The sequence below is a fragment of the Vigna umbellata genome, chromosome 5 (assembly GCF_029865625.1).
Source record: "Vigna umbellata cultivar VRB3 chromosome 5, Vumbellata_1.0, whole genome shotgun sequence".
Lineage (NCBI taxonomy): Eukaryota > Viridiplantae > Streptophyta > Magnoliopsida > Fabales > Fabaceae > Vigna > Vigna umbellata.
The window spans coordinates 19,709,969-19,854,147 of NC_142169.1; the positions used below are offsets into that span (position 1 = coordinate 19,709,969).

Below are 144,179 nucleotides of genomic sequence, written 5' to 3' on the forward strand. Positions count from 1 at the left end.
TTCATATTCATTTTTGAATTTTTGTTTTTATCTTAAAGCTTTGTTTGACACTATTGGTTGCTCACCATCATTTCCTTTATGTGAAACCATAAGAAGCTGCCTGGGAATGACGAAAGAACAACATAAATGATGGTTGGCCACATATGGGTTTCGAAACTTGCATAAAAGAACAAAAACCCATGGCTCGAATTGCTTGATTAGCATGGGTGTGGCATGGTGTGCCATTGGAGATGAAGAAAATATGATTGTTCAGAAAGCAGATTAGGGATTTTTCCAATTTTGGGATTTCTAAAACGATAAGGGTACCTAACTTGAGTTTTTGATTTTGGTTTCGGAATTAAGATGTGTTTTTGTTTTGGTTTAGGAATGAAGGAAGACATTGATAAAGAAATGAAAAACTAAGAAAGATGAAAAAGGGGAAAAAAATGAAGAAGATGAACAAGATCGTAGTATTTATAGACAAATTTATCTATCGATAATTATCGACAGATTTTGGTTATGTTCACGACAGATATTTCTGTCGATAGTTATCGATAAATTTTTTCTGTATTTATTGATGGATTTTTCTGTCAGTAATTACCGACAAATATAAGTTTTTCTCGATAAATATTATCGACTGCATTATCATCGACAAATTTGAGTCCATCGATAATCCGTCAGAAAAAAGTTATTAATGGAAATTTTTTTACGTTTTTGACGAATTTAATCATCGATAATACTTGTTTTTTTGTAATGTCTGCTTGTCACTGTCATTGCTGGATTAGTTCCGCTTGTTGCTTCTACTGCTAAATTTTACTTTGCTCATCGTTGTCATTGTTGGATTTGCTCTGCTCATCACCATCGCACTAAATCTGCTATACTCATCATTGTCATCACTAGATCTGCTTTGGTAACATGTTAAATAAATAGTCTAAAATACTATTCAATCACAATTCAATTCACCTCAGAAATTCTTTCCAAACCATATGTAGTCTAATCACAATGTTCATACCATCACATTATTTAAAATCACACTATTGAGCAATTGGCATAACATTCTTTCATCAAAAACTCAACCATAAAAGAAAAGAGAAGTCAAAATACATACAACAACTTGAACTCACTCGCTCACCGAGAGCCTAAAATAACGAGGAAGCTCGCCCAACCCAAAAAAAATCATTTTCCAAGACCCCCAAAACTCGCCTAGCAAGCTAAACCACTCGCCTAGCTAGAGCAGAAATAGTGAGCTCCACATGCCTAGCGAGCTGGCTCGCCTAGCCTATGAAACCCACTACCAAAACCCTCTAAAAAATCGCCCAGTGAGCCCCCAACTCGCCTAGCGACTCTGCACAATTATGCAAAATACCAATTATGTAGAATTTGCACCCTTACCACATACTATTTCCTATTTCAGGCCACTCTACCAATTTCTACCAATTTCATTTGATGTTCTACTTCCATATTGACCTGTCCACGTGTTTATACCTCAACAATAACCAAGTTCGAACCAAAATCTTAAGAATTCCCAACTTAAAACAACTAAAGTTCTACTTTTTAGGTCATGATTCAATTTTACAAGTTTTGGCTCATCACTAAGCCACTTAAGGGTCTGAATAAGTCACATATGAGTAAACAATACACCCCAAACACTCAAACCTACCTGAAACCTTCCAAATCAAAATCTTACTACCTAAAACCCTTAAACTAAACAAAATTTCACTTCAATAGACTACCTATTGTTTACGTTATACTTTTACACCAATTCTTTGCACATTCATCATCCAATTAAGTTTCAAATATCAACAAAACAGTTCCTAAATCACAATCTCTTCATCTAGCCCATTATTTTAATAAGTCACCTAGTGTAACCTCATTTTTAAACTAAAAATTTACTTACAACCTAGCTTAACATTTTCCTTTCCTCATACCTCAAGCACACATCATTATTAATTTCACAATCACAACCAATCCATCAATCAAGGTCCATTATAACATCACCAACCAACACATTCATGTCCATATCATGCACTAATGAACAAAGAAAATAATTCAAATTGCAATTTCTATTAAATTAATTAAACATTCCATATTCTAATCCAATTCAACATATTCTTCTAAAACAATCAAATTATAAGAGCATCAAGAAAGTTATTAGCTCCCTTACCTTAAACAGACTCGCTACCACCTTTAAACACAAACACTCGCTTCAAACAAAAGGAACTCTAGAAATGCCTACAAATCACCAAGTTGTGATCGGAGTGAGTCCTTAGGACTTCAGATTAACAAAGAACCAGGAATAGAAGACTAATGGCACATGCGAAGGGGTTCCTAAGCATGATCAGGGACAAAAAATTGAAAGAAAAAAAGAGATAGAAACTTACTTGCTCTAAACCAAAAATTGATCGGAAAGGAATGAAGATTACTCTGCTGTGATCTCCTAGACACTTCCTGATTGTCAAACAGATGATTCAAGAGTCGAATATCTTAGAGAGAAAGTAGAGAAACTCAAAAAAACGAATTTTAGAAAGATGATTTGTATTTTAAATAATGAAACGAGTTTAAGAAATTTTTATTTATATTATTGAATTATTTTAAAATAAAATATTCAATCTCATTATTTTAAAATACCTAATGTAATTTTTAGATTTTTACGACTTTGCTCGTTGCGACTGCTGCTTCATTAAGTCGTAGTTGGCGTAAAGATTCTTATTCATGTTAAAAGGCTTAGAATGAAAATGGTCAGCGAAATTAATATATATTATTTAAATGTTAAAAATTTGTGTTGATTATCTTATGTTAAAGACTATCCTTTATAAGTGCTTAACTCTTTATAAGTGCTTAACTATGGATTCTTGTTGAAAATATTTGGATGGATCTTGGCTTAAGGTTAGCCGGATTACTATTCTGTTTGGTTCATATTGCAAAAACAATATATTGTAATTGACAATGATGCCTAGTGGATATTGCATATATTATAATTGACAAAGATGGCAAGCGCGAGCAGTGAAATGTATTTATTTATTTTTCTAATACCATATATGTTAAATTGATGGTTTCGTATCTGACGTAAAAAGTGATAAATTTATTGCATTATTAATATCTACATAAAATCTAAAGTCGATGTAATAGGTTATAAATAACCGATATAAAACATAATTTCTGTACTATGTGAATAAAATAAGTAAGCTAAACATTTTAGATCAAATTATAATACATAATTAATATAAGATCAAATTATAATACATAATTAATGTAAAATCAAATTGTAATACATAATTAATGTAAGACCAAATTATAATACATAATTAATATAAAATCTCCGTCTTATAAGGAAATGAAATTGAGTAAACTAAAACTGCTAAAAAATTGCTTTTTTAGTGTTAGCACATTTACATTTTAGCAAACAACGTCATTTTGTTTAAACTTGCCCGATAGAAGTATGGTAAAATCAGTGAGGCTTAATAACATTTTTTTTTTCTTTCTAGTCTTGATTTAATTTTTTTACTCAAGGTTTCTATATCTTTTAAAAAAATTAAATGTGATTATAATATTTCTCAAAAAAAACTGAATGTGATTCTTTTCATTAGATTAATATTAATATCACTTAAAAGATTATGAATTGACATCCACTAATATAATCATTTCTTTTTTTCTTTTTACGTGTTTATTATCTAATCTCAACAACAAAATAAGATAAATAAAGTTAAAGTTGATATAACAAAATATCACATTGAATTTTTTAAAAATATTTATGAATCATAAAAATTGAATAAGAAAACATTAAATTAAATGAAAAATACTATTAAACGAAAAAAAATAAAATACGAAACTTAAGTACTGAATTTTTTTTTTAAAAACGAGAACAAGGTAAAGAAACGTAAATAATGAAAAGAACTTATTTTAGTAACAGCCAAAAATTTCTAAAATATTAGCCAAAATTAATTGTGCCATCTCCATACTTCTCCGAACATTTATGGTCTGGACCCACTCGCTCTGTCCAAGAAAAAGAAAAACAGCCGGAATAATAAAAGAGCAAAATAAAAATGAATAATAAATATAGATGGTTTGCTTAAAAAATAAAAATATAAAATTAAAAAGGATTTAATTAAAAATAAGTAAAATAAAAATATTTTTCATCGTATTTAATTTATGTATTATGAATATTTTTCTATCACTACTAATTATTTATTTTCATTACTGATATTATTTATTACTAATATTATTATTTAATAACATTAAAAAGTTATAGAAAGAAAAAACGATTAAAAATATTGATTTAATAATAGAGTTTTATATAAAAAAACTAAAGTGTTTATAATATAATTAATTAGATTACACAAAAATTGAGTATTAAATTATTGTCAGGTGGACTTTTCGCAATATTTTCCTGTTTTGTCAGAAAATACCCAATCAATCCCATTTTTTTTTAAATATTTTCATTTATTCATTTATTCATTTCTCAACTTACCAGTATCTCCACTTTCAAGCTATATTCCTATCTGCCTTTCTTCCCACCAAACTAGGTCTGAAAAATATGTTGATAAGAATAATAGGTTCTTAAAGATCCACGTAAAATCCTTCTTATCCATTCAACCAAAACCTGTTATTGTACTTATGTTCATGATCAAGAAAATATTTAATTTAATAATAAATATAACACTTTTACAAAACATTTAAACTTTTGCCTGTCTTGATAGCGTCAAGTTAATTATAAGGTATTATCTCAAAGGATAAAATTATAAAACAGTAACAAAACAGGCAATATATAGTTCAATCTTATGACGTCTTCCTTCTCTTGTTTTTACCATTATTATAGTATGGGTTGTTGTGTGATAAGAAAAACTATTCTATGCATAAATGGCTTACACGTCGCATGTGTTCCAGTGGCGCCTGTATCAAACACGTACGTAGCCTAAAATTTATGACTCGACAACGACGCTGCGCGGTGTCAGTTAAAACCTTTTAAGTTTTTGGTCTCTGTAACAATTTTTCAGAGGTTAATTAGCTCATCTTGCACGAGCTGACATAGGCTGGTTTTGTCGAAGTCACGTGAAGACTTTGTATAAATAAAACGAAAAGTTGAAGGCTGTATACTCACTCCCTTAGTTCTTCCTTACACTACCAAGCATAGCCTCTTCAACCAAACCAAAGAAATGGAGGGAGATCAACAGCAAAAGTTGTTGATCAAAGAGCAAACATCAGAAGAGGAATCGTCACTGGTGAAGAGGGTGTGGAATGAGAGCAAGTTGATGTGGATAGTGGCAGCACCAGCCATATTCACTAGGTTCTCCACCTTCGGTATCAATGTTATAAGCCAGGCTTTTGTTGGTCATATCGGTTCACGAGAACTCGCTGCTTTTGCTCTCGTTTACACTGTTCTCATACGTTTTGCGAATGGTATTCTGGTACGTTTTTGGTCTGTGCCACTAATTATCTATTTTTCTGCATGAATATTTACTTAATAGCATAATCACTCTGTTAGTTTTGATCAAATGTTAACTAATTGTATATGTTCTTTATTGGGACTATATTGTTAAATGTTTATAATTTATCTGAAGTTTATTATTAATAACCATCTCTTACTTTTAAACAAATTCTAAGAAAAGATGGATTAGACAAAAATTGAATAAAATTAAAACAATAAAATATACCTGTTTCTAAAACCGGAAAGATTAATTGCTTTGTGGAAAAAACATTGGTGAGAAGAATCTTGGCTTTTATACATACATCTGACCTGTCTTCTGCTTTATGAATGAATAAATTAAGGATTTGTTGTTTTTTGCTTTTGGTTATGTTATGAATATTGATTTTAAGAAAGGGCATTAGAAAATAAAATTTGATGAGAGTAAGTTGAGTTATTTGTATCTGTTAACTGGGAACTGCAGTTGGGAATGGCGAGTGCATTGTCAACACTATGTGGACAAGCATTTGGGGCAAAAGAATACAGTATGATGGGAGTGTATCTTCAGAGATCATGGATAGTGTTATGCTCAACTGCAATCTGTCTTCTTCCGTTGTTCTTCTTCACAGGTCCAATTTTGAGGCTCCTAGGCCAAGATGAGAACATAGCACAAGTTGCGGAAACCATTTCTCTTTTGTCAATTCCTGTCTTGTTTGCTTTTATTTTTTCCTTCACCACCCAAATGTTTCTGCAATCTCAAAGCAAGAATGTCATTATAGCATTCTTGGCAGCTATGTCAATAGCTATTCATGTGTTACTGTCTTGGCTATTGACAATACAATTTAACGTTGGAATTGCCGGCGCAATGATTTCAACAAGTGTGGCATTTTGGGTTACTAACATTGGCCAACTAATATTTATTACCTGTGGCTGGTGCTCTGATACATGGAAAGGCTTCTCATTTTTAGCATTTAAAGATCTTTGGCCTGTTGTCAAGCTTTCCCTCTCATCCGGGGTCATGTTATGGTGAGCTTTCTTTTTTATCATTTAATTGCTAAATAAATTAACTTTTCGTTATTTGTTCAAAACATAGTTTTGGTTGTCTACATTTCAATTAGACCCTTTATCCTCAAATTAAATAATCTTAAACAATTTATATATGCCTTCCTAACATGTGAAGCTGTGGTTTGCTTTACAGTCTTGAGCTGTGGTACAGCACAATATTGGTTCTTCTGACGGGTAACTTGACAAATGCAGAGGTCCAAATTGATGCTCTATCGATATGGTATCCTTTTTCGTTGTCTCACACTTCTTTATCAAGCATTATTTATAGGATAAACTTTATCTGAATTCACGAATATACTCATCAAATAGGGAATGAGATTGGCTTTATTTCGTGAGTTTGTATCAACTTTATATAGTAATAAAGGATTATTAGAAAAAATAGAAATTCAAATGTGAGAGTAAAAATGAGAAAATGAAAAAGTTTAACATTATATAAAAAATAAGAGTCATACATTTATTTTCTTAAGGTAATGCATTAGATGGTGTCGATCTCTTTTGTAAGTTGGATAAAATTATTAAGGATAGAAGTGCCTAGAGCTGTCCTTTGAATTCCTAATTCATGGGCTAACCTGAATCCTTTTAAAATTTAAGTCCTATTTGTTTTTACTAGGAGTTTTTTAAATGTTTCAGCCTCCGAAATTCCACATTCCACATAAAGTAGATTTGGGAGGGTTAGGATGGTTAACCTCCAAAAACTAAATTAATTCATTTTTATTCAATTTTTAATTATTTTTTCATTTGCTTTGCAATATTATTTGTCCAACAATTTTCACGTGATATTTTTTTAATATTTTTTTTTCACTCCAAACATATTTTTACAATGTTGAATATTAAAAAAAAATTATAGTTTAAGAATTTTATTGTATAATAATAGTTTTTTATTATCTAATGAAAAAAGAGGTAATTTCAAATAGAAATTAGTATAATGATTATTTTGTAAAGATTTAAAAAATGAATAATGTATATTTGCTTCTAATCTATTATTTTTAAAGAACATTATTCCTCAAGAATATATAAATATTAGATTTTATAAAAACTATTCAAAATATTTTTTTAATTTTAATTAGATATATAATTTTATTATTTTAAAAAGTTTAAAATATAATATACGTTGACTTTGTTTAAGTTTAAAAGTACGGTAATTTTAAAAAAAAATTGTTCAAAGTAAGTCATTTTTTAAGTTTAGAAATCACTTATATTTGGATACAATTATAATAGCACATTTTCTTTTAATTCTTTGATAAACTATTTTAAAATAATATATATAAATAAGCTTTTAACTTATTTTTAGTTTTGACATCTAAAATATAATAAGTGTATTTCATAAAAAAGTAAAATAAGTTATTATTTTTATAAAATAGTGTTAATATAATATAAACATTTTTTTATATCAAAATTGAATAAAAATACACACAATTTTAATTATAAAATTAAAAGAAATAAGAAACTATTAATACAATTACTATAGTGGATATGATTGAGTTACTACATAAGTTTGAGTAATATATTAACTTAATCAGAAAATTTTAAAATATTATTAGGAATAAAATAGTCTATCTGTTCAAAGGAAGCCCATAAATTGACATTAGCTTATAAGATTTTATGGATATTTGATCGTATAGATGTTTTTAATAAAAGATTGTTTTGGCTATGTGAACTTTCTAAATCTCAACCAACGTGAATTAAGTTCAAATCATATAATACATGCCAATTTGACAAGTCTATAAGTGTGAGTTTGAATCTCTGGTTAAGTGTTTATGTCTCGCATTAAATATAAATAAGAAAGTTGCAACTAAGAAAGAAAACTCAGTTTTAAAGTTTTAAGTTGGAGACTGTAAATTTCTTATATATATGGATTGGATTCATATTTTTATGAGTTCTTTCATAACAATTCATATGTTAATTGCATCCACCTTTGATATTTTCTCCTTCATTTCTTAAGAATAATTTTCATTTTTTACAGCCTCAATATTAGCGGATGGGAATTGATGATATCACTTGGTTTCATGGCTGCTGCAAGGTAATCTTGTGTTCAGATCAAACACTCTCTATTCTTCTGTCGTTTGTATACCGTGAAATATGAACTTCATCTTTCGTGATTTGCAGTGTTCGAGTGGGAAACGAGCTTGGAAAAGGAAGCTCCAAAGCTGCAAAATTCGCCATACTGGTGTCAGTGCTTACATCCTTAGCCATTGGATTCGTTCTCTTCTTATTCTTCTTATTTTTAAGGGAAAAACTTGCCTACGTATTTACCTCAAGTAAAGAGGTGGCCGATGCTGTCGGGGACTTGTCACCTTTGTTGGCAATCTCCATTCTTCTCAACAGTGTGCAACCTGTACTCTCAGGTACTTTTGTTTAACACTGGAGTTCTGATATGATCAAATATAAAAATTGAATACTGAAATGTAGACAGAGAAACAAAAGTTATACAAAATGTTGATGTTCAAGTATGAAATGATTTCAACAGGTGTTGCAGTCGGAGCAGGGTGGCAAAGCTATGTGGCATATGTGAACGTAGGGTGTTATTATGTCATAGGTGTTCCTGTAGGAATGGTGCTTGGTAAAGTTCTCCATTTGGAAGTCAAGGTAGGTATTCTTCTCATTCTCATCTTGCATTTCATCCATGTTTCATCTCTTTAACAAAACCCATTTCATCTTTCCCAGGGTATTTGGATCGGAATGTTGTTTGGAACATTTATTCAAACTATAGTGCTAATTATAATCACCTACAAAACTAATTGGGACGACCAGGTATTTCATTCATTTCCTCTTCATCATTCTTAATTCTAGATTTTCTCCTAAAAGCTTATACTTATACACGTGATGGATGAACAATTATGTCACTGCACAGGTAATTAAAGCTCGTAATCGAGTTAGCAAGTGGTCGAAGGTGAATGCTGATCATGAAAGAATTACATCAAACAGTTAGTATGTGATATGTTAACCATCAGTGTTGGTTATATAACACTAATTGATGACTATTTAATAAAATTAAATCGTTACTTTTACTTGAATTAAATATATGGTAAACTGGTTAGGGTTATATAACTAATAATGATGGTTAAATCCAAAATTAGTGGATCTAACCGTGGATTCAGTTTTGTAATATTGTTTTTGTTGCCTGTGTGAGAAAGGCAGATGATGTATATTTCCTACATGCAAATTTTCTTCGATAGGATACTTGAATTTCATTGAATACTGTTGTCTATGACTACTTACTTCTTTTCTCCATATAATTTGTATTCTTTCACTAACATGATTTTATATAAGCCAATCCTTCTCAAATTGTAAAGCCATTTTTTTTTTCTCTTATGTCAATTGTTCAGACATTCTTTAAACAAGTTTAAAATAAACAACAGTGATCTATACAAAGAAGAATTTGTTTATTATTATTATTATTTATTTTTATTTTCATTATTATTATATTTACACTTAATTAAGTTTCAAATTTCTGATAAACTTAAATTACATTCCTATTAATTTTTTTGTGATTTCTTAAGTACTAAAAAATTTGACATTCTTTCCTTCGAGACAAAAAATATTGATATTCTGTGGAGGTTTTGTTTCTTCAATTTGCAGGAGTTTTTATTCTTCGTAAATTAATTTGTAGGAGTTTTTTTACCTATACAGTTAGAGTCGTCACAATTTATCTGTAGAGGTTTAATGTGACCTTTGATATCATATTTATACTGTGAAGGTTTTTTTATATGGAATGTTTTAACCTCTTCTATTAGTGATTATTATTTTGTTTGATGTTTTAAAACCTCCTTTGTTTTCAACTATTTTATTGTAGAAATTACCTCCATTTCTTCTAGCTTTTTTTCTGGGTTAGTATACTATCAATTTGACAATTATAGAGGTTTTAACTTTCTTTGTTTGTATTATTTAGTTTGTGGATGTTGAATATAGTGAAAACCATGTATGAGATTATTTTCTTTGTGTTGAATATACACGCAATGTCCTCTATTTATAATAGAAGAAATATGGACTAAACTTAAAAATACAAATAAGAAATAAGAATAAATTAACTAAAGATAAAAGATAAAGATAATATATCTAACCCTCTTCCTCAAGCTAGTGCATGTAAATCGTATACACCAAGCTTATTACAAATATAATCAATTCTTGGCCTCTATAAAGACTTAGTGAAAATATCTCCTAACTAATCACTTGAATTAACGAACTTAGTCTTGATATGTCCAGATATAATCTTCTCTCGAATGAAATGACAATCAACCTCAATGTCTTTGGTCCTTTCATAAATTCGAGATTAGAACTAATATGAAGAGCAGACTGATTGTCACATACAAGCATCATTTGAGTGACATCTCTAAATTGTAACTCTCTAAGAAATTGCTTATGCCAAACAAGCTCACAAGTGGCTTAGCTCTATATTTTGCTTATGCACTAGATCTTGCCACAACACTATGTTTCTTGCTTTTTAAGAGATCAAGTTACCACCAATGGAGACACAATATCCGGATGTGGACCTTCTATTAGAAGGAGATTCTGTCTAATCATCATTATAATAACAAACCACTCTTGTATGGTTATTAGAATCATATAATAACCCTTTTTTAGGATATCCTTTAATGTACTTTAATATATGCATAACTACATTAGAATGATCTTCACATGGGAAATTAAGGAATTGACTTACCACACTAACTACAAAGGAAATGTCAAGATGAACTAGTCTTTTATATTTCTAGGGGTCTGACATAGGCTCCCCTATTTTGGTAGAAGTTTAGTGTTATGATCCATAAGTAATGACTCTGTCCAGAAGTTTGAAGAGCATGAATTAGTGAGCACAAACACTAGGGAAATTCGAACATAATTGGATGCAACAGAATATGAAGGTTTATGGTTGAATGGACAAATTGAAATCCTTATAGAGGTGGTTCTAGCTTAGGCGGCCTACCATTTACGGAAGTAATTCTGTAATCCACTACATTCAACAAAATTATATGGAATCCCATGTTGAATAATAGCCATTGAAATAAAGTCATCCACAATTTTTTGGTCAATTTCTCTAAATTTTAAGTTCCCAGCATGATCAAATTTTATTTTCCCCACGTCATTGTCTTTTAATTTCTTTAGGATCAAATACTTTGACAAATGACACAACATTGTTAAGGTCCCTTTTTTTGTACAACCAGCAACATACTCTGCACAACATGCATTACATTTTACCTTTTCTTCATCATCTTTAATACCAAATTTTGTAAAATGATTCCAAACTTTTGAAGTAGTTACCCTAGGTCTCTTACTTTTTCTATCAAAATCCTTACCCTCATTCTCAATATCTTCTATGGTTGGTGCAAAGAATCATTCAAATTATCATGAACACATTGATTATCTATGATTTCAAAGTTCATTTTGTTTTTAATAATTATGCAATGTTTACTAACCTAGAATTCTTGCACACTATTAAAGAACCCACAAAGGAGAAGGGTATGCACATTGGAATCGTCAACAAAACCATGGTATGCACTACACTAGAATCGTGAATTGTTCACCATCTACGAAGGGCAAGGGTCTGACCGTTGGAATTGTCAACAACACCATGGCCTATGGTGCGCTGGAATCGTGACAATGTTCATCACGATCTACAAAGGGAAAGGGTTTGTGCATTGGAATCGTCATCAACACCACAGCCTGCACTGCGCTAGAGTCGTGCACATTGTTCACTGTCTACGAAGGGGAAGGATCTACGCGTTGGAATCAAATCATCAACAATACCACGGCCTGCGCTACACTAGAATCTTGCACACTATTCACCACGGTCTGCAAAATGAAGGGATTTGTGGAACATGATCTGCATTGTTCACCACGGTTTGGGAAGAAGCACAATTTGTCTACGTATGCATTCTAGAGAAGTGTTAAGAGCATTTAAAGATTCATAACTTAAAAAAAATTATGTAGGTTGGTTAGCCAACCCAACTCACCATGAGTTCAATCTGGGTGAGTATGATTCTTAGTGGATCAAGTTAGTTCGTGGATTCTTAGTGGATCAAGTTAGCTCGCGAATTCTAACCCATTTTGACAACACTACTTTAATTGTTTATATCAAGTGTGTTTATAATTATAAATCATTGACATTGTTATTAAAATATTAAATATATTTTTTATTTTTAAATTATCACAATAAATTATGTTTATTTTTAAATTAAATTATAAAGTATTTAATTATAATATTTATGAAAGTTAAACATTCTTTTAACAAATAACATGAAATATTTTTTATATAACAAATTGAGTTTAGATTAAATTATAATATAATTTTCATATATTGTTTATTATGAAAAATATTTTAAATCATTTTCATAAGGCACGGGAATAAAACTTGTATAATTTTATTTTTAAAGTAAAATAAAATTTTAACCTCCCAAATAATATGATATTTTAAAATCTTCTAAATTTTGAAAGATTAAAACATTGAAAAAAAAAGTCTTAATTAATAATTAGAGACAAATTATGAGTGTGGAGATTTGCCTTTGCAAACTAAAGGTTGAATGTGTCTTTGAAATCTGATTTGTATTATTTATGGCTAAATAAGCTTTACCCGTGGAGTTTATGATTTACCTACATTTAATGTAAAAGAAACACATTAATTATTACAACCTAATACATAATATTTTTAATCTTATATTGTAGTGTTACTTTTATTAATGGAAATTTCAGCATTGACATTTTTTAGCATTTATAGGAAATAACTAGAAAAGCAAAGTACACCAAAAATGATGGTTGTAGATCAATACACAAATATATACAAATAGATCTCTACACTTAGTAAGATATTATCTGTTTGAAGTCAAACTCTCACGGATTTATTTTTGATACCACTCCAAAAAAGCTCTTACTAATGAAGGTATCTTATATGTATATAAACTCATATTCATTGAGTCATTCCACTTTATATTAACTCTATTAGATTCAAAGCGTAGATTTTTATAATATTATAAACTGAAATATGAATTTTAAGAAATGTAAATAAATATTTTCCAATGTGTTTGATTTAAACAGATTTATTAGTTTCAAACAAGACTTTAAGCGACATAAACTTAAATAATATTTTCGAAGCCTGCGAGTATGATATAGAATATATTCATTATTTGTTCGTAAAGAGATCCACGTCAAATACAAGTTTCATTGAAAATGGTTCTAAAAAATTATAAGCTATGCGAACAAAAAATTGTATCGATTACTTTCGTAAGTCTATTTAAAACGCTCATAAAAATTTATTAAATTATCTATTATTAAATTATTTTATTTTTTAATTATTAACAAAGCACTCATAAAGTTTTCCTAAGGCAACATATTTGTGCAATTTTTCTTCAACGGGAGGTTTGGAATCCTTAACACTTATCAATGCATTTTTAGTTGTGTGGATAAGAGAGTATTCATATTAAGATGATCAAATTTTAATCAAAATCTGAATGCCTGAGTCAACTGTTGAATAAAACAATGACATTAAAATGATATTACAATTCAAAAGAAAAAAGAGCTTAAGAATAGAAAACAGAAAATGCATTAAAGCAATCAAGACATGACATTAAGTATACAAGTATAATTATGGGAAGGCGACTTCAAACATAATTTGTTTGCTGAAAAATTGTAATATCTCAATTAATATCTCACTTTTGATAGTATTCAATTATCATATGATATTTATTACACTTTCAATAATACAAAATAGTCAACTCAAATAAAATCTTATAAGATGTTATTACATATATTTATAAATAACTTATAATAGTAAAAGATATACAAAATCTTACAACAACTATAAGATATTACACTCAACCAAAGTGTAATAGATTTTTCAAAAACAGATGAAATTAAAACATAAGTCTTACTTTTTGTCTCAACTCCATCTACTCTGAGCACTTGCTCACCAAAGACATCTCTCTAAGGTGATCATTGCAAAAGAGAAGAAACAAAACAAACAAACAACACACAGGAAAAAAGATAAGTTAATGTACCAAAAAAAATTATATATCATATTTATAGAATTAGACATATAACACAAATAAAGCATAAAAAATTTTCCTCTAAACTTGATCATTCAGATACATGTATTGATATATTGAACTATAGGGGCCCTACACCCAAAGGTGGTGCAACAACAACAATAACTCATCCACATCAACTTCTACATCTGAGGTTAATCTGTCAAACATCTATGGTCAAAACAATTGACCAACAAACTAAGGACCTTGTGCTACTCTCCACAACACAATTATCCTTCTCTTATTGAGATTTGAAAGTTATTGAGAACATCAAAATAACCCTTAATCACTAACTTTCTATATCAATACATACATTATACACAACCATCTAAATGATTTCTCCTTGAAATCTTTGTAGCATCATATGCTATTTCACACTCACAAGTCATTTCATATCAACTTTGAATCAATACTCACATATGCAACATCCATTTAACCTTCATACCATTTCCAATATAAATAATGTAAACATTCACTCATCACATCTTAACAAACATACCTTAAAGAGTGTACCAAAAATAATTACAAGAAACTTATATTCCAAATCAAAGAATTGAAAGAATCTAGAAGTGAGAGAAATGTAAAAAAAAAAAAGAATCTTGGCCAAAGCACATGACGTTGAGTGGAACATCCTTGTTGCTAAGTGCATCCTTCTTGCAAATTTGGTGCCTGAGCACCACCTATGTGCAGTTGAGTGCCAAACCTTGGAGCTTTTTGATGCTTTGGCATCGCTGGGCTACTGTTGAGCACCATAGTAGAAACGGGCAACTTTGATTCTGGATATGTGTATTAAGCCACTTCCAAATGACTAAATTAATATCTAAATACTTGAAATTGCTCGGGGAACATGTTTAAACTTTGGTTTGGATATCAATTTGCTCAAATGGTCAATGACTCAATCCATTAGATCAAGTCACACTCACCACAACCCAATTACCAACTTAGCATATCTGCACATCAGATTTTCAACAAGATAAGAAACTAACTAAGTCTTAAATTACATAAACTTAAGTTCTTAACTCCTAACTTACTCAAGAACCAACATATCCTAGAATTTCACTTATCAATACCCTAACCTTTTACTTACTCATATGTCCAACTGCAGAATCACCATTTATTCCTAAATCTATATCAATCAGACCAACAATATTTAGATTTAACAAGCGACTCCCTCTAACTTTCTCATTCTAAACCAAGAGATTTTGATAAATCTAAGTATTTAAAAAAGTCACAAATGACTAAAAAATAGACCCTAAACATTCAGCTTTTTCTAAATACTTGAAATTGCTCGGGGAACATGTTTAAACTTTGGTTTGGATATCAATTTGCTCAAATGGTCAATGACTCAATCCATTAGATCTAGTCACACTCACCACAACCCAATTACCAACTTAGCATATCTGCACATCAGATTTTCAACAAGATAAGAAACTAACTAAGTCTTAAATTACATAAACTTAAGTTCTTAACTCCTAACTTACTCAAGAACCAACATATCCTAGAATTTCACTTATCAATACCCTAACCTTTTACTTACTCATATGTCCAACTGCAGAATCACCATTTATTCCTAAATCTATATCAATCAGACCAACAATATTTAGATTTAACAAGCGACTCCCTCTAACTTTCTCATTCTAAACCAAGAGATTTTGATAAATCTAAGTATTTAAAAAAGTCACAAATGACTAAAAAATAGACCCTAAACATTCAGCTTTTTCTAAATACTTGAAATTGCTCGGGGAACATGTTTAAACTTTGGTTTGGATATCAATTTGCTCAAATGGTCAATGACTCAATCCATTAGATCTAGTCACACTCACCACAACCCAATTACCAACTTAGCATATCTGCACATCAGATTTTCAACAAGATAAGAAACTAACTAAGTCTTAAATTACATAAACTTAAGTTCTTAACTCCTAACTTACTCAAGAACCAACATATCCTAGAATTTCACTTATCAATACCCTAACCTTTTACTTACTCATATGTCCAACTGCAGAATCACCATTTATTCCTAAATCTATATCAATCAGACCAACAATATTTAGATTTAACAAGCGACTCCCTCTAACTTTCTCATTCTAAACCAAGAGATTTTGATAAATCTAAGTATTTAAAAAAGTCATAAATGACTAAAAAATAGACCCTAAACATTCAGCTTTTTCTAAATACTTGAAATTGCTCGGGGAACATGTTTAAACTTTGGTTTGGATATCAATTTGCTCAAATGGTCAATGACTCAATCCATTAGATCTAGTCACACTCACCACAACCCAATTACCAACTTAGCATATCTGCACATCAGATTTTCAACAAGATAAGAAACTAACTAAGTCTTAAATTACATAAACTTAAGTTCTTAACTCCTAACTTACTCAAGAACCAACATATCCTAGAATTTCACTTATCAATACCCTAACCTTTTACTTACTCATATGTCCAACTGCAGAATCACCATTTATTCCTAAATCTATATCAATCAGACCAACAATATTTAGATTTAACAAGCGACTCCCTCTAACTTTCTCATTCTAAACCAAGAGATTTTGATAAATCTAAGTATTTAAAAAAGTCACAAATGACTAAAAAATAGACCCTAAACATTCAGCTTTTTCCTAAAATATCTCTTTTAGATTTTCACCAGTCAAAACCTTCAAAATAGACCCGAAATCAGTCCAAACTCGACCCATTGACTACATCAAGGAGTAATAGCAAATTCCAACAAATAAATTTTAAACACAACAACTCAAGTGATCAAAAAAGCAATATTTAACAGACATTCACATTCAACCATTCCATATACAAATTCATAAATTCCAAACCAAATCAAGCATGCAACACAGTTGATTTAAACATTTTCAATATTAAAAGTGATAATTAGCTTTCCTTACCTTACAAAGGACCCAACTGCTTTACAAGAGCTAAGACGACTCCACCAGCTCAAGGAACTCTATCTACACCTACAACTCACAGAAACATTATCAGGGTATATTGTTAGAACCATGGATCAACGGAGAGTCTTATAGAAGACTCAAATGACACATGCAGAAACATTATAATCTGCATGTAAAGGAGACAAGATTAAAGAAAAAGAGTACAAACTAACTTCCTCTTTTGGAGAAACTGATCGACTAGACTTGAAGATCTCGTTGCAAGGATCGCTCAGGTGATCTCTGATATTCAAACAGATAAATGCAAGAGAAGAACTTCTAGAGAAAAGTTAAAGAATTCTAAAAGAATGGTTTTTAGAGAGATAATGTGTCTTGCTATTTTTAAACCATCGTCACTTCTAAAATGTCATTTTCAAGAGTTTTACAAGATTTACCAACGATTATAATTTCATGTGATAGAATGAACAATTCACCACACCATTTAATACATTTGGTAAAATTTTCTTTTCTTGATTGCATTTATTAAAAATGTAATTATTTTTACATATCAAAATATTCTTTTTAAAAATAAATATTATCATAATTTAGGTAGATATAGTACATTTTTTAAAAGCTTAATTGGTTTCCAAATTTAAGGATTAGTATCAACTTTGTTTCACCTTTTAAAAAAAAAAGCTCAATTTGGTTTCCACTTTATATGAATCAAATCCATTTCATTACAATTTTGCAAAAAGTCTATATTTTTTTTCTTTGTCCTCTTTGCGCATGTGCATACTCATCTCTTTCTCTCTTTGACTGAGGGAGAGAAAATAATATTTTTGTTTTTAATATTTTTTTTTCTCTCTCTTTCTCTCGTCTTTAACGACTGAATTTCTCTCTCTTGCCATTAATAAATTTTTCAGTTTTGCTTTTCTCGGATTCCTTGTTTGTTCCTAGTTTACGTCTTACTCTTGTGCCTTCATTTTTTTGTTAATATTTAGAAAGAGAATATGAAAATAGCATAGTTTCACATATTTAGATAAAATCATTTATAACAATATTTATATCACCAAAATAATCCATAAAAAATGGGACAATTTAAATAAAAATTGAATATGTAGAGTTTTAAAATATGAATTAAATATGACCAGATTTCATTGTCTTCTAAAAAATGAAAAAAAATTGAATTGAATGTCACAAAATCTAATGGAATATCACAAATTTTTTTATAAAAAAAAAATGTCTCCTGATTTCTTTTGAACCAATTGCACACGCCCCTATATAATTTTCTTTTGAGGAATTATTTAACCCAAATTATCAACCAAATGGAATGTGAATAGAAGCTCGTGGTCAGCTCTATTGCCTACTCGATCGCATCGAGTAAATTGTTTGTTTACTTAATGTTCATACACTATATTTTATTTAAAACGGAAGACTATCACTCAAGGTAAAACAAACCAATTGCTTGTCGTTCATAGAGTAAAGGACACATGCCACATTATTTTTGTTTCGACATAATCTTCTGATATCCAAATTTCAGTTATCAGGCAGTAACAAAATCCCACTGATATACTACCAAAAACTCAACTACTCTAAAATAAGAAATGGTAACAATGGAAGCAAAGTAATAATTTTAATTTAGTAATCAACATTTGCTATGATTGCAGACTCCTTATCTATGTCCTAGGCTAGGAAGCATCCTCGGAAGGAGATACTCCACAAATAAGCACATTCTTAAATACAATGTCATCAAATTCTGATACAAGCTTCTGAAGTTCATCCTTGATGCCTGACTTTCCTTTATCAGACAAGGTCTACTAGCAATAGCTGAGTCAAAAGAAGAACGAGTTATTTTAATGCAGAACAGAGCATGCCAACAGTCATTCTAATCAATACATCCGTCATCAAAACAAACACAAGGTGAACTGTGAAGGATTAACATCATAAAAAAAGCAATCTAATGCCTCATATACCGACTCAATTCAACATGAAATTAATCCTCAACAATGGTAGATAAAAATTGCTAAACAATAAATCCAGCATTGGTTAGTGGACCTCTCTTGCAACCAGAGCTTAACACCAGTGCTGCTGCAGTTTTAAATTTTGTTTCGAAGAGTATATGATCCTATTAAAACTTTCCTTGATCTATAAGTTGTCATATATGTTTCATTTTTTAATACTAGACAATCGTGGTGCCAAAAAGATCTAAGCTTTAACTCTATGGTTTTAGATCAACAACTTGTCTAAATATTTGCACTCAAGATATTTTGTAAAATGATCTTTATTAAAAGTTTTTTTAAGAGTATAGACGTTACTTTATTAAAAGTCTTAACTAAAAATTAATGAAAATGGACAAAGATAAAAAAAAATATATATCGAGTTTCCAAATATTGAATTGAGGCTATTTTTCAACACGAATGAGGGTATTTTACATTGTGAAAATCAAATTTTCAAATAAAGAGACCTACTCTGATACGTAATGTTCTTACAAGTTCATCCAAGAAACTTTACTTTTAAACGAGTCGATTGTGGAAAAAGAAAACCTATTTCTTAATGATTGTGTCCAGTTTTGAGAGTATATAATAATGATCACTCACTCAATTACTTTTTACACTTAAAATATTTAGCGAACGAACAATTCTTCTTCCTCGTGCCTTCCTCGCGGATATAAACAAAACTTCTTCACTCTGTTCTGTTCAGTGTTTTAGTCTCTGTGGAATTCCCTCTCTCTTTTTCTATAAAAAAATAGGCTAAAACTCTTGTTGTCTTTGATCATAAGCCCCCATCAAAAACTGGGAAAATGGAGGAGAATCTAAAGCAGAAATTGCTGAACAGAGCAGTAACCTCAGAGCAAGAAAAAGAAGATGAATCATCGTTGGGGAAGAGGGTGTGGAAAGAGAGCAAAGTGATGTGGATAGTGGCAGCACCAGCCATATTCACCAGGTTCTCATCCTTCGGTCTCAATGTTATAAGTCAAGCTTTTGTTGGTCATATTGGCCCAAGGGAACTTGCTGCTTTTGCCCTTGTCTTCACTGTTCTCATTCGCTTTGCCAATGGTGTTCTGGTATGTACAAATCTTCATCTTCCTTCAAAAATTTTTGCACTTATCCAATGATAAAGTATTTCATGCTATATCAACTGCAGCCACAAGAGAATAACACAATAATTATTTGTGTCTGTGAACTGACAATTTCAGTTAGGAATGGCGAGTGCATTGTCAACACTTTGTGGACAAGCATTTGGGGCAAAAGAATATAGCATGATGGGAGTGTATCTTCAAAGATCATGGATAGTTTTGTTCGTGACTGCACTTGTTCTTGTTCCTGTGTTCGTCTTCACAAGCCCAATTTTGATACTTTTAGGCCAAGATGAGAGCATAGCACATGTTGCAGGAACCATTTCTCTCTGGGCAATTCCTGTCATGTTTTCTTTCATTTTCTCTTTCACCACCCAAATGTTTCTGCAATCTCAAAGCAAGAACGTCATCATTGCATTCTTGGCAGCTTTTGCGATAGTGATTCATGTGTTTCTCTCCTGGCTTTTGACAATGAATCTGAAGCTCGGGATTACTGGTGCAATGTTTTCAACAATTTTGGCATACTGGATTCCCAACGTTGGTCAAATCATATTTGTGACATGCGGATGGTGCTCTGATACATGGAAAGGTTTCTCCTTTCTGGCATTCAAAGACCTCTGGCCTGTTGTCAAGATGTCCCTTTCTGCCGGTGCCATGCTATGGTGAGCTTTCTTCTCTATCAGCTAATTATTTAAACTGATTTCGATTTTCTTCATGATTAATGTACAAAGCAAAGATTTTAGTATTTCTAACTTTGTTCTACTGTATAATTTACAGTCTTGAGCTCTGGTACAACACAATATTGGTTCTGTTAACGGGTAACATGGAAAACGCAGAGGTTCAAATCGATGCTCTATCTATATGGTATATTCCTTTTGCATTGCCCCACATTACATTATTTGAAGATGAGAAATGAAAGCACACTTTTTTCCAAAATTATTAAACTGAATGTACGAAATTTTTTTTTTTTTACAGCATCAACGTCAATGGATGGGAAATGATGATATCACTTGGTTTCATGGCTGCCGTAAGGTAATGAGTAGTGAAAATTCTTTTCTTTCTAAAGTACAAATTAAACGAATATTAACTTAATCTTTCTTCATTGGCAGTGTTCGCGTGGCAAACGAGCTTGGAAAAGGAAGCTCCAAAGCTGCAATCTTTTCTATAGTTGTGACGGTGCTTACATCCTTTTCAATTGGGTTAATCTTGTTTACAATTTTCTTACTTTTAAGAGAAAAAATAGCCTATGTATTTACAACAAGCGAAGACGTAGCTATTGCTGTTGGGGATTTGTCACCTTTGTTGGCATTTTCTTTGTTACTGAACAGTGTTCAACCAGTGCTCTCAGGTATGCTTCATAACTTGTGTTATCTTGGTTTGAAGAATTTATTCAAGATTTTTTAATCCTGTTGTGTTTTTACATGACTAAGTAAATTTGTTTATCAATTGAACAAGTCTGAAAGATATGAAATGATTTGATTTGAACAGGGGTGGCTATTGGAGCAGGGTGGCAGAGCACCGTAGCATATGTGAACATAGGATGTTATTACATAATAGGTATTCCTTTTGGAATATTACTTGGTAATGTTTTCCACTTGCAAGTTAAGGTAAGACTTGTATAGTATTTTTCTTGTATCATTTTCAAATTTCACTTGATTCCTATATTATTCATTCGACAACCTTTGTTGTAGGGTGTTTGGATTGGAATGTTGTTTGGGACACTGATTCAAACTATAGTTCTAATTATATTAACCTACAGAACTAATTGGGATGAACAGGTATTTTTTTCTCTATTGTTCTGTAATGTTTACTCAATTATTATATTTTCTTTCGTGAGTTTAAATTATATATAAAACATCATGAAATCATTATGTTCCCATGCAGGTAACGATAGCCCGTATACGAATTAATAGGTGGTCTAAAGTTGAACCTGATCACGAAACAATTGGATCAGATAACTAGTTTCATACTTTTATCTGTTATTTCTTTCACTGGTTTACTGCAGCTAAAGGAGTAATTGATCTTTATTTGATGGTTATTTGTTAACCTTTTATCAAAGAACATTTCTTTTTCCTTCTTCTTCTTCTTCAGTGTTAGGTATATATTCCAATTGCCCATTGTTTATTGTTTATTTAAAGTATCTGTCATTATTTATAATTTTCTATTGAGTTGTGTATCTGAATCATAAAAGGTGTTGAAATATAAAAATATGGAGGTGTTCAAATGGAAGTAGATTAGATTACTTTCTCTTTCAATTCATGTGGCTTTACTTTTAGGTGAAGAAATAAATTAGAAAAAGAATACTTTTCACTTTCCAGTAACGGTCGTAATTTGATCGTCCACATGTGGTTCGTTAAACGTAGCTATTTGTTGAAAACGGGTTAAAATATAGTATTTTAAATTGGCAATTTTATCAGGTTTTGGAAGTAAAAAAATTAAAAAATTTAAAAGACCAGAAAAGTTTTCAGGAATATCCGAGTCCATCAGTATTGTATAAACTTTTTTTACATAGGTTACTTTAAATTATTGTAAAATTAATGTGGCTATTATAAATGTAGAAAAGGAGGGAGGGTTACATTACAACATCCACTATCATTTATAGACTATATTATCTTTTCTTTGGGATGTGGAAAGAGTAGACTTTGCTTTGCTTACGCATGTAAAATGACACATTTTTGCATTATAATAATCAATGTGTAAAAGTTTATGTGTTTTTAATTTAATTTATTTTAGGTGTTTCTTCTTTATTTATTTATTTATTGCCTTAGTAATAACAATTTCTTATTTTTATTTCTTTAGATGGATTGATGTACCAAAGATATTAATCTACACTGATACCATTCTAAAATATCTAAAATGATTATTGCTAAAATTTACCAATAATCTTTATAGAATAGGTACAAAGTCGACCCATTTGTAGAATAGGTACAGAGTCGATTTGTCTTTAACTTACGTATTTCTTAATGCATCAATTTAAGCCATCAATTTAATGTATTCTGTAATTCTTGTGTATTTTATTGATAAATGTGGGCAGGTCTTAAATAGGCACAGGGCCAAGAATAAAATCAGTAACCATAATGGAACGAGTATAAAAAGAGTAATATGAATCAAATATGTAAAGTTAAAAATAGTAACAAGAACCAAATTTTTAAAGCTAAAACTAGTAACAGGATTAAAAAATAAGTCTCAATGAAATTACAAATCATCCTAATTTAAGTTTATTTAACAAAACCAAGTTCGTTCTTGACTTTGCGTTACGCATTAACCAATTTTCATATAGGGTTGCCCTCGTAATAAGACAATGGTGACACCAAGGTGATAATAGGGATAAAGATGAAATGAGTGATATCAAATGAAAATAATTATTATAAAAAGATAAGAGAGCAACAAATGAAAAATTATTGTAAAATAAATAAGAGAGCAATGATTAACTAAATCAAAGGTTTATATTATATATTATACTCCCTCATTTCTTCACAATTTTTCTTAATTTAACACCATTTTTCTTCTTTCTCTCTTCCACTCTCCTTTAATCCAAACAAAGCCAATCTCCACATAAAAATATTTAGAAGATGATAAAGATGATAGAATTAGATCTAAGTTTTAAAATTCTTTTATCTCTCAATATATCACTTTACTCGATCCCTGTACTTATAATAGTTTCACGATAATCATATATTATCTTGTGACAATAAGACGACGATAACATAATTCAGACTTCAATGTATTTTTAAAAATATATATTCCGGCACTCATACAGTTGAATTATGGTAATTATTGGGAGCAGAAATTTTATGAAGAACTTCCTACATGCTAATACATACGCTTAAATACAAGCATGGCGGAAATCGATAAAAAAAGATTTATCTGATATTTGCAATACTTCATTTTCACGTTTCTGTATACAGATAAAGTGGCAAATGCTTTAGACACATTTCATCTTAAAAGAAAAACAGAGAAATGTTGGAACTAAATCACAATTATCAATCATCTCAACATGCTGTAAGCAGGTAAATCTTTAACGCTGGAGATGTCTTCTAAAGCAAGCTCGCGCTCTAATTGCGCTCTGGTGAACTTCAAAACATCCTAGTGAAAAAAAAAAAAAATTATAAATGAATCAAGATTATCAGAGAGTAATAAAAATAATTAAGAAATGAACAGATAAAATTCAATGCTACATTACATTAAATTCCATATATGTCGCCCGCTTCGCTAGCCACTGAGCATCCATCATTTGAAAAGCAACACAAAAAAGGTTATCAAATGCCATTTCATCCTCTTCAAGCAATTTGAGAAAACAGATTCCGGACAAAGAAGATGGATTCCCTGCAAGGAAAATAGTTGAATCAGAAGAGTTTACATATATGATGTATCTGACTGAGTAAGAAACAAAAATCAACACTAAGTGCAAACAAGGAAACCCCTAAAATAAATATTAAATGTGTCAAATTACAACCGAACACCGAATTTCTTCTTAAGAGAATATGTTACCTGCTTGAAGATCCAGCATTTTAGCCAACATGAAAGAAATGTTGATTCCAGCTACTGCAAACGGATATTCCCAGTCTGCTCTGATTCCATCTTGTTTATTCAATAATCGCTGGAATGAATCCTATGACAGCGACAGGTAGAAGCGAGCTTAATTAACCAAAACCATTCTACTCATTGAAGTATGCAACACATTGTCTATACGTGCCGCTTTCAAACCATTGTTGTAATGCAGAAAACATACATAATTGTGCACAATGAATATATAATCAACTTCTGCTTCGTATAAAGCCATGAAAGCAGAAATGCAGTGGGGAAAAAACGACTTTATCAATAGTATATTGAAAATTTATATAATTGCAAGAAATTCCAAACCAGAAACACAAGGAAAAGTTGGTACACCGGTAGCAGTGTAGTCATCAAGAATAAATTTACATAAATATTTCTTATATGTCAGTTAGGAATTTCTAAAATAAAAAAATTCGAATGTTTACAAGTACGGGAGTAATTTGTTACTCTAATTCAGAAACAGCAACATGTATATAATTTTACTAGCATTGGCTTTGATGAAAAAAAGGAGTAAAATGTGGAAGAGCAATGCTTATAGTAGAGAAAAGGAGAATGAGGGAGTGCCTGGAGTGTGGAGGACAAAAAAGAGTAATGCTTGTAGAAGAAAAAGTCCAGGGAAAGTAAGTAGAAGATAAAGTGGGGTGAAAAAGGGAAGTGTTAAGAGGGGTAGACTAATAATTTAACAAAACACAAAAAAGTATGAGGCTTAATTCAGAAGAACAAGGTACCAATTTCCATTTTTGCATTTTCAGAAGGCTACTTTCACAGTAAAATGACATATTCATTTCTTGGTCAATAGTTTCGGATAAATTTTATTTTGAATTATAATTGAGCGGATGAAAAAATAATTAGTCCATTAAAAATTTAATTTAAAAATCTGATCCATTTGATAAAAATTTAATCCATTAAGAAATTATTTTCATGGCTCCATAAAATAATACATTTTATTCTAAAAATTAAAAATATACTTTTGAAAGAATTCTCAAAAATAATATTTGTGAACATCTGAAATTAAATAAATCTAGATAAATAGATTGTTTTGTCACCCCTACTTTAAACTACAGTGACTTTTTCATTATTCTTTCAAGAACATCTGGAAAAATAATTGTTAAAAGCAATGCACGTATATGTCTCTGTTTTTTTTTTTCATAGAAAATAACTAGCACATGCTTAGATTTGTGTTTATGTATGGGTGGCCTGTCTTTGGTCTTCTTCTAGAGAGATTTTTTTTAAGGAAACATCACTCTGATTTACACACACACACACACACACCAGAGAGAGAGATTCGATAGCTATGCTGGACTTAATTTTTTTTTTTTAAATTACTAGGCTCTTATTTTCTGATAGCTTATTTTGTTCCAATTTTAGCCAGTAAAGAGTATTGACTGCAGATAAACCAGCAACTAAGGAAACAACTCATTGTGAAAGCCAATCTCATCTAGTATTTTTCTATTTTCTTTTAGTTTCTCCTTTCACAGGGATATCTTATCATCCCCCCTGAAATTTTCACACCTCTTTTTACAAAATATTTTCTCAGAAAAAGAAAATATCTAAGCTTGAAAACAGAAGCAATGTATATGGATCTGCAGGATTTTAAAGCTCCCTCCTCCCTAGGCAAAAAAAAGGCTTTCTATATACATATAATAACTTACTTTCTAAATCACAATGGGACATTATTTAGCAATCTGGTAATTTCTGAATCAAAGTTGATAAATTATGGGCCAATTTCTATCGTGCACAAGTAGATAGAAGAGTACAACCAAGGTTATATAAAGTAAAGCATTCTCTTTACAAGGATAGGGATAGAATTTGGCCTTGAGAGAAAAATCAGTAAGCAAATTATAACTTTAAATATAATATAATGAAAATTCAGTAACAAATATTTACCAACTCCTTAAGCACGGGCTGTGTATGCATGAATGCAAATGCAATTTAAGAAACTTACTGGATACGTCTTTGCGAAGAAGATGAGATTCTCTAATGAAATAAATCCTCCGCCCCTGCAGTGCAGACCATGATTCCAAGTTCAATTCCCCAAAATACAAAGAATATGCAATCGATTGTCTAAAGATCAGATACTTCAAAGAAACTGTTGTTGGAAGATCAAGATTATGGTTGAGAAATATCTTGTCAAAAAATTGTCTTTCAGGATATATTTTTCTGAAAAAAAAAAAAAAAAAAAAAAAACCTTACTCATACCATAAGAACACGTTAATCCCAGAGGTACACAATAAACTACCCCTCAAAATCCAAAATCGAACTATCAAACATTTAGAAGTACAAAACCTAAAAGGAGCGTTAGCCCCCTGATTATTACAGAAATCAACAGAGTGGATGAGAGGGTCAAAATGTTACCACTCATTTACTGTTGTAAACCAGTAAAGCATTGACAATCTGAGATAATATTTTGAGTCTGACTTGTTGCTTAATAAAACCCTATCCATACCCAAGTTCCCAACCCCTCTCCTTAAAAGTATAAGGCGTTGTTTTTTATCACACACCTAAAATCCGTTGAAGGGTCTGAACCTTGCCATCCCATTTCCTTCCAAAGTTCTGATTTAAGTGAAGGAAGCTCCCTGTTAGGGTAAGCTAATTTCCACAGTTGTTTAAGTGCATCCTGCAACCAAAAAAGATTGAAATGGCATCCTACTGTCAGTATAAGAAAAAGTATATTACATATTCTATTGACTACTTATATTGTACATTCTTAGAAAATCCTATGGGTAGATTAGATACCTATACTATACTACAGACATGCAACAAATAGTCATTGTGCTTGTACACATTTCAGCTCATTCATATGAGGCAATTTAATTTTAAATTTTATCTATCTTCATGTGCAAGCATGAAAGAAATTGCCATGCTCATATTCCAGTTCAAACACAATAAGATCACGTATCAAGCATGCATGCAGATTGCAGAACAAAATAGAAAATCAGCTTCATTATATCAAAACATACACAAGAAGATAACAACAGAATAAAAAACAAGTTAAAAATAAAACAGATGTGATGTAGGATATAGTAGCAAATGTCAGTAAAGTGATATGAAAATTTAAACAGAAAATGAATTATTTAAATACTTGGTGCTCAGCCTTAGAACCATCAAAAGGAACTTCAAGCCGTTGGCGTAGGTGTCTCACTCTTTCTTCCTGAAAAAGAAATACATGTTAAATAATAACTATGAATTGCTATAAACAAGAAAAGAAGGCAGCCAGAAGCTATAAACAATAACTACCAATATATAGCATATAATAATATTCTCAAAAACAGCAGCAAACAAACAAATACCTCAACTACAATCATATCAGTTAAAAGGGCTACAGAAGCTCCACAAAACAAAACAAAATATCTCCACAGATCAGATGTTTGAGTAAACACATTTACAATAGGAGGAGGACACGTCTTCAAATTTCAAAGTTAGCATTTATAATTCAACGAAATAAATATCAAATTTTGAAGAAATATTGACTTCCCACTTATGCCTTACAGAAAACATTCAAGAAACCATGCAGTAATATTAAACTAAATCCCGCATAAATATACAATCGCATTCTTGATTACATTATCAGAATTTATCTAGCATCATTTCATTCATAAAAGAGGGGTGGTAGATTCAGGAGATTTGATTTGATTGATCAAAATTCATAATTTAGATCAACTGTATTTCAGGACATTTATATTATAGGAAATACAAATTTTAAAATTATTTGTATGAATTCATTTGTCAAAGACTTAAATTAGAATTTGGTACTTGATTTGGCATAAGCAAGAACAGAAGAATTACAGATGAGATTTCATTAGACATACCTGCAGAGGACTTAGTGATGGAGGAAGAATCCTATTGTTTGGCAAATTTAAGGCAGAATAAGGAAAAGACAAAAGACGTCCAATAATAGATCCAGATCCTAGTACAACATTTGCTGCAAAGACAATATGAATCAAATAAGCTTAAAGGTCACAAAAAAATCGCTGTTAAAATCATGACATGCTGCATATCTTGTATGCCCATTTGTACACCAGTCAGAAATGAGGAAAGCATACAGATAATAATACATGAAATCCAAATGTTTACTACTTCCAGCATAGGTTCATATTTTTTCAAAAGTGTAAAAAAAATACATGAAATGAATAAATATAAGCAGTCCTCTGATAGAAAGTTCGTGTATTTCAAAAAACGAAATATCCCAAGCATTGTTTCCCATTATCACTAGGCTTTACATTTCAAACCTCACATGTAGTGATCCCATCACCATGTGATTCTGCCCCAAAACTCAATAACTAACCTGGTATCAATCATCTATCTCCATCACTTAAGTTAACTAATACTTAGAAGATCCTTCAAAAATGCTTCAGTACGAAAAGTTCACAGCTCAATGACTGATCCTTTAGTTACCAATATAAATGAAAGACCTCAAGGGAAAAAAATCATTGAATTCTTCACTTGAACAATGCCAAAAGCATTGGTTCCCCATAATTACCACTGGTTAGAAAAATGTAAACTAACACTTCGCACAAAATGTGTAAACTATACCACAAGAATCATGTTTAACGTTAAATGCAGAGCTCCCCTCTGAGAATGTTTGGTAAACATGGATCAGTCAACGTATGCACTAGAAGACAATTTCCGCAAAGGAAAAAATGAACATAACATCATTAGGCTAGTTGCAGCTAATGAAAACACTTATGATGAAAAAGTAGTCAAGTATTGCTCTATGCTAACATTAGTGAAACAGCCTACTACTCAATTAGTGATACTATCAAGCTTAATTGTATCTGAAAGGTCCAAAACAGTCATCCACCACATACCTAACCACTGAGCCCATTGCGCAATGATGTTTGAGAATATGAATGTCCAATGAAACTGCGCCCTCTTCCTCTCGTCATCCCATAGATCTTCAAGAGTACATATCTGTAAGACGAAGGAAAAGCATCACAAAATGTATATACATGTAAAAATGAATTCAAAATATCCCCGCCCCCCAAATAGTTCCCTCACCTTCTTATTCTCAGTATAATCATCATCTGCCAGCAAGGGCTCACTCAAAGAATCTAATCCGGAAGAATCAAAATGCTCCTTCCTTTTGCCATCGACATCCCCGTGATGGAGTCTTCTCCTCAACGATCTTGAAGACATTAGTATGCCTCTTTACTATATAGTTCAAGCCTACAAGTCAAAAAAGGACCCTTTATCAGAGCACACAACAATCAAGTTAAAGAATATTACCATCATCAATGTTCACAATAAAACTCCATGAATTTCAATTTCCATGCATCACACCAGCTAGAGCTCCCTATTGTTTCCATAACCCACATCACAAGCATTACGTCTTTTCAGATGCTGATATACACAAACGCAAGGGCTAATTCCCCTGATTTCCCTAACCCCAGTTACAAGAGCCACAAAAAAACTGAATTTCAATAACAGAGTAACTTCAGAAAGGAATACCAACAGAAATTTCATAAACCCTAAAAGTGTGTAATTTACCGATAATAATTAAAAAATAAAATAAACTCTTTTCTTCTCAATTGAAACCGAGAATAATAAGCTGCAATGTAAAACACAAAAAATTGTGGCGATCTTAAATACCTGAATTTGAAAGAGGGGAGGAATCTTGGAACGAAATGAAAATAATAAAATTGTGATGATGAGTAAGAGAAATGAATTAAAAAGAAAAGGGGTTTGCTTAATTGTTTTGGTATTGGTTTTCGTGGTTGATAAGGAAACAGAAGAATAAAGAAATGAATATAGAGAGAGAGAGATTGTGTGTTATGGTGTGTTACCAAATCAACAGTAGCGTGTTCTGGGTGTGCTGGGTGTGCTAACTCTTCACTTAAGAATTATTCAATTTTGGGAAGAGCATTGAGGAAAGGGGAGAGATACGAAACATCTATCAAATGAAACGAAACTCCCAATTTTTTCTTCCATCAAAACCAATTTATACTCTATCAATTTCCATCAATGCTCTATTTTAGTCTGTCATTTATCTGGTGCCTCACTTCCACAAAAAACATATTGTTTGCCAAATCTTCTGTAACACTAATAAATTCCTGGAAAACAAAAGCAGTGTCCATTTTGTTTTCCTGTTTTCTATCTTTCTATTTCATTTTAATAATTTAATATTTATCTTAGTTTTCATTTTTATATTTTATTTATTATATTTACAACAATAATATCCAATGATACTCCACCAATATACTATTTTTATGATATGTAATAAATATCATCATTTAATATTGATTGCAATATACTTCAGAATTTAAGATATTATTAAAAGTAAAATAGAAAAATAATTTTTATACATTAAATGAAAGATTCCTTGATATAAATACATAATATATAGAGAGAGAGAGAATTAAAAAGAATGAAGCTGTTCATGTTGTTGACACTAGGAAAAATTATTTATTTAGAAAAACTGATTTTTGGATATATGGTTTTAAATAACTTATAATTATAATGAGATTTTTTTTTGTTAAGATTATTTTGAAAAGTTAAACGAAACAAATTAAAAAAATAGTTAAAAAAGGCTTAAATAACGGACTCTTGTCTACAGCATTTCGTTAATTTATATATGTATAATTTATTCTCAAATTCTTTAAACAATGAATTAGATTCAAAATTCGTGTAAAATATATGGAGAGTAATTTGATTTGTCACTTCAACGAAAACTAAGTTTTAATGTAATTTGTCATATAATTTGATTTTCTTATTTTTAAAAACTTGTATATCCGTATATAGTTCGATTATACATTGTTTTAGTAAGAAGATGGAATTAAAAATTGTAACACTGACTAGTTTCTCAGTTTCTAAATACATGAAATAGAAGAAAACCCTTAAAAAAGTCAAGACAGCAACTATTATCTCACTGTGGTTAAGAAAGACAAATAAAAAATGGAGTTCCAAATATACACAGAAGAACCCAAAATATAATTTTTTTTCTGGCTTTAAATTGTATATTCTGAAATATAAAATAAAAATACATTTTGAATTCTATTTAGAATACCGTTTTTATATTTTGAAATATAAAAAGTTATATTTTGAACTTTACATTCTAATATTCGAAATGAAATGTATATTCTCGATTATACAATCTAAAATATAAAATTTATATTACAAATTTCATAAAATATAAATTACAATATATAAAATATAAAATGTAAAATGTAAAATATAAAATTTGTGTAAAGTACAGATTAAATTTATGGAAATGCTGGAAAAAAAAAGTTGTCTTTTATTAAATACCTTCTAATTACATTTTACATTGAAATTTGGTTATTCACTAGGAGGATTTTCGGCTAAACACTAATGGTTGAATGATTAAAGCACTCAACTTATAATTGGGGAATTCATAGATTTAATTCCTACTGGATACACATTTTTCTTCAAAAAGTCTATCAAATTTTTGTTTAAAAATAAAATCTTATTGGAGGTGTCCGTGTTTATGGTTGTCTTGGGTGGGACATGTTCCTGTTATAAAGAATTGTTATTTACCAGAAGACAGATTAATCATGGAAGGAATAACGATAGAGAATGTGGAGGAGTTGGTGAAAGAAAACACCATATAAGTTAATGACATAAAGTGTGGAACAAAGGTAGTGTCCTACAAGATTGACTTTGAAAAGGTCTCTCTGACTTAATAGGTTGGGTTTCCTAAATTTCATGATGTATGGGGTTTCATTCAAAAAAGGAGGAAACATAAATAGTTTATCTCATATGTTATTATGTTTGTTTGGTCAATATATGCCTTTTAGAAGAAATTAATAGTCTAAGGTGACCTCTTTTTATATTTTTGCATAAAGTCTCAATATGATTTTTAATGAGGCAATAGAGATGAATAAGTTTGTAGGGTTTGATTGATTAAAGTTAAGCAATGTTGTTTACCATGTTTTACCATTAGTGTAAATGTCTTAGTGTTACTTGTACAAGTAACCATTTTCAAGATAAATTATATTATGAATAAGATAAACTAATAACAAAATAGGTATTAATAGAGTTAATAGCAAGACTTGTAACATAAGATTAATCATTCACTTCAACAACTTTAACATTGGAGTGAATGTCTGTATAAAGTGCTTAATTTTACTGTAGTATACGACCTATAAAATTAAAATAAGGCTGAGCAACCTGCTCACGATTCAAAATTATTCTTGGATACATTAATCTTTTTTTTTCCTAATTGAGAAAATGGTTTTATTTCAGCGCCCTTTCATATGCCTTAAAAGCAAGTATATATCATGTTGTGATGAAAAAAATTGAATAAACACGTATGAGAAAACGATATCCTACTAACATTGAAAAGTTCTGAAACAATCAAATGCAAATCTCAAGTAAATAATTTCTTAACATAGATTTTGAGATTTTGAATTAGAAATGATAAAGGTCTTTGTTTAGCGTGCACCAAGTAAAAATTACTCATAATTAGTCTAACGTAAATTTCTGCTAAGAGGAGTGAGGGAATCAGGAAGGGAATATTAGATAGTGTCAATAAATTTTCTCTAAGCATAAATAAAGATATCCTAACACATCAACCAGACACTGGCAGACAATAACAATATCAACATTTGTCAATTGGTATTAATCTACATTAACACATTCCAACCTCCAAGGCGTTAGAAAGGTGAAGCTCTGAAAATCATCTAGAGGTGAATAACACCATCTGTCAATGTTTATCCCCATATGCAGGCTTCATACAAACAAGATGTCCACATGCACCGTAACAAGGGCCTCCGTGAAGTTTCAGATAAATACTTTAAGGCCCCAAGAGGTTCTTTCTCTTAACAGTTAAAACTGCTTAGGTAAGATCTCAACTAGTGCTATCAAAAGCCTACTACTACTCAGACATTAGACAGTAGGCGGAAAAAGGCAGTAGGTAAAAGAGACTACAGATTAATTCTGGCCACATCTAATTCTAACAATTTACATTATTACACAGCAATTTCCCAGGGATGATCTTGCTACAAGGTTTTGCAACAATGTTGGCCAATGATCTTCAAATCATGCTCACTGCCTAGGTACCGGGGGTGGTGTTGAGGGGTGACTTTGCCCATAAAACCCTATGCCAGGTGGCCTGTAATATCCCCCGGGAGAAGACTGTTGTTGCTGCTGTGCCGATTGATTACCAGGCATTGACAACCCCATTGCCACATGTGGAGGCAAAGGAGGTGGAGGTGGTAGGCCATTTGGTCCATATCCATAAGGAATTCCCCCAGCCATCAAACCAGTTGATTGGACATATTGGTTTGATGGTTGATTTGCTGAAGAATGAGGCGGGGGAGGGGGTGCTGAAGCAAATGCAGCTTGTAACTGATTGGCTTGAGACCCAGTTTGCATGCCAACTGACGGTGCAAGTGGTACACTTGCCAGTGATGGCTGTTGTATAGGGGCAGCATAAAAGGAAGAGCTGGTCATATCAGAACTGTTAACATCAAGAACAGGCGTTGGTTTTTCAAGTTTGGGTCTTTTCTCTGGGTTGAAAATAGGCAATCCTGATGAAAATCCTGTAGAATTTAAGCTGCCATTCAAGGAGGCAGCTTCTTCAGCTACAAAAGAACAAAAAACAGATGTAAGCATCTGGGCAGAGGATGCAGAGGCAGCAAGCTTAGCAGCAACAGCAGCTGCTGCTTCCTTCGCTTTCTTGTTATCATCTTCAGTAGTTTGGAAAGGTGCAAATGGTATTGATTGAGCGAATGCAGCCTGAGATGGATCTGCAGCTTCTGCTGCTTGGTTAAGCCGTTTCTTAATACCAACTGCTTTCTCGATCTGCCCTCGTGCAACCTTCAGAATATTAAAACCATCAATTTATATGGATAAAATACACGCGAATCAGTTTATAAATAGTAAAATTTTTTACACATTTAACCATCCAATACACCCTTTTGATAAGTAATTGATCTTATACTCTATCTTAGAGAATGACATACTAAGTTTCTTCACATTTTAGACACAAAATCTAATGAATTAGTTATATTATACACATCTTTTTTAATAATCTTTAACATCTTTTAATATATACTATCTAGATTCTACTTAAATTAATTATGCGTGTCTATTTTATATGTGCCAATTTTTTCTTCGAAGTATTTCCTGTCAAATTGCATTTTTTAAATATCACCCGAGTTTGGAAAATGTTACTAAGAAGTTATATCTCATGGATGTAAAGAGAAAATTTAAACTGCGCCTATCAGATGTTAACCAGCTGCAGTTATATTTTGATTGATTTATCTACAATCAAACCAACCCAATAACTGAACAGAAAAAGTTTCTAAACAAGCAGAACATAGAACCTCAAACAATTGTGGTAGGTAAAATATATTTAAAAAGGAAGATTAGCTTATCAATTGTGTTTTTTGTTTTTCCTACTGGCAAGCAAAAACTAATTTCATGAGTCACTTGTTCAAATAATAATAAGCTCACAACAAAAGTTCAGATTCCTTCAGACAAACATTTTCTGTTACAGTTAATACACAATTTGGTCTCTTAAAGTGGCAATTTGTTAATTTAGTCCCTAAAAGTGCACACTTATACAGTCTGGTCCTAAAAAGTGCCACTAGACAAAAAGTCCAAAATGTTATAAAACTAGGCAAGTTGAACAACCTACAAGTTAGACTCACTAAGTTAACTCATGTCCCATTAGTAAATATCTCACTGATATTTATCTTCCTCAGATTTCCTAACAGAATTTAAATACATAGGCTCAATCAACCCACTGACAGTAGTGTCTATAAAAAGTATTTTTTTATGTTGGTCCATAGAAACAAATGTTTATCTTCCTTATAAAATTTAGAAATTTTGTTTTCATTTTCCTATAAAATGACTAAAATTTTGTTTTGCTCCATAGAAAAAAATGTTTATCTTCCTTATAGAATTTAGAAAATTTGTTTTCATTTTCCTATAAAATGACTAAAATTTTGTTTTGGTCTATGTATATTTTTCTTTGATTTTTGTCATCCCAAAAATATGAAATTACTTTTGATCCGTAAAATTTATTTTTATTTTAGGGATCTATAAAAAAACTTAAAGTATTACATTTTGACATCATGTCAAAAACACTAACTCGCATAAGTTGGATAATCACCTTACTTTCATCATACACATAAACATATAGGAAATTGTTTTTTTAACAACTTCTTTACAACCAGTTATGTGGTAGCTTGTGATTAGTCTGTTTCAAATATACAGACCAATAAAATAGTGACACAGACTCTTGTCAAAAAGTTGTTAAAAAAAGTTAACATATCATGATCCAAACATATAATAAAACTATTACATAATAGTAGGAACCAAAAACCAGATTTCAACTTTTTGAGAAATGAAAGTAAAGAAAATTTTATGAGGACAAAAAACATATGTAAACCTATATATTTTTCATCATCTCTTCGTAATAAATTAGTTGTGTTATGTCAGTGACCAATTGACCATATTGACGAAATCTACATATGACTTCAGTTCCAAATTGAAAAAATGTTCACCTTTCTTAGTCAGTGTAACATACAAGCCAAAGAAGACAGAAATCTTAAGAATGCTTGAAATGAACGTCATTAAGTGCCAACAAACATTTAAAATTATATTATAATTAGGAAGAGTAATACTGATAGAGACCAAGAAAGTAAATACACAGATTAAAGACATGCTGTTCTTACAAGCAACTGAGAGTGAACAAGCTCTTGCCTTGATTCCTGAAAAAGCAGTTTAGATTAGTAAACAACATCAATTTCAGTCTTTTAAAATAAGCATACTTGTAGAAACAACTGTACTTGTTCCTGAAGTGCGTGTTTAAGCTGAGAAAGCAATGAATCCCTTGCCGCCTCAGCCTTTTCTAGTTTCTCCATGTACTGCTTAAGCTTTTTTTCCTGCTCTTGTAAGTCATTGAGCAAGTCGTTCACCAAAGTGGATCCTAGCTGGTTTCCTGATGTGATATCCAACCAATAGTCAGCCTAACTAATTTTAATAAAGTATTGGTAAGCTATAGCAATAGAAACCATATAAAAGCTATACTGCTCTGCTTGAAATATAGAAGAATCGTTAAGTAGAATTGGCCACAAGCCTTCACATGCTCTAAAAATCAGGTAAGTGCAATATACCAGCACAAAGTCCTTTGTATGGCAATAATTTTGAAAAAATGTGTAGGCAGTAAGCAATAATTATGGAATTACTTTTCTTGATCTAAAAAGGAAACAATACATTGATATTTAAAGGAAAAATGAAATCCTAATAGAAGGAAATAAAACTCCAGACATAAAGACTCTAAATCTGAAGCAAATCCACCAAATAAACTCCTAATCACAATCCTTAATTTTAGGTAGCTCTTACAAACAAATCTATATTTATTATCCAATCAATCTATATTTAATGTGCATTAAATATGCAATATTTACACCCATATTTCAACACTGCCTCTCAAGCTGAGGAATAAATGTCCTGCATTCCCAGCTTAGTTATGACATTATGGAAGTCTGAAGTAGTCAGTTATTTTTGTCAGCACATCAGCCACATGTTGAGGAACAATTGCCCTCCAGTCACAACCAAGTACAACCTAAGAATTCAAATTTTCTACATAATATTTTTACATTTTAAAATTGGTATTTCAGTTATAATAATTATTCCTCCAAAACCATTCCTCCAAAATATAAATAAAAAGATTCATCATCATTTCATAGATGCAAGTAATTTAGAAAAATTTCATCCATTTAACAGAAATGTTTCCATCAGTCAAGCTAGAGTAGCAGGCAGAACAGATTGAGTCCCTCTAGAAATATTCTTACCTTGAGACAATGTATTTTCAACATCTTCCACAACTTTACCCACACCATGAACAGCAGCATTGCAGTTTTTTAAAGTAGCTTCCTCATTAAGATGTTCATCAAGAACAGGCTGAAAGGCAGAAAGTATTTTCTCTGGCAAACACCCAACAGCCAGTTTCTGCATTGAAGATAGCATTGACCATCTCAAAATCAGAAATATCACAGCATCAAAAAAGGCAACAGATCAAACTCAGACGTGCTATTGCAACTTGCTTACTATTCTCACGTGGCCATCCCTCTTCGCTATCTTGATAGAATTTGAAATCTTTCCATTGCTTGTAGATGGAGGGGGAACCTTACCCATTATTATTATTTCATCCTTAAGACCTTGAAGTCGTGAACCAAAAACCTTCCTTTCCTCCCATACTTCAACCTATTAACAATACAATCCAACACACCAACATCAAAAAAGATTCAAACCAAACGAAAATATAAAAGAATGAAAGGTCAAATTAGAAAATACTAATTGATAAGATGAATGACATAAAAAAAATTAGAAAATAAAGGTTAGTAACTCAATCAAGTATTAATGGATTACTACCAAGCCCAGACCCACTAATGGATGTTCAGGATGAGTACACTTTCAATCACATTAAAAACACTTAATTTTAGATTTCTTGAATTATAATTGAGTGTAAATCCAATAGTTTAACTAGAATTTGTCCAATTAGGATTAATTGAGGTATAACAAAAACCATTGATTAAAATCTGTTTTTAAAGCCATGGTAAATGCTAGATGTTCTAGGTAGACGACCTTTAATATACCTACAAATGACAAAATAATTCATACCCACAGGTAAAATATGTGAGGGATACTAAATTGATATCCTTAATGGTATATGTGAGGGATACGAAATTCATATCCTTAATGGTTACCTGCAGGTAATGGGTATGGATATTTAATTACTTGTTTTTAGATAAGCCAGGAAGGGTGTCATGGAATCCAACCTGTAGATTTCCACGACCCACTAATAGTTATTAATGAATTTTATTTGAGTACTTTTTTAAAATCCAAGTGATCAAAATAAAACTATTAGTGAAAAAAATATTAATCATGAAAGAATCATTTAAATTTTGACTTCATATATTTCTATTTTTTTTATTTAGACCTATGAGATTGAAGTTATTTTTGTAAAATATTAATTTTTTAAAATTTATATTTTGGCACAACTTATTTAAATTTGCCTTTTAAAAAGACCAAATTTATTTGCATTAGCATTTTATTGAGTAATTTGATTTAAATTGTACTTAAATTAAATTTCTTTTTATCTAAGTTTATATTTTAAAGAATTATCATTAAATAATTTTATCTAAAATTTCAAATATATATACATACATACATATATACATACATATATATATATATGTATATATATATATATATATGCGTGTGTATACGCATATATATATATATATGTATATATATATATATATATGCGTGTGTAGACGCATATATATATATATATATGTATATATATATATATATATATGCGTGTGTAGACGCATATATATATATATATGTATATATATATATATATATGCGTGTGTAGACGCATATATATATATATATGTATATATATATATATATATATATATATGCGTGTGTAGACGCATATATATATATATATATATGTATATATATATATATATATGCGTGTGTATACGCATATATATATATATATATATATATGTATATATATATATATATGCGTGTGTATACGCATATATATATATATATATATGTATATATATATATATGTATATATACATATATACGTATATGTATAAACATATACGTATATATGTACATATATACGTATATGTATAAACATATACGTATATATGTACATATATACGTATAAACATATACGTATATATGTACATATATACGTATAAACATATATATACGTATATATGTACATATATACGTATAAACATATATATACGTATATATGTACATATATACGTATATGTATAAACATATACATATATATATATATATATATATATATGCGTATACACACACACATATATATATATATATGTATATATATATATAAATACTCGCGGGAATGAAAAAAATCCACAAGTATTTTTTTCATGGATAAATGGGATGGATTTTTTCATGAGGCAAGTAATGGATAATCACTACGCATACGACAATATGATGGACCATCCACGAGCTGAGTTTTGATAATATGGTGTACTGCATAAACGCTTCTTCAACATTCTACCTTATGTTTTGTGCAACTAAAGTGTAAGCAAACTCAAAAGTCATATATAGATGATATAGTGATATATGGTCTAATGGACCTATGGATGATGTTAGTAGATTGATTTGGTGATTTTCATATGATTATGAGAAGCTAGAAATAAAATGTTTTAAAGGTTCAAAAGATGAGTTAATTCATGGCAAGTCAAATGCACTAGACTCAACCAATGTGTATATCACGAGACTCATCTAATGTATGTACTACTAGCTCGTCTAGACTCAACTAATACTCACCTGATGCTTTGGAGGTCCATCAAGCACATTGGACCTTATGCAACAGAATTTGTTACCCTGGAGTATTTTTTGTGTTGGATTTTCTGCACAAAAATATCTTATCTATTGTCTACCTTTCTAAATCCTCTGCAACAGAATAGTTTACTTTGGATAGAAAGAATCAAAGCCAAAAGATTGTCTCGGAGAAACAGATTCAGTTCATGAAAGACTGCTGTAAATAGATGTCCATCATCGTTTGTTGGAAGTCCTACATCAGCTAGAGATAAGACCAATTTAGATATGTAAGTGGGTGCAAACCTCACTTTACAAGTCAATTTTGTGGGGTTGAGTTAGGCTTAAAGTCTACTTTTTAACATGTTATCAAAGTCATGGATTAGAGTCTATCCTAGCGAAATTTAATGTTTGTTGGGTTTAATGTTCCACCCACTAACAGACTACCCATTAATGTCTAGTCTCACGCTAGAGATGTATATACCTCGACATAAGGAAGAGTGTTGTAAGTCCTACATTGAGTAGAGATAAGGTCAATTTAGAATATATAAGTGGGTACAAATCTCATCTTATAAACCGGTTTTGTGGAATTGAGTTAGTTTTAAAGTTCACTTCTTAACAGTATTCAATGAGGAGTCACCACTCAATCACTCATCACATCAAATTCTATCTTATTTGGTAATGATTTTGAATGTCTTCATCATGGAAGGTTAAACCTTTCTAGGTCGACTGTCTTGTGTATTCATAGTGGGATTTTGAAGGTATGTGCAATTAAAGTATTGTTCTTCAACTTTTGTAAAATAGAGTCTAATCTATTTATTCTTTTTGAATTTTGATCGCTTGTTCATATTCAATTATATTCTCTTATTAGAATTCTTATTAGTTTGCTTAAATCTAATAGCCTCTTGTTTTCTTAAATCTAATAGCCTCTTGTTTGCTTAATTCAAAAGGTATAAGAATAAATCCTCAAAAAGTCTACACATGGAACAGGTGAGAAACTGTTAGGTTACTTTATGAAAATAACCTAATCTATACTCTCTTCTCACTTTTATTCCTCCTCTCATACTTTTAACTTCCTAACAGAAACTCAATGAATTAATTGACACTTGTTTTGGTTAATTTGTATCTATTTGGAAACTAAATGAATGATAATCATATGATAGTTGATCAAGAATAACCCTATGAATGATCTAGAGAATCAATTTGTGATAAGCCCCTAACCCACACCAAAGATGGAAGAAAGTACTTTAGGGAAAATAAGCATGATTAGAAGGGAGGTCTCCTCACCTTTCTCCTGTTAGTTTGTTTAGTTGTCTTAAATAAATCTAGACTTATGGTTGTGTTTTGTGTTTTGTAGGTTTGCTTTAAGCACCTCCTTGGTTGGACAAAAACACCCTTTGAAGGGTAGAGTAATGGGGCGCATAGTCCAAGGCTTGGAGTGCTTTTTCCATCCCTTTGTTTGAAGAAGGCACCCTTATGTTTGGAGGAGAGGAAGACTTAGGGCCAAGCACTTGGGCAGCACATGGAGGGAGTGGAGGCCTCGGTTGACCAACTAGAAGGTCAAGACCTTGTGGTTTTGTTGCTTGGAGAGCAAGGGCCGGTCATAAGGTGTCTAGGTAACCTTCTAAAAGGATACGTTGTAATTTTGCTAAGAGGTACCTACCCATGCCCATATAAGAAAGTCTCTCCACCACTTGTAAAGGGTTGATTCATGTTGAATTTAAGACACCTTTGTGTGCATTTGTGAGTGCCTCTCTTTTCTAGAGTGAGCTTATCCCTAGTCTCATCTCAAATTTTGGTTCAAGGGTGGCAACCACCATCCATCTTGGGTTGGACCATCCACCAACTGGCATGGCACCCTCCCTATCCTCTTCCATTCCCTCTCTTTTTCCATCTTTGCTTCTTTATTTCAAGTTCTTATGTTCTTATGTACATTATTGCTTCTGCCCCTTTAATGTTGTTTTACCATCTTGTGTTCTTTTTGTTCTCTTAATTGAATCCATCACTTTTCTCCTTTGAGCTCATGTGAAGTGCACTTTCACATCTAGATAATTTCGTTATCTTAATGTCAGTAAGAATCTTCTAGGAGCCTTCTTAAGCAACATTAACACAAACACCTTGCACTCATTCAAAATATAACTCACATCAATTTGTCTTCATATAATTGTTCTATTTTTACATCATATATAGCAAACCCACATTTTAATGTTATTTTCATAATTTTGTGCTTTCTACATACATTCTAAATGTTAATTTAGTGAAGTTTCAATTGAATGCATTTGGAGACGACTGAGTCAACTAATCCTATCTGTACTAACATGTTTGATAGAGAAGATGACCCCTTTGACAGTCTAATCAAGGATTAGACTATACTCCAGGACTAGATGAGCTGCCCATTAAACTATCTACTTCTACTCAATTTGATCGTGGAACCGATACTGATCAGTTCATTAAAAAGGTGGATTCTCAAATACATGTTCTTTGGAGTAGCAAATAAAGAGGGCATATTTCACTTAAGTTGATTTAAGGATTAATAATACGTACACAAACCCCTTTCATGACCAAACCCCACACCCTTATTTTCCATTACTACGTATGCCAACTCAAGAAGCACAAATACAATACACATCATCAAATCTGTAGATATGATATGAAATAACACAGGCACAAAAATAAGACAAATTTAAAAAATGGATATATTGTGCTATATAAAGAGTTTAATTGATTGGAAGATCAAGAACACAAAAAAAAAACCAATTCGACCGAACAAGACTTTTTTTGTTACTATGACACCTTAAGAAACACAAATACATCGTGATATAGATAGTATAACAAAACACGAACCCAGGAATATGGCAAATTTTAAAAATGGATATAATATATAAAACTAGAAGAGTTAAAATAAAAAATTTAATTCACAATAGAATTCATGTTTTAAAAATGACTAGGAGTTATTATAAACATAAAACAAATGGTATCAAATCATTGTGGTAATATAATCAGTATTGGTATAGAAGTCTAAAAAAATAAAAGTATAAAAATTAGGAAGATGCAATTGAAAGTATTCAAAGTGCTCATGCAATATCTATCATGGATACTCATTTGACACACAAAACAATACAATACAGCCACTACTTGATGTGATTCTTATGTCAAAAATGTATTATTTTCAAATTAGGGATGTATTTCTTTTACACTAATTGTGATAATAAATGCTTTTTTCATAAAGTGGTTTAGGGTACAATCTTCATCTGATTGGTTGGCTGAGATTTGCTAAGATATTAGCTGTGGTTGCACTTTCTCATATTTCTGTTAAAAATATTATTGTTATAGTATTGCACACCTTACATTAAGCTGTTTTATTGCTTTAGGTTAAAAAACATAGGCTGTAAGGTAACCATCTTCTTTGAGGTGTACTTGTACTTGGCCATATATACACACTACTAGGTGAGAATATACATCCCATGGTTTTTCAAGTTGGTATCAACAGCCCTAGTTGTTGTTGGCCTTTAGTCCACTATCTTTGGCAGTCATTGTCACCATCCACCACTGTTGTGCGTCACCATCCACCACTAGGCCTTGAAGAGCATGAGCCAGCCCCAGTGGTCCTTGTTCAAAAGCTCTTTGACATGCCAACACATGTCACTGCTAACCCGTCACCAGGAGTGTGTCCAACAAGCTGCCTTACTGGTGCCAAAATCACTTTGAATTGCCCTCATTCATCTTGTCGGTGCCTTGGCACGTTTTTACCATCATTTTCCTGGTTCGTTGCATGTAGCTCATCACTAGGGTTTCTTCCCTTCACAGCTAGGATTTTTCCCTCTCTCAAATTTGTGTCATCTTTGTCATTGGAGTGGCCTCTACTTTTGCTGCTACTCTTATTATTACCACAACAAAACTCAATTGGAAAAACTATTTATCTTGGTCCACATCCGTAGTTACAATTCTTTGTTCAAGGATACCATGACCATTCGGAGAGGGGTGTCACTATTGTTTTGAATGAAAATCTTAATGGTAGAAATTGGACTTCCAATAATGTGTTGTTTTATGGCAGACAATTGAATAAGATGATCTAGAAATTCTCATATTGATTAAGAAATGTTCTTCCTTTTGGAAAAAAAGGCAAAGATATTTTTTCTAATGACATTCGATGTCTCTTTGATGCAACAAAAAGAGTAGTCTCTCACACATAGATCAATCGTGATATAATCTTACATGCAGAAAAGATTTGGGCTGCAGTAGAACAACGGAAAAGGATTTTGATACATGATTCGCTAGAGGATATAAACAAAAATACTTGATAAGTTATACATGGTCTCAATTCTAAGAAGTCTACACTCAATTTTTGATCATGTATGTGACCAAAATTTAGCCGTTCATTAGATTCCTTCAATGATCAACTTAGTCTCTAGGCTTCCTTGGCTAACTACCTTGTTGAAGGATGAAAATTCAGCCAAAAATATTGAAACATCAACAATGGTAACACTACAAGGAAGACAACAAATTATTTGGCAAAAACATAAAGAAGAAAACAACCCATTTTTATTTCAAAGCAAGAGTCGTCTGTCTCAGGTGAGAAGTTAAGTGTTTTTGAGAATTTATCTATTGATTAAACAGACCATATGTTAAATATCTTATTTCTCAATATATTTATGCTGACAATCTTTCTAATATACAGCAAAGCAATGAAAAGTGAACATTTGACTCAAGCAACGAAAAAGGAAACGAATAGTTACAATGAAATATGAGGCAAATGAGACAACAAATAGATATAAAGTCAGATTGACTACCAAATGGATACACTCAAACTTAACGATTGACCATGAGGAGACATTTTCTCCTCTAGCAAAGATGAATACAATTTAAGTCATTGTTACTCTAGCAGCTCATTTTACACCAGTTGGATGTGAAGAAATAAGGTGTGTCTCCTAAAGAAATAAGGTATATCTCTTAAAGAAGACTTTATACACTCTTAAGCAATCTCCAAGAGTATGATATGGAAGATTTGCAAAACCAATGATTTCCTTACAATACAAGCATAACTCATAATACTTAATGCCCATGTGGATGATATGATTATTTAAGTAGATGATGAAATAGAGAAATTGGCTTTAAAGGAAAAATTGGCAGCCGAAACTCAAATGAATAACTTTGGAAAACTCAAGCCTTTCCCTAGAATAGAGGTTTTTTATTCGAAAAAGGGAATCTTCATTTTCCAAAGAAAATATGTACTTGATCTCCTCAAAGAGACAAGTAAGCTAAGGTGTAGAACTTCAAGAGTCCCAATTGAACAGAATCATAAAATTGGAACCGCAAAAGACACCCAAGTAGAAAAGACCCAATATCAGAGATTGGTAGGAAAACTTTATTTATCAATCGCACACAAGACCAAAATATTGCTTATGCAACTAGTGTGGTAAGCCTGCGTGTGCATGATGTAAGAGAAAGATAGAAAGTAGTTCACAAAATTCTTCAATACTAGAAGTCAAGCCCAGGAAAGGGGTTGCTTTTCAAAAATGGGTAAATCAAAAGGAAAGTTTGATATTACTTGGAACTATTGTGAAAGTCTTCCTACAAATAGACAACAAGTAAAATGTAAATTTTGCTCTCATGCTTGTTAGGGTGGCACAGCAAGGATGATGCATGATCTTTCCGGAACAAAGAAAGATGGTATTCCTTGTTGTAGTGTCCCAAATGAGGTGAAGGAAATATTTGTGAAGCTGCTGAAAAGTAAAGAAAAAACGAAAGAGAATAACAACTTTAATTGTGCAGAAGTTACAAGAGAAGTAGCAAAAGGGAAGAATGATCTCCAACAAATGACAATCAATGCATCTTATAAAAATAGAGAAGATGTAATTCAAGAAGTTTGCAATTGTATTATGGAAATGCATTGACATTTAATCTTGTAAGCAGTCCTCTTTTTATCCAAATGTTAAAGGCTCTTGAAGAGTATGGCAAAGGTGTAAAGCCTCCTTCTTATCATGAGGTAAGGTTTCCTATTTGAAAAAAGTTGTGGATAATGTACAACAATGTCCAGAAAATTATAGGACTGATTGGGAAAATTGGGGATGCACATTGATGTGTGATGGTTGGACAAATGGGTAAGGAAGATCACTCACTAATTTTCTTATTAAAATCCACGTGGACTGTTTTTTTTAAATCTATCGATACTAGTGATGTGATAAAAGATGGAAAAAGATGTACAAGTTGTTGGACAGCATAGTGAATGAAATTGGTGGGGAGCACATTGTCCAAGTAGTTACAGATGGAGCATCTAACCTAGTGGCAACTGGGAGAATGTTAATAGAAAAGAGAACCAAATTATTTTGGTCCCCTTGTGCAGCTCACACTGTCTTGTCTAGTTCTAGAGGGTACTGGAGAGCTTCCAGTATTTTACAATACCATTGGCAATGCAAATAAAATCACTATGACAAAAGTTTCAATCTGGATAGTGAAGTGTTGGTTGGTTTATATAAAATATTTCAAAGAATTGTTTTGGATGCAAAAACAAGAGTTGCAATTGATCAACAACTTGAAAAGTTCAAGGGAGCTAAGAGGCTTTTTGGAATGGACATATCAAATCATACTAGAAATAAGAAACAACCAGGTAATTAAATTACTCTCATTACCATTCTTATATGATTTATAAATTTTTAATTACATTATAATTCAGTACTTCTTTGTTTTCATAGTTCTTTGGTGGGATAATCATGGAGGAGAAGGTAAAGAATTACAAAAGGTAGCCATGAAAGCTGAGTCTCACATGTAGTGCAACAAAGTGTGAAAGAAATTGGAGCACATTTGACCAAGTGTATACTAAGAGAAGAAGTAGAGTGGAACAACAGAGATTAAATGCTCGTGCATGTGATGTACAATCTTCAACTTGAGATGAGACAAAAGAGTAGAGAAGAGAACAGGGAAACTTATGATCCCATATATTTGTAAGTATTGAATCATATTTGTCTCACACTAGAACCGATGTTGCATTTGCAGTGAGTCTAGTCAACCAGTTCATGAACCAACCAAAGGAGATTCACTTACAGGCTGCACTAAGAATTGTGCAATATCTAATAGAGACTCCTGGCAAGAGAATTTTGTTCAAATAAAATGGGAACGTAAATCTCAAAGTATATACAGATGCTAACTATGTTAGATCATTTGTGGATAGGAGATCAACTACTAGATATTGTACTTTCCTTGGTGGGAATCTTCTTGGAAGAGTGAAAAACAAAATGTGGTAGTAAGATCCAGTGTTATGGCACAGGGGATCTGTGAGCTACCATGGCTGAAAATCATCTTGGAAGACTTAAGAATGAAGTGGGATGAACCAATGAGACTTTAACATGATAATAAATTTTCTATTAGCATAGCCATATCCCAGTGCAATATGATATAACCAAACACATTGAAATTAATCCACATTTTATCAAAGAAAAATTAGATAGTGGTCAAATCCGCATTCCGTATGTCTCCTTTCAAAACAACCTTGCAGACCTCCTAACAAAGGGTCCGAATAGCAACAACTTTGAAAGGATTGTTTGCAAGCTAGGAACGGAAAATGTATATTCACCAGCTTGAAGGAAAATGTCAACAATCATATTTTATTATTCCATATTTAGCATATTATAATTAAACTGTATAATGTAAATATCCCTAAATCTAAGGATCTAATTATATCGAGAATAATAGGGATTTGATTATACCCGTGAATAATAGCAATCTGATTGTATCCCTAAATCATACAAATCTGAGTAGATTAAATGTTGTTATTATATTTCAAAATTACTTTTCCACTTTTGTTTATGCTTGTGTGTTTGTATGATGTAATCTTAGCAAAAAAATTATTCCATTACCCAAATATTTGAGAAACATCATACTTCATGAGCTTAAAATAAATAAAGGCTAACATCCTTATGCAATTTTACTAGGATAACAACTCATCCTTGAGAACACCCAGCATGGTAAGACCAAACATAAGGAAATTGGTAGACACTTCATCAAAGATATTCTTTACAACAGTCTTCTGGTTACAAACCATGTCTCGACAAGACTTCAAATAATAGACATTAAAGGGCCTTCTCAGAGTAGAATCTTGTAGGTAAGTTGGGAAGGAACGATATTCATTTACCAACATAATGGAGAGTGTTGTAAATAACATATTGTTATTGTTAAGATATTGTTAGTTATAATATCTTATGTTAGTTACAATATTATGTGTATTTGGGTTTAGCCCAAATTTTCCTTTATTATTCTTCATTATAAATATATTACCCTATGTGTATTTTCTACAAAAGTTGAAGCAGCCACCATCACCATTAGAGACGCCGCCAAAGCCATCGTTCAGATCGGTGACCCCATCAATCGAATCGTCTAGGTTAGGCGACCACCACACCAAAAAGATTGTCATCATTGGAGCAGCCACGCGCTCTCTCACGCCACTCAAAGTCGCACACTTGTTCTTTACTACTACCGTGTGCAGTGATGTGTTACCCCTCCTCTCCGACAGAGATCACCTATGTTGAGATCATCTCCTCCTCTTTTTGGATCAATGCTTGTTGCCTTGATTGGAAAACATGGGATTTTAGGGTTTTTCTCTCTCCTCTTCATCTATGGCCTCGTCAACTTCAACCTCTGATTTTCCCCTAATGCTACCAGTTTGTTTGATCTGTCAATCTACACTAATTATGTTTGTGAGCATCTCACCATTGAAAAATTAAAAGGAACTAATTGCAAGACTTAGGCATCAGGTATTAAACTTTGGCTTAAGAGTAAGGAGTATGTTGATCATCTCACTCAGCATGTGCTTCTATTAATGCCAATGAATTTTCCCGTGGGTTGAAAATTTATGCTAAGCTATATATGGTTCTCAAATCCACTATTTACTCATCTTAAAAAACAACTATTTCGTACCTATGAAACATGTTCAGAATTTTGAGAATAGGCAAAATTGTTATACAACAATGACATTCAACATCCATATGGTGTTTGTCACAATCTTATTGATGTTATTACTCTGAAACGTCATGGCTCCAATGGCTGAATATCTGTGTAAAATTCATTGCCTCCTTCATGACTTTAATGAGTTATTACCTCCTATATGTACTCCTTCTCAAGAACTAAAGCAACAGTCAAAGTTCTTTAAGTTATTGGCTTTACTTGGGCTTTTTGATGATTATTCCCATGCTCGTGATTAGATTTTGGTGTCCCTTGTTGTCCTTAATTTTTCTTATACTTGATCCACCCTTTTGGGTGACCAAGTAAATCGATTGATGTTATACCTACTTTCGTTGATGATGATTCCTCTACTTTGGTATCTCAACGTGGTGAGCATAATCGCTCTCGCAAGTCGAGCAAAGGGCATCACAAGTGTGAACATTGTCACAAGCTCAATCATAAGACTGACAGGTGTTATGCCTTACATGGTAGTCATCCTCGATCTGTTGCAGTGGTCCAAACTAATCCTCTCTCACAACCATCTAATGTGGATCCTACTTCATCTGATACCATAGGACAATTTGCTATACTCACTGAATTTCTCAAATGGTATGAGGATCATCAAAAACCTAGTACCACTATCGTTGTTGCACACTCAGGTACATCTTTTGTTGGCCTAAATCACTCTAGTTCCCATGGACCTTGGGTTCTTGAATCAGGTGGCATCGATTATATTATAGGTAATAAATCTTTGTTTTCTTCTCTATCCTTAATAGGTGTTATTTACCTTTTGTTACCGTGGTTGATGGATCTAAGGTCTTATCCCATGGTGTTAGTGGTTAACCTTTTTCCTTCTTTGTCCATTGATGCTCTTTATGTTCCTGAGTCTCCATTTAACTTTATTATCCATCATTCATCTCACAGACTCCCTTGATTGTGTTATTTCTTTTACCAATGATCCTTTTTCTTTATAAGAACAAATTTCAAGACAGATGATTGGCACCCGATGTGAGTCTCAAGGTCTTTATCATCTACGACCTTCTATACATGTTGGCATGATTATGGATTCTCCATCTCACTCTGTTGGGTCATCCTAGTCTTGGAAAAATGCAGTAGCTTGTTCCCAATTTGTCCAATTTATCTAATTTTCCGTGAGTTGTGCTAGTGAGGTAGATCATTCAGTCTTTTATTGTAACTCAAGAGTGGGGTGCATTTATATAATGGTATATGTTGATGATATTGTTCTTACATGCAATGATCACCATGACATTTCTCGGATGAAACAACACATTTGTCACCATTTTCAGACCAAAAATCTTGGCGAACTTATATATTTATTGGTGATTGAGGTATCACAATCTAACAATGCTATTGTTATATCTCAAAGGAAGTATCCATTGGATATTTTGGAGGAAACTGTGTTGATGAACTCAAAATTTGTTGACAGACCCATAAATCCCAATACCAAACTCCTAGCAAATCAAAGGGGTCTTTTCTTAGATCTTGAGAAGTACAAAAGATTAGTTGGAAAATTGAACTATCTTACTGTTACTTGTCCTGACATTTCCTTTGCAATCAGTGTGATTGAGTCAATTTCTTAATTCCCCATTTACAGATCATTAGAATGTTAGAATGTAGTCATTCGTATATTAAAGTATAATAAAGAATCTCATGGAAAAGGTTTGCTATATGGTCACAGTAACCATATTAAAGATGTCTATTATTCATATGTTGATTGGGTAGGATCTTCTAATGGAATATCTACTCTCGATACTATGTTTCCATTGGAGGTAACTTGAATTCTTGGAAAAGCAAGAAACAAAGTGTTGTGGCAAGATCTAGAGAAAAAGATTAATATAAAGCTATGGCCTCAACTACTTTTCAACTTGTTTAGCTTAAACAATTAATTAAAGAATTGCAACTTAGAGATGTTACTCAAATGACACTTATATGTGAATATCAAGTTGCTCTTCACATTAACTCTAATTATGTCTTTCATCAAAGGACCCAATACATTGAGATTGATTGTCATTTTATTCGAGAAAAGATTGTATATGGAGATCCAGACTGATTTTGTAAACTCAAGTGATCAATTAACATATATTTTCATTAAGTCTTTACATAAACCTAGAATTGATTATATTTGTAACAAGCTTGGTACATATGATTTATATGCACCAGCTAGAGGAGAAGTGTTAGATATTATTAAGATATTAATAGTTACAATATCTTATGTTAGTTACAATATTATGTGTATATGGGTTTAGCCCATATTTTCCTTTATTATTATTATAAATATATTAAACCATGTGTCTTTTATACACAAATGAATTAATGGTATACCTAAATTTCACTATTTTCAACATTAGGACAAAAATATTTTCAACAACTCCATAGTGATTAGGAAATATATCTTTAGAATCTTCCTATTCATTTTAAAATACTATTTCCTCGTTTTGAAGAATTTAATTATTACAATAAGAGATTATTAGAATGTAATTTGTGCAGTTGTTATCAATGAAAGAATTCTTTATTTCCTTACAAAGTTCAAGTAATACTACAAACTCCCAAATTCAGCTTCCAATGTCATTACACACCTATCAATTTCATTCATGTTGATACTACAAATCAAACCCTCACTTTTGATGGTGAAAATCATGTTAGTACCAATATTGCATCTAAATAAACCCTAACATTACAAATCCCAATTCATAATCCAATTTCATAGGTTCTAACAGGCGTGGTGCTCCCAAAGGCAATTTTGGTCATGCATGTGGTCGTGGTGGCAAAAGCCCAACACATGATAAGTCTATTTTCACTATGGACATATTCAATCGTCATAATGAGGCTGTTTTCATTGACCAACGGTGCTTCAAACTAGTCATGGCACTGGTATCAACCAGCTTCAAATCAGTGCAATTTTCACTGTGGTCATAGCGCACTAAGTTGCTATATCATTTAATCCTAAGTTTGAGGCTGTCTCCATTGATCAATGGTGCTTCGAACGAGTCTTGGCAGTGGTGTCATCCAGCTTCAAATCAGTGCAACTCTCCACAACCACCTTATGCTATTTTAATTTTCCTGGTCCCTATACAGTCGTGATCCTCACAGCAATTCAATCCCCCCAGCATTCTTAAGTCAATTTGCTAACATTGCTCCTGCCACAGCTTCTACATGGTTTCCTGATTCTTATCATGTAACAAATAATTCACCAAATATACAGAAACCCTCACTACTGGAAGGACCTGATCTTCATCGGTAATGGGCCAGGTTTGACCATTTCTAGCTGTAGTACATCTAGGTTTCAGTAAGCCTATAATCCTAATATCCAACTTGTTCTTCATAATTTGTTATGTGCTGCCCGGAGAACAAAAAATCTCATTAGCATAAGCAACTGGTGGTGCAGCACACTCCTGATCAAGATCAGTGGGCTGACCTGTTTACTAAGCCTTTGTCACTAGATTTTCTTTTCTTAAGCACAAACTCAGTCACCTTGAGTTTGCAGGGAGACGTGAGTATATACTCCATTGTACAAAATAAAACTGCCGTTGTTAGTATAGTAGTTAGTTATCAGTTTGATGTAACTAATTTAGTAAGTAGTTGTCTGGTACAACTGTCATGGTCAGTAAGTTACAACTGTTTTACCATTGGCTGTTAACATAGAGGTGTTAACATAGAATTCAGTCAACAACATACATTTCATTCATTTTTCTTCCATAGCAAGAAATGAGAGTCAATGGCATTCTGTTCAAAGAAAAAGAGAATGCTTTTCAAAGAGTCACCAAAGAATAAAAGGTAAGATGAAACTGAACCCTGAGGCTACAAAAGGGGAGTTATCCACAGTGGATGAAGCACCACCATAGGGTCACATGTGGCTTACTTGCACGATTGACAAAAACCATGTTTGGCAACGACTGCAAGTTGCAAACTGCACTGCTTAAGAATGCATTGATCTAGTATTAGCACTTGTCACTGCAACAGTGGCTGGCAACAACAACAAAAACAAAGGCCACATAATTGAGGGCTCTGATACCAACTTGCATAGAGAAGAACTTTGAAAAGAGGATTATTCTATTTAATCAATTGTACATAAATTGTAAGTTAAAACCTTGAACCATCATCCCCTTCCAAATCAAGGAATGATCTGGGTTTTCAAAGCATCCCATGGGAACACATGCTTTAAAATTAGATAGAATATGATACTTTAGTGGATTATACTTGGCATAAATGAATTCCCAGAAAAGAAACCCACACCTGGAGGGATAAATGTTTGATATATGATGCAGGAGAAATATATACCAATTACAACATTGAATTCAAAACTACAGCACAATATAGACAAGTTAGATACTGTAACCTGAACAGTTTTAACATTCTGAACAATATACCTTACAATTCAGTGTACTCATTCTAATAAAAAGGGAAAATTCCCAGAAAAATAGAAAGGGACAAGATATCACCCAAACCAGGCTCCTACAGTTCTACACCGTTACAATATAAGCAAAGTATAAAAGATTGAAGAGAATAATCATACTGTGGTCTTATACAATTAACTTGGAAAATTTGTAAAGAGCAAAAATGAGACTTACTAGTCTGACTACTGCTTTCTTGCCAGAGTCATCATTACTTTCACATACACGCCTTAGAGCTTCTGGAAGAACTTTCCAGAATTCATTGACAAACTCACTACCCTTCCGTCTACTATTTTGCAATATGTCATTAGCCAAGTGTAGATAAGCGATACGCTGATCTTTGTGGGAAGCATTGAATAATTTAACCCAAGTTTCAACTATTTCTTTTGCTCTCTTCTGGTGAGAAATACACCATCGAGACAAGGCTGAATTATTGCTTAAGAAATACAGATAGCAATACAAATCTCACTAATAGATAACCAGAAAGAGGAAGGAGGAATAATGTGAAGGAAAATAGATTGAACAACTGAAGTAAAATGAGAAAAATGCTACTATCATTTACCAACAGGAAAAATGCTACTAGCTTATTCATAACTCTGTTACTGACAGGCACAAATACATCTCAAACAAACTTTTAAACAAGTTATCTTTAGCTTCCCTATACCATATGTTCGCTGTCTCTTGGGATGGATGTGGGAGGGGCCTCTCTTAAGGATTTGTAAAGGGACAAATAATCTTTTGTTAGTTCCTTTGTTTTGCGGCTTTATTTCGTTTTACAGTATTCATTGTCCCCTTGATGATTCATACACACTTCTTTCTCTGATTAAAAACTCGTTATAATCATCAAAATGATAGCTAAAATTTAAGAGATTGTACGACAGAAATGAATATGTTATTGTGAGTTATTGAAATAACTAAATAATGCAACGGTGAAAAAACACACTGGAAAGGGGCCGAAACTTCTACACAAGAAAAAATAATGAACTACAGGGCAAAAAAACTACAGCCCAATTTCATAACAGTATTAGCAAGTCCATCACAAGAACCATAAACAAAACTTCAGCCGAGTAATTAATAGAGGCCAAAAAGATACTTACGTCCCACCATAATGAATAAAAGGAAGAGCAAAGAGACATTTTCAAAAATAAATTACTCCCATCTAAAATTCACCATATAACTGCATAAATAGCAAATACTAAAAAATCTTCATAAACATGTTACCATGAAAAGATCCAACACGAGAGGACACCCACAAATTTTCACCCCTCCACCCAATAATTCAATAAATATTCAATAAAAAATTAGCATACTATACAGAATATCTATAGTGTTATGAAGAACATTCTTTACACGTTCAGGCTGGGGATGATTTCGGCAACATGAAAAGATATGACTATAACATTCAGAATTCTTTCATCTAGTCCCCTTCACACTCTTCAATTAAGTTTCAGTTGACCAAATACCATTATTGTCTGTACCGACAATGCTTTTCTTAGTTACATTGCTTCTTCAGTCTTTACTTCTTTGCTGCAGGTGATTTCCTTATAAAGTTTCTTGTTTTTTACTACCTCCAATCATATATAACAAGTAATTAATTCATCAAGTTCAATTAAAATAGTCAATTTTAACTAATCATGTGATAAATTTAAATTTTATTTAATAACCCATAGAACTAAGTGAACTAAGGGTAGTTATATTTAATGACACTACTATAATCCAATGAATATATTTTTCTGCCAATGAATGCATGCCCTTGCACGTATTGGGAGTATTGGGCGTTTCATTCATAGACTTCACAATACATGAAGGGTATAAAAAGATATTAGAAACTAATATATTTGAAAAATGGGTAATTTTTTCCGTATAATGAGAAACAAAAAATGCACGAATTTGTTGCTTATACAAAGGGTCAAATATAGTACTTGGTAAGGGTTAAAAACATGTCAGAGGTGTAAAAGACTGATATTCACCTGTTTTTATTTCAAATGAAACAAACAGTACCATCATATAAAGAAAATATTTACCAAAAATTATCACAGATTTCCTGTAAAAGCGTCAATAAAGAAAGCTTCAATAGCAGCAACAATTTTCCCTCACTATGAACACAAGCAGGATGCTTAACAGACGAATAATATAAGATGCAACAATCCCTCCTATGGTCTGATAAGAGTCAGGGTATTTAAGACCCAAAATACCAGCTTCCCAACAATAAACACAACTAAAAAAGAAATATTTCTCATGGTACTTAAGTAAAAAAGTAAATGAAAAAAATATAATCGGATAAATTTCTCCGTAACAATTCAAAGAAATTAAAATAAAAAGAAAAGAGTTAAATAAAATTCTCCATAAGCTAAAATTAGTTTATGCATAAGTTAATTTGTAGAACTCTTCCATACAGTTTCTCTAAAAAAAATTGTGTATTAGCTAATTTAAGAAAGAAAAAAAACATTCTCTTAGGGTGCATGTGGAGAAATTTGTCGAAGCAGGACCAAAGTGTAATGGGCATTTTAGCATAAAATACAAAAAAAAAATCTATAGGTACTACAAGTCAAAGTTATATCATAGTAACATCACATCCATTGTCTGCCCAAATTTAGACATATCCTAATTCAAAAACAAATGTTACTCTATGTAGGCAACATTTCAACTCGAGCAGCAAATAAAAGAAAAACTGATTTTACATCAAGATGATATAGGTCACATTTCTTTACATCTATTTTTCTAAATCCAAAAATGCCAAATTGAGGTGTTGTTGCAATTGTACTTCATGGAATGAATAAATCATGACATTCAAAGTTATAGCATGAATAATGTGTTGGCAACCTGATAATGCATATACAACCAAACAGAAAATTGTCATTAAAAACAAAAACAATTAAAAAATAGGGATCAATGAAGGATACGTTGAATGCTTTGTGGTGTATTGCTGACTTTCGACAACTTCTCAGCAAGCAACTGTCCATCAAATATGTCGTCACTCATACTGTCTTTTGAAAAGTTTCACATATCTTGGAGATTTACCTATAATTTACATGAGTGGGATATCAATAACAGACAGAACATTATGTATATATTGAAAAGAAAAAAACAAAAAAAAAATCAAAATTAAACTAAGCTATATCTTTTTTTATTTTGATTTGGAAATAATGACCTAACATGCTTTCCTAGTCGAAATTATTCACATTCTAACACTTGAAGTTGCTTAAGATTAGGAGCTATTATCTCCAAATTGGCTATACTTGGCAGACAGACAATCATGCAAAAAGCTTCAAACTTAAGGTATAAAAACCGGACAAAGGAGGGCTGTTTTTCAAATAATAAAATCCTTGTGATTCATGTCCTTTGCCAACTAGACTACCATATTCTTATATGACAAAGGAATTAACACCAAAGATTATAGAACAATTTAAAGAGAATGTTAATTGGCTTAGAGAGCCTAAATTATAAAGACAGTGAGGATTGTAAAAGGCAGAAAGATTTAAAGGGGATAAGAGAACTAGACCAATTCCTTTAGATACAACTTTAGATCCATTGACTAGAGTAACAAGGTGAAGAATTTCTAAAGAAAATATAAATGAAATGAAGAGCTATTACTATAAATGTAATCTAAGGACCCTGTGTCAAGTATCCATGGATCTTGACCTTCCACAAATTGAGAAATACAAGTTGTAGAAAGACTTAGCACCAAAGAAGGTTAACCTTGATGCTTGAATTTTTCAAATTTTAAATCTTGTACACTTATTACTCCTCATCAATGAACTTGAACTCTCCTTTATTAGACTTAGACACGTGGTCTGCCTTGTCTGCAAAACCATGCAAGGAGTAGCAACTTTCTTGGGTATGACCCACTCTCTTGCAATATGTGCATTAAGGACATCCACCTAACCACCACATCCTCCTCAATAGCTATGACCTCTTCCTCTTCCTTGTGTGCTACCATTTTGCTGCTCCATAACTTCAATTGAATTTTCACCTTTTAACAAGGTAGGCTCCCAAAGAAGGTTGGTGACGAAGTAGTTCATTAAAGGAATTGATCATCAGCTAAAATTTGATCACATGATAAAAACATGAGTGTAGACTTCTCAAAATTAAGACCATGTAAAACTTAAAAAGTTTTTCTATGATATCCTCTAATGAATCAGTCACAAAAAAATATCTTTAATTCTTCTACTGCAGGCAAGGACTTTGCTATATGTGACCAGATACACATTTTCATATCAGCATGGTTAGTCAATTCTTTACTCATGAAAACTGCATCCTGGTACAACTGTTTGCATCCTTTGATACATTAAAGGGTCACCGGAAAAAAGACTTGGTTACACTGATAAAAGACACTAACATCATTAGGTACTCAAACACAAATTTGGCAACTGATACGAGTAATAGGGGGTCCACTGTAGGTTATTGTGTTTACTTTGGTGCGAACCTTGTACCACCAAAGAGTAATAGGAAAAATATTGTCAAATTCAGTAAAAAAGTTGACTATTGTTCCATGGCTCATCCCACGTGTGAACTCTTCCACTAGTAGCATTTACTTCAACAGTTTCAATTTGGTACAATTGGACCCATGAGTTTAATGTGTAAGAGAATATCACTTCTTGTATAGCCTAAATATTATAGACTAATTATTTTTCAATTTCTTTTGGTTCTCCCTTGTAACTTTTTTAACATAAGACAAGTCGGGAATGTAAAGAAAAGAACAACCAATAACTACAAAAAGTGATGTGAACCATCATGAATGAACATAAACAGTGAGCAACTGTAATTAGCAGTGTCATGAACAGTGCGACCAGCCACGAGCAGCAGCAGCAGCAAACAACAGCAGACTGGACAAGAAACTTCACCACAAGAGCAGACAGAAAGAGAAAGATCAAACCCACTCTAATACAAAGTTGAACAATAATACGTAGTGAATTGCTACAGTAAAAATAGCCCAGCAACCTTATATTTATATGGATTCAAGAGTTTTACATTTAATAGTAGTAAAGGGCACTAAATACATATTTCTAATAGCCACATGAATCTGGACAATCATGTGACTTATTAGACCCATTTCCAACATATGTGAAGTTGTACCAGACTTTCCCTTAGTAAGTTGGTAGCATGTACTGAATTGCTTCCAAAGAATAACCCAGGAACATTTACCACTCAAATCAATCTTTTCAATAAACAGATGAATCTTCACTTTCTCCCACTTCAACAACAGTAACAACAATTAAGCATTTTTCCTACTGGGTGAAATTGGAAATATCAATCAAATAACACTATAATGTTCTACTGTCAATCATGTCGATAGACAAAACCAATTAGATCTAAAATTTACTCATTATCTCCTATAGCCTCTAAGCAACCTGGCCAAAGAGCCACAACATAAAGAAGATTTCAGGATGAGCACACATCACCAAGATTAATACATCAACCTTCTGTGAAAAAATATATCAATTCATTAATTAAAAAACATTCCAATCATTCGTGCTTCAAAATCATTTGTTGTTTGGTCCAGGATCATGGCACTTAACACAGCTCAAGGTCAAGGAATTACCACCAGGAACTTCAAAATAAGTAAGAAGGAATTACAAAACATGGCACACAGCTAAAAATACGAGGAAAAGAATATTAGGAAGGTCTACATGAAATTAATGAAGAGGGAAAAGGATATTCAAAATTTTAGTACAACACAGTTGACTCTTCCAGAAATAAGATTGTCACCAACACACTGCAAAAGCAAGATGCCACAACCTCTTCGAATCTCACTCCCACGCTCTAGTAAAGACCTATTTACTACAACTACAAACCAGCCAACATAGCACATCCGCACCAACTAAAGCGGTAAAATAGTCAATAAATTGTAATAATTTCTAAATCGAATAAAATAATTGAGAACAGCAAGTGATAGAAACACCACTTGTATCGCATTAAGAATCAGAAGACAGTGCAACATCCTTAAAGGGTATGTGAATGCATCGCATATAACATAACATAAGACCGACCAAATAGGACCCATATTTCTCCATATGGAAGCTATAAGACTCATTCGGTCTCGGCTCTATCATAATGTCGATAGCCAAGAAAATGGGGGAAAGAAAACGGTTTGGTCAAAATCAAGACATATGAAACTTGATTGAAGAAAAGCGCCAGTACACACGGAGAAACTTTGTCGATTCAATTTGTTTCAAGAACTCGAAACCTAGCATGCGATAAATAAATTAAGAGAAGCTGCTCACGATGAACAGTGAGAAGCGGAGTTCTTCAAGGCCTCGATAGATCCGAAATACTTACAGATGAAAGAAATCTAGAAGGTGAAGCACCGCCGTGCACGACCGCCGCCTCCGCCGCCTAGATGAAAGAGGTTTGGATGTTGGGGTTTTATTTTTCCTTTGGATAGTTTTTATTTATTTTTAACCCAAACTTATTGCTGTTGCAGTGTCGGATACTGGAATTGATAGCAAATTGGATACAAGGTTCGGTTTCCTGTGTTTTTTAAAATCTTATCATCTCTTTTTTTTTTAACTTAAATAATTTTATAGATAAATATCTAAACAATACTGAGACCTGCTATACTTATTTAAATATGTACTTTACTACCAAATTAAAAAATTATATAACTTAAGGATAATTTAGGGAGTAAAAATAGATTGTTGGTAGCAAGGAACTACAATAATATTATATTAATAAGCTGATTTTTTCATATAAATTTATTGCAGTACAATTTTACCCCATTCCACATTATTTAAATTAGGATTTAGTTTTATTTTTTAATAATTAGATATTGTAATTGGATATGAAAATTAAATGTTGTTGGATTTAACTTTGATAAATTTAATATAAAATTTAAATTCAACCAAATTGTTATTTTATAATTCGATTTGAATTAGTTCTTATAGTTTTTATAACTGCAATATTTTAAATTATATTATTACTATATTTATTAGTGAAATACGTTCGTTTTAGGATAATAAAAAGTAATAAAATTATTATTATTATTATAAAATTAGATATAAATAATTTTTATAATTTATTGGTATTTTATGATAAACAATAGTTAAATTTAAAAAAAAACAATCAAATTAACAAAATGATTGAATTTGAATAAATAATTTAAATTTAAAGAAATAATTATTTAAAAAATTAAATTGATAAAATAGTTATTTTTATTTTAAAAATATTTAAAAGATAAAATTAGAAAACAATGTGAAAAAGAAAATCTCTTATAATAATTCCAACTTACTTTTATATCCATAAACAAGTTATATACTTTCATGACTAAATTTTACTACACAATTCGTACTTTATTTTAATAAAAATGACTAAATTTTACTGCATGACTTGTTCTTTATTTTAATAAAAATTAAACAAATTGAAGTATAAAACTATCATCAAATCTTTGAAAGATATACAAATTAACATTATATTTAAGTATAATAATTAGTAAAATTGGTTTTTTTTTATAAATTTGATCAGTAGATAATTGGTAATTATATATCTTTTAGGTAAGAAACCTTAAATATATAGACTAGTGCATGTTTATTTTTTATAATAATAAAATTATTATAATTACAATTATAAAAAAAATATAATTAATTTTTAGAATTTATTATAAATAATTATTTTAATTTAAAAATAATAAATTAAAAAACAGTTAAATAAAAGGCTTAATACCAATTTTTGTCAGCTTTATTCGAAATGGTTCTAATTTTTTTGTTCAATGTTGTTCTAAAGAATGTAATTTATGTTTTAGTCCTTTTTGCAGACGACGTTTAAATCGTTAACGGTACATTGTCCAGTTGTGCAATAAGTGAATGTCATGTCATTTAACTGTTGACCTGTCTTGCCACGTGGCAGCCCCTTCCCCACCCAAAAAATTAGGATTTTTGAATGCAAGGAGCAAAGACTTCCTTACGCCTGCGCCGCCAGAGGAAAAGTGAAGCTTGCGATGATCCAATTGACCATAGTGGGTCTGTCAGAATTTCGCAGAAACGAGAGCGAACTCCTTTCTCGCGATACGGTGAGGGTTAAAGCAGCCTCGCCTCCACGAAGGTTCAATCTCCGATGTAGTCGCGATGCGAGAAGCCCACCGTTCTCAGGCAGTTTCGAGGCAATAGGACTCGCGATTGAGGGTTTCGATTTGGGCGTTTTTGTTGTGTTATCTGGTTTTTGTAAATTGGAATATATGATTTTCGTTTCAAAATTGATTTGGGAAATTCTTGGTTCTTCTCTGTTTTGCGAGTGGTTAGGGATTCTGTTCGTCCCTGTAGGTCTGGGTTTTGGGTTTTGCGAAGTGGGGGATGCAGGTTCATATTGGGAATGTTAGGGTTTCTGAACTTAGAATGAGGGTTCTTCTCTGTTGGGGATGAGGGTTCTTCTCCGTTTTTCCATGAATTTCTTTTTTTCATTTTGGGTTTATTTGATTCGCGATAATGGGTTCTGTGGTTGTTGTTGTTGGATGCACGGGTGGCGCCAATGAAGGTACTGGTAGGTGGCCATGGGTGGTGTTTTTGGGTGGTTGCTGGACGGAGAAGATGATGGAGGTACGAATATGGTGGTTGGCCGTGACCGTGATCGTGGCATCGGCGGTTAGGGTTAGGTGGTGGCTAGGGTTTCTGTGTAGGGGAAATTAGGTTTCTGGAGGTAGGAGATGATGATGACGTGTCAAGGGTGATGTATCATTTATTGCATAGCTAGACAGTACATCGTTAACGATTTAAACGTTATCTGCAAAAAGCACTAAATTGAACATAAATTACATTCTTTAGGACAACGTTAAACAGAAAAAAAATTAGGTTTAAATAGACTCAAATTGACACATCAGCGAAGGTCACGCTCAACGACCCTGGAAGTGCGCCCGGGCACGAGATTTCCGAAGCAAATGGGGCTCAGCGCCCCTGGAGGGGCACCCAGGGAGAAATTCTGACAACAAAATATGTTGATGGTTATATCATTCTTGCTTTATATGTTGATGACATGTTGATTGTAGGAGCTAATATGGCAGAAATTAACAAGTTGAAGAAACAAGTGTTAGAAAATTTTGAAATGAAGGATCTTAGCCCAAACAAACAAATTCTTGGTATGAGAATCTTCATGGATAGATCTGAAGTTATTTTGAACTTATCTCAGGAGAAATGTATAGAAAAATTGCTCAATAGATTCAATGTTGAAAATGATAAAACCATAAATACACCTTTGGGAACTCACTTAATATTTTCAAAAGGACAATCTTCTCATACAGAAAAAGAAGAATCTTACATGTCTAAAGTGTCATATGCATCTATAAACTTTACAAGGGTTCTCTGATGCAGACTTGAAAGGAGATCTGGATGGTAGAAAGAGCACAACATGTTACATTTTTACGTTGGGTGGTACAATTATTAGTTGGAAGTATAAACTTCAAGGAAGAGTCTCCTTCTCAACCATTAAAGCTGAGTATGTAGCTAGCTCAGAAGCAATGAAGGTGGTAATACGGTTGAAGAACCTTTTAATATAATTAGGGAAATATCAAGATGACCCTCCATTATTCACTGATAGTCAAAGTGCTATATATCTTGCTAAAAATCTAGTTCTTCATTCTAGATGCAAGTACATTGAATTGAAGTATTATTTTATCAGAAATCTGATAAATGATGGAGACTCGTCTTTATCAAAGATTCCACATGAAAATAATCCTGCTGATATGTTGACCAAGACTATCATAACAAAATAAGCTGAGGCTTTGTATTGCCTCAACTGGCCTTCAAGAGTAATTGATGATGAAGGCAACTACACTAAGTGATAATGTAAATCAAGCTTCAAGCACTAGTGGAAAAATACCTTTCTATAACGAAGCTATTATAACGTATAAAAATTATCCGTCATACTAGGTTGACCGGTGGCAAGATGGTAATAAAAATAGGACATATTATAACGTAGTTTTGTAAATCAGTTATAATATGAAACGCAGTGGCAAACTTGTAAATAAGTGTCAAACATATTATAACGTAGTTTTAAAAATCAGTTATAATATAAAATGCGATGGTAAACTTGTAAATAAGTTCAAAGATGTATTATAACGGAGTTTTAGAAATGAGTTATAATATCTCTTCCTCTTTAATTTTTCACATTTCCCTCTCGCTAGATTTCATTCAAGTTCGCTCTCATTCTTTTCTTCCGCTATTCGTCTCATCCCTCTCACTTGCATTTCTCGGCATCTCCGTCATCAGCCACATCATTTTCAGAACTTCAGCCACGTTGTGGAGCGTATTCCTTCGCTCGCTGTCACGCTTGGAGGTCTCATTTCATTTCCTCTCGCGCATTCGAGAGAGCACTTTCATTTCTCACATCAGAGAGCCTCACTCTCATTTCTCTCCATTTCGGTTTCCTGGCGTCTTCCTTCTCGAGAGACATCTCCTCGTCGCACGTCGTTCATCATCACGGCAAGGCTTCTTCACTCACAGAATCATCTCTATTTCCTCTATCCTTCATTTTTCACCGAATCATTCATAGAGCTAAACCCTCTGTTGGGGTTTCTTCTCCTTTTCACCATTTCCCTTCGATCCCACCGATTAAAACCTTGTTTTCACCATTAGAAACATTTTCCACCGATTCAACTTTGATTTACACCGATCAATCGGTCCAGAATAGGTTTCCTTCTTCTTCTAGGGTTTCTATCAAGTTTAATCCTTTGTTTCATGTTCTTCTTCGAGTTTTTGTCATATTTTCGCTACGTCTTCTCTTTGGAAGAAGCTTCGAGGATTCGCGTCGCACCTACAGTCATCTTCTCAGAGCTGCTCTTCCAACCGTAGTTATAGTTCACATTCTTTTCTGTAACACTTTTCCCCTCTTTACCCTGTTAATTTAATTTTCATATTTATAGAAATTTTAATAAAACATGTTTGCTTTTATTATCATATTATGTAAAGTAATGAATGCTATTTTCACTGTTTTTATCTTTGTTTTAATTTTTCCATCATTTGCAGACCCCTACTTGAACACTGATGCGGGGACAATGTCTCCTTTCGAGCATGCGGAGGTTTTCGTCTTAGATGATAGCGGAGAGGTAAGCAAATGAAAATTTTCTACAACAAGATGACAGTCATTAGATTTTTTATTTCCTTCAAAATTCAATGGAAGGTTGAGGTTGTATGTTATGTTATACTTTCCCCTGCTCTTTTCATTTTCTCATTTTACTTCATAAGTGCAAGCTAAAACTTTTTGAGTCGTAGTAAAAGAGGATATCTGCAGTTTGTTTTCCTCTGAAGTTTTAGATTGCCATTTTCATTATTTTTTTTGTTTGTGGAAGCTTGAACTTGATCTTGGGAACTACGAACGATTTTTGGACATTAAATTAACTGGCGACAATAACATCACTACTAGAAAAATGTATCAGGTGAGCCAGATGTTTCTAATTGTTTTGTTTTGGATGTTTATAGTTTGTTATTGAGATTATGAAAGAGGAGATTATGAAAGAGGAGAGGTCAAGCTCGGGCAGCCTTGGGGGAGTTTGTTGAGGTGGGGTGGCTTACTCGATCTTAGTATTTGTAAATTTTTTTGAAGTTTACCCAATTCGCATTGCTGATTGGAATTTATTTATTTATTTTTTAACCTGGGTATTTTAGTTAATCAATGCTTCATGTTAGGTATGTCCCATTGACACCCACCCTTAATGAAATGGATCTCTTCTGGTACAGAAAATGAAATGATCTTGAAATCTGGTTTTTACTTATGTTTGATTTGACTTATAAGGAGTAGAAACTTGATTTGGTTTAGGCATTAACACTTGGGTCAAATATGTATTGTTTAAGCAAAACTAGTGCAGTTGTCAAGACTTATGTAGAGCCATGTTAAGGAACTGTTTGACTAGTGATCTTATTATATATATAGTTGAAAAGAAGGTGATTGAAATTTTCAGTTACTTAAGTAAGATCTCACTTGAATCACTTTTTATTATAAATGATTTTCTTGCACACATAACACTTAAGTAAGATCTCACTTGAATCGCTTTATTATTTTTCTGAGTAAACACTTTCTTTTACAGGGTTTAGCATTATCTTCAATTGGTGAATATAAGAAAGCTGAGGATGCACATCTAAAATCACTTCAAATTGATAGAAATTTTCTTGAAGCATGGGCACACCTGACTCAGGTATCTATCAACCTTATTGTACTGATAGATTGTTGGAACATTTAGTTATTAACTTAGCTGAAAGCTTTTTCTGAAAATCCTGAGTCATCTGTGTGCATATTATTTTATGGTTTGAAATGTAATCTATTGTATCAATGGATTCTCTTTGGTCTCTAATAGTATCTTTCCTCACTTCTTTCATTCATAACATTTCTTTCCCGTATACTACTAACTCATTCTACTTGAATTAAAGTTTTCATTTAATGTCAGCCAAGTAACTTAGTTTACATTTGCATTTTTCCTTTAGTAACTTGTAGGTTTAACTCTACAAAACAGGTTTCGTCTTTCATGCCTTTTAATGGTGGCTTTTCTGTTTGATGACTTTGTTACTAACCCTGTTCTGAATGTGTGATGGTAGTTGATCAGGATCTATCAGTGTGTGATTTATAAAATTATCTATTAACTATGGGACAGAGTTTTTGGCCTTTCATTTTATGTTATAGGAAAAGCTTTTTTTTAAATTATTTTGGCTGCTAGATTTAATATTATATTTCGATATCCATTCAATTATTCTAAATTAAGATATAACTTTTCTTAAATTTACAATGACTTTTCTTTCATGCAGGGGATATTGAGTCCATGCCTTTTATTGAAGCACTGCTGGAACCGTATTTATGTAGTTTAATTTGTTAATTTCATGGTTTTGATGGTTTTCTTTTTTTCTTTTTTCTTTTAAAATTGAATTTCATACTTTTGCATTTTAAGTGGTTTAAGTTCATGCAATATCCTAAACCTTTTGCTTTGAATTTATCCTAAAGTGTTTGGATATAAAATATATTGCAACCCTCTGACGATTGATTAAAATATATTGCTGCAGGATCCTGAGGCATATAAAGTTGCATGGAATCTTTTAAAGGTATTCCTACTATTTAGACTAAACATATTTATTCCATTTTCAGATCTTTAATATTGATATATATGTTAAAATCTCATATAGTGATATATTATTTATTGGTTTTCTGTAATTGGACTTATTTTGCAGGGCGTTGATGGTGTTCTAGTTCCAAGAGGTTTTGGTGATGGAGGAATGCAAGGGAAAATTCTTGCGACTAAGTATGCCCAAGAACATAGTGTTCCATTTCTGGGCATTTGTTTGGGGATGCAAATTGTTGTCAATGAGTAGAGATTTGTTCATGGGTAGACGATGTGAATCAACTACTACTGAATCATTTAACACAAGTGTATATGAATCATTTAAATATGTATAATATAAATGATGTATTAAATATTACACTATTTAATGTTTGAAATGAATTTTATTTTGTTAGTTTCATTAAATATTTTTATTTGAAGCTATATTAACTATAAATTGATGGAATAAGATGATAATACAAGTATATTATTATAATTTTTAAATGTAATAATTAATTTTTTTTTTTAAAAAAAAACATATATTATAACGTACTAAACCATGTACGTCATGATACGTTGATCACATATTATAACGTACAAAAATATATACGTAATAATAAATCACATATTATAACGTACAAAAATTTCTACGTCATGTTACCTTCCACTTATTATAACGGACAAACGAAAATTTGTCATAATAAACTACGCATATTATGACGGATTTTAGAAACTACGTTATAATATGTTCAACATATTATAACGTAAATTTCTGCTACGTTATAAAATGCGCAGATTTACTATATCGCCCAGAACTATGTCCCCAGTAACTCCGTTAAATTTTTGTCTCCTTTATTTCTTTCTTTCCTTTTTTTTTTCTTGTTCCTAACATATATATATGTGTGTGTGTTTGTTTGTGTGTGTGTGTGTGTGTTTGTGTGTGTGTGTATTATATCTACTACAGGTTTTTTACAATGACGAATCATTGGCTACGAACATTTTTGAAGAAATTTGCAATGAATGAACAAGATATTTCATGTGGCATAAATATTAGTACTCATTCTCTTTAGCATAATGTTTTATTTGGACATTTAAAGTGTGTTATTGTAGTTGATGAGAAGTCTTGATGTTTAAGTAAAACTTTAGGATTTATTACATCAAAACATCAAATATTGTCATTCTCAACAATATGGAATCTATGTAAATTTGATTACAACATGATATGGTGTTGTAGCTAGCAACATTTTGTTCTTTAAAAAAAACAGTATATATCACATGAATTAAGTTACAAATGTGTGGTATATTACATCGATTCTTAACTTAACTAATGTGATATGTTTTATTTTTCAAAAGAGTAAGGACATATTATATCAGTTCTTAGAGACAACTGATGTAATATGATTTGTTCAACACTAATTAATATTTCAATTCTAAATTGGTTATGGTTACAACTGATGTGATATGATCTTGTTTTATACCGTTGATCAACCGATGTGATATATGTCAAACTTATTATGTCGTTTGAGACAACATTAATTTTGAAACTAATATAATATGTCATAAATAACTTATGTAATATGTCATTTTTTAATTAGTGTTTTTAAATTTATGAAACTAAAAACTTATTAAACCTTAAAAGCATTTTAGTGAGACTCAATCTTGTTTAAAATTTTTCTATATGTAATTCTTACAAAAATTAGTGACACAGTAAGTAAGCAATTACTTGAGAAAATTTTTTTAATACAAATTTTATGAAGCATAAATGACAATTAAGAAGGAATGTATCATATTTAAATATTTAATTTGCAATCTTAGAAGAAATTTAATGAGACTCATAAACTTATTAAAATTTATTCATGTTTTAGTATGTGTGCATATTTGATAAAACACATTGGAGTGTCTTTGAGGATTCATATGATAAAATTAAGCAATATGTTTAAGATGAAATTTTGTTAAAATGTAAAAGCTAGAACTAGAAGTTTATTCAATAAACTAGGTTTTGTGCACCCACTTGTAGTGTGTCAAGTGTCAATTTTACGAGATACATTTCATACCAAGAGCAAAATCACATATTAAGTAGGGATTATTCTATTGTATATCTCTAACAAATATAATATAATGTGGAACTTGAAATAATAGTATATTAAATCCAAGTTGTTAATTAGGGAGGACTAATCTTTCACAGATTCTTTTGCTAATTAGTTTTATAATAATATATTTATCAATATATTTGAATTTATTAGATTTTATACGTTGAATTTTTTAAAAAAATATACACGATAATATAACTGTAAAAATTAATTTATTAAATTAACCAATAATAACAAATTTATAAATGCATTACCTATTAAAAATAATATATTTATGTTGTTAATTATTAATAATAAATATTATTTAACTTAATAATAAATTTATAAAAGCATTACCTATTAATAGTAATATATTTATATTATTAATTATTAATAATAAACATAACTATTATTTAATTTAATAATAATAAATTTAATTTAGTATAAAATAAATATCATTTTTATTATACTAAATTATTAATTTTTTTAATTTCTTAGTTTATTAACTTTCTTTTACATATTAATTATATATATCTTTAATTTTTTTTCTTTTAAAAAAATATTAGAATTCCGGAAATTCGAACTTCATGGGACCAAATCCTTACAAGTTTCAAAATGGATTATGGATAAAAATAACACTTAGCTTCTAATTTTTTTAACAAGGTTTTTTAAATAATTCATGAAAAATACTCTTTAAAAAGAAAAATGTGACGTCCCAAAATATATAGAAAAAACATACATATAATAAAGACGTCATCATGCATAATATAGGAAAGCAGTCAAGAGTAATTAAGGATTACAGTCATCTCAAAGTAATTTCAGAAATTAAACTTCAACTCCAAAGAGATCTAAACTGTAAACTTAAAGGGAAATAGTATTTCAAAATACAGACAATAATCGATAACATCCTAAGGAGACTAGGCAGCAGCATTGTCCTCAACTTCCAAGGTCGTCTCCAAAAGAACCTCCTCGTCATCTGCTGTCACCCAAGTGAATGATCATCGAAAAAGAAACATACACAAGCAACACAAACAAGCAAGGGTGAGCTAGATATAAAAAGCATGTTATTCAACCTCACACGACATGCAAAAGTCACTCAAACATGGTAAAATGACATCACAAGACTTGTTACTTTATAAACTGACTCGTCCGGACTAGAATGATTGCCGAGCTATGGCGGGTTATGCACTCGTGGTGGCCTCTACTGCTTTGCAACTCCACCCTACCATACTCACGAGGTTAGTCCGTTCCGCGCCCTGGAGCATACTGGAAGCCTCCAAGACTAGGACCTCCTGCTACTACTCACCACATGATTCAATTCTCTCTACTTGAGAATGATTGATCATATTAGTTTCAGGAAAACCCCCAAGACTGAGCTGCTATGCAATCATTCTACACATACTTGAATCTCAACAAGAGAATTCACTGTGGATCACAACATGAGGCACCACCATTAACCCCCTGTGAGGTCCATGGAATTACGTCCATCAAACATACCTTGAAAATCACATACTTTCACTTTTACATTGCATACAAACATAGATATAATACTAATTATACTTCAAAAGACCACAAACAACTTAATAAGTCATCAAAAATCACATGAAACCATTCCATGTACATTAACAGACAATAACAGTCCAAGAAGACCCACTAAACAACACAAAAACCCCCTTAAACTCATACTTAGACCAGGAAAATAACTTTGAAACTATCACCAACAGTTCCGAAAAGGCCCAAAACCCCTAAAACGACCTAAAGAACGTCCAAAAATGATATCCGAAACCCCGAAAACCACCCAAAACTGTCTTGGATGATTTTCCGACGACAATAATCGATTATCATATGTGATAATCGATTATTTGCGAGAGCTTTGAAGAGGATACAACTCTCTGACTAAAATAATCGATTATTAAGTGAGATAATCGATTATTCTTATCAGTTTTTGACAACAACGTGATTTTTCTAGTTTTGGTGCATCTTAGACATATCCAAATGAACAAATTAAAATCTGTAACACTAATATTGATATGAAACATGTTTATAGATGAAAGTAAAGTATTGCATTGGTCATTTCGATAGGAATTAGATGTACTAAACCAACTCAATTTCTACTCCAAAACATCTAACTCAATAACTAGAGGACCCCAAACCCAATTCTAACACTTTGTACCTATTCTGACCAATTTGGTGACTCAAACAAGTCACAATCCACTTGCTAAGACTGCCCAATAGCCCAATTATACCCAGAACCCCTAACTCTCAAATTCACTCCCTCACTTCCTCCAAAAGGACCTAAAACACTATCGAATCACCAAGTTTTCTACCTAGCTAAAGTTACAACAGATTTCACACTCCAAATCACTTCTAACATGATCCAATACAGTAGTTAAGTTCATCAAACTCACTATAAAACAATCAATCACAGTTCCATCAATTACACCATTCAATTCAAACCATCCTATATACTTCAAATCCAAAGTACCATACAAAACCGTACAACAGTCCAAAATTCAACATGCATTCATTTACAAAGTAGATTCAAGAAATAATTCAAAGAAAAATAATTAGCTCCCCTTACCTTCTTCTTTTGGGTTGCTCAATACAACTCACAGTAGATGCCCTAACAGTACCCTCCACACAGAGCGGAACTTGACAGAACCTACAGATCACCAAATTGGTGATAGAACATAGCTCTTAGAGCTCGAATAGGAAAAACGTACAAGGCACGTGAACCCAACAAAGTTGCATGCCCTAGGTTCTAGAATAGTGAAAGAGAAGGGGAAAAGGGAACTTACCGGTCGGAACAGGAAATTGTTTGGTTCAAAATGAAGCTCTTGCCACCGCGATCGTTTAGGTACCTTCAAATTAAAATTTAAACGGTTCAGTGTTTGGATCTTTTAGAGAGAAGGCAAAGCAATTATTTAGGAAAAAAGGTTTCAGTTTAGAGAGAGAAAGGGAAAGAGCTCAGGAAAGTGAAAAAGAACTCTGAGGAGCCCTTCCTAAGGTTAAGCTGGCCTTAGGCTGATGGGCTTGGCTGCCCCACATAAGGCCTAGTGGCCCCATATTCATTTACAAGCCCTTACATTCTCCCCAACAATTTGAAATTTTCGTCCCCGAAAATTAGACTTACCAGAGAATAGGTGGGATAGGATTCCTTCATCTTGTCCTCTAGCTTCCAGGTAGAGTCGCCTGTTCTAGCATCCCAAACTACCTTGACGAGTCTGACAGTCTTCCCCTTGGGTTGTTTGGTTTGGCTTTCCTCAACTCTAACTGGCTGCACCTCCACAGACAAGTCTTCCCTAACTTGAACATCTTCAGCCTCCAATACGTGTGAAGGGTCCGGCACATACTTTCTAAGTTGAGAAACGTGAAATACTGGATGGAGATTTGCAAGTTGAGGCGGCATGGCTATCTCATAGGCGACCGATCTTATACGCCTCAGAATCTGATAAGGACCAAGGTACTTAGGAGATAATTTCCTAGCACGAATGACTTTTCCTACACTAGTAGTATGAGTCACTCGGAGAACACATGATCCCCAACTGCGAACTCTAACGGTTTCCGCCTCTGATTAGCATATGATTTCTGTCGGCTCTGAGACGCCTTCATTCTTTCTTGAATCAACTTCACTTTATCCGTAGTTTGTTGTACAAGTTCTGGCTCGGTCAGCACTGCCTCTCCATCCTGGAACCAACAAAGGGGTGTTCTACAGCGCCTCCCATACAAAGCTTCAAATAGATTATGGATAAAAATAACACTTAGCGTCTAATTTTTTAACAAGGTTTTTTAAATAAGTCATGAAAAATACTCTTTAAAAAGAAAAATAATTATATTATAAGGAAAAGAAAAATAAGCATATCTTATGATATGTTTGGTAAATTATTTTGAAAATTAAATTGCTTAAATTATTAAAAGAATGTTAATACAATATACAAAAATGTAGGTGTCATCTTACTAACATTAATATTAATAATATAATAAAAATGTGATTTTGTGTCTTAGAAGTATTAAATAATAAACTATTATGTCATAATATATTATCCCTAAATATCTTAGATATATAATAAAAATTATTATATTATTATATTAAAAGATATTATCTTCATATATATATATATATATATATATATATATATATATATCTTAAAAGTAGAACAATATACTAAAGAATATTCACTAGAAGTTTGAACACTATTGACAATAGTCAATTTTTAAGATAAGAAAAAATATTTTCTTTCATGCGGAACAAGTTAATAATCTCACTTAAAATGAAATTTGAATATCAATGTATAATGCATGCATGCATCACTAATAAATTAGTAAATGTTAGATGATAGATTATAGGCTTAATTACCTACTTAGTCTCCATGTTCAGAGGTAATTTGCTGTTTAGTACCCGGTTTTAAAAATGTAAGCATTTGATACCTATATTTTGAAATTTGTATCAATTGAATCCTACCCACTTAACGCCGTTATAAATCTAACGTTTTTTCTGACTGTGTATGTGATTTGTGGACGAGCGGTTATGGACGAGCGTTCGCTTCGTTGGACGAGCGTCCTCTTCTGCCTGACTGGGCGTTCGCTTCGCTGGACGAGCGTCCTCTTCGCTGGACGAGCGTCCTCGTCGCTCGTCCACAAACGCTCGTCCACAAATCACATACACAGTCAGAAAAACGTTAGATTTATAACGGCGTTAAGTGGGTAGGATTCAATTGATACAAATTTCAAAACATAGGTATCAAATGCCTACATTTTTAAAACCGGGTACTAAACAGCAAATTACCTCCGAACATGGGGACTAAGTAGGTAATTAAGCCTAGATTATATTAGACAATACCATATAGAAATGTTGAGATCTCGTATGTTATTTAAAATGACTAATGTTTCATTCCGGAGTATGGTAGCTTGTAATTGGTCTGTTTCAAATATACGGATTAATAAAATAATGATACATATGTTGTCAAAAACTTGTTAAAATATCATGATTTATATATAATAATATTATATAAGATGATAGATAAATTTTTTATATTGATATAGAAATCAGACTTCACGATAAAAAAAAATTATATGAATTTTGAAAAAATATTATCTTTCGCATGTGTATATGTATTCACAATTTTATCCCAGAGAATCTTGCAATTAAACTAATCCTGAACCATAAACAAACTTTCTTTATATTTTCAGAACTAACTAATATTTAAAATTCTTATGTTTAAATAGTAAACGATATTTGAAAAATATAAATTAAATGTAAGATATGAAATTAACATTTCTTTACACATGGTTCTTTTAATTAAGGCTTGGTTTGATTTTAGATTATTTCTTAGAGTTTAATGTGATATATATAGTATAAAAATGTATTTTCAGTCAATTTTTACTACTATTAATTTATGATAAAAGATTATAAGTAAATTTAGAAGGTTAGAAGTTCATAAAACATGATTTTTAAGAAAGTGATCGAGATTTCTTTTTCTTAGGTTCATGCTAATTATACGAATATTAATATTGTTATCATGATGTATTATTACAAAATTAGACTTCCATTGTTATCATGATGTATTATTATAAAATTATCATTAAACGTTTATAATTATACGAATAATAATAAATATAAAATATGTAGTTTAATAATATTTTTCTTTTTCTTCATTTTCTAGATTAAAATGATAATTTTCAGTTGAAATGGTTGTTTTTCTCCCAAAAATATTTTAATTTAGTATTATTTTAGAAAAAAAAAAACTGATGATATTTTTTAGTTTTTTTTATCTAAAACAATTTTAACAGAAAATTTCACGAATTTAAAATTGTGTTTTAATAAACAAAGTAATACTATTTTTTAGTTTAGAATAACTAATTTTAATTATTAATTAACTATATGTATAAATGATATAAAACTTCAAAACTAAACTTTATTTAGATAAATATAAAATAATTGTGAAAAAAAAGGCAAAAATGAAAAATGTTGATTGTGTACAATTTTCTTTTTTGTTCTCTTTTAAGCCATTCCTTATTTCTAATGTCTTTATAGAGTGACAGGATTGGAAAATAATAGTTTCATATTGAAATTGAAGTAACAAATAAACTTTCGGTTTGAGATTGAAAATAAAATAACTTTCAGTTCGTATGTGGTATTGTTTAGAAATGTTATTAAAAACTAAATTATTCTCTTAAAATTCTTTGTCAAAGAGATTTGCAATTTGTCATATATAAACTAATTATTCTTTTAAAATTCTTTATTAAAACATATGATCAAATTCTAATATATACATATAATATTGGTGGATAATAGGTATAAAATAAAACAATTTATCCCATATATATATATATATATATATATATATATATATATATATATATATATATATATATATATATATATATATATATATATATATATATATATATATGTGTGTGTGAGTTTGTTAACGCGCGTATGTCTGTTTTTCAGTTGGTACATTTTAGTAGACAAAAATACTTTTATATATAATCGATTCTAACTTTTAATGTTAAGTAAAGAGTTGAGTCATTGACATATTCACCTTCAGGCAAGGTTAATTCAAGATCTCTTCAATTTCACGGATGTTATGTTTGAAAATTAGAAAACTCATTATAAAATCATTTTTCGTAAGAAATTGTTTAACAACGAGTGTTTCTTATTTTTTTAGGTCAATTATCAATTCCTTTATGCTTATGAAAATTGGATAAAATTAGATAAGACAAAAATTATAAAATGAAAACTCATTATAAAATTATTTTTTGTAAGATTGTTTAACAACCAATGTTTCTGATTTTTTTTCAGTTGGGCTATCATAGGATGACAAAGAAAATGTTGGAGAGATATGAAAAGAGAAAGGGTTGAGAGGAATGAAGGAGGTGAGTAAGGGTTTGAGTTTTTTTTTATTTAGTTTTGAGAATGAAAATTATTAAAATACCATCAACCTTAAAAGTTAGAATCCATGATATATAATGGTATTTTTGTCTATTAAAACCCAATATTGTTAAAATGTAACAAATGAAAAAGAGACCTACTTTAGCAAACCACACACACATATATATTAATTTGTTGGTGATAAATTCCTTAAATTTAATTATTGATTTATAAAAGACTTAACACCACAAGTCTTACATTAGTTTATTAATTATAATCAAACAAATTCAGTTGGAATCTACCAAAACAAATGTAATTTAGTGAAAAATATAAATTTATTTTATTAAAAAAAGTTTATGTAATATCTGATTTATATGATGTTATAAACTATCAATATTTATATTATTTGGTAAAATATATAATTTAGTCATTTATATTTATTTAAAAATTTTAAAATAAAATTTTCGGTAATTTATATTATTTTATTACCTAAAATATTAGTAACATTATATATATATATATATATATATATATATATATATATATATATATATATATATTTAAAAAACTACATATTTAAAAATATTCAACTCAAAATACTAGAAAAAAATACAGTTTTAAAAAATAATGTGTTGACTAATGAATAAAGTGGTTTGCATTATATTTTTCAATTTAATTCTACTATTAGCTAGCTTGGAGTTCTATTGACAAATTATTCGAAACTTGCCGCAATAAATTTCCCCCATTTAAATTGAAAATGAAATTTGTTAAAACATTTTAAACCACAAAAAAGTACTTTTTTTAAGTGATTTAAAATGTAAAAGAATATGAGATGATAATCATAGAATAAAATAAAAGATATACAATATATCTTAAAAATAAACTCTCTCTCATGTAAAGTCCAAAAATTAAGTATCCATATTACTATAAACTTAATAGAGGGTATGCACAATGTATAATGTAATTTAAAGTACAAATTTTACGTACACAAAATAACTAATATATACAAATATATAAAAAAACAGTTTAAAAAATTATTTATTGTGCTTCAAATGTTGCTATACATTGCATACGTTTCTTTATCTTCCTGTATAGTCCAATTATAATATTTCATTAGATAAACAATAAATATAAGAATAAATGATTGAAAATAAAATTGTAATATAAGATAGAGATATATCAAAGAAAAAATTTTATTAACAACTCATAAAAAACTTCCCTTTTAACTTTTCACCACCTCATAGGTAAGTTTGTGTAACTAAGATCATCAATAAATAAAAATCAATATTCATTTTGCATTTTTATAAACATTCATATTCACTCACTTAAAGAGACTTGAAGAAAAACAAATTATTTTTAGCTTGAGTAAAAATAGGTTCATGCGAGAATTTTGGGCGAAAAATGGAATTAAGTTTGTGTGTTTAAGCAAAAAATTATTCGCTTAAGAAAAATAGAGCTAAAAATAAGGTTAGTTTTTAACTTTATTTTCACTTTTGCAAAAAACTATTAGAAAAAATAGCACCAAGAGAAAAAAATAGTTTTAAAAATAATTACAAAAGCACTTTATTAATGCAACTTCTAAATAATTCAAACATTAAGTCACACCATGTTTTGTTTAAACATAATCATTTATTAACTCCAAATCAACCTCAATCCCTTAACTCAAAGTATGCATATTTATATTAATATCAAATTCATAATTTATCTTTAAAAAAGTTATAAAAGTTTACTCCACTTATCTAAATTATATTCAAAATTCTACCTAAGAAAACTGATGATGGTTGGAAAGCATGAACCCATGAGCAAGCAGCAAAAACAAGAGAGGTTTTCCATGCACATTACCAACATCATCTGCACCTCCTTTCCTTTTTTTATCTACAACTCTATCCTTCTCAGAAAGAATATCTTACTTTAAAAAAGCTGACCCATTTAATGATTAAATTGAAGCAACAACCCTACACCCCTTTCTAAATGAGTTCAGCCTTGTCGCATTTCAGATTATTTTGTAAACCCTACACCCCTTCCTCCCTTCCTCCTCCTTGCCTTTCCTTGTCGCATTTCAGATTATTTTGTAAACCCTACATCCCTTCCTCCCTTCCTCCTCCTTGCCTTTCCTTATCGCATTTCATTTCAAGCTCACATTTTTTTTCCTCTCGCACTCCTCTCCTCCTCCCTCATCACCAACTCCATTTGTTTTTAAGTTCTTCTGGTGCAATAGTGTAGATTTTCTTCTTCTCAGAGAGTTAACTTCAAGAGCAAATTTTCTTAAGGTCATTGTATGATGCATTGAGTGTGATAAAATTTGTGCTTGTTTCGTTTTTATCTCTCTGTTTCGTATTTGATCTCTTTGATCTGATTCGTTTTTATGGAAAGAAATTGGGGCCTTAACTGCACTTGGAATTGCAGATCAGGCACCGCCGCACATGGAACTGCATGGAACTGCGACCGCCGCACATGGAAGTGCGGTTGGGAGGGATGAGAACCGCACTTGGAGTGCGGTTGGGAGGGATGAGAACCGCACTTGAAGTGCGGTTGGGAGGGATGAGAACCGCACTTGGAGCTGCCGGGTCACGCAGTTGGACCTGCGGTTGGCGTTAGACACTTTTGCGTGCAAGTGCACTTAGAGCTACGACACTTGGAGCTGCGGTTTACGGTGGCCGCACTTGGAACTGCGGTTTACGGTGGCCGCACTTGGAACTGCGGTTTACGGTGGCCGCACTTGGAACTGCGGTTTACGGTGGCCGCACTTGGAACTGCGGTTTACGGTGGCCGCACTTGGAGCTGCGGTTTACGGTGGCCGCACTTGGAGCTGCGGTTTACGGTGGCCGCACTTGGAGCTGCGGTTTACGGTGGCCGCACTTGGAACTGCGGTTTACGGTGGCCGCACTTGGAACTGCGGTTTACGGTGGCCGCACTTGGAGCTGCGGTTTACGGTGGCCGCACTTGGAGCTGCGGTTTACGGTGGCCGCACTTGGAACTGCGGTTTACGGTGGCCGCACTTGAAGCTGCGCTGCTTGTGTTTTTAGGGTTTCTTTTATTACTTTATTTTCTTTTATTATATTTAATTAAATTATTTAAAAATTTATAAATTGTATTTCCTTATATTATTTATTATTTAGTATTTTTTATATTTATTTATATATTAAATTTGTTTAAAAAATATATGTATGAAATATTATGTTAGTATATTTAATTTATTTTGGTTAATATTTTATATAGTTTTTTGTTAATATTTTATATTTATATATTTTGTAAATTTTATTTTTATGTTATATTTTATGATTAAATAATATTGAATATGTTTTTGGAATATCTTTTTATTTTTTGATTTGTTTGTTATTTTATTTTAAAGTAAAAAAATAAGAAGAGGGAAGGGGTGCATGTAGGGCAACAAAATGAGATTTAGAGTTGTGGTGGTTACGAAATTATTAACTCATCATTAATTTTTATTTGATTTTAATAAAGGATTTAATAAATGAAGGGAAAATGTGTAAAATGGGAGGTACAGGAAGAAAGTGGAGAGGTGTAGGGAGCATTGCTCCAAAAACAAAAGTAACTTCAAATACTGCCCGAAATTTCATGAAGGCTAATGATTTGGATGGTGAAGTGAAGTTCTTAATGGAGGGGATCTAGCTCAGACAACCTTCCATCTGTGGAAGAAAGCTATAGAGGGGTAAAGGAAGAAGCAAGTGCGGAGGTGACTCTCAGGATAAAGGGCTGGAAGCAATTCATCAACATATCATGAGAATTTTCAAAAGTGATTTTACAAGGGTGAGGGGTGTTGAATTTATAGTGATTTCAACACCCATTTTCGAGCTAACTACACAATTGATCATCGTGCTAAATTCTCATATCAGGTGCCACATATTTGACCATATGAAACAACTGCTAGCTACACCAGAAACACGTGCTCTCATATGTTGTGCACATTACCGCTGAGTGCTAGACATGAGGTGTTGGGCGCTGACAGGTTAGAGTATTAATGTGCTTTCCAATCTTCATGAGCTTGGACTGATTGAGTAGTTGCCAATTAAAATGGGAAATAACTACTTAGGTTCTTTGGATGACTCTTCTAAGTCCTTATGAAGCCTTCTTGCCATTCTTTTGGGCGTTGAAAAATTGGTGGACTTAGACCCAAGTCATTATCCCCTCCCTCTTGAAAAAGATTTGTTCTCAAATTTGAGGGTTCGTCTTTATTATGAAAATGTATAAAATTATTATAGAAGAGGTTTCTCATAGCCTTGAGATACCATTTTGAAATGACTTTATTTTTGTTGGGCTCCACGTGAATTTCTCTTGAATCACATGTCATTGTGCAATAAACATCAAATATATCTTTAATTAATTTCGTTTTTTATCTATGAGTAGAAAAAAATATGTTTAGAAGAAGACTTTCTTATTATATTGTAATTTTTTCTTTTGATGAATTTAACAAACCTTACTTCATAAAAAAAATTAGTTTTTGTCTTGAATTAATTTAACCTTAAGGATAACAATAATTTAATTTGAAAGTTTCCATATGTTGAAAAATTTAATAAAAGTTAAAATATAAAATGATAATTGGAGAAAAATTGAAGGATTGAAAACCCTTCAAAATTTAGAACTTGAGTACAAAATGGTTATAATTCGATTGAACCATCCATCTTATGGTACTCATCTTACCACTGTTGAATAAACATAACATGTGGTTGAACCTTTAAGATATAAGGATATTAGCTTTAAGGATAGACATTGAAGATTTGGGTTGATGAATAAAAAGAAAAAAGAAAAAAAAATTGAAACTTTCATAACTTCAATCACATCAAGATTTACTAGGGTCATTAACTTTAGTCCCATATGAGTCATATTCTTTGTCAGTATCTTCTCTGCCTCAACCATATCAAACGAGAATCACAAGCATGCTTATGATATGTCCATCTATTTTAGAATGCAGTAATAACTTACAACAAAAAATTCATTAAAATTACGTACATACATCTTATTTTATTCTGTTTCAGGATTGGTTAAATATTATATCTAATGAATAATTAGAATTTAATTAAGCTAGTTTAGATCTTGTATCATTCCAAAAATTTCACTGAAATTTTATCACATATGGAGACAACTCATGATGAATTGTTTGTATGATAAAACTAATTTAATGTTTTTTTACTTGTAAAATTTGATATGTTTGAGCTTTGTAGCATCTATTGTATAAACAAGAATGAAAAAACAAAGTAATTTCATATGTAACTTATTATTAGACCAATTAAATGGTATATTAATACAATAAAAAACTTTCAATACCATAAACAAAATAAACTAGATATTATAGAATCAAACTTTAAATGCTATTAGTTGATGGTTGATGGTTTATATTATAGTGTTTACACAACACCCACAGGTACACACAGCCGCCACAGGTACACACACCCACACTCTTACCCACACACAGTAATATAATAATTACTCACTAGTACAAAAATCAAATATAACATCGAATATTTTGAGTTTTTAACGACGAATTCGCGAACGAAATCATATTAGTAAACGTTAAATTGACGTAATTCGACGTTAACTTAGCGTCAGATTTTTTCAATATATGACGTTAATCAATTTTTTTTTTGTTTTTTTTAATTAATTATGATACTTTTTTACAACTCTACGATACCAGAAAAGCAAAAAAACAACAAATATCAGTTTTTGGTATTTTATAAAGCATGAACAACGTATAACAACAAACAAATTCAATCAAACAATAACAAACAAGTTTAACCAAACAACAACAAGAAACAAGTTCAACCAAACAACAACAAGAAACAAGTTCAACAAAAAAAACAACAAATAAGTTCAACAAATAAGTTCTTTAGTACTATAATCAATATTTTTTTATTAATTTAATATTTAATGCATATTATTAATTACACACTAATTTATGTTTTAAATGTATATTAACAATTAGTGATACAAAATAATATTAATAATATTAAATCGCATTACTTTAAACTTATTACTAAATATAATATTTTGATTAATTATTCCTATAAATTCATATAATATATAATTTTTATTTTTTTATTTAGTTTTTTAAAATATAATATATTTAATGAAATTAAAAAAAATAATTTAAAATATTTTTCTTAAATACTAAAAAAATGTTAAGAAAATTATTAATTCAATAGATATATTTAGTAATAATAATCATAATCTTACATTAAATATTAATGATAATTAATTATGCTACTTTAAATGAAATCATTCAACATTAATTATCATTAAAAAAATGCTATTAATTATTAGTAAATAGATTAATTATTATTTAAATTAAATGGATTAATTGTTAATTATTTATATTAAAATAAACATAATTAAAACATTATTATTTTAAACAATATTAAAAAATTGTATGAAATCCAATTTTAACATAAAATAATATATTATAAGATTGATAAACAAAACATATTATCTTAAACATATATTAATACAATTATAAAAAATTCATAATAATAAAATATATCTAATGCAATTAAGGAGCTCATATCAATAAAGTGATTATGGTAAAAGAAGTAAACAAACAAACCAGAAACATAAAAAGAAATAGAGTAAGCTAATGTACAAAAGAGTTTTCATAAAACAAATATAGATATATTATCATACACCACTCATTTATAAAAACAACCATATCACATATAAAGACTCATACTAGACTCAGTTATCCAGATACTTGTATTAATATCAAACTCAATTATCTGAATACATGTATTGATATCAGACTCTAGTGAATTATGCATTTGTGATAGTCTCTCTACAAAGCAATTGTCATTGGGGTTTCACCCTACCACACACAAGATTAGTCGATTAATATCTTTGGCCAAGGTAAAACTCTCATACCAAGACCTCCTACATCTCTTACCACATATCTTACCATTCTCTACTTTAGATTGGATGATTATTAGAGCGACATGATAATTCACAATACTTAATCTATATATCAATACATATACTAAAAAAATGCCACCATAGAATCTCCCTACGAGATCCCTGGAATTACGCCAAACACATATCATGAACATCACAATTTCATACACCATTATTTGCATGTATATTTATCTATAAATCTATCAATGATTCTCATATGAACATCATAAACCAACTATCATTTATACATCATATACTCTTACATTAAACATACTAGAAGAGTACGTATAAACTATTATCGAACTTTGTTAATTTCCTTTAGTGAGAACATCTACACGCTTAGCGAGTAGTGCTTGAAGGCCCACTTGCCCAAGGACCAGATAGACCGCCTAGTGAAATTATCACTTGAACTCATAAACTTAAATTTTCCAAAAGTCTTCCAACGAGACTTGTCTCGCCCACCTACTGTCAAGTCAGTGAGTTCTCTAACTTTAGCTTCGCTTAACAAGTATATTCTCGCCCAACGACTTCCAAGTCAGTAGCTCTTTGATTTTAACTTCGTCTAATGAGAATATATCATCGCTCAACTATAACCAAGTTAGAAGTTCACTAACTTTGGTTTTGTCCAACAAGTATATTCTTGTCCAACGAGTCTGCATAATTCTACAAAACATAATTATGCAAATTTATGTCATTCTATCTTTGTAAATTTATGTCATTCTAGCTCTGTAAATTTATGTCATTCTAGCTCTGTAAATTTATGTCATTCCAGCTTTGCAAATCCAATTCAATAGCAAATACATATGCCAAAACATACCAAATTTGAATTATACAACCTTCACTAACTTAAATAATCTCATATACAATCCAATTAGAAAACATTCTCAAATTTCATCATGCACTCCATCCATGTAATTTTAAAACCTAACCACAATTCAAACAATCATACTCATAATACAAATCAATCATTTAGTCAATTCAATCATAAAATTATACATTTCAATGTATCTATAACTTAAAAACAGTGCAATTAGCTTTCTTGACCCACAACTCACAAGACTCTAACTAGTGAAACTCTTCCCTACTTATAGGATATATACTCTATTTGTTCCAAGTATGAGTCTAAGTTCCACATTAGATAAAAATGAGAAACTAGAGGAATAATGATGCAAACTTATTAATTTATTGTCTTAAGATTTTGTGTAGAGAGTGGTGCCAATTCCTTATGTGTTTAGATTCACTTCCATGATAAACCTAACAAGAAAGTCTTCGTGACAAATGATTCATTCGAAGAACAATCTTACCATCTTGATTCTTCAAATCAGACAAACAGAGAAAAGTCAAAAAACTTTAAAAGAATATTTATAGAAAAATAATATATTTAAAATAATGAAACTCATTTATAAAAGAAATACTTATATTAAAAAAAATTCACTATTTTTAAACTCATCACTCTTATAATCTCTGTTTTTTTTCTAAGTCTTCACCCATTAGATACCAAATTTACAATACCAACATTTTATAAGTTATCTTAATGAGATTTTTATTTAGTTTAGTGTGGATTCTTTTATTTAGATTTATTTTGAAAAAGTAAAATCTTCGTTCTGACGCGTGAACCTTAATAATATATATTTTTCGAAAAAAAAAACTGTTGGACAATGAGTCATATTTGACTTACTTATTAATTTTGAAATGGGCCATGGAATAAAATAGGAGAACAGTTGGATGGAAAATAAGTTGTTATAGAAAAAAACGGAAACAAGTCAATTTTATTTACGGTAAAGAAAAAAAGATAAAACGGGAGGTTTTGTCGGAATAAGATTCAAACGCTGTTTTCTGCAGTTTCTTCGTTTCTCTCTCTCTTTCTTCAGAAAAAAAGGCAGAAAAAAAAAACATTCAAAGAAAGAAAGAGCAATTCATTCCAATTACAATGGCAGATCAACTCACCGATGATCAGATCTCCGAGTTCAAGGAAGCCTTCAGCTTGTTCGATAAGGATGGCGATGGTAACTTCCCACCAATCACTTCTCTTTCTTTTTCAATTTTTTTGTGGGTTTTCGATTCGTTATCCTAATTACTTTATTCTACAGAGAAAAATTAAATGAAACAATTTATTAATTTTTTCCCCTTTCTTTTTGGTTTTGCTTCCCAAAATGAATACCTCAGATATATCATGGTTGCAATCGGAAAGAACTCCACCCATGTTTATGATTCTTATTTTATGAAAACATGAGTCCGTTTCTTAGTATTTTATTTACCTTCGTTATGGTAAATTTTATTGATTTTTCAAACTTTAACATGTACTTTTTAATTTGTTATTTATAACAATCCTTTCATTTTCCAATGTTTAACCATATTTTAATTACAGGATATTTTAAGAACAAAATAACTTCCAAAATATTGGATGAACTTGCAAGAATTGTTTTAGCTTGATTAGTGTTCTGTAGTTTAAACCTGGGTTATATAGTTTATTGCCTCCAGTAGAAGAATTACAGAACAAAATTATTTATTTATTTATTTTATTTCTTTCAATTTTTCTTTGAAATCCTAGGGGAAGGGATCTGAAAAGTCCAAATAAAAAAGATAATTGGAAAGACATTTAAGTTTTATGCAGATTGCAGAAGGATTTAAAACCTTGTTGTCATTGTGTATGTGGCATCCATCCCTTTGAGCATGATTAAGATTTGCAAGCATGAGTTAAATTGGGAGTTTACCTTTTGGTGATTTTTACATGGTATTTGATGTTGTTTCAGGTTGCATCACAACAAAGGAGCTTGGAACTGTCATGCGTTCTTTGGGTCAGAATCCCACTGAGGCAGAGCTCCAAGACATGATCAACGAAGTAGATGCTGATGGCAATGGCACCATTGACTTCCCTGAGTTCTTGAATCTCATGGCCAGAAAGATGAAGGACACTGACTCTGAAGAGGAGCTGAAAGAGGCGTTCCGAGTGTTCGACAAGGACCAGAATGGGTTCATTTCTGCTGCTGAGCTCCGCCACGTGATGACCAACCTTGGGGAGAAGCTCACTGACGAAGAGGTTGATGAGATGATTCGAGAGGCTGACGTTGATGGTGATGGCCAAATAAATTATGAGGAGTTTGTTAAGGTCATGATGGCCAAGTGATGGTACACCATCTCCACTAAATTCTGAATTGAATTGATGAAAAATCTGAATTATGACTGTGCTATATAGAACATCTAGTCCTTGTCTACCTGTCATTTCTGTCTTCTTTCTAAATTTTTATATGATGCTTTTTGAATTCAATCTTAACGACGTTTAGTGGAAATCACTGCTGCTAATGGTAATTGTGTTGCAATGGTGTCTTTTGATGTTTATTTAACTCTGGTTTCTAGTCATTGTCTAAGACAAGGTAAGTAAAATAACTTTGAAATTACTGCAATCTAGACTAAAACATGGTTGATATCCTCGCACAAATATTTGTTTCATTGCATTGGAACATACAACCTTTGGAACTCTAGGTTTTTGTTAATTCCAGGTTGTAATTCTGATTTTACCATGTTTCCTTGGTTTTTCTGACTCAACTCGCTTAAGCAGGAGTAATATGATAAGACTTATTCCTTATTTTCATTGATGACTCTCCTATGAGCATGTTATAGTTGCATTGTTTTAGTAGGCTCTAATCCATACTCCATCAACTCTTATCTGTGCTTGCTTTCCACCCTTTTAGCATTCATAGCAAAAGTAGTTTCCCCATTTTTGGTTTGTCTTATGCAGTTGAGTACAACATTGTAGGTTTTGATGTTCTATGTCAGTCCTTCCTGGCATAGAGAAGACTCATGAAATGATAATATATACCAACAAACAAAGATCCCCTTTCCAATGTAACTTCCAGTTAGACCCTATTAATATATACATTATCTTTTCTACCATCATCTGAATGCACATCTCCGATGAACTCCATGCTTTTATTCTTGTGCATATTCAAACTCAAATCAGCATATGATTAGATATAAGACGCACTGCTACCCGATTTAAATTTCAACTTCATTCTCCATGCCTATATTAACAGGTGAAATATTACCATTACTTGTAACCATATCGGATGACTTCATTAACAACATTTAGTTCCTCAGAGACCATTGTCATCTGATCATTTACCAAGTCGAAATGAATTTTTTTTTATCTGGGTCAACAAAAATTATCTCTTTAAGCTATTCACACAAACAGAAGTTAAAGTTAATTTATTATAGTGCCAGACGTAAATTTTTAATCAAGGACGGTCCAAATGATTACCCCTAACACGTAATTAACCAAAGAAAATTAATATGACATGATATATATATATATATATATATATATATATATATATATATATATATGATTATCTGTCTCACACTTAGGTTTGGTTGTGCTTTAATGTTTTTAAATATTGATTTTCCTATAAAATTTTCAAACTTTAATATGTAGATAGAATTGAGAAAAAATAAGACAAAGGGATTTTTATCGTAAAGTTAAAAACAGAAAACTATAGCAACTTCATATTGAGATTCAATTCCATAGTAGAACTTTATTCAATCCACCATGATATGATTAAAGAACTAATATTGTTATATATCTTTTCATTAAGTAAACAATTGTTAAATATTGAATTCACTAAAATAGTAATTCATTTTAGTTTTTTCAATGTTTTTTTCACTTATTTCATCGTCTCTAAACGAAAAAAACTAATAGCACATTTTTTTTTTCTGTCGTATACAATATAATAAAAACATAAAATGAACAATTCATTATTTACTTAAACCTTCAAAATTCATTATTGAAATTATAAGAAAATCCATCCCAAAAATATTTAAAAGAATTTAAGAAGATATTATCAAATTTAAAAAGATTAGATAGTTACTATATATTGATATTTTATGATATAATTAAATAAAGTAATTGTTTAAAAATATCAAAACAAATATATAAAGATATATTTGTTTCAAATTATCTTTTATTAAAAGTATTATTGCATTATCAAAGGTTTTTCAGTTGAAAAAATAGAAAAAATCGCACAAGAAATTTTTTTGTTGACTTTTCTCATTTCTCGCTTTTTTATATTCTTGTATTCTTAGCTTGACTTAATTGAGACTTTGATTATTTTACAATTTTGGCTTAATTTTGGAGGTGTTATGAAACTTTGATCAATTTATTTCTATATTTTCATAAGTTTATCTTTAGTTGAGTTGCACTAACACACTTCAGAATATGCAAACAACATTTTTGTAATTAAAATGTTATTTTTAACATATTTATGTAACTTATATTTAGTAACCTTAATTATAAAAAATCTTAATTAAAAAAATATTTTAAGCATAACAGCCAATTAAGAAACCAAGATTAAAGACTAAATGATGGCATAAATTTCACTCATTAGGAATATATAGTTATTGTTGATTCTTAAGAAAATATTGTGACTAATGTGAACAAATGAGTGGTAAACTATGGGAATAGTGCAAACAAAAATTTGTTTATCCTCTATACTAGTTTTGGGGATGGAGAAGAACAAATGTATCTTGGTGATTTTAACACAAAATAAATTATAAGAAAATAGACAAATTATTTAAAACTCACATATGGAAATATTACAACTTTAAGTAATGTGATACATACATCCTCAATTAGAATTAATTAAATTTTTATAGAATTCACAGGAAAGGTTAGGGAAAAAGTGTTATTTGAATCTAACAAGATTGTTATGACAAAAAAGATAAACTTATTTAGAGGAAAAGAACACTGTGATCAATGTTTATTTATTTGTACTCAATCTTTCTAAAGTTGTTAATGAATCTACATTTGAATAATTTGCTTACATTATTGGCTCTTATGATGTGTGACATGCAAGAGCAAGAATTGTGAATTGATCAAATGTTATTAAATTGCAATAAATATGATTAATTAACATGCATGACCAATAAAGAAGGAAATGTGATACAAATAATCTAAATTATCTAAGAAAGATGTCATTGTTGGAACACTGAACTGAATTTAAGCAGTGACCTTTGTTCACATCCTAATTGGGTTCCATTAAGGTATCTTCTTCTCCTTTTGTTGTGTCAAATTGAGTTGTGGCACATGGCGAGTGTCCATCTTTCCCGAAACTCCACTTTCATAAACACCCATGGGTACAACTATTTGGTTTAATTCATATTGATCATGTTTGTTTGAAACAAACCATGTCTAGAGGTGATAAAAATTATGTTTAACTTTTATATGTTGTTATTTTATGTACAATTAAATGTAATTAATCAATTTTAACTTGCAAAAGGAAAATGGAGAATAAGTTAAATAGAAAAATTAAAAGATTTAAATTGAATAAAGATGACAAACATTTTTGTTTAATGATTAATATGTAAAAGAAGGTACTATTATGAAGTAATCCCTTCATATTCACCTTAATATAATGGAGTAGTTAAAAGAGAGAAATATGATGAATGTTATACTTACTAGTTTTTAGTACTTTGGATAATCTTTAGGGAGAAGCCACATGCTTTTATAAAGTAGAATACTACATAAGTAAGCCGATACAACACTGTATGAATTGAAGAAAGATTATCAACATAATCTTAAATACATATGTGGGGTGCTTACCAAAGTGATGTTACCTTATCCTAAGAAAAAAAAATATATTCTAAAATTTTTGATTGCATGTTTTTAGGCTATGTGAAACATTTTTACCAATTAGTTCATTTTCTTTACAAAAGTGATATAATTAACCATAATACTACAACAGAGACTAAAAATGGTGATCTTTTTAAGTATATATTCCTTTTAAATGTTAAAGGTACATCTAAACAACCTATACACATTACTAATGAAGTCATATGCATGATGATTTCAAAAGTAAAAAAATTGAAAGTAAGCTTCTTTTGATATGACTCTTACACTTATCTTGTTAAAAATGATCCAATAAATTTTTTTAGAGGTCACTAACATTCCTAATGCAAACATTAGGACAAAGAAATTATAACTAAAATCTATTTTATTAATTAAAAAATAATACTTACTCTCGATTAACAAAGTCCATTGGTTGTAAGTGGATCTTTGAGGAAAAAATGTTATCCTAATGAATTCATAGAAAAATGTAAGTCGAGATAGCCACAAAAGATTTTATTCAAAATCCAACATATATTATTTTGACACATTTGCCTTAATCTCAAAGATTTCTTTTATTCGAATTTTGTTAATTTCAATATCTATTCATAAGTTATAGTTATTCACTAAATGGATATGAAGACAAAGTAAGCCAACTTTTAAAAGGTGTATGGTTACTAGTCAAAAAAACAAAGTAAGAAAACTTTTGAAATCCTTATACGAGCGACGTGGTTATTGACTCTGGTTAAACAAGGTGTGCAATGTGGTTGTTTAGTCTATTTACTATCGAATTATATCATGTTTTTGGTTTAATATCCATATTTGCGGAATTTTTGTGTGGTGAAATTAGATCCTTGGATGGAGAACATGGTGTACTAATTCAAGCAATTACATTCATCAAATCAATTATAAAATTAGAACCATCTAGTTATGAGAAGGTATTGTTTTGTACAAAATCATCTCCCACAACTCTATTATTCTTTACTATTATTATTATATTGAGTTAAATTTGCTTCTAGATACAATATGGATTGTCTCTTGTGTGTGGGATTTCAATTGAGTGATTAACACTTGCAATCTTTCGATACATTGCTTCTTTATTGATGATTGAACCTTGTACTTTTGCATTTTAAAAGTTTATAATTCAGTTAGTCCTTAGCTTGAATAAAATCAAGGTTCATGTTGCCCCTACAATAATTATTTGGATGTTGGGGAAGTATTGCTCTTTGGAAGGTCCTGACATGGAAGACATTAGAACCAAGTGAAGTTCTTTTATTTTAAGTGTTAATAACTTGTAGAAAGTTGGCTATAACTTAGTAGTATATATAGGTTAATGTAATATTTGGATTTAATATATAATTTTATGTATGAATAATGTATTAAATATTATTATACAATTTAATGTATGAAATGAATTCTATTTTGTTTGTTCAATTGAATTTGTTCATTTTCAAAGATATTGATTTGAGTTGGTGTTTGTGGTTGAGCAATGATGGAGAAGAAGTCGTCGATCATCGATAGTGGCAGAGTGGAAGAGGTGTTACATGGAGTATTGAAGCAATCGTGATGATAAAGATCAAGATGTTGGTTGAATGTGGTTTAACTGTCAACTAAAGTAGTGTCATATCATTTAAAATTATTACATATGATATGTTTTCATTTGATCCACATGAAAGAACACCAAGACTCTTATTTTTTAAAAGGATGTCGAAGTAACGTCCTAATTTAGGTATATTTTTTCTATGTTTAAATTTATTGTAATATAACCTACTCTTATCATAGTTGTTATATTTATATTTCTTTATAGGACAATTAGTTAAATAACTTTTGTATAATATATAAATAACACCACTTTATTAAAATTTTCTTCACTTTCTCTCGTATATCTCTTCATTAATTTTTAAGTCCAATTCTCATATATAATTAAAACTAAGTTCATCATTGTGTTCTTCATTGCTTTCCCTCATAAGTCACCCATATTTCAACCAAAACACTAGTTCTTAACCAAGAATAATGTCATCTTCAAAACTTTTACTTCCAATAACTCATAGTTCACCTTTGAGATTCAACCAATACTATTAATAGAAAAGTAAAATATTTTATCAAAAATTTTATCAATTTTTTAATATAAATTATTTTTAGGTTTAATACCCTATTTTGTCCCCAGTTTTGCTCGAAAATGTCAAATTAGTTCATCCTTTGAAAAGTGCGTCAATTACGCCCTCACTTAATAAAATTTGCATCAATGAAATCCCTTCCGTTAAATCCGTACAAACGACGTTAACTATTTTTCTCTCTCTTCTACTTTTTCTGTGCAACGCAGGTTTTAGCAGGGTTTTTCTCTCTTCTACTATTCTTCTTCTCTCTCTTCTACCAATTATACAATATTTAAAATAGAAACACCTTTGTTAACTAATACTTCTATAATAGTTAGGCACTTCAGAGCTTCCAAAACTTCTTCCCAAATTTCTGGATTAGTAAAAAGTCAGTTTCGTTACATCCAAATAATATATATACAGAAGAATAACCCCTCTGGTTTCACATTCCACCCAATGTGAAGGTCAACAAATTTGGCTCCAAATGTGACATCAAACGAGGCACTGGTCTCTTGGTACGGGATTGTAAAGTCCCTGAGATGCACAGAGCCATCGGAACCACATATGACAAGGTCCATGGAGATGTGAGAAAGAAAGGAGCAGTGAATGGTTGCTAGTGTTTGGATTGGTTGGTCCCACAACAAAGAAACTGTGATGGACAAGATGACTCCCGCACTGTTTCTTTTGACATCAGGAAAAGCAGTGACAATGAATGGTAATTGGTAGCCCTTTGCCCACAAGGAAGCACCAATGCAGTACCAGGCCAAGTCACCAAGTACACCAAGACCATCCAACTCCGGCTTTACCCTAATATTACTCTCTAGAAATTCAGGTATTGCTGGCATTGTTGTTGTATTGTGGATCTTCAAAAAATTTGCAGATTATAAACGTGTCAAATTTTTTATCAATAGAGTTTAATTTCCATGAATTCAGAAAGAGTAATGTAATAATCTCTCGTTGTATTGTGTGACAATTTTTTTGTCATTGTAAAAATGTAAGGTAAAATTGTTAATATTTTGAACTAACAGAATTATAATAATAACTAAATAAATCATATGAATTCGATTGCTCACAAAATGAATTGGTCCAATGTTGTTAGTAGAGCTTGGAACAAAGCACAACTGTTGAATGTGGGCAGTTTTAGGGTGATGCAACCACATGATCCCATCCATGAACTGTACGTCGTTAGATTCGACCACTGCCAGGATTTGGTCAAGCTCTCTCACTACTTTTGTTCGTTGTTGTAGGTTCTAATCCAGAGAATTTGCGACAAACGTCTCCATATGTTAGGTGTCTTTACCTTCGTTTGTTGTTGTGGGTTTCGATGCCAGAGTATTTGTGCCGATCTCAAATGAATTTAGATGTTAAGTGTTGGTGACAAGCGTTGGATCGGTGGTTGATTTCAGTTGGTATTCGTGGTTGAGCAATGATGGAGAACAAGTCGTTGATAGTGGTAGAGGAGAGTGACGGGGTGGATAGAGGTGCTACTTGGAGTATGGAAACAATTGTGATGATAAAGATCAAGATGTTGGTTGAATGTGGTTTGAGTGTCAACTAGAGGAGTGTCATATCATTTAAAATTATTACATATGATATGCTTTTATTTGATCCACATGAAAGAACATCAAAACTCTTTTCTTAAGACATGTCGAAGCAACATCCTAATTTAAGTATTTTTTTTTCTATATTTAAATTTATTGTAATGTAACCTACTCTTATCACAATTGTTATACATATATCTCTTTATAGGTCAATTAGTTAGATAACTTTTGTATAATATATAAATAATACTAGTTTATTACAATTTTCTTCATTTTCTCTAAGATATCTCTTCATTAATTTTCAAGTTCATTTCTCATGTATAATTCATAACTAAGTTTGTTATTGTCTTCTTCATTCCTTTCCCACCGATATTTGAACCAAATTACTAATTCTTAACTAAGAATAATGTCATCTTAACAACTTTTACTTTCAATGAACCATAGTTCACCTTTAAGATTCAATCAATACTAGTGATAGAAAAGTAAAATACTTTATCAAAAATATTATCAATTTTTTAATATAAATTATTTTGATTATTAATAGTGTCTTTTATATACATTTAAATGTTACTATTAAAAATATAATTATTTAATTTCAAATATAAATTCTTTTTAATATCAATATATTATATATTATTATACATATATATAAAAATTTAAATTGAACGACCTCTAGATTCCATATTGTTTTATTTTATTATTTTAAGACTTAATTAATACTTTGATAAGGAAAAAAACAAAATTTTCAACGTGGAACGAAGGTTAACAGGAAAAATTGAAAGAAAAGAAGCTTATAGATTCAAGCTCTAAAGATTAAATCAAGCGACTATTTTATCACCATTCATGTGCTTCTGAATTAACTATTGATCCTCTCCTTAATTAATCTACGGCACAGTTTGCTCTGCGTAAACAATCGGACTCAGTTTGCAAATGTTGTTCTGCCTCCTTCTACACATTTAAGATATTAAATGAAGTTTGACTTAAATATTAAGTTGTTGCTGTTGTTTCTTTTATTAGTTCCAGAGCGTTTAATATTTGGTTACTTAAACTTGCCTATAAACAGCAATAGGATGCAACACTTTTAATGTAAAAATTTGTAATAATTCCACTGAAACATAAAATCAATGAGGGAAATTTAACTTTGTTTTTTGTTTTCTATCCCGTTGATATTGTATCTTTAACTTTAGAAGTACACATGAATTAAGTTTTTACTTTATTTTAAAGAAAAAACTATCTGTGAAAGTGAATTTTTTGACAATTTTAAAAAATAAGAATAGTTAGAGGGACATGGAATAAGTTAAAATGAGGTGAAACATTATCCAAAGTTTTGTTTTATACCATGTCACATCTCCCGGTTACTTTTGAAATAGTAACACCACTCATCTTTGTTTATTTTGATTGAAGATAGAATGCGATTAAAGCATGTACTGGAAAAGAAAAATACCCACCACCACCTTGATAAGGAACTTCATGAGTAAACCACAGTGGATATTGAAGGCCCCGTGAGCTTTGTCAAATTTGGTAGGGTTTAGACCAATACCTATTGTACCGTCTGGTCCTCCCGACACATAGACCGAGCGAGCGGTTAGTCCAATGCCGTCCATCCAGGTCACAATCAAGACCGAGCGTCCAAACTAACGTCATTCGAGCTTTCATAGACCGTACGATCCTCCAAGGCCGCCCACCCAGGTCACAATCAAGACCGCACGTCCGAGCTAGGACTGACCTATTGGCCAACCGTACATAGAACAAACGACACTCCAAGGTCGTCCATCTAGGTCGACCGACATGACCGAGTGTCCATCGTGACCGATCGGCAGAACCGAGTGGCTTCCCACCCAGGTTGACATTCTTGGCCGGTCACCCTGCCGACCGGCCGTCACGACCGTCCCTCACTGTGTCGACTACGTGGTTAAACGCTAATGACTCATTAAAGCCCTTAACGAAGATTAAGGTATGATTGGGCCGTTATCAGGCCCACGAAAGGTAAAAGCCCATTACAATCAGTATAAATAAAGGTTCCAGGTATGAGTTCTGGACAGATTGCTTACAATGCAATATATACATGCATTACAGACCACTTGGTCATGTTACTGACTTAAGCGTCGGAGTGCCTTTGACAGGTACACGACCGCTCGGCTTGGAGAGCGAGGAGGGAGAGGACGAATACTACAACCAGGACTTGAAGACGAGAGCCCGTTCGGCCCTTCCAGCCGCGTCCAGCCCTTAGCCAAGAGCTTGTGAGAAGACGTTCGTCTGTCACCAAGCGTCCGTCCGATCCGTTGCATGCGATATCATCCGTCCGCCAGTCTTCATCGTTTGTGAGTGTTTTAACAGGGTCCCACCAGATCCGGTCGAAACATTTTATGTACCATCCGGTCCTCCCGACACATAGACCGAGCGAGCGGTTAGCCCAATGCCGCCCACCCAGGTCACAATCAAGACCGAGCGTCCAAACTAACGCCATCCAAGCTTTCATAGACCGTACGGTCCTCCAAGGCCGCCCACCCAGGTCACAATCAAGACCACAAGTCCGAGCTAGGACTGACCTATTGGCCAACCGTACATAGAACGAACGACCCTCCAAGGTCGTTCATCTAGGTCGACCGACATGACCGAGTGTCCATCGTGACCGATCGGTAGAACCGAGTGGCTTCCCACCCAGGTTGACATTCTTGGCCGGTCACCCTACCGACCGGCCGTCACGACCGTCCCTCACTTTGTCGACTACGCGGTTAAACGCTAATGACTCATTAAAGCCCTTAACGAAGATTAAGGTATGATTAGGCCGTTATCAGGCCCACAAAAGGTAAAAACCCATTACAATCAGTATAAATAAAGGTTCCAGGTATGAGTTCTGGACACATTGCTTACAATGCAATATATACATGCATTACAGACCACTTGGTCACGTTACTGACTTAAGCGTCTGAGTGCCTTTGACAGGTACACGACCGCCCGGCTTGGAGAGCGAGGAGGGAGAGGACGAATACTACAACCAGGACTTGAAGACGAGAGCCCGTTCGGCCCTTCCAGCCGCGTCCAGCCCTCAGCCAAGAGCTTGTGAAAAGACGTCCGTCCGTCACCAAGCGTCCGTCCGATCCGTTGCATGCGATATCATCCATCCGTCTGCCAGTCTTCATCGTTTGTGAGTGTTTTAACAGGATCCCACCAGATCCGGTCGAAACATTTACTTATCACAATTTTCACAAAATTGGTTCATTAACATGCTGAGATTATCCTTGTTTTCATAATCGGACTGTTTTCTTTTTCACATAAAAACATTTGGGTTCGACTAAAACATCAATCTAAAACGATAGCAGTTTGAATAGAAAGGAAAATTTCTTTAAATGATTTGAATCAAAAAATAACCTAACTTAAGGGTACATTCCAAAGACAAGAAGTTCAATTCCATTCATTTTACTCCCAATGGAAATAACTCATTCATTGTATAAAGCAAATGTTGAACCCATCTTTCCCAGAAGGACACATCTTCACTCACTCCTCTTTCTCTATGGAATTGTAAAACTAAGCAACAAATAAAAACCTCAACAGTTGAACAATTTCATTACAATCTTTTCAAACTTTTCTTTCTGGCATCTATTTTCTTCTTGTCCACCAGAGCTTTTGCTTCCTTCTTCTGAGGTGCAGAAGCAGTAGAAATGACTGTAGCAGAAGTAATCACAGAGGTGGCAGCCTGTTCCTGACTATTTCCTCTTGTTGCAGCAGGTACTGGCAGTGGCAATGCAGCACTCGCTGAAGTGGTTTTAACGTCAGCACCAAGTACAGAGGTGTTTGTCTGATCAACATTCAGAGCGGTAGTTGATTCAGAGATAGCTCCACTCTTGAATTTGGGCTTTGATTTTGCATGGATTCCGGTGTAAAGCCTGCATGCCACAATTGGGGAGGGAGTGTGGTAAGGGGGTTTTATGAATCATGTATGCAAAGTAATGTTAAAATGCCAAAATAGTATGGCTGTACAAATTCAGGAAAATTGATCAAAACTAACAAAAACGCAAAAGTTATAAATTAACATTAATGTACACCTCCATGAAAACATAACCAATGATATGTCCTAAGGTCTCATTTCAACTTGGGTGAACTTGGGCAGCTAAAGAAACATAGATTAAATGAGGTAGAGCCTGTTTGTTTGAGATAGTTTTCAACAGGACACTGGCCACAACATTGAGATAACAACTTACTATGGCTGGGACCAAATTCACAGAATGAGTCCAAAATAAGGAATGAACTCTTTTCTCTCAAACACCAGAGGTGTTGGCCACACGAAAAAAACATGTTGGTATTCAAGATCAGAATGGTAAGTTTAAATGAAGCAATACAAAAAATAGATATATACAAGTGCCCGGTTGATGAACTTCAGCAGACAAAGAAAGCAATCATTATTTGAAAGATTTCAGAGCAGGACTTAAACAAAGGAGGGTGCAATTGAAAAGGAACGCATTTATTACATCAAAAACCCTATCTAACAAAGTATATAAACTGCTCCATAGCCAATGTCATTCACCCACTCATTAGTAATATTCTAAACTTGGTAAACACCAAAACTTTCACATTAACTTTCCAAATTCCCCAAAAAGAAATTATTTGACAGGAATAGCATCCTTGGACAACTTACCTAGCATGTCTAGCATACTCGTCATAATTTTCAAGCAGCAGTTTACCAGCCTGTTCATTTAGAGCTGATTCGGGATTTGGTTCAATCAATAGACACCTAACAACCTGTTCAATTTGGGAATGAGTGTTAACATATGTGAAGACCAATCTAGCAAAACTTAATAAATGAAGAATATCTAAAGCACTTACAATAAGAACATGACGTAACCCATGGCTAGGATTCCAATCCTTTTTAAGTGTGTTGACACAAATCTCTCCATTGTTTGCAATGTTCGGATGGAAAATCTTAGTCAAGAAAAAACCTACAACATTGAATTCAATGGTTATATGTGATCCTGTAGTGCATATATATGTCATTTTGTTAAATACACAATAAACTCCACCAAACAAAAAAAGTCTCCAAAAAACAAAGAATAACCAAATTAAAATCTCAAAGCAATATACTAAACAGTATAGTTCTGTCTATATAATGTAACTAGCAGATTATAAGATTGTCCACAAGGGAAGTCTAAAACACACCTTTTGGTGGAGAATGAGGAAAATCATGAGAGAGCAAAAGCTTCATGCGGAAAACTCCATTCTCATAAGGAGTTCCAACTGCAAAATTATATATACTCCAGTTCATCAAACTCCCTACCAAATGATGCACAATCTCACAACATAAACATGAAGCTACTTACCCGGGCCTTCCATGTCAGCAAATATAGTTGAAAAATCATCATCGTTTACTACAACTTTAATGCCCTCGGGAGGGGACTCATCGAGATTTTTCAATTCCTTGGCCAGTTGCTTTATAACATTTGGTGGAAGATTTTCATTAGTGGCCTAGAATAAAAGCATCATATTACAATGTAAGAATATTAAACACCTTAACAAAATGGAATTTAAAAGTCGTGACAAATATTTAATAATAAAATGCCAGATTAATGCTCCATGAGCTGTATTAAGATAGCTCCAGTCATATGAGCAAAACATTGCTTACCATCGGTACAAAGACACCTACTTTGTTCTGACACTAAGTGGCCCTTTTCAAAACGAATTCCCAATTTGCGGCTTAGAGCAAAGAATCCAATCAAACAAAGGAAAAAGTGCCTGCAGATGCATTTTTATCAGGAATGAGTGAAAAGTTCAGTCAAATTATTATGCACAATGATGGGACTCATATATTACCAGAATCAGAACTAGGGGGGAGGATTGGCCATAAAATGAGTTGTACGGAAAATCATGAATCAAGAATCTCAAATAACCTAAAGAAAACCAGTAACCAATTTATCCCTTCAGAAAAACCACCAAAACACAAATAACCAATAGTAAGCTGTAAATCAAACTCATTTTTCACAATCAAAAAAAGAAAATTATCACACACACACACAAGAACATTAAACAGAACATCTATGGTTAGCCCCTTCTCAGACACTTAAACACAACACCAAATAACTGAGTGAAAAATATTTGTCCAACCAATCGCGTTGAAAAAACCCACATACATTTAAACAAAAAAAGAAATAACAACCAAAATTGAGCTCCTGACCCGAATAACATCACTCACAACAAAACCCTAGATATACTCAAGATTTTATTTTTCTACGAGAGGAACTCACTTTAATGCAAAGCAAAAAATATTAAAAGAAGAAGAATTAGAAAAATGAAAGCCTTTTTTTTAACAAGAGGGCAAACGACCCGGCGGCAAAACCCTACTGGGTAAATGAAACCCCCCAGAATCTCAATAATCCCAATCTAATAAGAAACAAAACATCCCACACAAAAAAAAATTACTTATTTGGTTAAAAAAGCATCAATTCACAGGGCACGAACACTTAAAAAATTCTGGATATCACCGACGCCTCCAATTGAACACAGATTTCAACCCAAATAGGAAAAATACATATGAATGAAACCCAGTTGGATGAATAAAATGCAAACCCCACTAGAGCAAAATCAAACGAAACCAGATGAGAATTCACCTACAAAAAACAGAAGAAGCTTTAGGAGGTGCCAGAGGAGAGAGAAGAACAGGAGAGAGTGTGAAAGAAAGAGAGAGAGAGAGAGAGAGAGAGGGGCACAAAAGCGATCTCTCCTTGGAATGAATGAATGATTGATTGTGTAATTTGATAACACAAAGTTTAATATTTATTCACAAGCTGGGAAATAAAACGGAGACGCCATTAAATATTTAATTAATTAATATTTAAAATTTTAGTAAGGTCATTCAATATGAAAATGGATATAGTAATTTTTTTAACAAAATTATTAATTGCTGGTTCGAAAATAATGTCTAAAAAATATTATTTTGAAAAGACTTGTTGCTTAGCCCAGATCTCCTGAATATGTAGACGTTGGCTACTTCTTGTCTACTTAAATTAGATGGCTCCTCCACGCGCTCTGTCTGCCTGTGCATCCCACTCTCACCTTAGAACCGCAGGATTTATTAACGGTACAATGATTTCAAACTAGGAAAACAATTAATTCTTTTTAAATCCTCTTTCTTGTTTTAGATATGTATTAAATAAATATTGTCTGTAGAACAAATGAAAATATTCATTACATATTTTGAACATGAAAAAAGTTTACAAATATGACAAGTAATATGATAAAAGAAACTATGAAAAAGGCCAAATAAGATAAAAAAAAAGGTCCATTATAAAAGTATTGAAACTGAGAGGACTTCTAATAAATTGCTACTTGGATGATTAAAATAGGAAAAAATTATAAATAGTAAATATGTTAATGATGTAAAAGACTTTTTTTTAATAATGTATAGGTTTTTAAATCGCTATTCCTCCATAAAAATTTTACAAATTAGGTTCATTCAATTTTGTGCCTCAAAAAACTTATTTTAAAATTGTATTATAAATATTGTTGGGAATTGACTAAATAAAATTAAGATAATTATAAAAAAAAATTCTGTATTTCCCATATCATGAATTTAATTATAATTTTTAATACAAAATTTATATTAACAATTAATTATAAATCTTAAAAACATATTTATAAATAGTTAAGAGATAATATATAATTTATCTTATTTTGGTATATCTTTTCTTATATGTACTCAAAGGTCTTTTCTCCCAATATGTAAATCAGTGAAATTATTGAATTTATTAATTAGTGAACCAACTATTTAATAAACTAAAAAATAAAAGTAAACTTTGGAAGTTACTTGACTAAGATTTAAATCCAAACACCACTTTTATATATATATATAAGATAAAAAGAATTCACATATAATGTACTTAAATTTCTTTATTAACTTTATTATTTATCTTTACAAAATTGTGTTAAAATAAAAAATTTAGAATGACATTTAAGATATTATTAGTTAAACTTAGGAAATTATTATAAAAAATTGGTAAGAAAATAATTGGCATATAAATATACTAAATAAATCGAAGTCAAACTTAAGGTATTTTTTACAAGTTAAACTTAAACTTTTCTAATTAAGCTTAGTTAAATAACGGGCTAAATTTAAGCCATTAAAAAATTATGAAACAAACCCGTTACTAATTTCAATGGGCTAATTATCATTAAAACTAAGGTATATTACAAAATAAAACTAAAAACAAAAATTAGATCAAAAACATAATTTTACTGTTTTTCATTCAAATTACATATACATTATTTCATATTATATATATATATATATATATATATATATATATATATATATATATATATATATATATAAATAATTCAGATATAACTTACTTCTTTTTTATTAATTTTTATTATTTATCTTTACAAAATTTTGTGTGCTAAATTAAGATAAAAAAAATTTAAAATGACATTTCATATATTATATTGCTAAAATTAGGAGTTATAAAAGAAGTTGGTACGAAAATAATTGATGATATAAATATATTAAATAAATCTAAGTCAAACTTAACGTATTTTTTATAAGTTAAACTTAATCTTAAGTGAAACTTAACGTATTTTTTATAAGTTAAACTTAATCTTTTAATAAGCTTAGTTAAATATATGGACAAAATTAAACCATTAAATTTTGTTACGAAACAATTCTCGTTATTAATTTAATTCTCAATTCTCAATTCAATACAGTCAAAAATTAACATTTTAAGATAAACTTGATTATAAAAAATATCCGAAATCAACCAAACAGTTCAACTTAAACAAGTTACAATTAGTTTTTCTTATTTGTTTTAATAATTCTAGTGGAAAACGCCCAAATACCTCTAACACCACAAAATGCTTTATCTATCCAAAAATATCATAAGAATTATTTGACCGTATCATTATGATCACCTTATATTGATGACTCTAAGGTCATTTGCAAGCACAAGATACTCATATGCCAAAGGAAAACAAATTTGAACCTAAATAAAAGGATAGAAAAACAACTTACTCAAATAGAGAAATTGGTCGATTGGATTTGAAGAACTCGTCGAAAAAATCACGTAAACAATCTCAAATCTTCAAACAGAGGAAGAGAAAGTAAGAAATAGTAAAGAGAAGACAGAGAATCCTAGAAAATTGATTTCTATAGAGAGAAATATTTTAAAGTAATGAAACTCATTTTTGAGAGACATGAAACATTGAATGAAGGTTTGTCAACTAAAGAGGCAAGGAAATCTCATAAGTAATTTGTCTAATTCCCCTTAAGATCTTATATGGATTAATGAACTTAGTAAAAAACTTCCCTTCCTAAATCAGTAGTTGGAGTTACTCTCAAGAAGACATGATCCCAATTGTAAATTCAAAGGTCTTCTTCTCTGATCAGCATACAACTTATGCCTACTTTATGAGGCATTCATCCTCTCTTGTATCGTCTTCACGTTTTTCGTTGTCTACTGCAACAACTCAGGCCCACTAACATTACCTCTCCATCCAAGTGCTAACATAAAGGGGTTTTGCACCTCTTGCCACACAAAGCCTCGTATTGTGCCATACTAATGCTCGCCTGATAGCTATTGTTGTAGGTGAACTCCACCAAGGGTAACTCTTCATCCCATCCACCTAGTTGAAGAAGTACCTGGAAAACACTAGTAGGGAAGGTTAAATAATGTTATAGGAAAACTTTCGCAAAGCATATAGTTTAACAGAGTTGTCAAGGACTAAAGATTTTATATAAGTTGTTAAACGCTTGACTTGAAAGTTCTGTTCAAACTATAAATTGTCAAACAAATGTTTTTCAGTCGTTCAAAGGATTATCTACAACGTTTTGATAAAACCAGCTATTAATAAAAATAGCATTTGATGGCAAGAGCTTTTATGATGGTTTAAAAAGATCGCGACTGTAGAGTTTGTGAAAGGAACGTTTATCAAAATTAAATCAATACTCACACAGATGTTTTTATATCGATTTGCTATACCGAGCTACGTCCATTCTCTTCTAAGACCTCTTAAAGGGTTTCACTATAATATTCAACAAGATTACAACTAAATATTTTCACCACTCTTGATATCACCTAGTCACTCCAAGTAACCTCTGTTACTCTAATTAGAACCGAGTTTCACCCACTTCTAGTTGTGTAGTATTCTTCACCACTTCTGGTATCCCTAGACACTTTCGGTATCTTTTCGATACATTGTCTAGTTAAGTTTCACTCACTCCTAGTTTCCACTAAACAAACCCATCTAGCTACTGTTTAACCCCACCGAGTTAAGCGTAAAGTGTTTGAATTCTCTTTAGAATTTACAATCAACAAATCAAACATAAGTCCTTAGACTATTACTCTCGTAGCGATTCTCGCGGTTTCAGTTGACGGTGATAACGTATGTTGTGAAGCAACAAAGATGGTAGCAATGGATGCTACAAAGGGTCAGAACAAAGAGATGGAGGTTCGGCGAGACAACCATATGAGGCACGGTGTGATTCCGACACCGGGAAGTGGCATGTGACGAACACGTGCCCGAGCTTAGCTGAAGAAAGTCGGTGTGTGGAGGCGCGTGGAGAGGAATCTAGTCCTGACTCAGGCGGGGTTGGTCGTCACTTAAGGAGACAATCTAGATCTGCTTATCACTGGTTGAAACTGTGACGGTGGCCAACGACGTACGGTGGTTAGCGATGGAGCGCGGTGGTACCCAACGGAAAACAATGAACAAGAACTTTGCAAATGAATGGAAGCCAATGAGAATGCTAAAAATGATTGGGCATTAGAGGAGGAACCCCATTCTAATCTTAATGGGCCAAATTCTGATGCACAACTTATGTAACTGTTATTAGAGATCTTAAAGATAAGATATTATCTTTAACAAGAGGAAAGTTGGAAATATTGGAGAAAGGTCAGACGAGACAATACAAGCCTGATCTTGAGGCTGAGAAAGAAAGAATTCTAAAAGCTGAACTTGGCTAGGAAATTGGAGTCACAAAGACACAGGTTGAAAAATAGACTTTTAGGAGGCTGTCAGTAACGGCGGCCACCGGTGGCAACAAAGACAGAGTAGAAAAGGATCAGAGAACCTACTCTGATACCAAGTTGAATATAGTGAAAATTATATATAGGATTAATTTCCTTGTATATACACATATGTCCTCTATTTATAATAGAAGAAATATTGGTTAAGCCCAAAATACAAATAAGAAATATAAACAAACTAACTAAAGATAAAAGATAAATATAAACTAAAGATAATATCTTTAACACAATTCAATCTAATAGACTCTCTGGATTTTCTCTCGTCTTACAATAATAAGCTTTTGATTTTATGAAGCTTGAAAGTTTTTTCTTTTTCTTTTGAGCTTTTTTTTCGTCACATATTTTTCTTCCGTATTCGTGTGCTTATTCTCTTGCTCTTTTCTTTGACATTCTTCAATATATAGGCTTCAAGAGAATGTTTGTTAGATAGTAATTTGGTTTGATCTTCAGATCTTTTTAGCCTTGTCGTAGTTAGGGATAGTTGGTTAAAGTCAACTTGTTAGAGCAAACATGTTTTTTTTTCAGTTCTTTATCAAAAATAGGTTGTACAAACTTTCTGGCGTGACTTTTGACAGAGAGAACATTTCTTGAATTTTTTTTTGTCTTTAACGTCCACTTTTAATTTGTATAGGATGTAGTAGGTGGATACTTGACCTAAGTAATCTGCATAGAGTATAGTAGATATGTAAGCAGACAGATATGTCTTTTTTTCTTATCACATTTGTTGTTTTTAAACGTTGTACTTTTAATTGCATTTAATGCATGTTCATAACAACAAAGTGTTTTTCACGTTTTATACCGTTCAGGCAGGATTTGATTGTTTAAGCTTTTCACTAAGATATCAAGTAGTTGATGAAGACTTCATCATTGGATGAAGGATATCGTTTGACACATGACATCGTATAATCTATGTAAAAGCTTCTTTAAGTTTCTTTATTTCATTCGAAACGCGCTAGCAAGGTGTCTTTCAACACAAGTTTTTGGATAATCATTTAAGACTTTTAGTGTGGTTTCCAAAAACATCTTTTGACACTTTTAATCTATCAAGACGTTTTGAGAGTTTGTTTGATCATTGCTTGACAATGTATAGCACTAGTTGCATTTAGCAAGACACTCTTCGACGCATTTAATCTGAAAACTGTTTAGTGATGTGTATGTTCATGTATTGGTGTGTTTACTAAAGTTTTTCTCAAGATATTTAGATTTCACAAAACTTGTTCATAAACCACTTATATTTTAGCTATGTAGTTTTTCTAATGATAACACTCTGTCATATGTTCATTTCGTTTAGTGTTGTTTGTTAAACTTCAAAACATATGAGGATGTTTAGACAGTCCAGTCTTATAGACATTCTTGTCTTAACAAATGATCCAACACATAGGTTATAAGACAATTTTTTAGTGGCTGAATCATTCTTAATTGCACATCTGTTTGAGATGGTAGACAGAGCTTATCCTTAACATGCTACTCAAAGTATCCTACCAGCTATCATGCAACTTCCAACTATAAGGTTCCCTAAACCAACTACCTCTGCTCTTAACACGACATAAACCATTCCTGATGCTTGAGGTTTGTCAGCCTTATTTTTTTATTGAGATGAATGTTGAGGTTGGGTCATGACTCTTTACTAAAGGGACAATCCTTAACAAAATGATCACCTCCTCCGCATCGCCTATATCTGGCCATGTGAGGATAATCACTCGCCTATATCTGGCCATGTGAGGATAATCACTCTTCATATATGGTCCTGCCCAAGCATAACATTGGATTCTACTTGTTTGTGATTGTTGATGAGAAGAAATGCCCCTAGACCCTTGAGGTTGAGGCTTAGAGTAAGGTTTCTTCCTCTCCTCATCTTTAGGCTTGGATCTAGACAATCCCTTTACATTCTACTTCTTTAACTCTAAGCACCCTTAATCACAAAGATAAGCAATATATGCACAAAGAAGATATCAAAGATCTTATCATACTCTAAAGATCCTATGGAACATAAAAGAGTTCCTAGACTATACATGCTACCCATGCCCTATGCATTCAACCCAAAACCAAACTACTCTAAAAGGAGTAAAAGAAGAACTTACTCTATTAAAAAAGCAATAGAATAGAACTGTATATCTCTTTGCCAAAAGTCCTACTAAACAATCAAATATTCAAAAGAACAAGTAGAGAATTAAAATATAAAAAAATTAAAATAAAGAATGAGTTTTTCTTATAGAGAGCTAGTAGTTTTCGAATGTATCTTATAAAAATTTAACTCAATTAAAGAATTTTTAAGGTTTTCCCTTGTTCTAAATAAATAAATAAATCAAAACTTACTTCTCATTTTTAGAATTGTTGAAATAAGTTATGAAAATAGAAAGAATTGACACCAAATACTTAGAATCAAAAGAATTATTTTGAAAACGAAGACAAAAGAATCAATCTTCAATTCAACGTGTAATCTCGTCACTATTATATTTTTTCTTGTCCAAATAGTTTTTACGGACACTACTTTTATGAAATTTAATATCTATATTATCTTGAATGCATTTGTTTTATTCGAGTTCAAAGTAAATAAAAATGTAGTAATTATCTATCTTTTTTAATAAGTAATAAATAAATAACTTAATTAAATACTTATGTGTATGAAGCATATTTAAATTAATAATCCAATATACAAAAAATATCATTAAAAGATTAAAACTAAAACTTTTTTTGAAAAATTAAGAACTTAACAAAAAGAGGCCATAGAGATCCATGAACAAGGGGAATAAATACTTGATATCTCTTAAAAATGATGGGAAGAAAAGAGCCATAGAATGTATAGAGGTCCCGAAGAAGCCACGGTCTATGCCGCAGCCCACCAGCGACTACGCAGTAGTAGGCTTGCATATCCAATACCTACTTCCAAGTCAAATAAGATGGTTGTTGGAATACATTAAAAAATATGGTGGGTGTGGGTAGGTAGGTACAACCTTTAGTCTTCATAAATTCCAGTTCCTACAAATATGTCAGTTTCTGTGAGGCAGAGGGAAAACAAAGATGGAAAGAGAAAATGGAAAGAAGCTCAAAATACTTTGCCTCCATGGATTCAGAACCAGTGGCAGTTTTCTTAAAAAGCAGATCAGCAAATGGGATCCTTCTCTATTCACTCAATTTCACATGGTACTCACTTTTTAATGTTCCCTTTGTTCATGATAGTGGTCATTAGCTCTTATACCCAATAATTGCTAAGTATAATGCGAATTTCAGCATGTAAGATATGGAACGTCTAAATTGTATTAATGCCACAGGAATTCCTAGATGGTAAATACCCTGCTGGAGGGAAATCTGACATAGAAGGAATCTTCCCTCCACCTTACTATGAGTGGTTTCAATTTGAAAAGGTAGAAATACTTGATCCTCCATTTTTTCATTTCAGATTTGGTGGATCATGTAGTGATGAATTTGTCAAACTTCACTTGCCTTGGTTTTACTGGAAATTACTGAACATATATATATATATACACAAATCTTGCCCAGGACTTCACAGTGTACTTTAACTTGGAAGAATGTATCACGTACTTATGCGAATACATTACAGCTAATGGTCCCTTCGATGGCTTTCTTGGCTTCTCACAGGTAAATGCTTATCATTTCTCCAAGATTCAATCCCTTCTGGATTTCGCATATGTATATTACTGTCAGAAAAATTCCTAATTTATGATAGACACAATCTATCTCTATAATTCAGCGTCAGCGATCCGTTGCAATAAATACAAAATGTTCAGCTAGCCTATTATCCTAATTATGGAATAAAATATGTACGAGAAATTATCCTATCCTGATAATTATGGAATGTAATGAATTCTCTCCCGGGGAAATATTATCCTGAGCTCATTCCTATTGACTCTGGCATTATTTGAGCATACTTTAGTAGATACTGACAATTACTATTATTTATAAACTACTACTAAACTCAGCTTTCTCACTTCTTTATGTAAATCAGGGCGCAACTCTTTGTGCACTTTTGCTTGGTTACCAGGCACAGGCAAGTAAAATACTTCTACAATTTGATCTGTGATTTAATTTGAATCACAAAATTCTAACTATTGAGCACGAAATTAACAGGGAAAAGTGCTGAAGGAGCATCCACTCATAAAATTTTTTATATCAATATCAGGAAGCAAATTCAGAGATCCCAGCATATGCGATGTTGCCTATAAAGATCCCATCAAAGCTAAATCTGTTCATTTCATTGGGGACAAAGATTGGCTAAAACTGCCTAGTGAGGATCTCGCATCTGCATTTGACAAACCCCTAATATTGAGGCACCCCCAGGGTCACACTGTCCCACGATTGGGTAGGTTATTGATCTTCTGTCCGCGTTTATTGGTAATGCTTTTTACCCTAGAAACTGAACTTTCCTTCTCTTATCGCAAACAGATGAAGTGACCACCAATCAATTGAGAAACTGGATTAACGACGAAGTCCTATGCCAGCCAAAAGTTGGCGTCTCAGTTACTGAGCATGGAAAAGATCATGAAAACGAAGTCGGGAGTACCAATCCAAACAAAGTTGAAAACGGTGTATGAATAAAAAAGGATTCTGGAGATCAGGATTTCCAAGGGAAAGCACATGAATTTATTATAAATACTGTATTATTAGGTGATTCATATGGAGCTGTTTCCTGTTGTCTTGTATTTAATAATGTTATTATGCATGATTGGTATTCGTATGTACCTGTTTTGTGTTCTTGATATTTAATATTGTACCATGTATGACTGTTTATTCAGGTTGCCTTACTACTTAACATTTTACTACGTATGACTGGATGATCTTTAATGACTAAAAAGGAGAGAGGGAGACCTTAATGTACTCTGCTCAGATATATTCAGCACAAAAATAAAATTAGACTAATTCCCCTTGAATCAATCATGAATGCGTCAAACAATTATATTTTATAAAACAAAAAACATGAATCACAAGTTGGGTCTCGATTTGATTCCACTATTGGTGCAATACATCCCTAACTCTCCACAATAGCTACATAAATTCACAAGACAAAACTGCAAGCTGGGACATCAAAACAGAACTCTCCCGACAGACCACGGTTTAACCAACTCTGTTGCTGATAGTTTGATAAAGAGATTTAAGTTGTGTGTTCCATTTGTCTACGGCAGTATACTTCTTCATTCCTTTCGACCTGAACATGCATTTTTAATGTTAATAAAAAAAGAGTTGTATACTGACAAAATTAAGAATAAACTAAATACATTAGAAAGAAATCAAACATAAAAACTAACCTATCAGAGCGTTCTAAGAGCCGGTTGACTTGATCAATGTGTCCTTGAATTCTGTTATCCAAGATAAGTGATACCAGTAGCTGCTCGACATCATTCTCAGGCACATTAAGTTCCTGCAAATTAACAGGTTTTGTTGCATAAAATCTATTAGACTAACGGTAACTTAAGTGCCTCTTAAATCAACTCGACAAATAAGAGGAGAGAAATAATAAAGGAAGAATCCACAGAATAATCCGAGACTGGATGGAATAGTTTTTGTCAGCATTTACTGACTACTTTTTGTAGAAAAAGTGTATCTGACTCTTCAGTTTCCTTCTGATGAAAGAGTAAAAGTGTAGTGTGAGTACATTTTTACCTTAGATATAAACGGGATCCTGATCCTCGTATATGGTTTGATGAGCTTCAGCAAGACTTGAGTTCTGATATTCTTTAGCAGATCCTCAATGTAATTTCTGATAAATGGGTCATCCATGATGGTTCGTCTGTTACTCTGGAAAGAAAATTAACCAATATCAAATTCCAACAAATATTTCATAAATACTAAGAAACATTGAAGGTCAAATTAGTGTAGCGAATTCTCATGCAAGACTCAATAAAAATACCTTCAAGATTTTCTCAAATTCCAATATTTCATTCCGCTGATAAGCTGCTATCAAATTTGTCATTGCCAAAATTTCAGGGTCATTCTTGTATCTGTAATAGGACAGTGAAAATAGAAAGAAAGCCGGGAATTGGATCAGAGAATGGGAAAAATAGGCAAGTACAGGGATAAATAAAAAGAGAGAAATTATACTCATTTCCCAAGAGAGTTGCTTAAATTAAACCCCTCCTCCCTCTTGTTTTAAATTAGGCATACATACAGTCCCTTCCCCTAGGAGAGGAATATAAGTTACACTTCAATTCTTTTGAATACAGACAAATCACTTAACAGAGGTGAATAGCTTTCTCTACAACTTTCAGTATCACAACAACGAATTTTAAATACCTTAATGTCATCAGCTTTAAAATTTCACCCAAAAATATTTATATCTTCTTCGAAGGTCACAATTGATAAAAATTATTCAAAATTAGCTACTAATCAATGTTGAGAATCACCCGATAAGAAACAGAAATCACTAAAATACTCATTTACACTAAATTAATTTAAATGTAACAGGAGGGATGTGTATGTTCTAAATATGAGAGAAGGAAATGTAATTTAAGCACCTCTCGAGGAAAGACATAGCTACTCATAAATAAACTGATTAATTAAAGACAAAGGACTTACGGTTTAGCCTCCTGCCCATCAAAAGGGTTTACTTCAGACTCCATCAACATGTTGGCAAGAACAAGGTATCTGCCATGTAATAGCAATTAGGTCCAAGTTAAATACAAAAAAAAAAAGTGTTGTTTGAATAGCTTATTTTGAAGTAATCGGACATAAATGCTAAGGACAATATTCCATACTGTCACAAAAATTACTGCCAAATTTGATGGTTCAGAGTTAAATGGATTTTTTTTTCTAATTGACATTTATACAGAAACATCTTTTTCAAATTGTTTAAAACTGATAACTAAATTAAAAAAATTTAAATATGCTTACTTCAAGCATTGGATACGCCTCTGATTCCCAGCTTCATCATAATTCTTAAAAGCTTCAAAAAAATCCGTAGCTGCTTCAGCCCACTGCCGCTCTGCCATATGCATTTTCCCCCCACATTCATGGATTATTCCCATTATCCGCGGATGGGGAATTGCTGACTTAATAGTGAGTGCTTTCTGGTAAAGTTGCTGCATTTAATACAAAGGAGAGCGATAAATACTGGTAAAGAACTTTCTTCAGCATAAGAATAGTTTAGAAGGATGTTTGATGTCACACCAACTAGTTTCAGAGTGCATGACTTTCTGGGTCTTTGAAGAAAAAAAGATAACTACTTTTCTTATATTTTATTTTGCTTAGATGAACTACTATTATAGAAAGCTGATGCACTAAACGTTCCTACATCAACCTTTGGTTCAACAATTTCTCCATAAAGACCACTTTCACTAACATCAGCTCCCAATAACAAATGTCTTTGTACAGCATAGCGTGTGCATGCTTGGTTTCAGTTGGAAAATCTCCCAACTATGCTAGGCCAAAAACTCCATCTCTTGTAACTATTTGCCAAAACCGTGATTAGATTGGAAAAAAAAACTAATTCTTACAGAATAACAGAAACAAAAATATGCTATTTGAGAAATTGAGCTCACCCCATAAGAAGTAGGAAACGTCTTGTAAATAATTAAATGCTAAATTGCAGGAAGGAGTGGTAATAAATTGAAAAGACACGTTATTACTATTATCCATGTAGCAGAATAATAACTTATTATCTAAAACAAATGCTGACCTTGAGTTTTTTGTTGTTCTTGGTCTCTGTGTACATTTGAATTTCTATTGCATAAACCTCCAAAAGTTGGGTTCCTTTCTTATGGTCATCCGTGCCATCTTCCCTTTGACAAGATTTGTGAAGTTCTTTCAAGATCTGACAGTGTTCAACAAAATCAATAAATTACTCAACTACTGGATACCAATAGGTAAATAAACATTAGAATTGAGTTGGACAAAGGCTACATCATTTAAAAAATAATAATGCATTACCTTACTCATCCGTCCATATTCCCCAATGTCAAAGAAGATCTTACAAAGCTTAAGATTTGTTTTAAACCATAATCTCTGCGAATAACATTAAAAAAATAAAATAAAAAAACATAAGGCTGCATTAATGAAATATACCACTGGCCAAAGATAATGTCTAAATGTATTGACCTCATTCTTTGCTTCTTCAAGGGCTTTCAGAGTTGTCTGGTAGAACTCCTGCAGAAGACCAAAGTTCTGGCTAGCTGAACCTGAGACATAGTCCATAATGCTGTTTATGCATTTTTCACTATAGTTCCGAGTCACTGCTGACTTAATGTAAGTCAACATCTCCCTGTAGGCTTCCATCATCTCTTTATACCTTCCAAGTCTATAATAGAGCTTCACAGTTTGCTTTAGTGCTTTAAATCCCCTGGTAAAGTGTAAGATAAAATATTAAACGTGATACATGATGTTTTATTATCATTGTGGAATAATTCTAATACATTATGTTAAAGAGCACTACATAAATGAGTACATGAATCAAGAGAAGGAATTCGTGAAACAAACACAATACTTGTATTTATTGAAGATAATCTAGCTTGACCAAATGAAAAGGAAAGAAAAGCATTACTTATTCGTATAAAAAGAACAGCAACAGATTGTGGAATTAATAATGATACAAGAAGGGATGCAGCACACACAATTGTATGACCATTTAAGCCCTTCAACTCCAAAACATATATCTCTTTTTATTATATACCTTCTTTTATTATATAGCACAAGGAACAAAATTCTTACCATTCTGCCTTTTCTTGTTCCATGCGCACAACCTCTGCAAAACCAGCTAGTGCACCTTCTGGATCAGTTTCAACCAAACCTGCATACAAACCAAATAACATCCTCAGAAGTCAGTACAAAAATTGGATCAACCACCCTTGGGCCACAAATTATGAAAAAACAATTCTTTACAAATATACGAGAGAGATTTAAACAATAGAAAGTATTTGAATAACTCCTTTTGTTAATAATTTCAACAAGGAAGAATCGTAGCATGGTTAAATCAATACCAAAAACAAATGAATTAACTTTGACTTTTGGAAGAAATATCAAGCAACAGAACACAAATTTGAAGTGAACAAAGTAGTTTACAAGTTACAGCACAATCAAATCTCTAGAACTTTATCTAGAATCCCAAAAAGAAACCAATATTCCCAAACCATAAAAGCTAGGAATTATTTTTTGTTTCTTGTAAACAAAGAGAAGCAAACGTAGAAATAGTTGTTAGAAATACCTTTTGAATTGTAATACTGATTCTCAATATCTACATCTTGCTCCTCTTGCTCCTCATCTGAGTACTCAAATCCATAGTCCTCCATATCAGCATCTACAGAATATCAGAAGAAAATTTGAAACCCACAATTAGGATACGTCAAAGAAGCACGACTAGAAAAGCTTCTCCAGCAAATAACACCCATCTAGCAGGCCTCAGGGATTATCCTTCCATTTATAACCGGCGAGTTTCAAATCATGAAATTTGCCGTATAATGCTTACACATATCACTTGATAAAAGTTAGGGACGGAGGGGAGTGGGACTAAAGGCATGCATGGAGATAGAATCCAAAGCATAAAGATTCCACAAGTTAACTAAGCTGGCAACTTTCCAAAACCAGACACTCTTTTATCCGAGCTTGGAAGCATCCGCACCAAGTTTAGCAGCAGAGAAAAACATATAGGAAAAGTCAAACCAAGTTTGATAAGGCTTTTTAGTTGTTTCTTATAGCAAGCATATTGAGAAATTAACCAAAAAACCAATAGTCAATTGCATTATCTCCTAATAAAACCCGCAGGAACATTCAAACATTAAAATCATCAGAAAACCCTGTTTCACTCAAATCTTCAAAGTCTTTTAGGGGATTCTCATAGATTGCCATCGACATTGATTCGTGTTGCCAGCCACGCAGAAATGGATGACACCAACAAAACGTTATCGATTGCCAGCTTCTCATAACTCAACCTAGGGTTACAGAGTTTGTGCTCAATTGCGCTACAACGAAGTAAAATCCAACGAAACCCCCGAAGTTGCGATCTAGATCTTTCCGTAGCATAAATGACGAACACAAACGAATCGCGATTCAAATTTCACGGCTCTTAAAGTCGAAAAATAAGAGCATCAAATAAACGAAGCGATTTACCAAACGGAAATTAAACTACAAGAGAAAGATTAATGCGAGGGCCCGAAACATTAAGTGTTGGGGGAAACGGATAAAAAGAAAACGCACCCGAAGCCATGGTGTATGAAATCGACTGAATCTGAGGATCCGAGTTAGGTTTTAAGGTCGGAAGCGGTGAGTCAGAGACTCCGAGTTATAATACGAGCTGAGAGTGAGAATCCGGTGAGTGAAGCGAAGGAGAGTAACGGGTTTGAGTAGCGTTTCAGCTTCTTGCACTATAAAAGGCTTAGTTACCATTCCTTTCAAAACTCACCATTTTACAATTTTAATAAATTCCTATATTCTGGAGTTTTAGCCATTATATCAATTTATTAATTATTAATAAAACTAAATTGTATAATATTAATTCCTACATCCCATAACACAGTCTTGTCATCAATTACTTAGACCACCCACACAACTCTTAATATTGTTATGTTATGTAGGATGAGACATTCTAACGCGTAGATTCATTTATTTTAAAAAATTTTTAATAAAATGAAGATGAAGAAATTATTAAAAAATTAAAATTGAAAAAGTTTAAAAAGATATTTCAAATAATTAAAATATTGGAATTTGAAATTTATTTAGAAAAATTGAAATTGAAATTTCACACAATTATAAAATTCCTATTTAGTTCGAATGAAAAAAAATAAACTCATATCAACTTTTAACTTGACCTAAATTATCTTGAAATCTAGCCTGAACCAATACAATTTAGTTATGAGTCAAAATTGACTTAACTCAACCTTCGGACCAAAGGTCGAGTTAACTAAGTCTAAGTTAATGATCAAGTTGAATGGACCCAAGTCGAAAATCAATATAAATCACTTAGACTAGAGGTTGAGTCATGTTGATCCATGTCGATTTGGCTTAAACCAAAGGCTGAGTCAATTCAATATAAATCGAAGATCAAGCCAATTGATATAAACCAAAGGTCAAGTTGAGTTGGTCCGAGCCAAAGTCGAGTCGAATCAGCCATAACTGAAGGTCGAGCCTAGTTGAATCGGGTCGAAGGTAGAGTCGAATGTGACCAAATGTCGAGCTGAGTCATCCCAAATAGACTTAAGCTGAGTTGACTTAGGGGGAAGGTTGTGATGAGTCAGTCAAGACCAAAGGTTGAACTGCGTTGGCCCGGGTCAAAGGTTGAGTTGAGTCCGTACAAGCCAAATCGATCCAAGTTAGGCTCGACCGAAGGTCGAGTCGAGCCAAGCTAAGTTAGCCTGTGTCGAAGGTCGAGCAAGATGAATGTTGAGTCGACCTAGGCCTAATATTGAGCCAAATTGTCCTTAACCAAATCGCAAGTCGAGTTGGTTGGAACAAAAGTAGAAATGAGTCCTCCCATATCGAAGGTCGAACTAACTCAACTCAAACTCAAGGATGAAGTTGACTTTGACTTAAAATAGAAATTAAATGGGTTAAATATGTTTTTGCTCTCTTAACTCTCAATAAAAAATGGAATTTGTCTTTTTAACCGAATTTTATTGAGTTTATTTGAGGTTTCAAATGAGTTTCTCAACTTACATTGAAGAAAAAATGTGCAAACAACTCAAATACTATCATGAAATGTGTTTGAAACGTTAAATAAACTTAACAAAATTTAGTTAAAATGATTAAATCCGCACATTTCTAAAGTTGAGAGACTAAATTAGGTTAAAGTTTAAAAAATTGACTAATTCTAATTTTTACTGAAAATTAAAGAACAAAAAACATACTTAACCCAAATTAAATTATTTTATTCAACAAATATATGAAATATAAGATATTTTAATGACTACATTTAAATAAAATATTTAAAAAATGAAGAAATTTAAGTTGCAAAATAATATGTATTTCAATTGATTGGAATTATTAAAATTTCTTATTGTTTGATTTATGTTATTAAGAGGTATTATTTACATATTTGATAGAAATTGGCTTTAAGATTAATAAAATATATATTAATCCTCTTAATTTTTAGAAGCGAAGTAATGTACTATTCTTTTACTCAACTAAGACTGAAATCATTAATAAAAAAAATATAAATGACTTTAATTTAAAATTGATGTATAGTAACAAATTTTAAAATTAACAACGTTAATTTCAACGTAATGTAAAAATAAGAAACTTGAATTTTAGAAGGATATAATAATTAAAGATTTTAATTGAAATTTTTATTAATAAAGTAACCAAATTGCATAAACTGAATAAATAATAGATAACAAAAATACTTAACTCATTATTAACTTCACACCAGGATGAACCATTGTTATTTAGGAAATATAATTTAGAATGTACTTCATTAACTTTTAAAAGTTACAGATTACATAGAAATAAATCTAAAATACTCTATGATATGGCTATAACTCAATTAGTAAAAGATAAAGATATTTGAATTTAACCTTTTTTTAGACTTTAAGTTACATTAAATAATATTGTTAGAGTTATTTAGTGGATATTGTCCATTTTAGAATTTAATGATTTTATTATAATTTGTCTTAAACATGCATGTGTTATTTTATTAGAGATATTACTTACTTTTGAAGTTTAATGTTTTTATTATGATTTTTATTTTTTTAAAGGAGTTAGTAGGTTAAAGAAAAAATGATGTATATAAATTATCATTGTGATTTTTAAGTGATGTAAAATTTTTAACACACCAAAATATGGATGTAACATAAGTATAAAATGTTAAAGCAAACAATACTTTAAATTTACATATTGAATTTAATGATGTCATTTTAATATACTTAATGAAAAGGAGGGTTTAAGGTCACTCCAACCTTTTAAACTTTAATTAGGAAGTTTGTTTTAGTATATCTCAAAGTCTAGCATTTATTAGAAAATTTGACAAAGAATAATTTATTTACATTCTCTTGTATTAATCCATCAATACATTATTTAGAAACAAACTTATGAATGAATAATCAAATTTCAAAATAGATAAAGTTTTAAATGTGGTCATTAAACATAATGATATTATTGTAGCATATTTGAGATCACAACATCAACATCATGTATAGGGACAAAAAGGAGGGTTTCAACTAATATCGATATCATATATGGGGACAAAAATGAGAGTTTCAATTAACTTCTACTCATTATCCCTCAACTATGAAACTTGTCCTAATATGTTCAAAAGTCTCTTACAACTAAGGAATTGAGATCAATAATAACTTATATACATTATTCTCTAATATATCATTGATGTGCCTTTTAAGAAAAAAAAAATAGGATGGAGTCACTAAACTTCAAAATGAATAATATCTCAAATGTGATTATGACCCTAAAAATATTATCTTAATAAACTTGATATTGAAACATTAATGTCATTTGTAAAGACTGGAACTAAAAGATTGAAGTACCTCAAAAACATTAGAACGGCGGGTTAAAATAGTGTTATAGAAAAACTTTTCGCAAAGGAGATAATTTAACAGTTTTGTCAAGGATTAAAAGATTTATATATGTTGTTAAACGCTTGACTTGAAAGTTATGTTCAAACTATAAGTTCTCAAACAAATATATTTCAATCGTTTAAACAAATTTACTGCAACATTTTGATAAAGCTAGCTCTTAATAAAATAAAGCGTTTGATGACAAGAGCTTTTATAACGGTTAAGATAATCTGCAACTGCAGGGTTTCTAAGAAAAATGTTTAGCAAGATTAAAGCAATAAACACACAATTATTTTTATACTGATTCATTCCACCAAGCTATGTCCAGTTCTATTATAAGACGTCTTAGAGGATTCCACTATAATATTCAACAAGATTACAACTGAGTATTCTCACCTCTCCTGATATTAGATAGTCAATCCATGTAACCCATGTTACTCTGACTAGAACCGAGTTTCACCCACTATTGATTGTGCAATATTCTTCACCACTCTTGGTATCTTTTTGATACACTGTTTAGTTGAGTTTCACCCACTTCTAGTTTCCACTAGACAAACTCGTCTAACTACCGTTTAACCCCACCAAGTTAAGCGTTAAGTGTTTGAATTCTCTTAGAATTTGCAATCAAACATATCGCTTACAAGTCCTTGTACGATTACTCTCGCAAAGAGGATGTGTATACAATACAATTCAATCTAATAGACTCTTTGAGTTTTCTCTCTTCTTACAATAGTAAGCTTATGTTTCTATGAAGCTTGAGAGTATTTTCTTTTTCTTTTAAGCTTTTATTTTCTTCACATATATTTTCTTTTGTGTTCGTGTGCTTATTTTCTTACTCTTTTCTTCGACATTCTTCAATATATAGGCTTCAAGAAAATGTCTTTTAGATAGTATTTTGCTTTGATCTTCGGACTTAGCCTTGTCGTAGGTAGCATCAATTGTTGGTTAAATTCAACTTGTCAGAGCATGCATGCTTTTTCAGTTCTTTATCAAAAGTAAGTTGTGCGAACTTTTTGGTGCAACTTTTTAACAGAGAGAACATTATGTGAATGTCTCTAACATCCACTTCTGATTTGTGTAGGAGGAAGAAGGTGGATACTTGACATAGGTAATTTGCACATAGTAGAGTAGATATGCATGCAGGTAGATATGTCTTTTTTCTTATCACTTTTGTTATTTTTGAATGTTGTGCATTTAATGGCATTCAATGCATGTTTAGAACAACAAAGTGCTTTTCACATTTTCTAGCATTCATGCAATATTTGATCGTTGAAGCATTTGACTAAGATACCAAGTAGTTTATGAAGTTTTCATCGTTGAATGAAAGAAATTGTTTGACACAAGGTATCATCTAGCCTATGTAAGGCTCTTATTGAAAAACGCTTCTTTAAGTTATCTTTGTTTCGTTCGAAAACACGTTTAGCAAGGTGTCTTTCAATATAAGTTTTTGGATCATCATTTAAGACTTTTAGTGTATCTTCCAAAACCATCTTTTGACATTTTATCTATCAAGACATATTGAGAGCTTGTTTGAGCATTTTTTAGCAATGTATAACACGAGTGCATTTAGCAAGACTCTCCCTCACACATTTAATAGGAGGACAGTTTAGTAGTGCATCTCTTCATGCATTGGTGTGTTTACTAAAGTTTTTCTTGAAGTATTTAAATTTCACAAAGCTTTTTCATAAATCGCTTATCTTTTAGCTATATTGTTTTTCCAAAGATAACACTCTATCATATGCTTATTTCGTTTATTATTATTTGTTAAACTTTAAAACATACGAGGACGTTTATCATATGCTCAGTTCAGTCTTTATAGACCATCTTGTCTTAATAGGAGCTTATTCTGATATATCTCCATTAATGCACTAACATGTCTTTTAAGAACAAAATCACAATAGAATATTTAAATTCCATATATATATATATATATATATATATATATATATATATATATATATATATATATATATATATATATATATCAATTATAATTATCAATCCTAATAATATGTCATCTTAAGACTTAATCTCATAAAAAAACTAATTATATCTAAAGATAACTTGTTAACAACATTTTAAGAAGTTAATCTTAATATAATAATAACTTGTTAACAACATTTGAATTTAAACTAATTTTAACAAATGATAATTTAACAACAAACATTTTGAATCTTAGTTAGAAAAAATAACAATATTAAGGTTTTTATAGTTGCTTTTAACACATAAAACCAAAGTACAATGATTTATTAGGTTTACATATTATTAGGTTCACTAAGGTGACATGTTAGTTTTTTATTTCTTGTCTTTTTCATTCTTTCAAGTTTTCTTATTTTAGTTGATATCTACATGTTCCTATAGATGTTATCTTAACATTTAATCTTCATTGAATCATTAAATATTTTCCAAGTCCAAAAGAACTCCATCCACACCCTGCCTTAAGCTTATGAAGAAAGATATGAAATGAAACAAGTTAAATCTAAAAGGGGTTAGATGAAGCTTAAAATGATTTTAGACCTTTTTTTTCAAAAAATACTATATTAAACAAATGGTTTATGGTCAATGGTTTGATATTTGAAAATGATTTTCACAATCAATTTGTGAATGATTTTCAAAGCTAGCAGTAATGTAATAGATGAAGTAAATAAACACTTAATATTTATACTAATTCTATCTTTCATTGGACTACATTCAATTCTCCTTTAGAAATTGTGGGGAGTTCCACTAATCAACTAACGATTACATGTATTTAGTTTAGGACAAGCATATAAAATCAATTTTAATTACCCCTTTATCTTTCTTCAAGATAAAAATAAAATATATAAGTTTTTTTTTTTCATTAAGTCACTTATAAATTCTTTTAAGTATTCTTTAACTACCATATTTTATATAACAAAATAGTTGTTCTAAGACATAGAGATAACTCTTAAAAGACAGAATAAGCTTAAAAAAGTAAATGTTTTTCAAATAAAGAACATTCTTTTAATATCATATATATAAGACAATCTATGGTTAGTATTGTTAGAACTTAAGATGAGTGTGATTAGTGTCTTGATCTTCTATTTGTGTGTCATAGTTGTAATAAAAGTTGATAACTTTTTAGTTGACATGATCTTTGTTATACTTAATGTTTAGTATTTCAAAGTAACGCCAGTGCAACACATGTTATGCATTATGGTTATTTTAAGGCTTATTAGTTGTTTCGGTTGTAGGGGCTGAGTCGTCTAATACCTCCACGTCTCCCTCTTCTCGTCTCTCGGTCGTCCGGTTCTCGCTCCTCCCTCTTCAATTTCCTCCTCTGCGTGCGGGTGGGGACCTGTCAAAGATTCTCCGATGCCAAAGTCAATTTGAGAGCAATGGCGTTTTCAATAGAACAATAATAAATGCGTAGTAAATGCAACCTATCTGCCACTCACCCTAGATTTGTATTTATAGTTTTTGCTATGGGCTTGGAATTAGTGAAAAGTTAATCACGGCCCAAATTCAGCCCAATAGCTTTTAGTGACTACTTACCTTAATTTTAATCCTAAACTGGTTAATTAGCGATGTGGTCGGTCGGTCTCCCGAAGTCTGGTCCTACGACCGGCCGGCCCATATAGGCAATCTGGTTAATTGGCGATGTGGCCGGCCGACTTCATATGAGTTGTTGTTCATCCGGATAGCGAGCGACAAGGTCGCGTAATTGGATCATCATGAACCTACGGACGTCCGGTCTATAGCTGCCCGACCCCTCCTGATGAGGAGCGACAAGGTAGCGTGATTGGACAATTATGATTATGCGGACGTCCGATCTGTTCGCTGCCCGGTCCCTACTGGTACATTAGTCAATTATAAAATCATAGTCTATCATAGCGTAATCTAAAACAATCCTTTTAGGTTATGAGTTGTAGTTATAGTCTATTATCACTTACAGACTTTGATTATCCATATAAAATATCAACACAAATACATTTACAATTTTAATACAAATTTTAAATAAAGTTTAATGTAAAATATAAATTTAAATAAATTTAATTTTATTAAAAATATTTAATAAAAATATATTTTAATAAAAATATCATATATAAAAATGAAATTATATTTCAATTAGGAGAGGATGAGATTGTTCAATTTAAAAAAAATAAAATTAAATAGAATCAAAAAATAACAAATACAAATATCAATTTGAAAATAAAATAAATGGCATAAAACTAACTTAACTTGTAATAAAATAATTCTCTTAAAATAAAAGAATTTTAAGAGATTAAAAAATACGACGAACTTAACACATTTAAAGATATTAATATAATACTATAAAAAATAACCTAATCGTTATTTCAAAGATAATATTTAAAGATATTAATATAATACGAACAAAAATAACCGTTATTTCAAACATAAAACTCAAGTGAGACCAATAAAAAAAAGAACTGCTTATAATTTTCCAAGAAATACAATAACCAACAGAATATTTTAATTATTATTTTATTATTCTCACATCCTAAGGGTTATATATTTGTATCGTGGGTCAACTTACTTGGTTAAATTTATATCAAACTTCTATAACATAAATGTTACCAAATCAGTGAAATGAATCTTTACTGACACTATACCAAAATCAAATTATAAAAATACAAATATACGAAAAAAAAATTTCATATATACCAAATCAAATAAAGTCATGCACCTGTTTATATCAAACATGGAATAAAAAAAATAAAAGAAAAGAGTGATAAGGATGAAATTTGTATGTAAACGAAAGTGACCCTCCTTCACTACTTACATAGTATATACCAAAGGACAATTAGAGAATATTTTTTTACAATATTTTAACATTGTCTACGTATCATTTTATGATTGGTTTAAAATTATTTCACAGTTAATAATAATCATAAACACCAATATAAATCAATCACAAAATAACACCTAGACAGTATTAAAATGTTGTCAAAAAAATGTTTTCAAAGTATCATTATTCTATACCAAAAACAAATCACGATTCAGAGCTATCTCTTTTCTTTCCAATGGCCGGCCACTTCTTTTTTTTTTTTTTTTAACTTAGGGGTCCAATTCTTTCACCAGAAAGCAACCCTTCTCTTTCACCCTTTGGAACCCTTAACCTAAAATTAATCCCCAAAATTCACAACAAAAAACAAAACGTCTCTTTCATCATTTCCTTCACCAAACAAACTAATTCCCATTTTATTAAAGTAACGCCCCATACAAAGAAAAGAAAAACATGAGTCTTTCGACCCTAACACCTATGACCTCAATTAAAAAACATAGAGCGAAGGGAATAGTTTATCAACAAAGGGAATGATAATTAATAATCATTATTTATTAATTACACGCATTTATTTGTACTTTAATAAATTACTATTGTTATTATTATTTTTCATGGTGATGATGATGATGAAATAAGAAGCAACCACCAATGGGTGATGCCCGTGTTGTGTATATTGTACAGTTCACACAGCACAAAAGTAACACACGCATGAACGAACTGAAAAAGTGAAAAGCTCAAATAATAAAATGACAAAAACAAAAGCAAAGCATTAGCATAGTTTGTGTTTTTGCCATGGTTCCCCAAATTCAAGTGAAAAGCAGCACCAGGATCACCAATTCAACGACCTGCTGGATCAGCCACCAACACGGTTCGATCTGCATCTTCCTCTGCTAAGCCACGCTCCTCATCATAACCCAAAGAGAAAATTTTTAAAGTTATATATATAATTAGAGAGAAAAGAGAGAGAGAGAGGGGGGGAAAGATCTGAAAGCTTTGTTGTACACAGTTATAACACTGAAAAAAAATGCAAGGTAAAGTTCAACACCGTTCCTTCTTCTTCTTCTTCTTTACTTCCTTTTTGTTTTTCTGAACCCTAAATTTTCTCTCATTTGACTCTACTTTGACTCCAATTCGTTTGCTCTTTGCTGAGACTGACTCTGCTCACTCCACATTATTTTCTGTTCGTTTTTCTTTTATTATGTTTTTCTTTTGGGGTTTGTGTGGGTGTGGGTGGGTGGGGGTGTTTGAATTGTGTCTGTGGTCTCATTGCATGAGTTAATTATTCGAATAGAAACTTCTGTGGGCGTGTGGGAATTCTTAAATTTGAGAAATTGGCGATGCAATTCAACTCTGCGAAAGGGGAAGTTTAGGAATTTGGAGTTGGGGGGTTGCGATTGTGTTTCTCTCTGAGTTTTGTTGGATTTGGGTGATTCTGTTAGTTTGCGGCAGTTGTAGCAATGGTGACGTTGGGTTGTTCTTCTCAAAGGCTTAAACTTTATGAACATGGCTCATTTCTTCTTCAGTAACTCGATATGAATGGTCGCATCTAAAAAGGCCTGTAGACTTTGAGCTTACGCTGATGCATTAGGCTTTTGGGGAAGTCCAAGTTGCGGTCATTGGTGGTCTAACTTAAAACTTCAATTTTACTTCGTCTATGTATAGTAGGGTTTTAGTTGTAGTGATTTAGTAGATCAACACATTTGTTTTTTTTTCTTCTTTTTTTGGCCTCTAAGACATCCAGCTGATATATGGCTTGAATTTGCTAATGAATGGCTTTTTTTCCTTGACAAGGATGTAATAGTTACAGATTGTGAGATGTGTGCAAGCATGTGCCTGCCTTGATGTGCTTGTTTGAGATAGAACCGGCAGTGAAATGGATAAATGGAGTAATTTGTTTTTCTTGACACTGAAGAATTAGGTAAACAGGGTACAAAACTGGTTAATGCTGTGAATTTTGCTGTATTAAGCCTGTGAATCAATTTTCGTGTCTCAGTGCACAGGAACTGAGCTAGATAGAGCGATGTGAAAACTTTAATGGTGAGGAGGACCTTATATGTAGTGAGGATTTCTGTTTATTGTGGGAAATGAGGGCTATAAGTTTAGACCAAGCACTGATATTCTTGATTAAAAAATAGTTTCTTGTCACATGACCACTTAAAAAAGTCAATGTACATTTTTTTAATCTTGACCATTTATATGTGGTTACATGGTTATAGATTTAGATGCAACGCCTTCACTCATGCTTATCTTTTATTATAAGCGGTAGTTGGGATGGTAATTTTTTATTCTTAATTAATAATGGGGTGATAGAATGACATTTTTACTTTTTGAAAGAATGTTTCTAGATAAGTAGATCTTCAACAATTATCCCATTTCTCCTTGTCTTTATCTTTACGGAAGTGGCTTAAGCATTAGCAGAGATTTGGCTACACCGAATGTAAGAACACCATCTTTACCTGTGATTCTGAACTGTAAGCAAGGTTGAAGGAGAATTTGAGATCTCCCTTTTGACATTAATGTGAAAGAAAGCATATACTTTGGGACCAACAAATTGCAGCCTTGTATCTTGGACCCAGTAGTTAAGAGGACAACCTAAAATATGTTTGCACTGCTTATAGGTGCTTGAGTACGGGTGTCTAGCTGTAATGAAATGTGATTTTCTTAAGCTAGAAAAAATGATTGTTTTGGGAAGACTGGTCCTGATTTTATTATGTTCTGTTACTTGGGCTTGTAGACCATGTGAAGTGGTGAGAGCTTTTGAAAGTATAGACAGCAAAAATATGGTCCTCTGATGTGTACCCTGTGCAACATATGATGGATCAACCTTAGGTGGGGAAGAAACTGGAGATAACTGTTAGTAAAGCTAGGACCTTGATATTGGATGCATTAATTGGACTAAGAATAAAGGCTATGAAACTTCCTTATTATTGTGCGGTTTAGGTAATTGTATTTCGGCCAGAGTGGAACAGCATCACGGTTTAACCTCTTACTTAGGAAATTCATATTAGATAAACTGATATGTTAAAACTGACCGTACAATAAAAGGGGTATTATTTGTCAACCGACCTGTCAAAAACTAAGTAGCATTGTTTTAAACTACACCCCTACCGGAAAAAAAACTCTCAAAACTGTTTTCGTCAAGAGTGATTTTGAGCTATTAAAATGAAATCCTCCTGAAGGAATCTCTCAAGGAAGGATGGGTCATGCTTGATCACTTTGATCTCACCTCAATAAATAATACGGTGGTTGTGAGCTTCCACATCTAGTCATAAGTGAATATGCCATATTTTTCAGTTTTATATGTTGAATTTCGACTGTCAATCTGTCAGTCTATGCATTACTTTTTATCTCGGAATTTTTAAATCATGTGAGAATTATTGCTGACTTTTGAACTTCAACTAATGAATGCATGATTTTGCCATCCTTATGTAAAAGAGAACAATAGTTATTGTAATATTAATGAACTTAGATATTTGTTACAGGTAGATCCCCAGACCAGGAATCAGTAGGGTCTGGGACAAAGAGATCCAGTGTATCATCTGGGGGTAGGCCTCGGAATCAGCAGTTCTTCTATAAGTTTGTTGATAGTGACAGCTTGACTGCAAAACTTGTAGATTGGTTTGGATCTGTAACAGAAGACTGTGCATTGAAACAGCAGGCATTTGATGTTCCATTTGAGTTGGTTGAACTTCAAAAATTTGATTATGCATTGGAAGGGATTTCATTTCAGCAGCTGACACGCATGCCCAATGCTGTTCACGCTTCTACATCCGATGCTTTAGAAGCAACAGCTTATCTCGCCATTGAAGATTTTTTACATGCAGGTATAAAAGGCTTGTGGGAGGCATTTTGGAGTCAAGATGAGCCCATGCCTTTTTCTGTGGCTTGTCTGTATAATTCCAACATGAAGTTTTATCAGGCTGAACAGGCTATTGCCAATGGAAGGCTTGGAGGTCTTTGTGGTACTGGTATATTGCTCAATAATTCTCGACATCCTCATGGAAAATGGGATCATGTCCTTGAATTGGCACTTCTAAGGCCTGATATTGGAGGCCATGCTGTTGGCAGTGATCGTCAGCCTTCTCCATCAGTTCTTGGAGAAGCTCTATTTTATGCTCTTCGAATGCTATTGGCAAGGAGTTTAAGTAGACTGAGCTTCTTTCCAGATCCATGCACAGTGTTTGTTCTTCTAGTTGATTCTCAATATGGGGGAGTTGTTAAGGTTGAAGGAGATGTAAATAAGCTCAAATTTGACCTGAATAATGTTTATGAATGTGCTGCTGAATGGGTAAAAAATCATTCTAGAATTTCTGTTTCCCCAATTGATAGGATCTGGAACAAACTTGGAAATGCAAATTGGGGAGATATTGGTGCGCTACAGGTACTATTTGCAACCTTCCACTGTATAATGCAATTTGCCGGAATGCCCAAGCACTCTGTTGAGGATTTAGCTGCTGATCATAGTTCACGTCTCCAAACAAGAAGAGTTGAGAGGCAGTTAGGAGATAGCAGCGTAAATGGAAATGGTGTATATCGATACCAACAACGTAGTGTTTCCCCTGAAATTGTTGAAGTTGAGGATGATTTAGTTAAAGTTGATTCCAAGGAGTCTATGATATCAGAAGGAACCATATTATGGCTGGAGGATTCAGATTGGCAAAAGGGTTATCAGATTAAGGAGGTAATCAACACTGGTGAATTGACATACTTCATTGCATCCCATGTTGAAGACCAAGGAAAAAATCTGTTCCTATATGTGGGCTCTCATCCGTCCCAGCTGGAACCAGCATGGGAAGATATGAATCTATGGTATCAAGTTCAGAGGCAGACCAAAGTATTGACAATAATGAAGCAGAAAGGTCTTTCAAGCAAATATCTGCCTCAATTGAGTGCCTCTGGTAGGATCATACACCCAGGTCATTGTCGCCGACCCAGTTCTGGTGGAAATTGTGACCACCCGTGGTGTGGGACCCCTGTTCTTGTAACCAGTCCAGTTGGTGAGACAGTAGCTGAAATGGTACGCAATGGTCAATTTGGTTCAGAGGAAGCTATCAGATGTTGCCACGATTGCTTATCAGCGCTTTCAGCTGTTGCTTCTGCTGGAATTCGGCATGGAGACATCAGGCCGGAGAATGTGATATGTGTAAAGTCTGGCGTGAGGCACCCTTATTTTGTTCTTATTGGATGGGGTCATGCCATTCTTGAAGATAGAGATCGTCCGGCTATGAACCTTCATTTCTCATCTACTTATGCACTTCAAGAAGGAAAGCTATGCTCTGCTTCAGATGCTGAAAGCCTAGTTTATATGCTTTATTATTCATGTGGTGGAGTTTTCCCAGATCTAGATTCCGTAGAGGGAGCTCTACTATGGAGGGAGACATCTTGGTCAAGGAGATTAATTCAGCAGAAGCTGGGTGATATTTCCACAGTGCTGAAAGCTTTTGCTGATTATGTTGATAGTCTATGTGGGACACCTTATCCTATGGATTATGAAATATGGCTGAGAAGGTTGAGGCGAAATATTCATGAAGATGATCATGGAAAGGAAATTGATGCAACAGGCTAGGCTTTCAAACTGGGTCCAATGTCCGAAATGGAAACCCTTCGTCTTAACGTGTTTCTCATTGCAATGCTTGGACTTTTGGGTGGTAAATAAAACATGGAAGTCATTGGTTTGATCTCTGGTGCTCATGCATTTATATACCAAGAACGATTTATTTGAGGAATGGTTAGTGCATTCCATGAAATGAGCATGTCATGATTGCTCATGTCGGTCTGCTGTATCCTCCATAAATCTTGAGACTTGATTGGTGCCATCTTTGGGTTTACGAAGAATAATCATTCCTTCATTTTGAGGTGCCAAAACATGACTTTAACAGCTTTCTTTCCATTTCATTTTTCTGGTGATGAGTTTCTAATCAAAGTAATCAATCTGTATTGATAACATCATTCGTTTGTAAAGATAAAAAGGTCTTTTTAGAATGCTTGGTGTTTGTGCAGTTGCTTGGCTCCTGGCTATTCTGAACGGTACAAACTGCACATGACATGTAAACCTATTCTGTAAATGTGTTGTTTTTCTTGTGTTCATTGGGTTTCTTTTTCACTTTTGATTTTCTGTCTCTAATTTGTTTCCATTTCCCATATATGTGCTTTAAGCCTTCAACTTCATGAGGAAAAGGGATGTTGTAGTTGTTTTTATCACCATCTAAACTGTCCATTTGTTGTGGGATAGACTGAGAACATCATCGTAGAACCTTGGAGAAAGAAACAACTATTTATATATCAGATGCGCTACCTTACATCCATCTTCATTCGGTGTTCGTATGAAATTCCTTTACGGCAGCTAAAGTTTCATGCCTCAGGGTCTGGTAGGTGAAATTCAGTGTTGTTTACATTGTGATAAGTTAACTGACACCTTATTAATAACATACAAACTAACACCTTTGTTTCTATTTTTCTTCGTGTATGTAAGAATAGGAATTTGACTTCGAATAAAAATCACTTGTGTTATTTAAAATCATGAAAACTGTGGGAAATCAAATAGTATTTTAGGAAAGAATAAATTAGGAAATTTGTGTATTTCATAACAAGTATATATTTTATTGTAATCAGTACAGATTTGAATAAATAGGGACAATCCCATAAATCAAGGGATTCTAGAATAGAATATAGTTATTATATTTCCTAAAATAGCTTAGGTCTCCCGTATATATCTTGTATGATCTCTTTGTAATAAACATATCAATTTCCATTTAACCTAATTTCCAGATGGTATCAGAGCTTCCGATCTAGGAAGCTCTGTCTGCGCATTGTAAACCCTAAGACGGCAGCCTGCATTGCTGCTGCATTTTTCTTAACCCTAAGACGGCAGCCTGCATTGCTGCTGCATCTCTCATAACCCTAAGACGGCAGCCTGCATTGCTGCTGCATCTTTTCCTATATTCATTACATTTTTTTTCCCTTGCTATTGCAACCTTCTCTATCGCTCAATCTTCTGTTGCTGCTGTCTTCTCTGTGCCTTAATTGCACAGCCTTTCCTTTTTTCCGCTCAGCCATCTTCTTGCTATGATGTCAAGGGAAGCGGAAGTTGTGAACCCAACCCCAGAAACAGGGAATTCCCATTCCCAGCTTCCTGGAGAACTGCAGAATATCCATTCTGCATATCGACTCAATGGAAGAAATTATTTGAAGTGGGCCCAACTTGTTCGTACAGTGCTGAAGGGAAAGGGGAAGTTGAGTCACCTGATGGAGTCTGGACCCAAACAGGAGGATCCCAAGTTTACTACATGGGATGAGGAAGATTCAATGATCATGGCGTGGCTGTGGAATTCAATGATTCCAGAAATCAGCGACACATGCATGTTCCTTAATTCGGCAAAAGAGATTTGGGATGCTGTAGAGCAAACCTACTCTAAAGCCAAAGATGCTGCTCAAGTATATGACGTAAAGGTGAAAACTTTGGCAGCAAAACAAGGGAACAAGACTGTTACAGAATATGCCAATCAGTTGAAATCATTATGGATGGAGCTAGACCATTATAGAGTCATAAAAGCCAAATGTACTGAAGATTCAGCACTTCTCAAGGAATATATCGAACAAGACAGAGTTTATGATTTCCTTGTTGGTTTGAATCCTGAATTTGATCAAGTTAGGATTCAAATATTGGGGAAGCAAAAGGTACCATGCTTCAATGAAGTGGTGGCTATTGTGAGAAGTGAAGAAAGCAGAAGGGGTCTCATGTTGGAGAGTCCAGCAGTAGTAGAGAACTCAGCAATGGTGGCTGACCATAAAGGAGAACAGACGTTGGCCATGGTAGCCGAACAGAAGAAAGGAGGATCAGCAAATGTGGAGAAAAAAGGTGATGGTCTCTGGTGTACCTACTGCAATAAGCCTCGTCATACCCGAGAGAAGTGCTGGAAGTTGCATGGGAAGCCTTTAAATCGAGATCGAGAAGGGGGACACAGAGGAGGCCCCTCAAGGAAAGGAGGACAAGTTTATGTTGCTGCTGGAACAAATGAAGGAAATAATCCAGAAGCTGCTGCCCATCTTAATCAAGAGGAGATAGAAAGGGTGAGAACCTTTCTTAGTAAGCTGGAAAAACCTACAGGTGTGTGTTCTTTGGCATATTCAGGTAAGTTTCCACTTTCTTTTGGATTAAATGTCTCAGATACACCCTTTAACAATTACTGGATATTGGACTCTGGAGCCACAGACCACATGACACCATTAGCCAAATACTTCTCCACATATTCCCCATGTCCCAGCAACAAGAAAATTGCCACAGCAGATGGAACCCTTATAACTGCAGCTGGTCAAGGAAATATCCAAATCAATTCTTTAATAACCTTAAAAGATGTTCTCCATGTCCCAAAGCTGTCCACCAACCTAGTCTCTATACGAAAACTTATAAAGGATTTGTCATGTAAGGTTGTTTTTTACAACGATCATTGTGTATTTCAGGACAAGGATTCGGGGAGGATGATTGGACATGCTAGAGAATGGAATGGCCTTTATTATCTTGAAGATCCAAATCTGTCCAACAAAAACAGAATCTCTCATTCCTTCATATCTGAATCTTTGATGACCAACAGAGAAAAAATCATGCTTTATCATTGTCGGTTGGGACATCCCTCCTTTGGAGTGATCAAAATTATGTTTCCCTCTCTGTTTACAAAGTTAGATGTTGAGAGTCTTCATTGTGAGGTGTGTGAACTTGCTAAGCACAAGCGTGTATCTTTTCCAATAAGTAATAAAATTAGCAATTTCCCCTTTTATCTTGTTCATACTGATGTATGGGGACCTTCTAATGTTTCAAATGTGTCTGGTGCTCGATGGTTTGTCACCTTTATAGATGATTGTACAAGGGTCACTTGGGTTTTCCTACTTAAACAAAAATCAGAAGTCAGTTCTGTCTTCCTAAACTTCCACTCCCTGATAAAAGGTCAGTTTGGTGTTAATATTAAGAGGCTTAGGTCAGATAATGCCAAAGATTACTTCAATCATGTCCTTAATTCTTTTTGTCAAAAAGAAGGTATAATTCATGAGTCCTCTTGTGTCAAAACACCACAGCAGAATGGGGTCGCAGAAAGAAAAAATGGGCATCTATTAAATCAGACTCGGGCATTGTTGTTCCAACATAGTGTTCCAAAAAATCTCTGGGGGGAAGCTGTTCTTACAGCAACACACCTTATCAATAGACTACCCTCTAGAGTCTTAGGATCAAAAAGCCCTATGGAAGCTTTGTCGTCTTTCTATCCAAACCTATCCACTACAAATAATCTTAAACCAAGAGTTTTTGGGTGCATCTCATATGTCCATATTCATAATACAGACAGGGGGAAACTTGATCCTAGAGCCTTAAAGTGTGTCTTTGTTGGTTACTCACTCACTCAGAAAGGGTATAAATGCTACCACCCCCCATCCAAAAAATTCTTTGTGTCTAGGGATGTTACCTTCAATGAACAAGAGGGCTATTTCCATCAACCTTATCTTCCGGGGGAGAGTTTCAGGGAAGATAAGGAAAGTAGTAATTCTGGTTTTCCCATTCTTCCAGACCTGATATTTGAACCTAAACTAGATCAAATTGAAGCTGTACCAAGTGAAATTAATTGTGAAGCTGATCAAGGAGATGTTGAAGCTGGAAAATTTGGTAAGAAGCTGGTATACTCAAGAAAGACTAAGGCCATTCCAGGATCAAGCAATGTTCAAGAATCCAACTCAAATCCACAAAAAGAGGTAACAATTTTTTCTCCAGCTGTGCAGGCTGAAATTGAAACCCAAAATGATCTTGAAATTGAAACCCAAAATGATCTTGACCTCCCAATTGCCATTAGAAAAGGGCCAAGAAAATGCACCAAACAGCCAATCTACCCTCTCTCAAATTACCTGTCCTTTGAAAATTTCTCTCCTACCCATAAAGCCTTCCTAGTAAACCTAAACACTACACTCCTACCTAATACCCTATCTGAGGCATTGTCTGACAGAAAATGGAGGCAAGCCATGGATGTAGAGATGGAGGCGTTAGAGAAGAACAACACCTGGGAGTTAGTCACCTTACCAATAGGAAAGAGGCCAGTTGGATGTAAGTGGGTTTATACAGTGAAATACAAGGCTGATGGATCAATTGAGAGATATAAGGCAAGACTAGTTGCCAAAGGGTTCACCCAAACCTATGGAGTTGATTATTTGGAGACCTTTGCTCCGGTTGCCAAAATGAACACAGTTAGGGTGATATTGTCTCTTGCTGCCAATTATGGCTGGAACTTGGAACAATTTGATGTTAAGAATGCTTTCCTACATGGAGACCTTGAAGAAGAAATTTATATGGAGATACCTCCGGGATACGGTAGAGACGTTGTAACCAACACTGTTTGCAAGCTGAAAAAGGCATTATATGGGCTAAAACAGTCCCCCCGTGCATGGTTTGGCAGGTTTACTAAAGTTATGACAGGTCTAGGTTACAAACAAAGTCAAGGGGACCATACTTTGTTCTTTAAACATTCCAAGTCAGGGGGAGTAACAATATTATTGGTGTATGTGGATGACATAATATTAACTGGAGATGATAAAGAAGAGCAGCGATTGTTGAGCCAATGCTTGGGCAAGGAATTTGAGATCAAGACCTTGGGAAAACTAAAATATTTTTTGGGAATTGAAGTTGCCCACTCCAAGAATGGGATATTTATATCCCAGCAGAAGTATATCACTGATTTGCTCAAGGAAACTGGCAAGGCAGCGTGCAAACCTGCTAGTACCCCATTAGAACCAAACATAAAGCTTGGAAATGCAGAAGAAGACGTTGCTGTTGAAAAAGAGATGTACCAGCGATTAGTGGGCAGACTTATATATTTGTCTCATACCAGGCCAGATATTGCCTATGCAGTGAGTTTAATTAGCCAATTTATGCATAGCCCAAAGGAGACCCATTTACAAGCTGCCCACAGAATTTTACAGTACCTTAAAGGAACTCCAGGAAGAGGGATTCTATTCAAAAGGAATGGTAATGTGAAGCTTGAAGCCTATACTGATGCTGATTATGCAGGGTCAATTGTGGATAGGAGGTCAACTACAGGTTATTGCACCTTTCTTGGAGGAAATCTTGTGACTTGGAGAAGTAAAAAGCAGGGTGTAGTGGCTCGGTCCAGTGCTGAAGCGGAATTCCGAGCCATGGCACAAGGTATATGTGAGTTGCTATGGCTTAAAATCATCTTAGAAGACTTGAGGATAAAATGGGAAGAACCTATGAAGCTCTATTGTGATAATAAGTCAGCAATCAGCATAGCCCACAATCCAGTGCAGCATGATAGAACAAAGCATATTGAAGTGGACAGACACTTCATCAAAGAAAAGCTTGATAGTGGCTTGATATGCACTCCATATGTGTCCTCTCAAGATCAAATTGCAGACATTCTTACCAAGGGGCTGGGCTGCCACAATTTTGAGAAGATTGTATCCAAGCTGGGAATGGAAAACATCTATTCACCAGCTTGAGGGGGAGTGTGGGAAATCAAATAGTATTTTAGGAAAGAATAAATTAGGAAATTTGTGTATTTCATAACAAGTATATATTTTATTGTAATCAGTACAGATTTGAATAAATAGGGACAATCCCATAAATCAAGGGATTCTAGAATAGAATATAGTTATTATATTTCCTAAAATAGCTTAGGTCTCCCGTATATATCTTGTATGATCTCTTTGTAATAAACATATCAATTTCCATTTAACCTAATTTCCAGAAACATTAGAGCTTTCTGTGTGATGATCGTGTGTTCCATAATTTCAATTAGTTGCTTGGGCTTTGGCTATCAGTATCTAACTTGCTAGTTATATATATTTTATAAACTAAATGAAAAAGGATACTTCATTAAGGAGCAGAGTGAAGAGTGAGTTACAATTAGATTTGGAAATCTGTTTTAGAGTGAGATATTTACATTCTAAAATGAGTAGTCACAGTGCCACATATGCATATATCTTCATCTACGTACATTTGTAGTCTTCGCTCTACCTACTGTTTTAATGCTTTTGAAGAATGTTTATTCGGGGAGAAGACTGTTTTCGAAGAGTGAAACAAAAGAAAATTAAGGCTATTTCTTCCTTGACTCTATCAAATTTCTTCCTACACCCTATCACTTCCGGAATTTATTTTTCGGAACTAAATAAAAAATTCTGGAAATTCATTTCTGGAAAGCAATCACTCCTCATGTCATACCTTCTCCCTTACTTCTAAGAGAAAGTCTAAGTGTGTTGTCAGACACACGCTGCTTATTTTCTATTTCATTGCAGTGTTGTCACCTAGTTGATGATTCTCCAATTTCAATCGGATCATGGAATCAATACCATGGGTGAGGCTATATGGGATTTCTTTGGTGGTAGATTAAGGCATGCATTGATATGCCCATAGTATTTCCAGCAATTCTTCAGCCAATTTCCTTTGGCCTGGAAGACTTTATTAGCTATATCTTCTTATCCATGAGCCTTGGAATGCTCTATTGAACTCGTAATATGTCGGATATGAGGCCCTTGATAGAACTTGGCAAGGTTCTTGTCAATAAATTGTCTTTCATTATCTGTGATAATGGTGTGTGGGACATAAAATCTGCAAACTAAGTTTTTCATACGAACCTTTGCACTTGTTGTGTTGCGATTGTTATGAGAGGCTCGACCTCTATTCATATTTTTCATAACTTTTTCTTGGCTCTTTTGGTACTTTTTTTTATAGCTTTTTCTTTTGATATATGGAAACTTCTTTTTCAAGCATAAACCATGACCACTACACGTCACAAAACATTTTATATATTTCTTTTGAAAGTTCAAAAAGAACAAGAAGCACAAAATGGAAAGAAACCAGAATAAAAAAAATAGAACATGAAACTCAAAAAAACATTAAAAAAACTTAACTCTAAGAACTTTCCAAAGAACTAATGACAGGTGTGAACTAAAAAATACAAAATAAAAGCACTCAAATGGATGTATATGGTGCAGTTTTGAAATCAAACTTAAACATATATTTTTGTGATTTTTTCATAAGCTAATACAAGAAATGACATATAATGGACTAAACATAACTTTAGACAACATATAATGATTTAAAAATGAAAATGACCCACATAACATGTGATGACCAAATGACAATATGAAAAAAGACAAAAAAATATAAAAGTACACAAACAACACATATATAGAAACTTAAGGTAAAAACTAATGGTTCAAAGGAAAGAACAAAGTAGAACCATGAACACAAAATATAAAGTGTTGGAAAAACAAGACAAGCAAGGAAGCAAATATGACAACACATATATGGAAGAAAATAAGATAACCAATGACCAAGAAACTTAGCTCTTATAGAATTAAAGCTTTTGGTATCAAATGGTAGCCTCCTCCTTAAGTTAGAATGCATGAAGATGAGCCAATGAAGGTGAGTGCGCAGAAGCAATATGCAATGAGGGTTATATGGTAGGGGTGCTCTCAGTTTAGATGTTAAAAGGGTGAGAATTGTTGTGTTTGGTGTTCTTAAGAGATGTTGGGCCAACTTTTAAGGAAGGTGGCTAGAGGAAACTACATGAGATGTTTTAGCCATGACTTTTGAGACAAGTATGATTATACAATAATAAAAGTTTGCATTTTCAATGATGAAGGCCATTTTTAGTTTGTCTTTTTGGGTTCATTGGTATCTCGTTGCACCTTGATACATGTCCAAAAAACTATGGTATAACCTACTACTCCATCTACCATGCAATCAATGTTAGGTAGGGGATATGCATCCTTCAGGTAGAATTTATTTAAGTTCGTATAGTCTATACACATGCATCATTTGTTGTTGGTTTTGCGAACTAAGACTATATCTCTTATCCACGTTGTGTAACGTGCTTCTTGGATAAAACTAGCTTGTAAGAGTTTTTCCACATCTACTTTTGCAACTTTTCTTTTCTCCTCCCTTAGTTTCCTCTTCTTTTGGACCATAGTCTTGGCCTCTTGGACAATTGACAACATGTGACATGTTATACTAGGATGTATGTCGGGTAAGTCTATAGTTACCCAAGCAAATGATCTGACTTTATCCTTCAGAATGATAGTCAATGTTTCCTCATATTGTCCTTGGAGAGTGGTACCAATCTTTAAAGACTTTCCTGTCATTATTGGAATGGGTTTGGTATCCCCAACTGGATTGTTGCAATTCAAATCTTCGACTCTTGGGTCTAGATCCTCTAACTTGTGCTCTTTTTGGAAAACAACTTTCTGTAGAGGAATGTTGTACTTATGTTGTGGGGAGTTGCAACCTGTAGCATTCTCGTGATGTTTTTTGATCTACATGAATTGTGTTACGGATATACTTTGATTAATGGTAAAAACATTAATAATAATTAATCAAGAATGTACTTTGATTAATTGACTTTTTACTTGGCTAGGAGGTAATAAAATTTAATTAAAAATGTACTTTGGTTGAATATATTATAAATAATGGAAAATGATATTGCTTTTAATTGATAACTACTTTGGTTATCAGTGAGAATTCTAGCAAATTAATTAAAAATTTATTTTAATTAATTTGAAATAAAAAAAATAATCAATTGAATAATAATATGTAGATAACCAATGATGAATCCAATTTGAAAAAAATAGCATAATTAGCCTCATTTTAAAGTCTTTTAATAATTTGTTATTTCATTCATTGTTATTAAATTCACATTTATGTCACTCTTAAATATCAATTCTATTAGGTAGATTTTTACTTTTGCATTGTGTTTTATTAACCTGTCGTGTAAAGAAGAATAAATTATTAAAAAAACTCATATTTGTTGGGACACGACTCATGGTAAACTTAACCTTATCTAGTTTGTTAACTACTAACTTGACAATACTGAAGTTGCCTTGATCAAGTAGTGATAATTTTGTAGTGTGGAAAATGCATCACTTACCTTGATTTAGGATTTTCTAATTTATTTAATTATCCTTAATTTGTTTTATATATGTATCTATTTTTTCCTAATGCTTACATGGATCTGTATTGTAAGATTGATTTATGCTTCTTCAACCTTTTGGTGTAGGTTGACTGTTCAACAATACATACATAAAACAATCAATTAATGTTAGCACATATTTCATTATATTTTATTTGTGCCAATCTTTCACAAATGATACTATTTATTTTAATATATGATCTTAGCAACACTTAGACTAACACGTTGAGATGACAGTTTTGATACATTTTATTAAACATTTTACCAATACAAAACACCAGTGCTGTCAAAACAGGCCACTCGGCCTGGCCCACCACGAGTTGGTTACTTAGTGAATCAACCTACCTTGGCTCATTTCTTAGTGAGGTAGAAAAATTCAAACCTGGCTCGACTCACCACGGGTTGGTGGGTTAAATGGGTTGGCTCACTAGTTCACTTAATTAATTTTTTTTTAAATAAAAAAATTCAAACTTTTTGTAATTCAAATCTAAATAAATTTCACTCCCAAAATGATGTTAAACTCAAGACAATTCAAAATAATAATAAAAATACAATACAATCCATGTATAATGTGTCAGATGGTAGTTTTTAGGGTTTCATAAGATAATAAATTAATAAAATAAAATTAGGTGGGTTGGTGAGTCAACCCGGCTCACCAATGATTCAACCCGGATTAGTCGGGTTTAAATGAGTCGGATTGAAAATTGACCTGCATAAAAAACAAAATACATTTTTTTCAAACCCAATCTTGCTCAAACCCGTGATGGATCAGGTTGGCCTGCTGGTTATAACCCATTTTAACAGTTCTACAAAACACTATCACTACAACCATATACTCCTAACTAGAAAGAAGGAAAGTGAAAATAAATTAAATTAAAAGTTTAATTAAGTTTTAAATATATGATAAATTAAGTTTCAACCATAAACTCCTAATTAGAAAAAAAGAATATAAGTAAAAATTAATTAAATTAAAAACTTAATTAAGTTTTTAATTGAATTCTTCGTCTTTTTGTTTATTTAATACTTTTTTTAATGGTTTAAATCCTTTAGTTGTCCCTATTTTTGTGAGTTTTTCCCATTTTGATCCCCTATTTTTTAGAATTTCCAATTGAGTCTTTAAAAGTGCTAATTTGAATCAATTGAACCCCTACCATTAAATTTACTTAACGGGTTGATGTGTCAATTTTGTAAAACGTGGCATAAGCTAAGTGTTACGTGGAATGTCCTAAGTTTAACTTGAAAAATATTTGATTAAAAATATTAAAAAAAATTATCCTCCATTACAAGCACCACCCAGAAATCCTACCCAGAAATCCTCTTCCCAGAGAGACAAACAACAAAGAGAGACCCAACAGATAGAGAAGAAAGAAGCAATGGGTAAAGAAAAGTGGAAATGGTGGTTGGAGCGCCAGTGGTGGATGCACGGTTCGGCGTTTCTCGCGATTTGGTGAACCCGTTTTGGAAGAGGAAGGGAACGGGCCGACGACGCTTCCGATCAGCTCATCTTTCTCAACCAAGGTAGTTTCTCCTTGTTGTGACATTAACGGAGGGATCCACGAGCGGAGGAGGCGAGGCGGTGACATTAACGGCCGTTGTAATGGCGGCGGTGGCCAAAGGAGGAACCTGTTCTCCGCCTTCCATTGAGGAGAGAAGAAACTCTCCCGCCTTATATTCCGGTCTTTTCTGTCTCGACAGACAATTTGTTCTCTCTTCCAAAATTAATCTAAAATTCTAAAATTGCAGCAAAGAAAAAAACATGAAATAGAGAGGGAGAGAAAGAAAGAGAGACAAGCACTGAAGAGAGAGAAAACAATTTTACAAGGGTTAAAGGCATTGTGTTTGTAGACAGAGAGGAGTGAGAGGGAACCTGTGGTGGTCGTGATTTTGGGGATTTTTGGCGAAGCCCCTATGTATTTTTGTGAAGGAGCAACATCAATGGCGTTTTCTAGAAATAAGCAACAACAATTCAGTTATTTTCTGAAAAGTAATTTTTTATTAAAACCAGCCAAAATGAGGGTTTTTCTGGATCTGAAATATTCACATCACATCTTTGACACGTTCAAAAAGTAAGGATTTTAAACAAAATAACACTGCGCTGTATACAATAATCCAATCCCAAAATTGGTCACCATTGCCACAAGATGTACACCAAACACAGTAGATTGGGCTAATTTATGATATCACTTTGAACGATGAAACAACAAAATCAACTAAAAAATAAAGAAAAGAAAACTTGTTTTTATCATAAACCAAATTCATTGTGTTTTATTACAGTAAGAATTATCAGAGCACACAAACTTTTTTAAGAAAAAAAAAACAACACAAAAAAAAATAGGAAGTAAACAACAACATTGGATGATTCACAGGAAGAAGAAACACCAACAGTAAGAATTACCCGAAAATTCTATTATTAAATCTCATTTCACAAACCCTATTATTAAAGTCTAATCTTTTAAGAAATGCCACGTATAAAGCTTGCAGCATGTCACGTCTAAATAAATTACCACATCAATCTTCCACTTCATCAAAAACTTAACTCCGTTAACCAAATTTAATGGTAGGGATTCAATTGATTTAAATTAGCACTTTTTAGGACTCAATTGAAAATTCCAAAAAATAGGAGATCAAAATGGGAAAAATCTACAAGGGACAACTAAAGAGTTTAAACTTTTTTAATTGAATCCCTACTATTTAATTTTTCAGTTAAATGGGTGACATGATTCTTATCATGCCTTATCACATTGCTTAATTATTTCCATATATAATTTTCTGTTAATATTAAACGACTTCATTTGCGACTAACATAACATATGACTTTTATTATTGGATTACGGCAACATGAAACCAAGAGAAAAAGAAAATGAAAACATTAATACGGTGTTGGAAGACTACAAATATCCGTCCAGAAAATCCTCTGCCACCAAAAAACCCTCTTTGACTTGCATGTTTATCTGAATATCAAAGTCCTCTTTTGCATGACCTAATGTTTGATTATGGATTACGATACACAACTCAATTAAAAAATAAAATATAATACTCAACAGAATAAAAAATATAATAAAAACTCAATTAAAAAACTTGAATCTTAATTAAGCCTACATTAAAAAAACATAAAACAAATAAACACTCATTTCCAAATATTAGACTAGAAATGACTACCTATGATTGCTCAATGATTTTTGCCTTAAAATTGGTGAACCCAAACTCAAACACGTTCACCGTTGAAAAAGCCATGAAATGAAATCTCAATCCTAAATCATGAAAGAAAAATGTTACTTTCCTCAAACTATTTTTCTCTTTAAATTGGTTAAACAAATCTCCAATACCCATCTAAAATAGATGTGCATTTGTTGAGGCAAAAACTATAATCAGAAAGCTCCTCCTATTTTTAGATTAAAAAGTTATTTAAAAGTCATGTGCCATGCTTCAACATTATTAGATGAATAAACTTTGTTAATTGGATGGCGATAGTGTAACTAAAACGCAATTTCTAACTCATGCAATTTCTTAAACTTCATAGCAGATTTCTGTAATTTCCTCTTGCTATTTACTTTAAGTAAACTTGACAATAATATCATATTTCAATAATCCAATACCACTGCTTGGAATAAATTGCTTGTTTTAGTTGGATTGAGTAAAGTCTATTTTATTTTTTATAAATAAAGCTTAATTATATTTTCTGAGATACCATCTGCACAAAATTTATTTTTAAAAAAACTATCCTGTCACTAGTGCAGAAAAGACTTTTAACGTCATCCTTTAGACGTTTGACCTTCAAATATCCAACGCAAAAAATGACCGGTGACATTTTTTGTAAATAAAACAACTATTTAGACGTCGGCTATGGAGAGTCCGACGTCTAAATACTCATATATGTCGGCTCCCCCAATTAGACGCCAAAACTAAATGGAAAACATAATAAAAAATAATTTTTTATTCTATTTAGACGTGTGTTAATTGGGGGAACCAACGTCTAAATCCTAAACCCAGAAATTTAAAAAGTCACTTTTTGACTCCACTTCGACGTCTGATCCTGCCACTCCAACTTCTAAAGCACTTTAGACGTCTGTTAATTGGGGAACCGACGCCTAAATCCTAAACCCAGAAATTTAAAAAGTCACCTTTTGACTCTATTTAGACGTCTGATCCCGCCACTCCGACTTCTAAGGCCCTTTAGACATCTATTATTGGGGAACCGACGTCTAAATTTCGGCATTAAAGCATCGTGAACGCGAGACAGCCGTTACGTGCACTCATTGTTCATCATCTTCGTCGCGTTTTCTTTCTACGGGTTACGCTTTTCAGGTTCGTTTTCTCACTTTTGCACCGTTTTAAATTAATTTTACTCTGATTACATCACTCTTTGATGCATTATCTTTCATTTGAACCGATTAAAATGCGTTTTCGTTGGGTTTTGGTGCAGTTATTATCGTGTCCTTGGGCGGCGTTCTTTGGCGGCGATTTCTTGCGTTTTGTACTCCTCAAATTCCCTCCACTACGTTTTTGAAACCATCCAATAAAAAAATGTACAATACATTCTCTTCAACTAAAATATAAAGTTGTAAACTCGAATCACCATGAGTCAGGAGCACCTCAGAGACGTCTGACCTATATGAATCGGACGTTTATATAGACGTCTGACCTATATAGACGTCAGACCTAGGTTTGACGTCTCATTAACGTCACCCATATAGACGTTGGACAGAGATGAGGCGTTAAAAACCCACAATAACATACATCTAAAGTCTTTTCTAGACTAAGGGTGTGGATACCAATATCATAAAATACTACTTTTTCTCTATTATTGGTTGAGACAATTAATTAGTGCAACACATATATTTAAGGTAGTTATTATTATAAAAGTCAACAAATCTATTAGACTTAATTTATTAAAGTCAATATCACCGGAAACAATTCTTTTAGTAAATTTATTGATTTTTACGATAATGACCTCAAAAATCATAAATGACATTATATGAAATGTATGTTGTGGTAAATTCAATTTTATACATAAAAAACTGAAAAGATAGAAAAAAATGTTTTTGAGCGATTCTGATAATTTTTTTGAGTTATTCTGTTATGTACGTATAATGTGTCTAATATTTATCAATTTGATATACGACTAGTTTATGAGAACCCTGGACTATCTATGATAAAAATTATTTTTTCAATCACCTTTATCGACGAAAATTAGAAAGAAACTTTATGTCAAATATTTCGGTAAAAGTATTACTCTAATGTTGTAGTTATAATTATTGTAATTAAATATAAAAAAATACTTTTTTTTTCTAATTTTTGATATTTAATTACAATTTATTCGAATTATATTTAATTTAGTTTGACTGTTTGAATGTTGGTTAGAAATTGACGTAGATGTTCCATAAGATCGAGAGAAGTTTAGTTTTTTCTTTTCTTTTCCGAGTCTCAAGCGACTATTTTCCACTGTTTACGTTCTTACACTTCTCTGTGCTTGCCACGTGTCCTCCCTCACCTCCTCTTCTTCTTAGTGATCCTAATTCTTCTCATATTCTCAACACTTATTTTTTCTCTCCAAGTTGTTCTCATTGCACATACTGTTCATTTCCTGCAGCTTGTGAAGAGTGCACCATGATGCCATTGGTTTGATTTTTCTGTGTTGGTGTAGCATTTGTCATTGATTTTGTGTTACAACAATTGGTTACATCCTTGCTTATTTAATGATCTTGTGGATGCATGTGCAACTTGTTGAACTGAATCAATAAATGCTAAGGATATTTCTCTGTGTACCAATATCAAGCAACAAGAGTGCTGCTGAGGAATATTGCAGTGAAACTGAAAAGCAAGAGGTTTATTACGAAATGAGTTTCAGTGTTTTTATTTGATCCCTTTGCTGATTGTAGTAGTTGCAGGAATTTATTGTCACCATGCTCACACCTTTGTGTTGGTTTGCTTGAATTTTTTAAGTAGTTTGTTTTATAGTGTTGAAGGTTCTTGCGTGTGGTGCAACTTTAGGATAAGAAAAGGACTGATGGATTGGCTGCATTGTGTAGACTGTGATGTTTTTTGTCTGTTTCATGAAAGTTCAGTACTTCTAGTTAGAAGGAGATTAAAAGTATGCTTTTATTCCTTAAAACTATTTTGAAATTTGAGTTTAGTTTATATCAAATTTTAATACATTCGTATCAGAAGTGACGTAATTTTAGGTTTCTGTCTACTAAAAGAACACATTTTGCAGTTAAAATGTAGAAACTAAATAAAGATGTGACAGATTAAAAATATATTTTATCCTTAAATAAACTTGTTGGCGAATATTTTCTTTGGATTGTGAGTAAATTAGCTTGTTCTTTTGGCCAATGGTAGAACTCTGCAAGTTCATTGAGTATGCGATGGTTGTGGAATGGAACTTGGTTGTAGTTTGGGATTGGCTGGATTTTGAATTCATGTTTTCTGGATAGGATGTGGTCATGCTAGTTATGTTCTTCATAGTAAAAAGGATGATTTGGGTGTGAATATGATTCAATAGAGTGTACAATGGCCTCAAAGTAAAACTTGAAGGTAAATTGAATGTGCTAGATTGTGAAGTAGTCTTAGAACAAAATATGGTACCACTTAATCACGGGTATATGTTGAGGAAATTTTGTAGAATAGCCATAAATGCGTAGGCATCCGTTTTCTACCTTTTTTTTTTCTCTGATTTTTCCAGATCTACATGACACCTATAATTTTCCCACAAATGCAGATTTAATCATAATAGACGTGTATTTTGTTATCCTATCCTATTATCACATATATCCTCTGTTATGACTTTTTTCATTCATGTAATATTTTCCAGATCATTTTTTCGCATCACAAAAGACAAAAAAGAACATCCTGAAAGGTTAGAGGTCTTGCACCCAGAAGGTGAATTTTGTTAATCTGGTGTATTATTTGCTTCTTCTTTTTAAGTGCATGGCAACAGAGGGATTATAGGGCTTGATTGCTACCATTAATTCTTTCTGATTGTTCAATTGGGATTGGGGTGGGTAGGAGAAAATCTTATTCTTGTCTTATCACTTTGTCCTTATAAAAGGAAACAAGTTATCTATCTTTTTGAGTTTAAAAATGAGTGCATCATTTTTTTTAAACCTTGGCAACATGACAGCGATAAGGAGACAATCAATAAATACGTGCGACATAATCAACAGAGTATAATGAGCTCAAAATACTCCATCAGTTTGATGATGTACAGATGAATTTCCCATATTCTGATTTTTTGGGAAGTTTTAATGCAAAATTTGGCACGAATGGGCGTTTAAAGTTGAAGCAGTCTATTTAACAGCAATTTTGTTGCA

At 32.2% G+C, this 144,179-nt stretch overlaps 12 protein-coding genes and 1 pseudogene across 17 annotated transcripts in view; 8 read left to right on the plus strand and 5 right to left on the minus strand.

Moving 5' to 3' along the window:
- The first annotated feature begins 5,000 nt into the window (after window positions 1-5,000).
- LOC124824863 (protein DETOXIFICATION 21-like) lies at window positions 5,001-9,641 on the plus strand. Its single transcript, XM_088116354.1, has 8 exons — window positions 5,001-5,384; window positions 5,865-6,406; window positions 6,579-6,665; window positions 8,409-8,465; window positions 8,552-8,790; window positions 8,913-9,031; window positions 9,110-9,196; window positions 9,297-9,641. The coding sequence occupies exons 1-8, from the start codon at window positions 5,133-5,135 to the stop codon at window positions 9,372-9,374; spliced, it is 1,461 nt and encodes a 486-aa protein (XP_087972480.1). The 5' UTR covers window positions 5,001-5,132; the 3' UTR covers window positions 9,375-9,641.
- A 10,246-nt stretch (window positions 9,642-19,887) lies between these two features.
- LOC124824860 (protein DETOXIFICATION 21-like) lies at window positions 19,888-22,486 on the plus strand. The gene is made up of 8 exons (XM_088116616.1): window positions 19,888-20,397; window positions 20,530-21,071; window positions 21,187-21,273; window positions 21,385-21,441; window positions 21,519-21,757; window positions 21,898-22,016; window positions 22,101-22,187; window positions 22,294-22,486. Exons 1-8 carry the CDS (start codon window positions 20,134-20,136, stop codon window positions 22,369-22,371), a joined length of 1,473 nt encoding a protein of 490 aa, XP_087972742.1. The 5' UTR covers window positions 19,888-20,133; the 3' UTR covers window positions 22,372-22,486.
- Window positions 22,487-24,253: 1,767 nt separating this feature from the next.
- LOC124824861 (ELMO/CED-12 family protein) lies at window positions 24,254-30,960 on the minus strand. 2 transcript variants are annotated; one of them, XM_088116366.1, is made up of 10 exons: window positions 30,750-30,960; window positions 29,965-30,132; window positions 29,775-29,877; window positions 28,776-28,888; window positions 28,049-28,117; window positions 27,468-27,583; window positions 26,912-26,966; window positions 24,901-25,021; window positions 24,593-24,735; window positions 24,254-24,495 (listed from the first exon to the last, which is right to left on the minus strand). In XM_088116366.1, the coding sequence occupies exons 2-10, from the start codon at window positions 30,100-30,102 to the stop codon at window positions 24,397-24,399; spliced, it is 957 nt and encodes a 318-aa protein (XP_087972492.1). In that variant the 5' UTR covers window positions 30,103-30,132; window positions 30,750-30,960; the 3' UTR covers window positions 24,254-24,396. The 2 variants fall into 2 exon arrangements, with proteins under 2 accessions (XP_087972492.1, XP_087972493.1); XM_088116367.1 differs by lacking the exon at window positions 30,750-30,960 and adding an exon at window positions 30,556-30,684.
- Window positions 30,961-33,442: 2,482 nt separating this feature from the next.
- LOC124848012 (uncharacterized) lies at window positions 33,443-60,055 on the minus strand. Its single transcript, XM_047325615.2, has 8 exons — window positions 59,889-60,055; window positions 56,513-56,630; window positions 53,787-54,034; window positions 37,984-38,139; window positions 37,728-37,884; window positions 36,720-36,871; window positions 36,606-36,641; window positions 33,443-34,740 (listed from the first exon to the last, which is right to left on the minus strand). Exons 2-8 carry the CDS (start codon window positions 56,589-56,591, stop codon window positions 33,967-33,969), a joined length of 1,602 nt encoding a protein of 533 aa, XP_047181571.2. The 5' UTR covers window positions 56,592-56,630; window positions 59,889-60,055; the 3' UTR covers window positions 33,443-33,966.
- On the plus strand, window positions 45,218-47,032 carry LOC148197893 (uncharacterized; annotated as a pseudogene).
- Window positions 60,056-62,026: 1,971 nt separating the features above from the next.
- LOC124827613 (uncharacterized) lies at window positions 62,027-67,036 on the plus strand. Its single transcript, XM_088115667.1, has 10 exons — window positions 62,027-62,137; window positions 62,424-62,673; window positions 62,906-63,060; window positions 63,718-64,405; window positions 64,559-64,638; window positions 64,882-64,968; window positions 65,617-65,724; window positions 66,329-66,379; window positions 66,581-66,619; window positions 66,746-67,036. The coding sequence occupies exons 1-10, from the start codon at window positions 62,027-62,029 to the stop codon at window positions 66,884-66,886; spliced, it is 1,710 nt and encodes a 569-aa protein (XP_087971793.1). The 3' UTR covers window positions 66,887-67,036.
- Window positions 67,037-84,241: 17,205 nt separating this feature from the next.
- Window positions 84,242-85,799, plus strand: LOC124822481 (calmodulin-7). Its single transcript, XM_088116257.1, has 2 exons — window positions 84,242-84,461; window positions 85,209-85,799. Exons 1-2 carry the CDS (start codon window positions 84,386-84,388, stop codon window positions 85,580-85,582), a joined length of 450 nt encoding a protein of 149 aa, XP_087972383.1. The 5' UTR covers window positions 84,242-84,385; the 3' UTR covers window positions 85,583-85,799.
- A 5,728-nt stretch (window positions 85,800-91,527) lies between these two features.
- Window positions 91,528-94,294, minus strand: LOC148197894 (putative oxidoreductase At4g09670). The gene is made up of 3 exons (XM_088115668.1): window positions 94,145-94,294; window positions 92,223-92,399; window positions 91,528-92,012 (listed from the first exon to the last, which is right to left on the minus strand). The coding sequence occupies exons 1-3, from the start codon at window positions 94,292-94,294 to the stop codon at window positions 91,548-91,550; spliced, it is 792 nt and encodes a 263-aa protein (XP_087971794.1). The 3' UTR covers window positions 91,528-91,547.
- A 1,791-nt stretch (window positions 94,295-96,085) lies between these two features.
- Window positions 96,086-99,443, minus strand: UBC22 (ubiquitin-conjugating enzyme 22). Of its 5 annotated transcripts, none has more exons than XM_088092111.1 (8): window positions 99,294-99,413; window positions 98,496-98,572; window positions 98,308-98,417; window positions 98,006-98,150; window positions 97,845-97,922; window positions 97,515-97,627; window positions 97,327-97,430; window positions 96,086-96,577 (listed from the first exon to the last, which is right to left on the minus strand). In XM_088092111.1, the coding sequence occupies exons 3-8, from the start codon at window positions 98,308-98,310 to the stop codon at window positions 96,259-96,261; spliced, it is 762 nt and encodes a 253-aa protein (XP_087948237.1). In that variant the 5' UTR covers window positions 98,311-98,417; window positions 98,496-98,572; window positions 99,294-99,413; the 3' UTR covers window positions 96,086-96,258. The 5 variants fall into 5 exon arrangements, with proteins under 5 accessions (XP_087948237.1, XP_087948236.1, XP_047148857.1 ...); XM_088092110.1 differs by having other exon boundaries at window positions 99,290-99,411; XM_047292901.2 differs by lacking the exon at window positions 98,496-98,572 and having other exon boundaries at window positions 99,294-99,443.
- A 7,056-nt stretch (window positions 99,444-106,499) lies between these two features.
- On the plus strand, window positions 106,500-108,452 carry LOC124819737 (uncharacterized). The gene is made up of 6 exons (XM_047291305.2): window positions 106,500-106,843; window positions 106,972-107,064; window positions 107,201-107,299; window positions 107,667-107,708; window positions 107,789-108,020; window positions 108,104-108,452. The coding sequence occupies exons 1-6, from the start codon at window positions 106,721-106,723 to the stop codon at window positions 108,250-108,252; spliced, it is 738 nt and encodes a 245-aa protein (XP_047147261.1). The 5' UTR covers window positions 106,500-106,720; the 3' UTR covers window positions 108,253-108,452.
- A 96-nt stretch (window positions 108,453-108,548) lies between these two features.
- FUS12 (proteasome family protein) lies at window positions 108,549-114,002 on the minus strand. Its single transcript, XM_088116530.1, has 12 exons — window positions 113,840-114,002; window positions 112,851-112,943; window positions 112,358-112,436; window positions 111,749-111,989; window positions 111,581-111,655; window positions 111,330-111,464; window positions 110,546-110,733; window positions 110,231-110,299; window positions 109,566-109,656; window positions 109,319-109,453; window positions 108,964-109,076; window positions 108,549-108,863 (listed from the first exon to the last, which is right to left on the minus strand). Exons 1-12 carry the CDS (start codon window positions 113,847-113,849, stop codon window positions 108,773-108,775), a joined length of 1,320 nt encoding a protein of 439 aa, XP_087972656.1. The 5' UTR covers window positions 113,850-114,002; the 3' UTR covers window positions 108,549-108,772.
- An 8,589-nt stretch (window positions 114,003-122,591) lies between these two features.
- On the plus strand, window positions 122,592-127,996 carry LOC148197895 (uncharacterized). The gene is made up of 2 exons (XM_088114903.1): window positions 122,592-122,940; window positions 125,392-127,996. Exons 1-2 carry the CDS (start codon window positions 122,934-122,936, stop codon window positions 127,473-127,475), a joined length of 2,091 nt encoding a protein of 696 aa, XP_087971029.1. The 5' UTR covers window positions 122,592-122,933; the 3' UTR covers window positions 127,476-127,996.
- Window positions 127,997-142,310: 14,314 nt separating this feature from the next.
- LOC148197896 (uncharacterized) overlaps window positions 142,311-144,179 on the plus strand; it is a 4,884-nt gene continuing 3,015 nt past the window's right edge. The window contains exons 1-2 of the mRNA XM_088091719.1: window positions 142,311-142,694; window positions 143,681-143,748. The gene's annotated coding sequence lies outside the window, so the exon portion shown is untranslated. The remainder of the gene's footprint in view (window positions 142,695-143,680; window positions 143,749-144,179) is intronic.

Coding starts and splice junctions, on each gene's coding strand:
- LOC148197894 (XM_088115668.1), bottom strand. CDS start 94,294: ATGGACGGCATTGGACTAACCGCTCGCTCGGTCTATGTGTCGGGAGGA. Junction 92,400..94,144: donor TCATGAAGTTCCTTATCAAG/GTGGTGGTGGGT, acceptor TCTCTGGATTAG/AACCTACAACAACGAACAAA. Junction 92,013..92,222: donor ACATTGGACCAATTCATTTT/GTGAGCAATCGA, acceptor AATTTTTTGAAG/ATCCACAATACAACAACAAT.
- LOC124822481 (XM_088116257.1), top strand. CDS start 84,386: ATGGCAGATCAACTCACCGATGATCAGATCTCCGAGTTCAAGGAAGCC. Junction 84,462..85,208: donor GTTCGATAAGGATGGCGATG/GTAACTTCCCAC, acceptor ATGTTGTTTCAG/GTTGCATCACAACAAAGGAG.
- LOC124824861 (XM_088116366.1), bottom strand. CDS start 30,102: ATGTCTTCAAGATCGTTGAGGAGAAGACTCCATCACGGGGATGTCGAT. Junction 28,889..29,774: donor GCAATGGGCTCAGTGGTTAG/GTATGTGGTGGA, acceptor TTGTCTTTGCAG/CAAATGTTGTACTAGGATCT. Junction 28,118..28,775: donor CATCACTAAGTCCTCTGCAG/GTATGTCTAATG, acceptor TTTCTTTTTCAG/GAAGAAAGAGTGAGACACCT.
- LOC124824863 (XM_088116354.1), top strand. CDS start 5,133: ATGGAGGGAGATCAACAGCAAAAGTTGTTGATCAAAGAGCAAACATCA. Junction 6,407..6,578: donor TCATCCGGGGTCATGTTATG/GTGAGCTTTCTT, acceptor TTTGCTTTACAG/TCTTGAGCTGTGGTACAGCA. Junction 9,197..9,296: donor AAACTAATTGGGACGACCAG/GTATTTCATTCA, acceptor GTCACTGCACAG/GTAATTAAAGCTCGTAATCG.
- LOC124819737 (XM_047291305.2), top strand. CDS start 106,721: ATGGAAAGAGAAAATGGAAAGAAGCTCAAAATACTTTGCCTCCATGGA. Junction 107,709..107,788: donor TGCTTGGTTACCAGGCACAG/GCAAGTAAAATA, acceptor CGAAATTAACAG/GGAAAAGTGCTGAAGGAGCA. Junction 108,021..108,103: donor TCACACTGTCCCACGATTGG/GTAGGTTATTGA, acceptor TATCGCAAACAG/ATGAAGTGACCACCAATCAA.
- UBC22 (XM_047292901.2), bottom strand. Junction 97,923..98,005: donor TGCTGACATGGAAGGCCCGG/GTAAGTAGCTTC, acceptor ATAATTTTGCAG/TTGGAACTCCTTATGAGAAT. Junction 96,578..97,326: donor GAGTATGCTAGACATGCTAG/GTAAGTTGTCCA, acceptor TGTGGCATGCAG/GCTTTACACCGGAATCCATG.
- LOC124827613 (XM_088115667.1), top strand. CDS start 62,027: ATGGGTTCTGTGGTTGTTGTTGTTGGATGCACGGGTGGCGCCAATGAA. Junction 62,138..62,423: donor GGACGGAGAAGATGATGGAG/GTACGAATATGG, acceptor ACATCAGCGAAG/GTCACGCTCAACGACCCTGG. Junction 66,620..66,745: donor TTGCATGGAATCTTTTAAAG/GTATTCCTACTA, acceptor CTTATTTTGCAG/GGCGTTGATGGTGTTCTAGT.
- LOC124824860 (XM_088116616.1), top strand. CDS start 20,134: ATGGAGGAGAATCTAAAGCAGAAATTGCTGAACAGAGCAGTAACCTCA. Junction 20,398..20,529: donor GCTTTGCCAATGGTGTTCTG/GTATGTACAAAT, acceptor TGACAATTTCAG/TTAGGAATGGCGAGTGCATT. Junction 22,017..22,100: donor TTTTCCACTTGCAAGTTAAG/GTAAGACTTGTA, acceptor CCTTTGTTGTAG/GGTGTTTGGATTGGAATGTT.
- LOC124848012 (XM_047325615.2), bottom strand. CDS start 56,591: ATGAGTGACGACATATTTGATGGACAGTTGCTTGCTGAGAAGTTGTCG. Junction 54,035..56,512: donor TACACCACAAAGCATTCAAC/GTATCCTTCATT, acceptor GCAATAATTCAG/CCTTGTCTCGATGGTGTATT. Junction 36,642..36,719: donor AACACGCACTTCAGGAACAA/GTACAGTTGTTT, acceptor CTGCTTTTTCAG/GAATCAAGGCAAGAGCTTGT.
- FUS12 (XM_088116530.1), bottom strand. Junction 110,734..111,329: donor AGAACAACAAAAAACTCAAG/GTCAGCATTTGT, acceptor TATTAAATGCAG/CAACTTTACCAGAAAGCACT. Junction 108,864..108,963: donor CTCTTAGAACGCTCTGATAG/GTTAGTTTTTAT, acceptor ATGCATGTTCAG/GTCGAAAGGAATGAAGAAGT.